The sequence below is a fragment of the Cibotium barometz genome, chromosome 7 (genome assembly GCF_041138505.1).
Source record: "Cibotium barometz isolate CiBa-2024 chromosome 7, ASM4113850v1, whole genome shotgun sequence".
In the NCBI taxonomy this organism is placed as follows: domain Eukaryota; kingdom Viridiplantae; phylum Streptophyta; class Polypodiopsida; order Cyatheales; family Cibotiaceae; genus Cibotium; species Cibotium barometz.
Window position 1 is genome coordinate 50460786 of NC_141052.1, and position 111272 is coordinate 50572057.

The following is a 111272-nucleotide window of genomic DNA, read 5'->3' on the forward strand; positions in this document are numbered from 1 at the left end:
TTTTGGCGTTGTAGCAGCACCACACCCTCCATCTTCTTTTCCTCTTTCAAGGCCCCAAAATTAGGGGTGATTCCCACACCTCCTCTTGCAATAACAAGTAAAATAACTCCATGGCTAAAGCAACAATCTCGATTGTAGATTTTTCTTTCATTTGTGAGAATAGTAAAGATTTTCTTTGAACACAAGGGCCTCCTTAAATTTCATGATTATCTTACCACTTTAAACCAAATACACAACAAGCCCCTTCTCCTAAAATTACTCTTGATTATATGCACTCCTTTCTTCTCCTTACACTTGTGATAGGTCAATGAAGATCTTTTATCGCAACACTTATTCTCCTTCATTCTCATTATTATAAGCCTTAAGATCTTTTATCGCAACACTTATTCTCCTTCATTCTCATTATTATAAGCCTTAAGACCAACCCTTCTCCCCTTTCTTTATAGATCCTATGGCTACTCTGATCCTGGCAACAGAACCACAATGATCAACTCTCACCCATCTCTCACACAATAAACATAAAACCAGGTACTAAGGGAACAAAATATATGCTTAGGGCTTAGCCCCTCCCCATGAAACCTGTAAATTGATCTCTCATAACCACACAAAAAAAGTGTACTCACAAAAATAGTCTACTCAATAACTTGGGCACACAAAAAATATCATCATCCTCACTATCTCCTTCTTCTTCCATTAATACAAGAATAAGAAACACCAAGAAAGAAGAGAGCAAGAGTTGTGCCAACCAAGAGAGAGAAATAAAGAAGACACAACTCCCTTTTCATGAGAAAGGAGTCATGCACAACTTCCCCAACCACCTCCTTTTTGGTTTCTTGATACTATAAAAATTAGTACATCCTTTGCCTAAGGTCTAAAAACCTTTCATTTTTGCAAATAAAGAACTTCAAAAAGTGTCCTCCAACCTTCCAAAAGTTGAAAACTCACACACTCATATTATCAACTATGGCTTTTAAAATTTATGCGGACCCACTAATAAATTGCCATGTCAATTTGTGTGTGAACATGCCTAGTTTTAATTGTTTTTTGATAATTTGAGTTTTATTTTTATCTTTTTTTATTTTTAATCATTTTCGGTGAAGATAAATGTACACTTAACTGGGAGTGCTACATTACATATGTACAACAAGGATGTAGAATCACTTGCCCATCCATGATAAAAGCTTAAAAGGAACAAGGGAAGAGAATCACTTGCCCATCCACCATGAAGCTTGGATGTCACTACTATTGCCAGCTGTGCTGGTTGTTATGGCTCACCTAAATCACCCTTGAAACACATTCAACAAGAAGATTACCTGGTGAACCACGTTAGGATCTTTCTAATGGCCGAGCTCATAACCCTTGAGGTCTCCAAGATCTACAACTCCTTGAGAAGCAATTCCACCATGCCTCCTATGAGCGTTGTCACACCGCCGCGTTGCACTACGTGTACTTGCCTCTCCTCTCATCTCACTTCACTCAGACACACTCATTAGCATGGATTAGAGAGAGATTAGCAAGAGGATTAAGAAAGAGCAATACTCTATTGCACAATGGTAGAGTCCCCTGTATTATGAGAGATATTCACTTATATACATGGCCAGAAGTGTTCACATCACTTAAACTATGGCTGGTTGGGCACTTTAGGCTTATAAGAGGCCTAATGCTATTATAATGACAACTCTCATAATATATCCATGAAGTACATCACTTGGGACTTCATCCTAACTTGCTACCAGATACTCTTGAAGAGGGAACTGCCATAAGTCCCCTGTATTATGAGAGATATTCACTTATATACATGGCCATAAGTGTTCACACTCACTTAAACTATGATCGGCCAGGCATTTAGGGATCATAAGAGGCCTAATATTATAAAAATGGCAACTCTCATAATATATCCATGAAGTACATCACTTGGGACTTCATCTTAACTTGCTACCACATGCTCTTGAATAGGGAATCACCATAAGTATTCTATTGGACCATTACGAGCGCCCGTCCAAGTTGTAGATTTGGACACCATTGCTTCATATCTTGCATGTATGACCTTTTGTTGTATCTACCTTGACTCCTTGATATAGATAATAGTAATATCTCTTGTTAACCCTAGGAATGGGTTAACATTCCTCCCTTCCAGATGCTACCACATGCTCTTGAATAGGGAATCACCATAAGTATTCTATCGGACCATTATGAGCGCCTGTCCAAGTTGTAGATTTAGACACCATTGCTTCATATCTTGCATGTATGACCTTTTTTTGTATCTACCTTAACTCCTTGATATAAGATAATCGTAATATCTCTTGTTAACCCTAGGAATGGGTTAACATTCCTCCCTTCCAGATGTCGATCAGGTCCTCGTGAGATCACATTGAAGACCTTTGTGTGGAAAGAATTGACAAGTTCTATTGATGAGTTTTGATGTTGAGTGACGTTCAATGGTCTTTATTCCTCCGGAAGGAATAAGAAAGGCTAGTTAGTAAATGAAAAGATTATTGACTAGCGAGAATTTCTAACGGGTGGGGGGTGGTGGGGGTTTTTTGCGAGTGATTGTATTTTTATATTTTTGTGATCATATATTTATGTGGGTTATATTTTTTCTCACTTTGTTTTTGGAAATCATAAGGAGAGTTACATTTGATTTGTGTTAGTTGGAAAACTAACAGATGTTAAGATGGAGGAGAAGAGAAGGAAGGATCCGGAGGAACGTAGAAAAAATCATTAGAAGAATGAGATTGTGATTCTCAGTTCCTCATGTGATTCATTGAAGCGACATTCATCATTTGAAGAAATTGGCTTTCGACGATGTCCCTTTTGTGGCAAGATTATTGTCGTGTTGTTGAGTAGGACCTGTTCTCCTGCATGCTTCTTCCCATTGTGCTTTTTATGCTTTTATGTATATTTGAGTTCTCTATGAAGCACATGTATATGAAGTACATTAAATGAGTCAAATGGACTCTTATTTAGCTGCTGCGTGTTGAAGTAACCAGTTTGTTGAAGTAACCAGTTTGTTGAAGAGGCATGAAAGAATTACATCGACTTGCGAGGTAGATTTAGACATCTTCACTAAGGATTAGATATCAATATGTTGTGAAGATTTAAGTGTTTGCGTGGAGAGGTTTTCAATTTGAAGGAAGATTCCAGGCGATGGGTTGTACCATTGACCAGGCTATCGCCCACCATGGCCCCCCATCCAGAGATGTACCTGGATAGTTGTCGATGATGAGGCTTTGGTACAAATGTCCTCCAATGCATGAGTATGGATATGTACTCATGGAACAGCTGGTACATTAACTTAGCCAAAAGAATAGTAAGCCATAAGCTTAACAAAAATGTATTAGCTATTAAGATCGTTGGGAGTTTCTTGTGATATTCTACCTTTTTAGGTAGGCCATATGTGTGACTCCCTTGTTTTTTTGTCTCCTTTCTTTTTTGTTATTACCACCTTGTGAGCAACAAATTCTTGTGTCTACTCCCCTTTCTGAGAGAATAGGTTCTTATGTCTACTGCATAGCTTCTACACTCATGCTTCTCATCCAGAGGGGTGAAAAGAGCATTGTAAGTTTGTCCTTAATGCGCTCATAAGTCTTCGTTGTAGAAGTGGGAATTGGTTCTTGAATTTGTGGCTCAATTGTTGTCGAGACGATAGGTACAGTTAATGGTTGGTTGCCATTTGTGGTGACCGAACATGCAAATTCTTGTGTATGTGTTTTCTGCACGAGAGAGTTTGAGTGGCTTGCTTGGTGTTGCTTGAGTCTCCATTCTTGCTTGGTGTTGCTCGAGTCTCCATTCTTGTGAAATAAGGAAAGTTTTTGGAATTGAAGTCAGTGGTGAGTTTTTCTTCACTTTGTTCGATCTTGGCAACCATATGATGGTATTACCATCATAATACCTTTGTTGATAAAGCACGTTCAAAGGCACCCATCTTTGATGAGCATTAGAAGTTAATGGTTGATGCCTTTGAGGCTTCTTTCTTTGAGTAAGCTTGGGGCACTTCTTGATGCACTTGGGAATCCAAGCTTTGGTATTACCATGATAGTACCTTGAGTTTATAGTAACCTTTTTGGTACCCACACTTGTTGGGTTGCTGGAGTTCTTTAAGGAACTCGCTTAGTCTTTTGTGGACAATGTTGTGGAGTACTTTTATTATTCCTTGGCCTTTGAGTGTTGCATTGAGGAACAAGCTTTAATTGCCGAGACACCCAAATTGGATTGGCGCCTTCGTAGTAGCCTTGAGCTACAAGTAGTTGCTTTTCCACCCACATTTGGATACCATTAAGATACCTTGATATTGGTTGTCTTGGTGGAGTTTTCTTTTTGGATGAAGTGGAAGGTTTTGGACCCTCCTTCACATTAGTTAGCGTTGAGGTTGCGAGTTTGAGACTCACGGGCATTGTTGATGAGGCTTTATTCTCTTGTGGAGTGGCTTTTGAGCATGCAGCCCGCTCATGTAGGGAGGTTGGTTGATAATGAGGCTTTTGAGTATGCAGCCCGCTCCTGTGCGAAGGTTGGTCAATGAGGAGGCATTGGCTTTGGGCTTTTCCTTTGAGTTCCTTTTTAAAGATAGATGGTTGCGCTTAGGAGACTTTTTCCTTTGAGTTTCTTTTTAAAGATAGATGGTTACGCTTAGGAGACTTTTTTAGGAATAGGTGTTGATTGCAAGGTTTTGGCATTGAACTTCATTTGGTGAGGATGGAGTTGAAGGAGTAGATTCTTTGTCAGATGTGGCATCGATGACATATTCCAAGATTGCCAAGGCGAGTTGCTTCACTTTAACCTGTCTCACAGAATATAACTCTTAACATCTTGAGTGTGCCAAATGGGCAATTGTCCACGGTACCCTTGAATGTGCTTATACGCTTACAAGCCAAGGTACAAGAAACAATTAAAAAGAATGCAAAAGAACACACTTTAAAATGGGTAGAGGAACATGTTTTAAAACAGAAACCAAAAGAGGAAGCAAAACCTTCTAAACCCAAGAAAAACAAGGGCCAACAAACTATAGAAACCAAGGTTGAAATATAAGACAAGGGAAAGGAGCCTGTGGCAGTCCTGATCCCAAAAGAGCCAAAAGCAACACATGATGCAGAAGCATCCACCTCAAAGGCTACCACTTAAACCACAAAAACCATGGGTAAGATAGAGAACAAAAAAGCAAAAAAGAAAGTTCGTTCTCGTCGCATGGGCAAACATAACGAAAACCTGACGATCAACAGAAAGTCAAAAGATGAAACTAGTTCTAGTATGTCACTTAGTGAGGATGAAACAAGTTATGACTCGTCACTTAGTGCACCTCACAGACCAATCAAGAAACTAGAACCCGCTTGACCACCCCAACTTGAAAATTATGATCACATGACATATGCAGAACACAAAAACCAAGCCCAGGAAAGCAGGCTTAGCATTGTTGAGTGTCATACATGATCATCGGTTGTGATTGAACCTCATAATGTCCAATCTAAAAACGTAACCAAAATATAAAAATCGGAGGAGTATGGCTTTCCCTTTCAAGGCGAAGACGTACTCGCTACAAAAGAGTCATTAGAGGCAGATTGCACGAATGATGCGGTTGAAAAAACACATAAGGAATTTGATGAATCCCTTACAAAATTAAAGTAGTCTCTCAAATCCTCATTTGGAGGAGTGCTCTTCTCTCGTGGTGGTGAAGCCAGCATAGCTTCAACCCTTGCACCTTTAAAGGCTGACCATGAGTTGTACCAAGATCTCCAGAGCTACAGACCTCAGTTAAAGTTACCAAGTGTGCCATTGTACACACTTGGAACTCTTGAAAAAGATGAGAGATAAAAAGAGGATGAAAGTGAATGGGATTATGAAACCGAAATGGGATCTAAAGCTGAAACAAAAATTGAACTATCCATGGTTCCACTTGAAGATTCTATCATGGTATGGTTAGATTTCCCTATGGGCAATGATGTTAAGTGCAAACGCGCATTGATTATCCCCCCTCAAGCTAGTCATAACATCATGAAAATAGACACTTGGGTGTCATTGGGACAACCTAAAATCATCCCTAAAGACAATAGTCTTACAAGAGGTGCCAATGGACAAAACTTTGAAGTTCTAGGATGCTTTAGCTATGCTACTCAAACAATTGGTGGAAATGTGGAGTTTAGATTTCATGTTACCCAAATTCCCTTGAGTATGATGTCATCCTTGGTAGAACTTGGGTACGTGACTCATTGTATTCAATTGATGAATCCATGCAAATACTCACCTTGAACACTCATGTAGCAGCAGGCATTGTGAAAATTGCTATTATTTTACAGGAGGAAGAGACATTGGAGGAGCTAGAACTTCTAACATATCTTACTCAAAATATCCCAAGAGTTATGGTTGGATTTGAAATTTACAATAAAATCACTACACTACAAGTATATATTTATCCATGACGAGAAAACAATCTCATCATCACGACCCTCGAGTTATGGGATTTGTTTGGTCAACCCCAACACTCAACACTCATCCTAAGAAAATTCCACTCACAGAAGACATCAATATGCCATGTTTGGGTTACTTTGAACATACAATGTATATTGAAACTAACCCCCTTACTTGTAAATTTTTTGTGGTTATGTGTTGGAAGCAAATGTGATCTTGGAGCATAAATGGACTATTATTGCCCACCCTAAGCACCACTGTGCTTTGCTAGAAGCGATAGGGTCATCATGATGGTCAACGACACAAAGTTGAAAATACCTATGGATTGCAAAGTAGTGACAGTGAGCATGAAAGTATTCCAAACTGTGCAATTTGCCACTTTGTGCGATCCACGACAATAGAAACACTGAAGTGTTTGCTTAACTCCTTCCGATGCAGTTTCAACCCTTTGGGCTATGTTTGTTTGGGACACAAGATATTAAAATTTTTAGTTAATTGAAGTTGAATTGGGACATTGTGGTGTGTCGTGACCAAAGGTTTTGCAATATATGCAGTACAGAAAGATAGGCCTATTGTACGCACATTGGGGATTGGAATGGATGTAGTGATGGCAATGAACACAAGGCAATTTGCCCATCACTTTGATAGGAATTAAGGATGTTTTGTTTTAAGGGAGCTCATCCTCTCTTGGAGATGCCAGTTCAAAGCTTTTAAGCAAGGCTACGTAGAATTTACGGAATGAAAATTTCGAGATCAATTTTTCTTAAGCCATTGCTTCACTTAGTTTAGATGAGGAACATCTCATATCATGGTTATCCTCCATCATGTTGTCATCTAAACGTATTGCTTCTTTGCAACATTGATCGAATGTTTTCAGATTGGATACAATGCTCGTTGTTGTGTAAGTTGTTTTGCTTATTGCCCATCATGAAACATCTTTTCAATTGAGCATCGTTTAGTTTCTCACATGGCTCACATCGTGAGTCCAAGATTTTTATCCGAAGGATAAAATCTCTAATAGTTTCATTTTGTTTTCGCTCAATCGAATAGAGTTCTCTTGCAGCACTCCACCAACCACCTTATCTTGAAAAGTTGTGGATAAAGGCTGTTTTCAAGGTCCTGAAATTCGTTTTAATTGCTGGTATCAATGTGATAAACCATCGACTAGCCTTTCCCACTAAGAAAAGGTTAAACGCATGTACCTTGGTGGGGCAATTTGGATTTCCAAAGGCTTTGCATCTTTGTTCAAACATTTGTATGAATTAAACAGGATCAGTCGTTCCATCATACTTGCCCATGATTTTGAAAATCTGTACGGTCGTGTTGTTGGATGAGTCACTGAGGCCGTGTGTGGATGCTAATGTGGTTATAGGACCTCATTTAGTCCTTGGGAAACCCCCCTTCTTAGATTAATCAGTATGTCCAAGGTGTGGGCATCTCTAGGGGTTGCAAAGGATTGGCACCTAGCCCTCCTAAAAGTTTAGGACTTGTGGTAGTGCTAGGCAAGGGACCAAATCTCGGAGGGATTAATGTGACAGGGGGTGTAAAACTCGATGACACGCTTGTTGTTGGCATGACAAATGGTATTGGGAGGTGCATCTAGGGCATAGATCTCAATGGCTCGAAGATTTCAGCCATTGGGTTTAGTGGGTGTGAGTCCATGTAATCCCTCTATCATGTGTCAATTGCTCCTTAGTGAGCAAGCATACATGTTTTTTTTTTACTTTTTAGGTTTTCTTACATCCCGTTTACAACCTCAAGAGGCCTGGCACACCTAGGTCAAACGAGTGCTCATTTACCTTGATTTGCTTAGGCGCTAAGTGCACGTGACCGACCTCTTAGAGATATTTTTCCAAAAAAAGTGCATGCCACTAGTTTTCCAAATTAAAGCCAAGGTCTCAACCCTTAGGATGAACTTTTCTGGAAAAAGTACATGCCAGTATCATCCGAAATGGAAGAGGAGGTCTCAAAACCTATTTCCGATCACTGTCTTAAGATGAAATCTTTTTTGAAAATATTTTTCCTGTTTCACAACCCGTTTTTGAATGTGTTCCAAAAGAAATTTACAAAAACTATGTATGAGAGAGTTGTAGTATTTTTGGAGTACTACAACTTTGTCTCTCTAAGTTTTTTTATGATTTTGTCGTTTAGACACTCAAAAAGTAGCCTGAATATGGTACGCAATCTTTTTTGGGCTACGATTTTTAGTGCTTTAAGGCCCGTTTTTGCCTCGATTTTCGGGTCAAATTTTGAGGCTACTGGTCAAAGGCCAACGCGATGGATTTTTGTCCTCAGACGCTCAAGACCAATTTCGAAGAGCTCATGCTGGCTTTCCGATGAGCACTAGAATGCGTTCATTGGACTTACAATTTAGGAGATATGAGCCTCCAAACAAGGCTATTTTTCACTCTTTTTTTTAATCCACAGACTTCTTTCACGAACGTGAAACAGCAAGGTTTCACGAACGTGAACTGGATCTCACGCTAAAAATTATTTTTTAAAAAAAAATTTGGCGTGCGAGACGTGAAACAGCATGTCATGTTTCACGACGTGAAATGGACTTCACGAACTTAATTAAATTAATTTTTTTTTAAAATTTGAGATTGGTTCACGACATGAGCTAAGACCTGTTTCACAACATGAACTAGGTGCACTTCACAACGTGAACTAGGTGCAGTTCACGACGTGAACTAGGATTTCACATGGTTTTTTTTCTGCGGGGGCTAGTTAACGATGTGAAGTAGGTGTGGTTCACGACGTGAACTACGTAGTTTTTTTTTCCACACAGTTGGTTCACGACGTGAACTAGGTGTGGGTAGTTCACGGATTTTTTTTCTCCTTTTTTTTCGAGGGAACTAGGTGTGGTTCACAACGTGAACTGGATAGTTACAGATTTTTTTCTCCTTTTTTCGAGGGAACTAGTTGTGGTTTATGACGTAAACTGGGTAGTTTTTTTTGGAGTCTAGTGGGAAATTCGAGTTTCCTTGTGTGGAGGGAATATTTTTTTAATTTAAAACTGGGGAGATATGGACATTTTCCCAAGAAGGTAGATAGGAATAAAAAAGTCAACACCTTTATGACACCCCCTTACACTCTTCATAAATGATCCCCAAAATGGACAAATTGACAACTCATTGGCATCTTTCATTCAATGCTCATTAGCCTTAGTGAGTTATGGAAAAAAATTTACTTAAGAATTAATTAAAGATTAATCCTTCCACTAATCTTTATCTCGTTTTAGTAATTAAGGATTCTAATGAACCACTAATAACTAATTAATTCACACCATTGAGCACATCATTGAATAGAGCATAAAATTGCTAAGATATGTACATCAACTAATGTGTAAATTAATTCATAATTATAGATTAATTAATTCATAATTATAGATTAATTAAACCCTTAATTCTAGTCTCTTCTCTTTATGCCAAACTAAGCTGCCAAATTAAGCAAAAGAGAGGAAAAATCCTCCAATTGATAAAGAAATTGATGTAAGTAGGTGTGTTGATGCATCTAGATGCTCTCAAAACACTCAAAAACACTAATTTTGACTTCTTACAGGATCAATTTTTTGACCTCGAAAAATACATTTTCTAATTTTTTTTGCCTTTTGAATTGGATTAATCATCCTTAATGACCAAAACCAATCAATTAAGAAAGATTAGTCGATTTTTCAAGAGTTTTTAAAAAAATTTCTAAGGGATTAAGCTACTCCTAATACTTGCTAACACTCTAATGTATACAAAATCAAACAAAAAACACACAAATCAAACATAAATTAATGATTCTAGCTCTATGTTTAACTCTAAAGAAGAGAGCTAAAAAATCACTAAAAATTGCATCTTATTGCATTTTTTTGATGTAATGGGGAAGCAAACAAAGCCTAAAAAACTCTATGTGCAAGCCCTAGGAACATTAAAAACCAAATTAACAACAATAAAAACAACAATTTAAGCTAAAAATTAAGCAAAAAAACATTCTTTATCAAACAAAAAAGAGAGCTATTTCTCACAAAATCACACACAAATCTCCATCAAAACCACATCTTTTTCATGGAAAACCACTAATCAAGACAATGGGCAATGGGTAATGAATAGATTAGAGAGAAATGAAGGGAAAAGCCAAGGGATGATTCTCCAGCAACGGTGCCAAAAATGGTATGACTCACCTAAACCCCCCTTGAAACATATCCAATAAGAAGATTACCTGGTGAACTGCAACTATGAGGATCGTTCCAATGGCCGAGCTCGTAACCCTTAAGGTCTCCAAGCTCTACAACTCCTTGAGAAGCAATTCCACCACGCCTCCCGTGAGCATTGTCACACCACCGCGTTGCACTACATGTACTCACCTCTCCTCTCACCTCACTTCACTCACACACACTCACTAGCATGGATTGGAGAGAGATTAACAAGATGATTATAAAGAGCAAGACTCTATTGCACAATGGGAGGGTCCCCTGCATTATGAGAGATATTCACTTATATACATGGCCATAAGTGTTCACACTCACTTAAACTATGACCGGTCAGCGGGCACTTTAGGCTCATAAGAGGGAACAGCCATGAAGTACATCACTTGGACTTCATCCTAACTTGCTACCACACACTCTTGAAGAGGGAACCGCCATAAAGTATTCACGCGCGCCCGTCAAAGTTGTAGATAGATTTGGACACCATTGCTTCATATCTTGAATGTATGACCTTTTGGTGTATCTACCTTGACTCCTTGATATAACATAATGGTAGTAGCTCTTGTTAACCTTAGGAATGGGTTAACATTGGTGCACTTGCTTGAAGACATGTGAGCTTGCAAATGTGAGCCATGAGCCTTGACATATGAGCGTAGACACATGAGCCTACAGTTCGTGAGCCTAGAGATGTAAGTCTAGAGGTAGGTGAACCTATAGTATAAAATAATTATTACTGCTATAAAGATTTGTACGGACAAATCTACTCATGTCCTTAGAAGAGTTTTTTGTCATACAATCTATACTATCCAACTAGAAATTTTTTAAAAAAAAATCTTGTCCTTCGTACCATAGTACACACAAGAGCAAGTGCACACAACATAAGAAGGAGCCTTCCTCTCCACAGGAGCTCATTTATAAGAGCCCTTACCATGAAACCAAGTTCCAGTTCTTCTTTATTTAGATGAGGGGTTCACTCCCACAAGAGATAGTCAAACCTTGTCAAAAGCAAGTGCATGACTAGGAGCCTCAAGTGCATGACTAGGAGCCTCAAGGTTTTCTCCCACGTCAGATGCTTTAATGTTTCAAATATTTGGTGTCCGTTCTGAGCTAGGTTTATCCCAAGCTGACCATGACCAACAAAGATCTCAGGAAGTAACAATCATAGTTATAATAATTGGGACATGTCTCTTTTGTTGTACCAAATGTTCCATAGTACAAACAAGAGCAAGTGCACATAGCACAAGAAGGAGCCTTGCTCTCCACAAGACCTCATTATAAGAGCCTTTACCCATGAAACCAAGTTCAATTCTTCTTTGTTTAGATGAGGGGTTCACTCATACAAGAGGTAGTTAAACCATGTCAAAAGCGAGTGCATGACTAGGAATCTCAAGGTTTGCTTCCATAAGAGGCAGTCAAACCATGTTAGATGCTATAATGTTTCACATATTTGGTGTCCATCCTGAGTTGGGTTTATCCCAAGCTAACCATGACTAGAAAAGATCTCAAGCAGTAACAATCGTAGTTATAATAATTGAGACATGTCTCTTTTGTTATACCAAATGTTCTGTAGTACAAACAAGAGCAAGTGCACACATCACAAGAAGGAGCCTTGCTCTCTACAAGAGCTCATTATAAGAGCCTCTACATCTACCATGAAACCAAGTTCCAATTCTTCCTCATTTAGATGAGGGGAGGAAAAAACCTAGGAAGAGTAAAGAGCCAATGTCAAGGACTACCTTATCATAGAGGAATCCACAAGGGCATTCACAGAATGTGTCCTTCGTCACAATTGTACATGAAGCTTGGGAAGGGTAAAGAACCAATGTCAAAAGGACTACCTCATCACAGAGGGATTCATAAGGGCATTCACAAAATGTGTCCTTCATTACAGCAATAGCAGAGCGAGCATGCAAACTTAAAGCCCAACCAGCCAATGACAAGTACCATTGGAAACTGTGTAGCCCAACCCCATAGAGCAAGAAATCTCATACCCTGAAACAAAGGGTTTTGCGCACCCACTCCCTTACATTCCATTGCCAAATTCCATTGCCAAAATACACCCACCTCTATCTACACACCGCACATGCACACACATACACACATACACATTTTTAAAACCCACTCTCCCTCCCCCCTTACTTCCCCTCCTTTTTTAATTTTCCTACTCCCCCCCCCCCAATTTTTCCTATTGACCCCTAAATTCTATGCCCCAACTTTTCCTTTTAAATTTTCTCTTTTACTCCCCCTCCCCCCACAAAAAAACCCCTTTCTTTTCTTTAATTAATTTTTTTTTAATACGAAGATGATCACAAAGAGTCCATGTGGGGGCCGCACAAGCCGATCAGTGTGACACCCTCAGGTCCCAAGCCGGCCACAAAGAGCCCCGTCCTCATCGCCGTATATCGCCATAAAGAGCCCTTGGATGGCCACAAAGAGCCCTCCCTCATCACCGTTATGGCCATAAGATCCCCACCCTTATCACCATCTATATAGCTAGGAAGAGTCCCGATGCATCATCATCTAGACACCTACCTTCTTGCATCATCCAATGGTCTTCATCAACCCTATCTACATCAACCCCCCCTCTCCATGATCTAATGATCTTCATTGACCCCCCATGATCCAATCAACCCCGCCGTCTACACCCTCAACAACAAATCGATGCCGACATCAAAATCCTTTTATATCTAGAGCCATTGAGGAGTACCATGGCACAAAGTAGAACCCTTGCCTTGAAGCAAGAAGTAGTATATGTTGTATTTGAGCACTTCAAGGCTACTTGAAGCGCATATAACATTATTTTGCTCAATCCCATCAAAATCCTTTTATGTAGATCTATTGAGGAGTATCATGAGGCCTTTGCTTATCTCATTTGATTCTCCCTAGTAATGGATGAAGCGTCCATTCTAAATGGATTGTTTGGAAGGTCGGCGAACTTTTTATAGCTTGGTCAAGGATTGAAGACCTACTTAGCCATGTTATGGCAAAAAGGTTTTGCAAAGGCTTTCCTAGTCAAACCACCACCCCTACCATCTTCTACATTTTTATCAAGAGTTCTTCTGCACCCTTGAAGAATATTACCAACCCTCCTGTGCCAAAAAAATAACCCTGCGCCATTACCGAACCTTAGTTGGTGGACCCAAGAATCTAGAAGGCCTAAGTTTGAGGGGAGAATATTTTCCCAAGCATTAACCCTGCGCCATTACCGAACCTTAGTTGGTGGACCCAAGAATCTAGAAGGCCTAAGTTTGAGGGGAGAATATTTTCCCAAGCATTAACACACCAGAGATGCCTTTTCAGTGCTAGCAACCCAAGACATCTAGCCTTAAACTGACCAAACCCTCCCAAAAATTTTGCAAACAACCAGTCAACGCACTCAAGGACCTCACCATCAAAGACCATCTGTTTTCGTTCAAACCTCCACCGCCAAATTGGGGTAACCAAAGAGGAAGGTTCCCAACACCATCATGTTTGTCTAAGAAGGCAGCTATGGTTGGGATCCAGCAAAAGAAGAAAGATATCAAATCCATGTAGCCATAGAACACTAGGATTCATGTAGCCATAGAACACTAGGGCCAAAAATGAGCAATTCTCAGGAATCCAAGTTCCTGTGCTAGTCACCAAGGTAAGCTATTTAAGATTCTGATTGATTTAGTTAGCACTCATTCTCATTCATTTCATCAAGATGCTTGCAAAATTAGTAGTAGATCAAAAACTAGTAAAGCCTATGCAAGTAGATTTGGCTTCTTTTCACTCATCGCCAACCTATTCAATTTCTTCTAGACTTAGTGCAAATTTAAATTCATTCTTACCCTTAGGAATCTACAATGGTATTCTTGGAATGGATTAGCTCAATAAAATTCGGACTAATATACATTAGCACAAGGAAACTATCTCTTTTCTTGATCTTCAAGGAAATAAGGTTCAAGGAATTAGAACCTCACGGTCTCCATTATTGCAGTTGGTAAACCCCTCTAAAATGATGAAAGGACTTGGGAAGAGAGAGGTAATCTACCTCATCAACTGAACTAAAAGGAACCTAAGTGGTTAAGCTTCGATGTCTATTGAACCTAATAAGCTAAGGAACTTGAGTGGTTAAGCTTTGTCGTACCATTTAGGAACAAGTGTTTCTCAAAACACACACAACAAGCGCACATAGTGCAAGCATAAGTACTACTTTCCATAGGAACTCAACATAGAAGTGTCTTTACCACAAAACCAAGTTCGAGTTCTTCTCCATTCGGATGAGGAATGTGGAAAACAAGGAAGGGTAAAAAGCGAATGTATGCCAATATATGGGACTACCTCCAAAACAAAGGGATCCACAAGGGCATTCACATAACGTGTCCTTGGTTGTTGAGCAAGCCTGCAGTCTCAAAGCCAGAAGACTGACATAAGACAAGTGCCATTGGAAACCACATAGCCCAACCCCATGGAGCAAGAATTCCCAAACCCTAAAAATTGAGGGTTTTGTATAACCACTCCCTTGCACTCTACCCCACATGAATATTATGTAGAAGACATGCTTAGGATGGCATTTGAAATGGGAAGAGGTGTTGCCACAAACATAACTAGAGGCTATCTCAAGGATGATAACCAAATTTGATGGAACTCGAGGTCCCATTCTCAATATTTAGACAAATTTGACCGAATTTGCAAGGCCATGGGAAGGATTGATGATCCCACCAAGATCTGTTCATTCACAATTTGCAAGGCCATGGGAAGGATTGATGATCCCACTAAGATCTGTTCATTCACACTTTGCCTTAAAGAAGAAGCATGCCAATGGTTGTTTAGGTCTCTAAACCCACATTAAAAGGCCAGTAATACAAGATATTAAGACACACATTCATTGTGTGATTCTCACAATGCCCCAATGGAGCCACACATTCATTGTGATTCTCACAATGCCCCAATGGAGCCAGATGGAGCCCCAAATTTGTGAGACCATAGGAAGGATTGATGATCCCACCAAGATCTACTCATTTAGAATTTGTCTTAAAGGCAAACCCACATGAAAAGGCCAGCTATACAAGATATTGAGACACGCATTGATTGTGTGATTCTCGCAATGCCCCAGTGGAGCCAAATGGAGCCCCAACGCACAAATATATAACCTCAACCAAAAGTAGGGAGAAACAATGTAGAACTATATTGCTAGAACCAAGTATCTCCATTCATGCGGGTTTAGGTCTGTTGATGTCTGGGTAGGCCCCATTTTCAGGCTCTCATGTGGCCCATAAGGGTGGATATACTTCATGTCTGGTTATGATAAGGTTGAAAGGATTCAAGAGTTTATGGTTGATTCAAGCTATAAGCTATGGGTCTGGGGCCTTAAACCTTCATGAATTATCTAACCTTCATGTTTCTATGCAAGCACACCCTATATACGGCCTCTAGACAACCATTTCATCCTTTATACTAAAAAGCTTGATTTTGTCCTTGATTCTACATAAACAAGATCGGGGCCCATTCCCCCATTTTGACAATATGAGATCTTGAGACACACATTCATTGTGCGACTTTCACTACGCCCAGTAGTGGAGCTAGATGGAGCCCCATCGCACAAATTTATACCCTCAAAAAAGAGGAGAGAGAAACAATGCAAGATTATATTGCTAGAACCAAGTATCTCCACATGAGGTTATACAGGGAGAGACACCTCTCTCGCTATTGCAAAAATGCGATTTAATCGGTGTTTGCTCTCTTTTGAGATGAAATGTGGAGCTAGATGGAGCCCCATCGCACAAATTTATAGCCTCAAAAAAGAGGAGAGAGAAACAATGCAAGATTATATTGCTAGAACCAAGTATCTCCACATGAGGTTATACAGGGAGAGACACCTCTCTCGCTATTGCAAAAATGCGATTTAATCGGTGTGCGCTCTCTTTTGAGATGAAATGTTCATATATATCATTGAAATATGATCAATTATATCACAACTTTCTTAGTGGTAGCCTCGTCAACAAAAAAATAAGAATTGGATGTGTTGTGCGATTTAATCGGTGTGTGCTCTCTTTTGAGATGAAATGTTCATATATATCATTGAAATATGATCAATTATATCACAACTTTCTTAGTGGTAGCCTCGTCAACAAAAAAATAAGAATTGGATGTGTTGTGCTTCCCTAATAATGGAAGATCGTCTAGTTTCTAAGTGACCTACTACTGGATCTATATTAATTAGACTAAGATAGGTATGTCATGGCCTCTTGATTAGGGTGAGTGCACACTTGATAACTTATCTCTCTTCAAGACCATCTCTATAGGTCTACACACTACATGTTTGATGAGTGTTGCCCCGTGAGGCAGTAGACCTAGTAGACAATCTGTAAGATTATGATATAGAAGTCCTCTACAGAAACCAATAGATAGGGGATGCATCATCCAAAGCCTCAACAACTAAGAGTGCCCAATCAACACCATCTAGTAGCCTACTATAGGACATGAGTATGGACGGGTTGCCAAAAACGTTTCTCAACCGTTGAGGCCAACAGTGGTCGAGCACCAATCCCAAGGCCAACCCTAGCATGTTCCTCAAGAGGGACACCTGCATTTATTTTTGTGGAGAGATCCAATTTGGTGGTGCAATCTACTGCTAAAACCATACAAGCACATAGTGTCCATTGCTAAGGCCTTGACAACAACACTATTGTGTTCATTGCCAGTATCATATGGGAACCACGATACAACCTATTGTTGGTACCAAGGTAACCAGGCACCACAATTTATGCTCCTAGTGCCAAGCAACCACTATCTCATACCAAATTCTTCTCAACCGGCACATAATCTAGTGCCCACATTTATCAGAACCCTATACCAAGAGGTGTGTACATACCACCATCAATCCTGTACTCACCTTCGGCACACCACCTCAACCGGTTCCTCTTGAAACCACACGGTAGTACAACAATACTCCGTGACTTTGCCAACAGACGTCTGAGAGTTCAGAATAGTAGAGCTACGAGTCATATGGACACTACGATTCATATGGATATCCAGAACCCCCCCCCCCCCTTTCCCCCCATCAATCAACTATGCCTCCTTGTGAAGCTATGGTGAAAAAAAGAGCGAGAGATATAACATGTCTCGCAAGCCACCCCTATGTCTCCATTGCAAGGGCTTGCACTGTGTTGTTGAGTGTCCTCATAGAGTCATCGCACTGTATTGCTAAGTGCCCTCATAGAGCCATTGCACCAAGTACCCCAACTCCATTCCCGAAACCAGTGCTAAACCCTTGTGTCATTCTGTAAACACGAACATGTTACAAGTGTGGATTCAAACATGCTTTCAAGGATTGTGCCAACATAGTGAAAATCACCCTAGTGACAGAAGCATTAGCCACTTCGACGAGCCTCAACTTATTAAACGTACAAGGGAGACTTATTCATATAGTCCCCCTTAATGCCATCACAAGGCTACAAACCAAGATGAGGGCTGTTTCCAAGGAAACATCCAAAGCTACTAAGAAGTAGGAAGCTCATGCTTCAACCTTGAAGCTTGCAACCAAATAGCTTGAGACACAAGCCTCAAAGGCTATAGTATCCCCTCAAAAGGCTAAAGGACCATATCCAAAGATCCAAAAGAAGAAAACCTTGAAGATCACGCGGAAATGCAACACGAACAATTGTCAAAGATGACGACGTTATGACCATTGAAAGTGAGTATAGCTCCAAAGTTACCTCTCTCGCGGAAGGGATATGATTTCATTTTCTTGGTCCTCATCTTCACCATCCAACATCTTGTTAGCTCTATAGATATCAATTGGCATGGTTCGAGCGGTTGTATTAGAGTCATTGGGGAGAATACCGATGAATCTTCCATGTCTTTAAGTTTATTTTGAAGGACTAGTTACCTTTGTGTATGTGAATGTAATTGCTTTCCCAATTGAAAACCAATCTTCCCTCTCATGTAAGGCCTTTTGAGAATCTTAGTGTATGATGACCCTCTTCTCTGAAAATCCGTGACCACAAATGTACGATGGAAGCTTAGCTCAAAAATATTAATCTTTGCATCTTGAAGGACACCACCTAAAGGTTTCGTTGTGCTCCCATCGACAATCTTGACCACAAGTGGGGCTCCGCAAGCCCCCCAGCAACCCTTGGTAATTATGTTGACACTAGAATAATCACCATCCAAAATTGCTAAGCCGGTTGTGGTACCGACAAGTAAAACGACGTTCAATTTCATCGCTTTTGAAGTGGTTGACCATGGACAAAGTTAAGAATTTCCTTGTAAAAGAGAACTTATCAAGAATCGAACTTTCAAGAATAAAGAGGATGTAGGTTGGTCATTAGTCAACATGCTATCAGTGGTGGTGTGTAACTATGTGTACTACACTACGCAACAACTGATAATTAATTTGACATTATAGCTTTGTTGAGATCGTGATAGAGGTAGACCTATACGTGACTAACAGTCAATCTCAATACTCTGATTCCCAAGATCAAGAATCCTGGCCGGTCTCCTCCCCCTGGTAAGATATTGGAATGCACCAGATCTACCATCTCATGGATTAAACTTAGATGCGGTGCAGGATCTAACTTTCTATATCCCAGGGTTGAGCTTGTGAAAAAATCCGTTTTGCATTCGAACTGTAACTTAAGATGTTGCCGACTGCTCATTCCACTAATAGGTTGTTTCTACCAGCTTGCTAGCAAGAGATATCCTAGCATTCTTGCTTTAGAGCGGCACTTGGGTTGAATTTTGGTCCTTGGAATTGGCTTTTCACAACAGGGGTACAAATAAAATCTATGGCTTTGAAAAGGTTGAGACCCCATATGCATCTTTTTCCTACGGAAAATTATTAACTCTCCTTGCTTGGATGCTTGGATTGAAGTGTGCTGCTCAAAAAAAAAAACATCAAAACCAGGCTCTACTACACTTCAACTATTCCTGGTTGGATGCTTGGATTGAAGTGTGCTGCTCAAAAAAAAAACATCAAAACCAAGCTACTACACTTCAACTATTCCTGGTGCTCAATAAAGCCAAGCCCAAGGGCACCATGCTTCCACTATTCCTGGTCAAGACTCCAAGCCCTTATGAAGATTTCACGTCCATTAACCTCCTGCTCTGAAGTGAATTGTTCAAACTGAAAGAGCAATAGCAAGAACTATAATTTGATGCAATTTCCTATACCTAGGTTGAAACAAACAAAAAGCATAACAAGATCTTTACCAAGTGAATAAAAAATATAACTTTTTGTCCACACACACTGTGCGCATGTAACATCGTCGGCACGGTAGACCAGTTCTTTAAAGTTGGCTTTATAAGAAGCATCGTTAGTAACATAATTATTCACAGAGGCATATGTACTCAAAACCCCACAATGCACATGCACTCAGGGCGAGGTAGGGCTCTTTCCACTGCTCCACATCACATACAACATTAGAATATCAATGAGTCTATATTTTTTCTCTGAAAAATCTTTACACAGCTAGACAAGCTGCTGCTTCGTAATAATCACGAAGCCCACATAACATTACTGTCATTATGGTCATTGATGTGAAATCTTAAACCTGTGACTTGTTCGAGACTGAGTAAGTGCCATGTTCTTACCACACGTCTGGGCTGAGTCATAGTACTTTGTGCTCTCTACTTTCCGTGCTGCTATGCGAATCATGACATGAGCATGGCACACACACAGCCCACTCTGTAGCGACAACCTGCACATGACATATAAACAAAGACTTCCAGTAGACGAAAGCTCCAGCTGCCTAAGTCAAAGACCCTTGCCTCCAACATCAGTATAGCCCAGGCTGCAGCTCAGGAAGAGACAGGAGCCGTCCATTATACTGGTTGCCACCTTGGTACAAGCTTTGCACACTTTGGATTTCATGCAGGGGAAACAAATACAAGTCAGCATCTTCATTGGCTAGAGCACCTACATGAGAGGCTTCTAAGCTCATTTCATCACCAACCCTTGAGAATGATGCCAATTGATCTTCATACTCTTGCGTATCAGCGACATTCGGTAAACAGACATTAGAGATACCATCTCTTCCACGACACTCAGCTTGATAGCTTGGTTGCAAAAGGAGCTCCTCCCAAAGCCTCTCTGCAAAGTCTGCTCTGCCATCGCTCACACTAGATTCGCCCAACAGCTTTAACATTTCATCTGCATCAAAATAATCTGACTCTTGCAATTCCCCGTTTAATGAAAACGGCTGGGCACCATCACAGTCCCACAGCGATACAGTTGGGTCAAAATCCAGACAGCCCATTTTCTGTTCACACTCATTTCTCTCTGGCACTGTTTGACTCCAAGTCATTCTATATTCATCTTTTGGAGCTATGGAAGTCCTGCTTGAGGCTACTGTTTCATTAGAAGCCGTCCCATGGTTAGCAGGCAGAGCTTCGGTAGGACCCCAGGATTTACCATCCACAGCTTTGACCAAAGGCATTCTTCCATTGCCTTCGATCAAGGGGACAACAGAGGGTTTGCTCTCTTCTGGCTCCTCCTTCACAATCAGTCCAGAAGACACTTCTTCCCTTCCCAAGAGAGGTCTCATCTCTGATACATCCGTGTCTTCATCTTTACCAATGGTTATGCATGAAGAAGAGATATCAGAACACACAGGCCTAGTAGAGACATTCTGGCATTCCACATTTGCCAATCTGCTCATTTTCTCAATCTTTTCATGGCAAAAGGACGGGAGAGGGAGGATCATACAGTCGGTAACTTCAGGCAGATTGAGGCGAGAACAGGACCCATATAGGATTCTTGCTGCCTGGTCATAAGCAAGCGCAGCTTCTCTGGCAGTAGAGAAGGTGCCAAGCCATAGCCTGTCTCCCCGATTGGGCTCTCTGATCTCCGCAACCCATTTGCCCCAGGTCCTCTGCCTGACACCTCTATATTTGCAATGGGAATTCTCAGGGCCACCTTTCCCCTTCATGCAACCCTTCTTGGAGCCTTTGGCAGGAGCTTTTCTGACCTTGATTGCAACATTGTTTTCCTGCTTTTGAGAGAGTTCGTTCTGGTCAGCCCACCAGGCCAGAATCTCTGTAACTGAGGAACAACCATGGGGCCTAGGTTTGGAGGCCCTTCTCCTACGTATGGTCATGTTGAGGAGGAAATGGGGGTGCCCAAATGAACTGAAGGTGGCGGTGATGCAGTGGAGGGTAAGGAAGCCAGCTGAAACCCTTGATAAGGAAAACAATAGATACTTTCGAAAGTGGCTTTGCAGATTGATAAAGACTTACTTTTCTCAGCGCCCAAGTGTGACAACCCAATGAGGGTTTTCCCTGATAAGGGTTTGATGGGTGATTCTGGAACCAATCAACCTAAGGAATTAGTATGCGTTGAAAAACGCCCAAAACTTTGGAAAAGGCCAATTAAAAAGCAGGCGATGGTTGACAAAAAGTGCGCACAGGAAGATAAGAACTATCTGGTGATATATATATGAACAGCGATGATGATGACGAGGAGGATAAATGGTGATGTGGGCAGCGCGTGCGTGTGCGCATGCGTGCGCATTCTCGAGGAGCGATGTGTTCCTGCTAAGAAATGTGGTCACCGTCGAAAGAGCTCACGAAACATCTAGAGAGAAAGCATAAGACAAGAGCGCAGCTTCTCGTGAAGCTTCGCCTACTAATAAAGATAATTAATGCTTTTTCCTACGTGGATTTCTTGAGAATCGACAAGTCAGAAGAGACGTGTCTTTTTTTTCGCTTTTATGGTTCACCCTGCCACGTCCTCCGTGCCACCTTTACCCCCACCTATTTTATAGAGCTTTGTGTAGCTTGCACTCCACGTGAAGCTCTATTCACACTTGGGCGGCCGGACTGGCGAGTTCCAGGATGTGCGGACAGTCTGGACTCTGAAGACTGACACTAACCTAGCCCATCAAACACCTGCTGCTTCAGTGCTTCCTCTGAAAGCCGCCTTCAACTCAACCAAAAAATCAGGTTGCTTAAGAACGCCCTGTTTATTGTCGGCACAAAGTGTTGTGATGAATTCTTACCCATGTTTGAGGTTCTTGCTCATCCTTCCCTGTCTAAATGCCCTCTCCCCCCATCCTAACCACTAAGTTACCGGAAGCTCTTTCCCCCATCCTGATTACTCTCTACACACCAGGGCTTACACAAACATAGACCAGAATCTGGTTGCTACTCTCCACACAAAATGAAAATGGGTTGAAGAAGATGAGTTGAAAACCCTCAAAAGCGGGAGGGGCTGTTATGTTCTCAAAGCCTAAAACAGCTAGATTCTCAAGTAGTTTGCATCTGTTATTTTTTGTTTAGTTTGCATTAATTACATGAGAGAGCAAAGGGCCAGAATGGGGCTTCTCATTGACGCCAACCTACAAACCAAATCATAAGGGCCTTGGGTGCCCCCTCGTATAGATCATTTCCAGGTTGCTAGTTCCTGCTCCTCGTTTCTTGAGAATGACAAAATTTGTGATATTCCAAGAAAGGCCTTGCCAATCTCTTCAAATTTTGTGATATTCTAAGCAAGGCCTTGTCAATTTCTTCATTGGCAATTTCTCCATTGGCACGACAAGCTCTTCCGAAAGTCATAGCAACAAAAGCCTCCATCTTTCTGTATGATACATTCAACTGCAAGTCACAAGTACCGGAGAAGCTCCACAGCATATCTTCCTTTCTTAGTTGTACTGATCTCCCCAATCTACACGCGCAGCCACCCAGTTAATATCAATAATTCAGCCACATTCTAGTCCAACCTTGTAAAACAATCACAAACACACAGTAACTCCAGGCATGCACAGGCGAACCACAAGCTGAAACCAAACATAGAAAATGCTCCTACCTCCAGCCTGCCTTTTTGATGTACTGAAATAATGTCTCCAGACTTGACGGTGAAGCCATTTTTGCTAACTTCTTTCCAATTTACGCGGACATCCCCAGCACTGCATCTCAAAGGAGCTTTTGTGAGTTGTGTGCAAAATTAAAGCAATCACATTTTGGGTGCACCACAATTGTGCGAATCCATTCAAAGAACATGGTCATGCACCATCAAGAGTAGAACCTGATTAAATCGACAAGCTTCGAACGGGACATCTTGAACCCCGCACTTGCCAATGCATCGACCCTGAGAGAGGCTTCCACAGACTTGATGACCTGAACCCTGGAAAGTGGGGATCATATGTGAATTAAAAGTCAGGAAGCCAGTAAATATTCTTTTCTTGAGAGAGACACACTATATCTAACCTGGGAGGGTGGTATTGAAGATCTGTCAATGGAGTCACTTTACATAGCACTGGAGTCTTACGAACCTGCCAGTTTCAAGCACCAGTTTTAAAGTTACATCACCTTTACTCAGTCACTTGTTCCTTGGAAAAATTTTGTACCCTCAATGATGTTAGCATATCACTTAACTAGTTTTTTGCATTAAAATTAACGTTAAGGCACTTAGCATATGCACTCATAATGTTATGACAAGACATGATCCATCATTTCTATTGGCTGCACATGAAATCTTCTATAGATGATTATGTGCAGAAGTGTGCCCAGTGACCTGGGAGTATGCTGCATCCACTGCAAGAACAAGTGGCAAATTATCTCAACAGATCTTGTAGACGAGTAGGGGCCATGATTCAATTTGGGTCATTGTGGACCGATTGACGAATATGGCCTACAAAGTCAACAGTAAAGAACCATGAGTTGGCTCAACTCTGGCGCTTTACAGAGCAGTTGTATAAGAATTGGAAACACGCTTGACCATGTCATCCGGAGTCAGATGGTCAGTTGGAGAGTCTTGATAGAATCCTTGAGCATATAACAAATACTCTCTAGTTGGTATTATGGAGGCCTTTTGGTGTTAACTTCAAAATATCCTTAATCTTGAAGCAATTTCCTTGATACCTCAAGTAGATTTCCCGGATACTTTTGCCACTTGGGTTGCTTCCTTGGATGGTTTAATGATCTTTCAATGATCCAAACTTGAGACTCCTCGTACACATGGAGTTATCAAGGATCCCCCAGAGCCCCTTCAGAAAGCCAAATGCCCCTGTACTTTCAGATCCGACCCATCCTCTCATTAGCTTCAGATCCAGGATATACTCCAGCAATAGCGGCACCACCCCAGACAATGGACATTGCCTCAGATCCGATCCATCCTCTCATTAGCTCCAGATCCAGGATATACTCCAGCACCATACAGCGGCACCACCCCAGACAACGGACACTGCCTCCTTGTATGGCGTCACAAAGGAGGAAGATCCATGATGAGCTCCACTGGTTTCACTAGCCTTACTACTCCATACTCATCATACATATAGGACCTAGGTAGTACGCAGCCTATTCCCTTTGGCTTTTTTATGTTTCCTTTTTCTATGGGTCACAGAGGATGGCTTCATTCAGAGGCATGGATACCTACATAGGCACATGTCCCATGCTATGGGATTGTGATTAGGTAGATCTGAGTTTCATCCCATAGACAAGGTGAGAATAGGGCATTGCCATTGGGACAGGATATATAGTCTTTGCACTCTGAAGGCTGAGACAGAGAGCACTACATCTGCCGGTGTCCAACACACTATGAGATTCAGGGGAGATTTCACTGCCTTTTGGTCGTGGCCCAGTATCCAAGGTTTATCAACTTCCCTTACCAGCAGTGTTTGGATCTCTTCCTAATGGAGCTACACGCATACACAGATTTTTTCCTCAGAGAGGCCAGAGCACACACCCACGATACCTCACAGCCCCCCATCACAAGTTTCTTCTCGATGGTCCAGGAAAGCAGCACCAGGTAACACCAGGTAACTGCCCCACAGCCTACCAGGTCCTGGGAAGCCCCCCAGGCAGACTAGACCGCAAACACAGACAGCGAGGGCACTACACCCCCCTGGGATCACCCTGGATAGAGAACATCAGCTGCAGTTCACCAATGCCACCACCCCATGGGCCCCAGAAGTCCTCTATGCGACAACTCCCAATCCGGGAGATCCTTTAGAGACACACACAGGCTCCCGAACAGGAGGTGGAGACAGTTTTTTGAGATCATAGATACTGAAGTACAATGTGTACAGGATGTGAGACAGGTGGCTGTTGCATGCAACATACAAACACTTGCAGCCTTGGACAACTTTGACAGCTCATTAGTCGTAATTCTACTCTCTTCCATGAGCATGCTTAGAGCTACCAGATGGTCTAATGTTATGTGCAGGCCTGTTACATCTCAGTGTACTCTCTTTGAGCATCATTGAGTTACCAAAATGTCAACAGTGCTATGTGCAAGTCAAAGACCTACTTGCTTCAATGCTCCTTTGTTCTTCTTGTCTGCTCACTTCCTAAGTTTGCAAGCCATGACGAGCTCCACCATGATGGAGCTGACCATGATGGCTCAATGGTTACCTTATTGATTCAATCCATTTGAGGATCTCCGTGCTAAAACCTTGCAAGTCAGCTGCCTCACAAAACAAGAGCTTTGGATGTCTTCCAGGGTGAAAAGGAGGAGATTTTCTATGAGTTGCTCATACTTAGGCATTTGTTCTACAGAGTGGTACATGCCCTTGAGTTTGCTTCCACGTTGAAGAGGAAGAAAGTTTCTATGAGTTGCTCATACTTTGGCATTTGTCCTACATCCACTTTGAAGTAAAGTAATGAGTTGCTGATACTTAAGCATTTGTCCTGCGTCCACTTTGGAGTGAAGTATTTGTAATGCTGGATACTACATGTCCTTGAGTATGAACTCTCCCAAGATTTCATCTTGGTGTTCTTGCCAAAATTTCCCATATTTTTTGGCCTCCTTTTGTGCACAGGAAATCCTTTGTTGGACTTCGTACTGATCAGCATTCCTTGTAGCGAGTGTGGAATTCACGTGTGGCCGCTTGACATGCTTCAAAGTCATGTCTAGAATTGATGCAATTGACATTTTGTGGAGAAATTTGGCATTTCATATCAAACCACTTCTTTGCAGGACACCCTTGACTGTGAGCAGCCAGTTGGGCTCTTCACAAAAAAACACATTGTCAAAAATTCCCTCAAAATTTCTTTGAAGACTTCCCATATGGCAGGAAATGATTTATCAACAGCTCAGTTGGATGAGGTTTTCTAATCAAATTGCATAAAACCTTTTCTAAAGTCCATCCTAAACATTTTGTTTACTTGAAGGTGTAGGTGGTGGTTGTAATCCTATGGCTCACCAAGCAATCTCAATATGCAATTATCTATGATTATATTCGTGTACAAAAGGTCCAAAAGAAAAGTTGCAACTGCATGTCGAAGGGTGTGAAGAGTAAGAAAGCAATGACACTACTACCATGGTGTTTGATGCAAGTTGTCTCGTCTGTGTGCCTCGGCATCGAGGCATTCCATCATTTATGTGAATACATACTGTCATATTAAAATGTGCATAAACAGGCAAATCAAATGAAAGCTTATTTTTAATGCGCATAAAGGGAAGATCCAAACAGTCTTAGACCAAAAGTATAGATGTTAAGCCCCACTCTGTTGCATGTTCTATTTCTTTTCTGCACTTATGCTTTGTGAAAGAAATGGTCAACCAAACAAATGAAAGCTTCCATGACACAATCCATTTTGGCAATGTGTAGTGGGCTTGCCTGTGTCAGAGTAGCTACTAGGTAGTCTGCCAAATCAGGGACAATGAGTATCTGTGCACCAACATCACCCTGCACCAGCACATTTAAAAGATATTAACAACAGTGTACCAGCTTGACTAAGGAGGCCAGCTACAAAACCAGTTATGTATACCTTCAAAAAACCATAATAAGTCACATTCTATATCATAATAAGAACTGGTCAAATTAAACGAAACACGAAGTAAAAAGTATGCATATTATCTTTTCAGACAGGGTTGTTTATGAGATTCCAAATACTTCTTTGACGCTCTTGCTTCACTGTACAAAGGAAGAAGCCCTCAAAAGTGAGGCAAACTTCTTGAAGAGCATGCTGATGGGTTTTTTTGTGCTCAATATATGTGCCTCCCAAAACCCTAGGAATAAGAATAAATCGTAGAGTATGGTTAGAACCTAAGGAATAAGGGCCTGTTGCATGGCCAGCCACCTTCTAAAAAAGAACTACTGTTGTCACTCCAGTTAACTGCTGTATGCGTGAGGAATGGAGAGTAGTCGACAAGGAGAGACGCATTAGAGCCAGATGAGAGAAGAGGGCAAGAAAGCCAGAAGAGAGGGGGGATTTGTGATGAAGCTCTGTGGAAGCTTATTGGATGGGTTTTTGCTGTTTTGTCTATTTGGGTTGAAGTTCGTTGCAACGACGGTGATTGTGTCACGATTGTGACTAACTCTCTTAATCTCTCCTTAATTACTCCTTAATCCCTTATTGACTGAAAGAACACCTGTGAAGGGTCACACCCTTACACATGGGTCACTACTATCAAAGGACATGTCTATTCATTAAAAGACACACCCCTAAGTCCAAAGGACATAACCGTTAATTCAAGAGCCACACCCCTTCCTAGGGATGTCTCTTCACTTGTACCCTTTCGGCCTCTATTTAAGAAAGGCCCCTGTCTCAATGCAACAACTCAGTCTTTCCTGCAGTATTTGTCTTATGTTCATTAATTAAGTCTTAATCATGTTAATAAAGCTATAAAAGCTTTACAGTGGTATCAGAGCAAACTTTTTTCCACCCTGTGTTATGCCCAAACCCTAACCCTAACCCTGAAATCAGTCCTAACCCTAACCCTAAAAATTAGCCCGCCCAAACCTTAAAATTGGGTGTAGCAAGTGTTGAATGGAAGAGCAAGAGAGAATGCCCCATCAAATTCAGCCCCCAACTCCCAATTTTTGCTGATTAAGTTCGGGCCAGCCATATGCAGGACACTCTTGCATAAAGGAGACAAAACAAACAAAAAAAAAAGCCTTCAATCAGGAGGCTTACCTCTTCAGGCGGCACCCCTTCATGAACTGGCACCCCTCCCATGAGTAGTCGCACCTCTTCGTGGAAATCCCTCCAGTCGGCTGCCGCCGTTGAGAAGCGCTAGATCGCTTTGCTGATTTTTTTTATTTTAAAAAAAAAACCCAACACACCTAATAAACCCAACCAAAGGTCAAGACTATAAGGCTTTAATGCCACGTGTACAAACACATTTAAAAAAACAAAAACCATAAACTTTTATTATATTATCAGGACCGTATTTGTGTACCTCATGATACTCATGTTCGAAGAGTATTGGTGAAAGAACATCACGAGGTCACTTATGCTGCACACCCAGGCATACATCGTCTTTTGACAGCTACATACTATTGGCCTCAAATGAAGCAAGATGTTATTAAGTTTGTTACAGCGTGTCTCTCGTGCCAACGTATGAAAGCTAGCAGACAAGTTCCAGCTGGTCTTCTTCAACCACTTCCAGTTCCTAATGAACGCTGGGAAAGTATTAGTTTGGATTTTATCACTTCATTGCCACGTTCTTCTAAAGGCAATACGCAGATTCTTGTGGTGGTTGACAGATTTTCTAAAATGGCACATTTCATTCCATGCAAGAAAGCAGCCCAGGCTTCAAATATTGCAGTACTGTTCATACAACATATCTTCAAACTTCATGGATTGCCAAAATCTATAGTTTCTAATCAAGCTCCAAAGTTTACAGGACATTTTTGGACTTCGATATTCAAGTCTCTTGGTACAAATTTACTCTTTAGCTCTGCTAAACGGAACGAGTTAATCAGATTCTGGAAGAAATGCTGCGTCATTATGTTCAGCCTCGATTAGCTTCATGGGAAGAATATTTACCTTTGGTGGAATTTGCTTATAATAATTCTTATCATTCAGCTATTGGAATGACACCTTTTCAAGCAGCTTATGGCCATACTCCCCTTATTCCTGCCAACTTTGTTCTTCAGCATAAAGTGGCTTTAGCAGACCACCTCATTCAGGAACTGCAAGATATTCTATTACAGATTAAGGATAAGATGGTCAGCGTCCAAGAGCAATATCAACGCACAGCTAATAAGCGTCGTCGTCACATTGAATTTCAAGAAGGAAACTTGGTATTATTATTATATATTGCCCCTCATCGATACAAGACAGTGAAATCAGTCTTCCCAAAGCTTCGCCCAAGATATAATGGACCCTTTCGTATTATTAAGAAGAACTCATCTCTCAGTTATAAGTTGGAGTTACCACCTTCTTGGGGTAGAATTCATCCAACTTTCCATATTTCTTGGCTCAAGAAGTTTGTGGATGGTGATTTTCCAGTTTTAGATATTTTGGATTATGTTCCAAAAATTGAAGATGAACACATACTCTTAATTCCAGAGACAATTCTTGATGTCAGACAGAAAGAAACACGACATAAACTCACTACAGAATTTTTGATTAAATGGAGAGATCTTGATGATTCCGACTCTACTTGGCAAAGTGATGAAGACTTTTAGGAATATCCAGAACTTCTTCGAGAATTCAACCATCTCTTCTTAGTCGGAGTCTTATTTTAAGTGGGAGGGAATGTCACGATTGTGACTAACTCTCCTAATCTCTCCTTAATTACTCCTTAATCCCTTATTAACTGAAAGGACACCTGTGAAGGGTCACACCCTTACACATGGGTCACTATCAAAGGACATGTCTATTCATTAAAAGACACATCCCTAAGTCCAAAGAACATAACCGTTAATTCAAGAGCCACACCCCTTCCCAGGGATGTGTCTCTTCACTTGTACCCTTTCGACCTCTATTTAAGAAAGGCTCCTGTCTCAATGCAAACAACTCAGTCTTTCCTGCAGTATTTGTCTTATGTTCATTAATTAAGTCTTAATCATGTTAATAAAGCTATAAAAGCTTTACACATTGTTTTGTGAAGAAGAGGCGGGAATTCGTGTGGGAAAACTTGGATTTGTCCAGAGCAGGGGTGCAGGGATGACAAAGGATTTTGTAGGAGGTTGGTTCCCTAGGATCTCTCAAGTGCAGCTCTGTTAGAACTTGGACCAGCCCAAGGCCTTGCTCAACAATTCTCTGATGTGTTTGATGGTGGAAGTCTGCAAAGTGTGGCTGCAGATCCCTTTGATGCTGGTTCTTGTGGAATTGAAGAAAAAGGCTTGTAGAGCTTGCTGGGATAATCTCGTGGGCGATCCCTTGGTTTCTTGGTGTTCTCTCTTTCAGTTTGAACCCCATGTCTCAGGGCTGTTGAGACATGCTAAAATATCATTTATATGCAAGAGACTCCTTACGTGTTTGGATGGATGAGTTGATTATGCTCTCCTTTTTGTTGTCTGGTTTTGAGATTGTTGAAAGAATCCATGTGTGAGTGAAGATATGAGGTTTGCTTGATCAGGTCTGAGTCAGTTAGCTCAAATTGTGAGTCAGCAGGATCTTCCAGAGTCAGCTATATGTTTGGTTTAGTCAGCTGATGCTATGAAAGAGTTGATCTTGTCTTGTTTGAAGCTTGTGAAGTCTGGGCTGACCATCTGAACATAGTCAGAAGTCAATCTAAAAGGTTGTGAGCTGGATGGTGGTCTAGGTCAGCTGAGGGTTGTTTTTCAGGTCAGAAAGGTGTTAGCCAAGGTCAACTGAATATCAGAAGAAGTCGGGTGAGAGTGTACAAGGATAGATATCTTTTTTTTTGGGTTGAAGGGACGTGATATGTCTGACTATCATATTTTCAATCAGTCAGTAGCAGTCAGATTGGCGGAATTGAAGGGGAAAAGAGCTCTAGGGTCAGCAAACAGTCAGCTCTGCTGTCAGCCTTGGATCTGTGGAGTTGAATCTTGGTGGGGTTTGAGGTTTTGGAGGTGTCAAAGGACACTGGGGTGTTGACATCTAACTCAAGGCTGAGTTAGCTGAGGTAGTTAAGTCAGATTTCAGTCACCAAGGAGTCAGTGAGGGAGGGCTGATAGATTCTGTGAGGTTCTGAAGCAAGTTTTTGAAGATAGTAGAGGCTGGAGAAACATTGAGGAAGCTTGGCGGACTAATTCTGACTAGGGTCATCAGTAGCTGTCCGATTTAGTTTTCAGTCAGCAACATGATCACCTGAGTGTTAGCTAGGAGCTATTCTAGTCAGCTGGTGGTCAAAGGAGGTCACCTGAGGATCTAAGAGTGAAGATCACTTGGGAGGACAGCTAGAGGAGTCAGCTCAATCAATTTGAGGGGTTTAGAGAGTATTCAAGTGTCCGACTGTGTCAGCTGAAGGACAAGGAACATCAGTTGAGTGGATTGGTACCTTGATTTGGTGTTTGTGCTGGTGTTGTGGTGTTATTTGAGAGAGCCCTCCCTATGGTGGTGTGTTCGAAAGGGCTATAGAGGCAGGTCTCCTCCGACACATCATTGTTTTGGTGCCCCCACTGAGGAGGGCTCTAAAGCACCCTTCAGTCTGTTTACAGATCTGATAAGTTTTCAGCTGTGGAGATGGCTGCCATGATGACCTATCATATGTTTCATGGTCATGATGGTGAAGATCCAGAGGAGTTTTTGGTAGGGATGGAATTGGCAGCCTTCACCTTTGGTAAGGATAGGGATGAAGATAAGTTGACATTGATGTCTATGTTGTTGAAGGGGGATGCTAAAAGGTGGTTGCAAGCATGGAGAGCCCAGCCAAATCAGGGTCAGGCATATGAAGACATTAAAGTGGCTTTGGTGTAGCATTACAAGCAGAGTGAATCCCTAGATGCTCTATGGTAGGAAATTCATAATTTAAAGCATAATCTATCTGATGTATTTGACAAGTTTGTGGATCGTTTTGAAGACCTGTGGGGAACATGGGACACTTCCCTAGGAACGGAGCACCTCAGCACCCACCTGTTCTGCTTCAGTTTATCCAATCCCTTCATGCAGATCTAGATCTCAGGAAGAAAGTGGAGCTGAAGAGGCCAGAAACTTTTAAAGAAGCCTTGAGAATTGCCAGAGAGAAGAAGTGGAAGCTCCAGAGTATGGCTCATAAGCAAAGGGAAGTACAGGCTGAAGAAAGGCCAGCCGTGCCCGGGGAGAGGAGTAAAAGGAGTTGCTCCAATAGTCCCAGTGGTTACTGATCAACTCATGCAAGGTATCAATCATCTGACTCAGCAAATGGAGAATCTGAACTTGAACCTATTGCAAGGAGATAGGAATGCCCCTAGGGTAGGAGACATGGATGGTTTGAGAATCTCCTCAGTGCCCATACCCCAGGAGGATGGGAGGTGATGTTTATCCTTTGGCACCTAGAAGAGAAGAAAGGCAGAATGCTAGGAGAGGGGAGGAGATGCCAAATCAATAGGTGCCACAGGTTCAGCAACAACCAAGAAATGAACCTAGACAAGGAGAAGTAAACTTGATTGGAGTGGATGAAGAAGCAGACATTTTAGCCAATAAAAGAACTAGAGGTGCAGAGATAGAGGATGAGCTAGGACCATCCAAGAGGAAGAAAGGAAAGCACGTGGAAGATCATCCTAAGGAGGGTAAGAAGAAGACCAGGTCTACGAGACGTATAGGCATGCAAGATTTTCCATTAGGTGTTCATAAGGAGGAATATGACCTGATGAGAGATCTTCAGCAGAAGGGACCTAATCTAACTTGGCCCCAGCCCTTGCAATTGTGTCCCAAACTTAGGAGGACGTGGAGTAAGTTGGTCAGCACAAGAGGCTCCAAGAAAGAGAAAAAGGGAGATCGGATTAATGTAGTGCAAGTGAAAGGAGATAAAGATTATTTGCCAGTTATAGATGCCTAGGTGAATAAGCACAGAGTCCCAAAAGTATATATATTGATGGTGGTGCTCAAGTGTGTGTGATGACCCAGCTGACAATGGAGGCTTTGAGACTGAAGGTTGGAGCACCATCTGAATGAATGGCAAACAATGCAAGGGTCAGATGCTTAGGAATTGTAAAGAAACTGTAGGCGACTGTTTTGGGACAAGAAGCTGAGCTACATGTACATGTGATGCCAGCAAAGTCAGAAGCATACTCACTAATTCCTGGGAGGCCATGGCTGATTGCAATGAGAGCAGGACAAGACTAGTGGAGGGGACATCTGATTTTGGGGTTGGACCAGCCTGTGAGGAGACTAGATATGATATGGCTAAGAGAAGGGAGCTGATTCAGGAGAGTAGTACATCAGAAGAAGAAGAAGATGAGGAAACCAGCTCTACAGAGGATTCGGAAACAGAGGAACTAAGTTCAAAGGATGATGGGGAAGAGGTCCACATGCTGGAGCCAAATCTAAACCTTTTGGGCTTGTCTATGCAACTATGTGCAGAAGTAGGACCAAAGGAGCCGAGTGTTGGTCTGCAAGAAGAGATGCTCATGAAGATGGAGAGCCAAATAATGTCGTCAAATTGTTCATCAGGAAGTGGTAACCATGAGTCATGTGAGAAAGTTGGAGAGGAGATGGAGAGGATTGTGTGTGATAATAATGTGGTAGACCCAGTGCAAAGTGTTGATAATGTGTTTGATGCTGAGCTTGATGATATCTTGGATTTTCATATGGATACCAAGCAGGTATGTGCTCCTTGTGTATGCCAGGAAGGTGATTTTGATGATGCCCATGAGGTGTTGGGCCTTGCTAAGACACAACAAGGTATGTGTGTGGGGTCTTATATCCATGGAAATGAGCCAGAGGTTGACGAAGAAGTGATGGAAATTCTAGATGATGCATTGGAGGGGCTTGTGAACCCTGGTATTTACACCATTGGCTTGGAGAGTGCTGAGAATGCAGTGGTGGAGGATGCACCTAAAGAGCTTGTGGAGAGTGATGTACAAGATAACCTTGTTTTTGGCTTCTTAGATGATGTGGTGGTAAGTATGCCTAAGGACTGGGACATGAATGATTTCTGTGAGAATAAGCCAGACATGGAGCTTGAGCTAGAAGTACAGGTGAATGGGCAGCATGCATGTCCCAGGATTGCTATGTTAAGGATCACATGTAACAGTCTGCCTTTGGTTGATGATGATGTTCGTGAAGATGTGGCTGACGTGTTGGATGCTCCTATGGACTCCTCTGATATGCTGAGTCAGAATGTTGAGGCAAGGTGATTCCATGGGATTTTATAAGAGCCCATTAGTGCTTGATGTGAGATCAATGATTATAGGTGGTATCTTGGACTTGCAGAGTAGTCAAGGAGGCGCTGTAAGCTGTGTTGATGAAGATATGATGCATGAAATGGCCATGAACATGTCGTTTGATCCAGGTGGAGAATCAACCAGTAGGAGTTGCAGTTACGTGCAATGTTTGAATAAGGTTTTGCCACAAAATAGTGGTTGAGCATGAATGCTCTAACCACAGGGGCTCTGCAAACTATGATGGGGGTTTTTTGTGCCCAATTTATATGCCTCCCAAAACCCCATGAATAAGAATAAATCATCGAGTATGGTTAGAACCTTAGGAATAAGGGGCTGTTGCATAAGGAATGGAGAGTTGTCGACAAGGAGAGGCGCATTGGAGGTTGGTGCCCTAGGATCTCTCAAGTGCAACTCTGTTAGAACTTGGACCAACCCAAGGCTTTGCTCAACAATTCTCTGTTGTGTTTGATGGTGGAAGTCTGCAGAGTGTGGCCACATATCCCTTTGATGTTGGTTTCTTGTGGAATTGAAGAAAAAGGCTTGTAGAGCTTGCTGGGTTAATCTCGTGGAGGATCCCTTGGTTTCTTGGTGTTCTCTATTTCAGTTTGAACCCCATGTCACAAGGTTGTTGAGACACGTTGAATTATCATCTATATGCAAGAGACTCCTTATGTGTTTGGATGGATGAGTTGATTATGCTCTACTTTTTGTTGTTTGGTTTTGAGATTGTTGAAAGAATCCATGTGTGAGTGAAGATCTGAGGTTTGCTTGATCATGTCTGAGTCAGTCGGCTCAAATTGTGAGTCAGCAGGATGTTCCAAAGTAACTGGAGTCAATTGTATGTTTGGTTTAGTCAGCTGATGCTATGAAAGAGTTGATCTTGTCTTGTTTGAAGCCTGTGAAGTCTGGGTCGACCAAACATATAGCTGGAGTCAGCTGTATGTTTGAACTTTGGTTTAGTCAGCTGATGCTATGAAAGAGTTGATCTTGTCTTGTTTGAAGCATGTGACGTCTGGGTTGACAATCTGAACATAGTCGGAAGTCAATCTGAAAGGTTGTGGGCTAGATGGTGGTCTAGGTCAGCTAAGAGATGTTTCAAGTCAGCCTCAGAAGGAGTCGGCTGAGAGTGTACAAGAGTAGATATCTTTTTTTTGGGTTGAAGGGAAGTGATATAGGGTTTTTATCTGACTGTCACATTTTAAGTCAGTCAGCAACAGTCAGATTGGCAGAATTGAAGGGGAAAAGGGTTCCAAACTTCCAAGGTCAGCAGACAATCAACTGTTGTCAGCCTTAGATCTGTGGAGTTGAATCCTCATGGGGTTGGAGATTTTGGAGGTGTCAGTGGACACTGGGGTGTTGAGATCTAACTCAGGGCTGAGTCAGCTGAGGTAATTAAGTCAGATTTCAGTCATCACAGCAGGGAGTCAGCAGGGGAGGACTGATAGGTTCTGTGAGGTTCTGAAGCAAGTTTTTGAAGATAGCTGAGGTTGGAGGAACATTGAGGAAGCTTGGCGGACATAATTCTGACTTGGGTCATCAGCAGCTATTTGATTCAGTTTTCAGTCAGCAACATGATTGGCTAAGTGGCAGCTGGAAGCTATTTTGGTTAACTGGTGGTCAGAGGAGGTCAGTTGAGGATCTAAGAGTGAAGATCAGAACTGCTAGTGGTCAGGACTGACTTGGGAGGATAGCTCGAGAAGTCAGCTGAATCAGTTTGAGGGGTTTAGAGAGTATTCAAGTGTCCAACTGTGTCAGCTGAAGGACAAGAGACATCAGCTAAGTGGATTGGTACCTTGATCTGGTGTTTGTGCTGGTGTTGTGGTGTTATTTGATAGAGCCCTCCCTACGGTGGTGTGTTCGGACGAGCTGTGGACACAGGTCTCTCGTGACACATCAACGCCACAAGTTAAAAACAATGAAAAAACAAAGCCAACTGGCCATCATCGATCTGAAGCAGATGGATGCTGTCAAACAAAGACTAACGCAAGGATTGACGAAAGTAGTGATAGCATGCAATCCTTACAGAATGAAAAACAATCTGATTTCTTGCATGCCATATTGTCCACAAAGCCCAATATCTAGTCTGGATTAGAAAGAGCCATGCATGATCCAATATAGAAGGCCACCTGCCAAAAAGCCAAAAAAAAATCTAGACAAGGAATACCCTAGGAATCTAAGTTTAAGAGGATGTGAAACTTGCTGAAGGAAAATTTTGGTCTCTGGAAAAGATCAAAGAAGATACATCACTGTTTCCTTTATGCAACGACAAGAAGGGTATTTCGCAGCAACTATGTGTCTTTTTTCAAGAAATTCTCCAACTGGGAGCACTCCCAACAAGCATCGCCATAAAAATAATCTAGATTTGAGTGGCAATTTACTATGCCAGATTTTCTTCATGTTTTGTTTCCACCCACGACCTGTCTTAGTGAGGAGCCAAATCTTAATAACTTGATCGACAAACCAAGGTGCATAAATAATAATCAACCTGTAGATCAAAGCAACCGAAACCTGAGAGAGAGAGAAACTAGGATAAGGTCCAAGATCAGCCCTATGGAAAATCCAATCGTCTATCCTTTCACCATCAGGAACAACCGTAAGAGGAGTAAAAGGCTTAAAGCCTTATATTGGACCTTCATTGCAGAATGTTCCAGAAGAGCAACAACCAGAAATGGTTAATGAAGCAGACGTGATAGAGCCTAAGCAGATCCTTCTACATCGCTGGAAGCATGGTTCTAGACGACGTTTCGCCAATTTTATGCAAAGTTCAAAGATCGAGGGACCCATGAAGCCGTTTGGCTAGATGAAGAATTCTTCCTAGAGGATCCACAGTTATTGGCAGACTATCTCGAAGCTATGAACCTACCGCCAAGCCAAGCAAGAGGGAATGTCACGTGCACCCATGCACTGTGGTACATAGTGACAAACTAGCTCATCAACAGTGCAAGAATCATGTACAGAAGTAGTACCTTTTAGGATTTATTTGTCGTATGCCGCGACCCCTTTGTGAGCCCAGTCTAGGACATGTAAGGCACAAGCTACGTAGGTCAGTCTACCCAGCCTGAGTGTCAGATCAGTCCTCTTAACCCACTGTGGAGAATTCAGCAAGTGTTCATCATTCAAGAGTATGTGGATGTCAGCCATAGCAGTAGATGCATTAGGAGCATGTAGTTGCACTTCATATAGAAGGGGCCAGCCCCAAGGCAGCCCCCAAGGTGGGCTTGCCTTGCAAGGGGGGTAGCCAAACCTTAGCCATACTTTAGGCTCAGCTGACCAGCCTTTGGGAGGCTATGGTGCAGTCGGCCAGACCCCTTGAGGTCTTGGGGCCAGTCAGCTAGGACTGGCACAGGCAGCCGACTGAATGGGAGATTTAATTAGGGTTAGAGTTCATGTGGGAGACATACACAGAGAGAACAAGGGAGAGAGAGAGAGAGAGTTGTGGGGATAAGTCAACTCACCAAGATGTGTGTGTGACTCCCCTATCACACATGTATATTGCACTAGTACACATAGTGCACTTAGTACATTAAAAGTACTAAGTGTACTATGTACTATAACTTATGGGCTTGTGCACACTATAAGGGTGGGCATTATGCCTTTACCCCAACAACCTCCCACTTAAAGGCAAAGTGCCCTTAAATGAAGGAAAAGAAAAAATCAGCATGTACATGATAATATACAAGGCCATATCAAGGCTGAAACTAGCCTCATCCAATGCCCATCAAGTGTCTGCAATGAGCAAACCGCTCCGGAGGCAAACTCTTTGTCAACAGATCAGCCGGGTTGTCATCCGTGTGAATCTTAACAAGCTGAATTTGCTTGTTCTCTATCACCTCTCTGATGAAGTGATACTTCACATCCACATGCTTCGTCTTTGCATGAAAGACAGGGTTCTTTGGCCAACGGAATGACACTCTGACTGTCACAATGCAACAATGGAATATCACCTGTATAGCCCAAATCAACCACTAACCGAGATAGCCATAATGCCTCCTTGCAAGCCTCTGTGGCTGCAATATACTCGGCCTCTGTAGTAGATAAGGCAGTGCACTTCTGCATCCTGGATATCCATGACACAGCACCTCCTGTGAATGTAAACACATAACCGGTAGTAGACTTCCGGTTATCTGGATGACCGGCATAATCCGAATCCGTGTAACCATGCACTAATGCATCCTGTTTGCCAAAACAAATGCACATATCCTGTGTGCCCTTCAGGTATCTCATGACACCTTTCACTGCTTCCCAATGCTTCTTGCCAGGGTTGGCCATGTATCTAGAAACCACTCCCACTGCAAATGCAATGTCCAGCCTAGTAGCAACCATGGCATACATGAGACTGCCACAAGCTGAAGCATACGGAATCTTGGCCATATCAGCCCTGCCACTATCTGACTGTGGGCTGTCCATAGCACTGAGTTTCACATATGGAGGCAAAGGAGTACTAGTCTTCTTCCCCCCGTCCATATTGAACCTCTGCAAAACTTTGCCAATGTATTCCTTCTGAGACAAATACAGCACATGCTGATTTCTGTCCCGAAGTATCCGCATACCTAAGATGTGATTTGCATCACCCAAATCCTTCATATCAAAGGTTTGATGCAGCCTCTTCTTCAAGGCATCCATCTCTTTACGAGATTTCCCGGCAATCAACATATCATCAACATACAAGATGAGGATCAATAGACTGCCATCCAAAGCTTTCTTGGTGTACAAGCAGTGATCTATGTCACTTCTCCTGAAATCCTGGGATTTCATGAATGTATCAAATTTATGATACCATTCCCTTGGTGCCTGTTTGAGCCCATAAAGACTCTTTTTCAGCTTGCATACAAGCTTCTCCTTTCCACTTACTGCATAACCCTCTGGCTGTTGCATATATATCTCCTCATGGAGATCACCGTGAAGAAAAGCAGTCTTCACATCCATCTAAATCAAGTCCAGATCATCATGTGCAACCAAAGCTAACACAGCTCTAAGTGTGGTCACTTTGACCACTGGAGAGAAGATCTCATCAAAGTCCACACCATATTCCTGCTTGAAGCCCTTAGCCACTAGCCTGGCTTTGTATCTTGGCTTTGCATCAGGTGCAACTTTGAGCCTGTATACCCACTTGCATGGCAAAACCTTCTTGCCTGTAGGCAAATGCACCAACTTCCATGTTCCATTTTTGAGCAGAGAATCCATCTCTGACTTCATGGCACGCTCCCAAAGAGCCTTGTCTGCCTTCTGTAAAGCCTCCTTATAACATGAGGGCTCCTCACAGTCAGTAAGCATCAAGTAGTCAACCCCTGGAACAAACCTGTCAGGGGCTCTGGAGGGTCTTGTGAATGACCATCATTTGCAGGTTGCTGTCCAGCCTGCATATCACCTATTGGTGGCTCCTGTTCCATGCCATAAGGCTGAAAAATCATGCCCGGTATCTCCTCTAACTGTGGCATATCCATAGGGATATCTTCTGCCATCTCTGGCTGTCCATTTGGACCATTTTCAGCACCATTTAAGGGCTGGTTTTCCTGCTGTAATGGCTGATTTACAGCCCTTGGTTGTTGTCCATGATGTCCATCATCATCAAAGATGACTCTGCTAGGCTCCTGTTGCCTTGCAGGCTCCTTATACATGCATGTTTCATCAAAAATGACATCATTGCTGCGTATAATCTTTCTATTCACGGGATCCCAAAGTCTATACCCCATTTCACCTCTGTCACCATATCCTAGGAATATGCATTTGTGAGACTTAGGATCAAGTTTGGTGCGCATTTCCCTGCGTATGTGCACGTACGCAACGCAACCAAACACTCTCAAGTGCTTGTATGACGGAGGCTTCCCTGTCCATACTGGCACTTTCCCACCAAGCCTCGTGTTCGGTGACCTGTTTATAAGGTGAACGGCTGTCATAACAGCTTCAGCCCAAAAACCATGAGGTAACGCAGCATGTGACAACATAGAACGGACCTTCTCCTGAATGGTCCTGTTCATCCTCTCTGCTGTCCCGTTTTGTGGAGGATCATAAGGAGTAGAGAGCTCCCTCTTGATGCCTTTAGCATCACAAAAGTCCTGAAACTGTTTGAACATATACTCTCCACCATTGTCGGAACGCAAAGCCTTCAGTGTTTTGCCAGTTTGATTCTCAACATGAGCAACAAACTTCTGAAACACTGAGAATGTATCACTCTTCAAACGAAGAGGATAAACCCACACCTTGCGTGTGGCATCATCAATAAAAGACACAAAGTATTTTGCCCCTCCCAAAGAAAGCTGAGGCATCTCACATACATCTGTATGCACAAGCTCTAACTCAGCATCTTTCTGTCCAAGAGCTTTCTTGTGGGGGCACTGGAGTTGTTTGCCATATATACAAGCTCACAAAACTGAAAACTTGAAAACTTTAGAGAAGGCAAGTAACCCAAACGAGACAATTGCTCCATTCCCTTGACACTCATGTGTCCCAACCGGCTATGCCACATAGAAATTTCCGGCAGCTCGGTTGCATTTACATTAGCATGGTGACAAACACCAGCATGCATGAAGTAAAGAGTGTCAACCTTAGAGCCTCTGGCAACAACCAGTGAGCCCTTACTAATCTTCCACTTTCCACGACCAAATGTGGTAACATAATCAGCATCATCAAGCTGCCCAGTAGAAAGCAGATTCTTCTTGATCTCAGGTACATGCCTGACATCATGGGGCATAGGCTGTGAGCCATCTGAAAACACAAGCCTCACATCACCTCTGCCAAGAATCTTGCATGCATGGTTATCACCCAAATAAACTACTCCTTCATTGCCAGCAGTATACCTGACAAACAAGTCTCTGCAACCTGTGACATGAAAGGAGGCACCTGAATCAATGATCCATGAGTGCATACCATGACCACCTGTAAGAAGTGAATGGGCATCAAGTGAAGACGTGAATAGGACCTCATCCTCACTGTCACGTGCATGTGACACATTGATTTCTTCAATCTTGACTCCACTTTTGCCCTTTGGCTTTACATCTTTGGCTTCATCTTTGTCTTTGTCTTTGCCTTTTCCCTTTTCCTTTTGATCATTTTTCCATTTGTAGCATTGCTTTTTAATGTGTCCCTTCTTGCCACAATAATGGCATTCCAAGTCCTTTTTGGTGCAGGACTTGCTCCTTCCCCGTTCTTGGCTTTTACCCCTTTGTTGGGATCTCCCACGTGCATTCATTGCATTGGACTTTCCAACAGAGTTGTTTTTCCTGTTCATCTCTTCTTGAAGAAGAGCACCCTCAACATCTGCATATGACAGCATAGCATTCGAATTGCTAGTGGCTGTCCTGAATGTGTCCCAACTCTCTGGCAAAGTGCATAACAAAAAAGTGGCTTTGAACTCATCGTCCATTGCCAACTTTTGATTTATAACTTGGCTGACAATACCATTAAACTCATTTAGATGGGCTGTCATAGACGCCCCTTCCTTCATCTGAAGACCTATGAGTTTCTTCAACCAATACTTTTTACTTGAGGCACTTTGCTGGGCATACAAGTCCTGCAATCTTTGCCACATTCCCCAAGCTGTCTTCTCTTCACGAATGCTGAAAAGTAAAGAGTCTGACACAGACAACATGATAGTAGATCTTGCTAGCTCATCCATATCTTCCCACTCTTCAGCAGTAAGAGAAGCGGGCTTTACACCCCTTTCTTTGATAGGCTTGTGCTGCTTTTTCTGGAGCAACACATTATAGCACTGGGTTTGCCAAATATCATAGTTATGTGAGCCTTCAAGCTTCTTGATGTGAAGCAATGAAGAGCTCTCACCCGTGGTTGCCATAGCAATATGCAACCTGTCAATGCCTGACTCCCTGCAAAAAGTGCAAACACTGCACCAAAAGCACACAAAGTGCTCACAGTTATTCTCCCAAGCTATGTCTCCCACTGCGGAAGCACAAATGCAACTCTACTCCCACTGTATGTGATGAAATCACCAAAATCTGGTTGCTGCAGATTTAGGACAGCACCTTAAATGTGCTCTGTTGCCCTTCCAAAGTACTGTACAACAGTACTAAGTGCTCACCAATGATGTACCAAACCTGTACCGGCAAGTACAGCAGCTGAAATTGAACTTTTTGCTCACTCAAATCAATGTGCAACCATGCCAAAACTTGCACAAAGCTGTGCCAAATCTGTACCAGCAAGTACAATAGCAATAAATGCTCTCCTGGCTGTCCAAATGAGTGAAAATCAGACTTTTACAGTCCCGAACACTGCATACAACAATCCCGAACATAAATTGGGCAAAAGCCCCTTGACTGCAAGCTGATTTCTGAGAATTCAAGGCATAAAAGTCTTGCCTGCTGCTTTGCCGAGCTCAACAAGCATAAAATCTTGAAAAGCCCCTTGATTTAAGATCAATTTCTGATCATACATGGTACATTGACGCACATGAAGGCATCCAGAGTCTTCACAGTGCTTCCCCCTGGCCACATATACATGCAATACATGAAAGCCCCTTGATTTACAGGCACATTGAGTGCTTGTCAGGCATCAACACATTGCCCAAAGCATCAACTGCGAGTGCCTGCATGCAAATCAACTTAATCGGCACAAAAGCCCCTTGATTTGCACTGCAATTTGCTGCAATTTTGCCCGAATGTGCGATTTCTCACATCATACAGCATGTATGAATGCTTAATTGCACAAATACATCAAAAGCCCCAAATTTCGACATCCAATTTCCTGCAAATTGATCCTGATTGTGACCAATGTCACCCAATTTTGCCAATTTCGCTCAAAATTTGAGCAATTTGGCACCTGTACCTGCTCAATTGATGATTGTACCTGCTCAATTGCAAGTCCCAAAAAAAAAATTGAAGCAAGATACCTTGTAATTTCTGATTTTTTGTTGCAGAAAAAGGGGTTGATGAATTTGGTGCTGCTATTGATGCTGTTGCTTGTAGGCGCACAGGCAACTAGAATTCGCACAAAGGCTCTTCACGACTGCCCCAGCCCTAGACCACGTGCTACGTTGGAGTTGGATACGTGGAACGGCGGGACTGCTTTGCTGAAGGTGACCAAAATGCAGGCGCAAGCGACGGGAGGTAGGCGGATACGTGGATACGTGGAACGGCGGGACTGCTTTGCTGAAGGTGACCAAAATGCATGCGCAAGCGATGGGAGGTAGGCACACGGAAAACACTCGACTTTTCCAGCTGCGCGCGAAAACTCCTCAAGGCGGGTCCTCAAGCTCCTCAACGCTGTCCCGGCTCGCTCACAGACTCTCCGCAGCCTGTCGGCTCTTGTCAAGTCGTAAAAGCCTTTGCTCCCGCCTATCCGCCTAGTAGCCAGTTGAACGCCCAACGGAGCTCTTACGCCTTGGCTTACGTGTCCGCCTGGTTGCTGTAGGCGCCTGACACGCCTGCCCTTCGTTACGCTACTGGCTGGAGTTTGAATGGGCAGCCCACGCTGGCTGGGCTGCCTACGCCCAGCTGTTGGGCAGCAGTTGAGCAGCCCACGCCTGTTGGCTGGGCAGAGAAAGGCGACCAAAAGAAAACGCAAGGCGACCCTCAGATCAGAATTCAGCACGACCAGTACGACTGCTCCACTGCTGAGTTAAGCTTAAGGCTCTGATACCAGTTGAATGGGAGATTTAATTAGGGTTAGAGTTCATGTGGGAGACATACACAGAGAGAACAAGGGAGAGAGAGAGAGAGAGAGTTGTGGGGATAAGTCAACTCACCAAGATGTGTGTGTGACTCCCCTATCACACATGTATATTGCACTAGTACACATAGTGCACTTAGTACATTAAAAGTACTAAGTGTACTATGTACTATAACTTATGGGCTTGTACACACTATAAGGGTGGGCATTATGCCTTTACCCCAACACCGACTAACATTTAATGTTAGTCTTGAGCAGTTGGCAGCTGACTAGCACTTAATGCTAGTTGTGAAACATTTGATGCAGCCGACTAACCTTTAATGTAAGTTGTAGACATTTTCTGCCAGAGCCGACAGGCTTTATGGGCAGCCGACTGGGCACCCTGAAGTGTATAAAAAGACAGGGTCAGATCAGTCCATAAATCATCAGATAAAAACCAAAGATTATCATCAGAGGTCAAGCATATGTGCCTACGCTCTTGCCTGTGCATACTTACAGTCCTACTTGTGCTGTCAACCCAAGGTAAAGAAGCTATATCTCTTCAGGCGTATTCAGCACACCTTCCCTCAGTCTCGGGCCGGTGTATTTCTCTCGAAGATACTTCAAAGTCCCCTAAAGCTTATGCACAGTTCTACCCAGCATTTGGCCACTTTGTCCTTGCGTTTGGAGGTCAATCAGTCAGTTTGTCCGCTCAGTCTTGTGGACACAGTTCAGCTTGTATACAGTTCTCCAAAAGAAGAAATAAAGCAAATACTTCTGCTTGCAGGGGGGGCCTTCAATCGGTAATTCAAGACCCCATCTGGTATCGTCTCTACTACATCTCTTTCAGATTCAAGTATGTTGTTTTAAAGGATTGCTAAAGAATCACTAAACTTGGGTTTAAAGAAAGGCTTCGTTGTTTCACATGGTCCTAGCTTGGCGCATGCTACATTGGTATCAGAGCTTGGGACGTGATTCAACTAGACAACCTAGGGTGAGGGCATCCAATGGATGGTAAAGCTGACATCGGGAAAAACCACTCGCCCATCCACAATGGCATCAAGCTCCGAAGACATCACTAAAGACGAAGAACCATTCAAAGAAACGCTTCCGCAAAAAGAAGACAAAGACAACCAAAAGCTAAAGGAGTAGATACGGCAACTCCAGATTCAACTCGAAAGAGTGCAGATGGAAAAAAACTAGCAGAATTACAGGCAACCTTGGCCGAGCAAGAGACAACAATAGAGAAAGCCAAATGCAAGGCCAAAGAGGAGCGATTGCGGACGTAGCTCGAAGCGAAGGTGAACCACGAGCGACAAGCTCGAGAAGACTCGAGGGACCAATTCCAACAGACACTCCGGACTCTGTTAACTTCTTTCCACCCTTCTCAATCCTCGACAATCCCAGCCATAGCCTCGACAACAGTTATCCGTGCCTCACCAAACTTCACAAAGTACGACGACGAGTACCACCAGTTTGTTGCCCACTTTCCTCTTTCAAAAATCACAGAAACCCAAGACAAAGTCCATCTGACGGCTCCACACCTCACGTGTGCTGCAGTTACTTGGTGGCAACATTGGTCCCATTTGCACATAGATTCGTACACGGGCTTACCGGACTATGATTGGGGCACTTTTGTGTCAGATTTGAAGACCAGGTTTCTACCTCCACAGTACATGACAAATCTTGAAGATGAGTTCTACAAACTCACCCAGAAAGGTTCCCCTGTGCTCACCCACTCCAACAAGGTGATCACATCAGCTCAACAGTTGGGGAAATCCGAGGAGGAGAAGCTCAAGCAGTTCTTTTGGGGATTGGATCCAAACATTCAGTTCCCCGTTCGAAATTTTGAACAACTAAGTGGATGTGACCTGGCACCGCAAAGATCGAGAAATCACATCATAGTCCGGAGGAAGCTTGGTGAGGATAAGTGTCACGTGCATCCCGCACTTGGATGCCACGTAGACATTTCTGTACAGAAGGTGCAAGACCTGGGATGGTAAACTGGTCCCACGTGAGCCCAGTCCGAGATGAGTCAGCCAGGGATCCATCTCAGTTGTCCGAGGTCAGGTGTGCATTGTCCTGCACAGAAGTCCAAGGTCAGGTGTGTACTGTCCTGCACATGAATCAGTGCCAGTCCGCGCTGTGAGTCTCCCTCTAGAATGATGTCAGTGATTCTGTGTATCTGGTATGGTACCGGATGCCAGATCATTGTGTAGATAGTTAGGGTTTGCTTTTAGGAATAGGGGCCAGCCCATAGGGCTACCCCAAGTCTTAGTGTGGGCATGGGAATAGTGTGAAACCACCCCCATGAGGGCCAGGAAGGCACTGGCTGAACCCACCAGCCATGGAGGGGCTGTAGGACAGCCCTAGGGGCAGGCTAAGGGCAAACATTCCGGAGATGCAGCCTTTGTATGGCTGTAGGGCAGGTATGGGGCAGCCCATACAAGCTGCCTAGCCCCCATACTGTTTGCAAAACAATGTCCAGCCCATGTAGAAGCATGCGCCTGATGCCCAGCCAGCCAGGAAGAGATGCGCAGATTTTATGGAAATTTTCCAACATTTAATGCTGATTTGGGCAGAGATTTCTCAGCCAAGAAAGGTCAAGATTTCTGTATTTTCTTTTCAGATTTACATCATTCTAATAAAGCAAATACACCATTCGTGGTGGGGGCCCTACAAAGGGTATTTGGGACCCAATACTATGTCCTCTCCTCTCTCCCTCTCTCTCTCTCTATTTTCTGCACATCTTCATTCAGTTTTGTGCGTTAATTCCGTCGTGAAAAGTGTGCTGATTTTTTAGCATTGAAGTTACCGATCTCCCCCAAAGCTTCCGCATGTTACAATAAGAGCAACCAGCTGAGAAGAGGACAAAGCAGCACCCATAGCCAGTAACTGGTCATGGATAACCTTGGCCTTCATGAGAAAAGACTGCATGGAATTTCCTTCAGGAAATAACAAACCGTAGAGCTGTCCCTACAAGGTAACTGCCCTCATCGATGAATCTTGTGCAAAGAGATCCTCCAACTTTGACCATACCTGATGAGCACTGGAGAGAGTTTGCACGGCCAGTGAGACCTCCTCGGTGATGGTCCACACAAGCACAGAATGCACCTTTGAGTCCCAATTCTCCTAGTCTTGTAATTCCACAGCAAATTCATCCTCCTGATCCCGAGTCCACCTCTTGGAGTTTTGAGGGCGCTCGGGCTTCCTTTCAGTGGGCTGAACAATGTCCCACAAACCCTTGTGGATGAACCAGACCCGCATCTAAAGCTTCAATGAGCGTAGTTGGGTCCTTTCAACTTGTCATCTTTGCTCGTACAGGGGGGAGCCATATCCACAGCAGCAAAGAACAAATCTCAGCTCTCAAACGCTTCTCTCGAGTGCTTTCCAACGAAGCAAGGCACGAGGAACAATCAGTCCCCCTCTCAAACCATGGAGAGAAAGAGGCGAGACAACAGCAAAACAGTCCAAAATCCACCGGGAACCTCCTACCAGAAGGGCAGAGACTCGTGGAGGAAGAAGACAATGCAGGGCCACTTGTCTGGTAGCACCAAATGCAAAGAACTCACCAAAAACGGATGCCGGTGCAGAAAACACAGCCACGACTCCACCTTTTACCTCTATAGAAGAAAACGCAGCCAAGTGAACTGGCCGGATTGCCTCTGTAGGAGAAAACGGAGCCACCAAAACTGGCCTACAGCAAACAGCCGGCTGGCTGGACCTGAAAACGCAGCCACTGTTGTCACAAATCTGCAGCCGGGAGAGATGTGGAGAAAAACACACAGCAAAAGGAGGGAAAGGTGGGCAAATTTGCAGAGTTTGGAGCAGCCTGGACCTAAGCGTATGATACCATGAAGGAGATAGCACACGCGGAAGCATAAACAGTAAACATATGAGAGAGTGCAAAGGAGATAAGAGAGAGTTGGACAAGATCACCTTTTTTATAACAGCAGTAAAGCTTTACAATGGCAATGGCCAGCAATTGAGTGTTGAACCATGTGCAAGGGAAATGGATGAAGAAGTGAATAATGGGGAACTCCTTATATAGTGCATCAGTGAGCTGGCCGACTACCTCTAGGGCTGGCCAACTACTCACAGGACAATTAAATAGGAGAAATACAATAAAATGCCCAGATAAATGGTAAAGCCCCAAAACACTGAGATGTACAATTCTAACAATTTTTCCCCCATAAGCACAACATCTACTTCCATACTAATCGATTCAAGGGTTGGTTTATTCGTGTCCCACAAAACACAATATTTATTACGATTACCCATGACATTGGGGGGCAGATAACTGTGCTGAGACTTTGCGCCAGGAAGAGCAACACAAAAAACGACAGGGAAACCAACGACTTCCACCGAAACCGGACAACAATGCCACACAAGCGCCTGATAGTCAATTGTAGGGGTCCATGGTAGCACATGGACCATCTGCTAACCATTCATAAAAACCATGGGTTGCATGGTAGACACCTTCTACATGTAATCCCGAAAGCATCGTGTTTAACCACTGCCTAACATCTTCTGCAAAGGGCACCAGGACCGGAAAGAAGAATATCACAGCCAGTTTAGAGAACTTTACTTTGGGAAGAACTACATTCTTTGGGATAGTGCACTTTAGTGTGGGTTTAGGCTTCTCCCCTAAAAATCCTAATGCAGGACATCGTAAAGAAACTGCATAGAAGATCCTCATGCCTTGGCTTCTTGGGATCGTGTTATCAATGGATTTCTCATGTCTTCTTTCGTAGTGAATTACCTATTCATGTGTATCCATGACGCGAGAAGCTCACACATGGAAATGATCTGACACGCACACACACACACTCTCAAACAGATCACCAACTGGAACACACACACACACACACACACAAAAAAAAAAAAAGCCTTGAAGCTGAGAAGAAGCAGAGGCCGCTGTGAACAAGATTAGGTGACCAGCAAGTGGAAAGGGATCAGCTGCCTCTTTGGTAGGATTAAGAGGGATGCTATCATTTCTTTTGGTTCTATCATTTGGTTGACACAGTCTGGGTCTCAACTGAGGTTCGAGCGGACTGACAGGAGCTTGGCCATTATGGTTAGGCAAGGAGTTGCTCAGCAGTGTTGTCTTCAGGATTTGCCACTTTCACACTTTGTCCCTCCGGCACAGAGGTTAGACAGTTCTTGGGAGATTATTGCTAGCATCTCAGCCTGGAATATCTGGAAGGCTAGATACACTGAGGCCATTGAGGGTACTCCCGTTCTTGTTTCTCAGTATCTTTGCAGGATTTGGAGTGATATTATTCACACCATAATGGCTACCTAGGCCAGAATCCAGAGATCTTCGAGGGCTGCAAAGAGGAAGCGCACCCAGTTTATGAGAGTGGGACATTGGTATCTTTTTCACATCCTCTCGTTCGGGACCCTATTGGCAACACAAGGCTCCTGATTGGTTGAGATCTCCACCTTGCTTGGTGTGAAATCTCCATTTTGTAAAAAAATTCATACTTAATTGAAGTCTCCTTTCTGGGGGGGGGGGGGGGGGGGGGGGGGGGGGGAGGAAAGGGAAGGGATCAGCTGCATAAGAACATCCAGCAAGAGCAAGAAGAGGTGACTTCCCACTACAAGAGCCGGCGACAACAATCAACAAGAAGCAACAAGAAATACGGTTTTCAGGAAAAGGTCGCTTCCCCAGTAGAAAGGCTCCTCCCGCCCGACATAGACAAGCGCTAGGATTAGGGTTTCAAAGGGGAAACAAGAACACGAAGCAGTTGGCTGTTCAATTCGACACACTAAGCTCACTCGACTGAAACACACACACACACGCATGCACATGCAACTGCACACACACACACACACACACAAAGCTCACTCGATTGGAACACACACACACACACACGAGCGTTGCAACCTGCAGGAAGTAGGGAAGCGAAGGAGAATCTAGAAACGCCACCCCCCCCCCCCCAACACACACACTTTTTTTTGTGGAGCCTTACATTATTAAGGATTGTATGGTACATTCATAGCTGTCCCAAGGTGGGACACCTACTACACAGATATCAAAAACAGTGGAAAAACACTTCCAGGTGTTGAGAGGAAAGATCTCCGAGGTCAAAGGAATCTCATAGTGAAAGGTAAAGAGACCTCCTAAAAAAAGGGAAGCATATGATCTCCTTATGGCAGAAAATCAGCTGAGTTCGTGCATGGTAGATCGTCCACAAAGCCCAGTATCTGGTCTAAGAAAGGAAAAGCGATTAATCTGGCAAGGGTGAAAAAGGCGGCCAAACATCCAGAAGAATTTCCCGAAGTTGTTGGGAAATCGCAATCTCAAGTGCCCTTATAGTTTGTCCAAGCGAGCACGAGAAGAGGGGCATCTCCATAACAAATGAATAACTATCTCTCGGCAATGAGAACACCTCTTACAAGAGGCAGAGGTGCAATGTTTCTCGTAGCTAAGAAGATGCCAACCGGGAAAGCACCCACAATCCATCTCCACAAGAAAAGTCATCGTTTGAGAGACAATTTACTCTTGCAAACTACAATTAAAGAGGTCTTCCACCAACGAAGAGGTTTGTTTACATGCCATAAATGTGTTTGTATCCAAGGTGAAGGAAGCAAAATTTTATAATCTCTAGCTGCCGTGAGGTGATGGAAAGAGAAAGGAGAGTACCCTAGAAGTTGCCTATCAAATTTCCAGTCTTTTAATCTTTCCTCATCCTCAAGTGGAGGCACCCGCTAGAAATCTTGCAATATAGAACTTAATTCATGACATGCATACCTTTGATGCATACCCAGATTGTATCTTTTGACAGCCTCTGGAAAGGAGATTACATTGCCTTGCACCAAAGTTGCAGAGGAAGTATGCTTTTATGGGATGTAGTGCAGCCAATGAATGCTAAAAAGCCCTACACCAATGAATACTTTTATAGAACTTAATTCATGACATACATACCTTTGATGCATACCCAGATTGTATCTTCTGACAGCCTCTGGAAAGGAGATTACATTGCCTTGCACCAAAGTTGGAGAGGAAGTATGCTTTTATTGGATGTAGTGCAGCCAATGAATGCTAAAAAGCCCTACACCAATGAATACTTTCTTTTCGCAAAGAATTGCCTCTATCTGGAGGTCTACCTCACCAAGAAAGTTGACAAAGAAGCATTTTCTAGTCACATATAAGCTTAGTGGAAAAAGGGCAGCTCACAATCCGGCCTTCAAATTGTCACGTGCATGCCCGTGCCATGGCTAATCATATGCATGAACAGTCTTAGTCCCTAATTATTCGGCAATTAAGTCAGCATCTATGTCATCATCAACATTAACAGCATCATCATCATTATCAGCATTAACATCATCAACATCATCATCATCCACAACCTCATCATGTAACATTGGTATCAAAGCATCTAGGGTAACCAACCTCAGTGCAATCTAGAGCACATAGTATCTCCAGAACATGAGAATATTGTGCCCTCCCACCCCAGACTAGCTAGAACACATGGTCTTTCTAGTAAGCCGACCTGATGCGCGATGAAGGTTGGGTGGGAGTGGCTTACTAGAATGACCATGCATTCTAGCTAGTCCAGGGTAGGAGGACATAATATTCTCATGTTCTGAAGATACTACATGCTCTAGACTACACTGAGGTTGGTTACTCTAGATGCTCTGATACCAATGTTACATGATGAGGTTGTGGATAATGATGATGTTACGGTGGCTGATAATGATGATGATGATGCTAATGTTGACATGTATGTATGATATATTGTGAAGTATGTATGCATTTTATGTGCGTGTTTGCATGTACATTGTAAGTGCATATGTATGCATGCATGTATGTACATTGTATGTTCATATAAGCATGTGCATATGTATGTATGTATGTACGTATATGTGTGTGTGTGTGAGTGTACATATATATATATATATGCATATACATATACATATATATATATACATGTATGCATGCATGTATGTATGTACATTGTATGTTCATATAAGCATGTGCATATGTATGTATGTATGTACGTATATGTGTGTGTGTGTGAGTGTACATATATATATATATGCATATACATACATATATATATATATATATACATATACATAAGTTTGTGTGTATTGTATGTATGGTGCATAAGTTTGTGTGTATTGTATGTATACTATCAATTATGTATTGTGTGTATGTTATCAATTATGCATTGTATGTATGTGGTTATTTATGTATTGTATCTATGTTATCATTTATGTATGTATGTATGTTATCATTTATGTATTGTATGTATATTGTCATTTATATACTGTTGTTTTGTATGTATGTTTGTTTATGTGTGTCATGCGTGTATACGTACATCCACATACACCACATACTGTAATTAACCTGGACAAGAATGTCGCCGATTTTTTCTCGAGCAATGCCTGTTCCCAAAATAGCACCAAGAAAATCGCTGTGCACAGCTGGATCAAACATAAAGTCTCCCAAGATGCTGAAAAAGGAAGATATGAGCTTATATCAAGCATTGCGCATAGAGCAAGTAATGACATGCCTCTTACATTGTGCCCCACCATGGTTAAAAATCAAATTATGACAACAATACAATTCACTTGTTGCTACAAAATAAGGAGGGCCTTCAAACCTGAGTGCTGCAACTGCATCTGGATATCCAACATCATCCTTCTCGACGCTTGCAAAAATTGCATCCTTGTGCCCTAAAGAAAGCCGACAACGTTCTGCCTATCCTGACAGAAGAAGCAAAGGTACAAACATAAAGGTCATCTCACATTAACTTGATGAAGGTTTTGCCATTGGCTACATGACTGGAAATGAAAAGAAGGCTTTACCTGAGGATAGCCTCCAGACACAACCACACCAACATCTGTGAGACGCTTCAACACTTTAAGAGCATCACTAATGGCCGGAGGTGTCAGAAAGTCAGAATGAGTCACCTCCCATCTATCAGCTGCCGTTTTTGCCTGTGTACACAGATAGGCAGCACTTTCATGGATGCAAGACTGCTCAAAAAAGGATACCACACGTAGCCTTCTCAAAAACAAAAGGTGGATTGTGGTAAAGCACAGAAGCATGAAGAAAATGTAAAGCCATGCAGCTAAAAAGGAATTTGTATAGAGGCATTTGTACTTGTACTCAACCTTGTGATTGGTACAGTACTTTGCATACAACACGTGTACCATATGACGTACAAAATGCAGAAGCTTCTACATAAGTTTTGAAGTTCATGTTTGTCCTAGACCTTATTAGGCACCTTGTATGTAACATGCAACTGGCTAGATCGTGTAACACACAGCAAGACCTTTATACCTTTATGTAGTGAGCATGAACAATCCACTTAAATCGTTTATACACAAGAGGTAGAACTGAAGAGAGAAAGAGAGCAAAAACGACACCAGATTGGGTCCCAATATACCACTAAAGGGCCCCCTCCCACAACCACCTTTATTACTTTGGAGAACTGTTAGAATGCAGAGAACTTACTGAGAATTGACTGACAGAGACTGCCAAATGCAAGGACGTTGTAGACCGGATGTCTGCTGAACCATCAAGCGGTTTGAAGCCACTTCTAATACCCTTATGCACACCCAGATCTGCTGAGGGAGATTCACTACTGAAGGCTGACTGCTGAAGCAATCTTCGGGGGGGCTGCCTATTGACTGAAGCACTAGGTGCATGTAAAAGACCAAGGTCTTTAAGTATACATATCTGCACTGTTGCAGATGCGCTTCCTATTGCTGTGACTGACTGCTTGTTACAGGTTGCCCATGCTGGCCGACTGGTATTGTAGGGCCTGAAAGGCTGCCGAATGGAGATAGGACTGCCCCAAGGCTTGGCCAATGGGCTGGCCTGCTTTTCCATGCTTTGTAAATGCACCTAAGGGACTGACTTCACATGCCCTAACCTCAGATGACCTAAATGCTTGTTCTCCAAGTAGGTTAAGGAACTAACCCTGACATCTAAGACTGGGAAACTGACCTACGTAGCTCATGCCTGACATGTCCTAGACTGGGCTCACAATGGGGTCACAACAAACGACAAATATTCCTAAAAAGGGTACTAAATTTTTGTATAAGAATAATATTGTTGATGAGCTAGTATGTCACTTGCACCTCAGTGCATGGTGCATGTGGCATTTGTCACCATTTGGTCCATCTCCATTTCTGGAGCCACTTCTATGGGACTGTCACTCCATAGAGCAGCCAGATTTGTACCATGTTCACATGTGGCCAGGCCAGTGTGCCCCATGTGAAAGGGTCAGTCATTTGGTGTCACATGGACGGGAACCAGTTGTGTGCCACCCGTGTGTGACCAGTAGTGTGCCATATGGACGGAGTCTGTTTGCTGCCACCCATGTATGACCAGGATTGCGTCTTATCCATGGGACAGTCACCCCATGGTAGGACTGATATTTGTGCCGACCTTGTCTATGGGATTGTCACTCCATAGGAAAGACCTGTGCTAGGACTTGTGTTTTGCCTATGGGACAAGACTTCACATTTCTGTCGCGCCAATTTTGTGCCCGACAAGAAATCTTTGTACAAGTTTCATGAAAGGGAGATTTCGTCCATTACATGTGCACGTGCAGTTATGTTTGCATGCATAAACTTGTTTTCGCATGACTTGTTCTCGTGTGTTTGCCTGCTATGTTGTGCCAGTACACTGGACAGGGACGCTCCCAGTGTACCGTGGGTGTGCTGTGGTGTGGCGTGTGAACAGGTGGTAAGTATTACCCTTTCTGGCCTTTTCAAACGTAAAATCCTTCAAGTAATGTCAACCTTAATAATTATAAGGTTGGGTGTTCACACACATTTAAACATTGGCTGGACATTTGCTCTCATGTGGGTGCCCAACATCATTAATAACATTTATAGTTATTATTGCATGAAGTAATTCTTCTTCCCCCACACGTGGATGGTCGGTGGGAGTGTGATTGAAGGAAAGTACCCACCTTGTTATTAGCAACCTATACCCGCCTTGTTATTAGTAGCCTATACCCGCCTGTTGTACCTCATTGCGCCTCATGTAGTTGCTGTACCCGCATGTTGTACCCGACTACATCTCTTGTACTTGTACCCGCCTATTGTACCTGGCTGCACCTCCTTTACTTGCTGTACCCGACTGTACCTGCTATACCAGCAATACTTGCTGTACCAACAGTACCTGCAATACCTACTGTACCTGCTATACCAGCCTGTTCCTACTGTACCAACCTGTACTTGACTGTACCCTCAAGTGTACCAATTGCTTTCCAACATCTACTGTTGCCAAGATCTGCCTACAATTTGGGAGTGCAAGAAAAAAAGGGGATGAGCTTCTCTCCTAGGAATTGAATTTGAATATTTGTCAGGTATTAATGTTTGTATTTTTCAGATTCAGTAATAATTAAAATTAAATGTTGTTTAAACAAGTTTTGTCAAGCAAAATAGCACACCCTATTGCCTTCATTAAGTAAGGCCATCAAGACGGTGACTTTTTCCCATGATTACCCTGACCACGTCCTCATATTTTGGAGGAGCCAGTGAAGGTCATTTGGGGTATGAGGAAAACATGGAGCAAAACTCATTCAGGAGCACCAGATATTGCTCCCTCCGCGGTGTTTCACCTTGCCAGGCGTTAGTACGGGCATGCCGTTGATGCACGGTTCCGGGAGACCAGTGAGGGCAGGTGTTCACCCAGTGAATGTGGGAGATTACCTGTGACTTGGTCTACTCCGACAACCAATTCTTCACCGACAACGTCTCATTGTTTACTAGTTGTATTCACTCCTTGTTATGGAGAAATCTAGCCTAGGGACGTGAACACTTGTACAAATAAATACTCCAAGAAATACAACAGTATTGAGGGGGGGGGGGGCTTTCCAGCCCCGGTGATGGTGTCAAGTGTTCTTTGTTATTTTCAGTTTTAATGTTACAAGTGTTGTCCATTGTTTGACTTAGCTAAGTGATCTAAAATATGTGTATCCTATCTTCCGATTTGTCAGGCCTCCTGTAGGAAGCGGTTACATTCGTATCAGAGCTAGGTCGTCTCTCTTTCTCAAGAGGAGACAGTGTTTTGAGATCGAAAGCAAATACAGACACTTGACTCAAAGGGTAGCTAAGGCAACCCTTTGGAAGTGCCAAATTCCAGATGCCAGTCCAGTGCTTCTCATGATTTCAATGCATTGCTTGAAAGGCACAACCTCTTGAGAGAGGTTATGACAGTGCATTCATGGGATAGCCATCCCGTGGAAAAGAGCCTGTGCATGAGGATGAGCCCAAGGCATTGAGGACTGAAGTCTATGGCTCGTGAAGTGGGCAAGAAGCCAAGGGAGTTGGCACTCTCCTATCTTATCCGCAAGGGTGTTCTCAAAGGAGGAGAGAAATTCAAGAATCCACCTCATTTGAAGCAGGGAGACCCAGCATCTCAACGGTTAAGGTCTTTTATACACAAGGAAGAGGTATCAATCACTTCTCGCCATGCATCTACTCCTCTTGGGACAGGAGGCAACAAGTATGTGCATGTTGGAGCTAGTGGGCGACATGATGGCCTTGTGGATTCAAAGGATGTATATCATGGAGAGAGTGAGTTGTCTCGTGGTGAGACATTGCATAATTTGGGGAGGTCACATGCATTTGGGCCACAGATTCATAATTCACATGCCACGTGCCTCGTGAAACATCTTTGGTTGCCCATGAAGCCCATGTAGAGAGGGCTGCCCTTAAATAGCCAAGCATCAGGATATTGTGACATGATTGCAACCTCCAAAATGAACTTCACAAAGTTTTGGGGAGGTCACATGCATTTGGGCCACAGATTCATAATTCACATGCCACGTGCCTCGTGAAACATCTTTGGTTGCCCATGAAGCCCATGTAGAGAGGGCTGCCCTGGTGGAAGGGGAAGAAAGAAAGAAAGAAAGAAAGATATATTAACATCTGCAAAAGGCCAAAGTGGCCTATGAGACCAAAACATAGTACACAACTGATGGTGTCTCATCAAAAGTAAGACAAAAAGGACTAAAAAAGTTCTAAAAACAGTCCTAAACAACTATGAAAGGAAAATACTCCTACTGAGGTACAACAAAAGTGTATAATATCTACAACTAACATAAGACTGGTGTAATTTGCTCATCTCAGTATCTCTCTCATGGGGTGCTGTAAGATAGAGAAACTAAAGTGGCAGGGCAGTCGTCTCTTGTGGCAGGTGATGATGGCTCTAATCCACCGGTGATGAAGCGGCCGTGGACGAGGTCCTGGTAAGTGTGGGCGTCTCACTCGACAAAGTGCTATGGCTCTGTCAAGGGTGACTCCTCCTAAAGGACGTCTATGGGACATCTGGCTCGCCGAGGGAGTAGTGGAGGTCCTAGTCGTATCTGCCGGGGTGGTCCTGGCCCTGAAAAAATCTGTCATGGCTCGTTGGCGGGGTGGGTCCTGGTGTGCTATCCTGGCTCGTAGGAGAGCCTCTCCATGGCGTCTGAGCTCCAATAAGAAAAGCCCCAAACACCTCTGACCTCAAACTCCATCACATGTCGTAATGGTCCAAAACCCTCTCGGAAGAGACACCAGTATCTCCCTCGTATCTCATAGTACACAGTCCATCGGCATATGTAGTGCTCCTTTGACTCCACTTCCTGGTGACATAGATGACAAATGCAGTCTTCTGGCTTCATCCCCTCGTATCTGCCAGTCTCTACCCTCAGCTGATGTGATGAAGTACGGATCTGTCCAATGGCACTGCGAATGCCATGTGAGAGATGGGTGTCCATGTATGTAGACCGTCTCACAAGGCCATCTCGGGAGAGATGTAGAAAATGGTCCCGATAGTGGGCCATTTTCGTGCCTAGTGGTAGGGGGGGGCTGGACCATGTCCTTTCTGCATCTAGCCTCACGATGTCCATCCTAATCACCCTATTCTACTCAGAGCGACTAAGGTCCAAGAAGGGGCAGTCCAAGCTGTAATCAAATGGAGGGAGTGCATCAATCTTTATGCCATGTAATCTCAGCCAAGTACACATCTGGGCGTACCAACATCATGTATCGTCGCCTGCTGCTAACTGCCTAGAAGAGATAAGTGCTAGGTGTGGGTATCTCTGTCTAGGGAGCTCCCATATCCTCTGCAAAAATGTCACTGACTAGAACAAAGCTTCGATAACCACTGGTGCGCCTCCTATCTCTGCTCTGACAATCTCATGAGGTACCGATGGTTTGCTCCGAATCATGCGTGCGATCATAGTCACCAATGGTTTCTCTAGTACCTGCCATCCATCATAGAAATCTCTCTCTGATCCGACCTGGTCGACAAGCATCTCCCTCCTCGTGTGGTAGAGGCTGGGTCCCCATATGGGTGAGCCATATAAGAGTGTAGGTGTGACCAATGTGTCAAACAACCAGAGTTTGGTGCACGGCTCTTGAAACTGAATGTAGGCACATTATCTCTCTAGTGCCCCTAGGGTTGCATACCCACGTGCCAATCTAGCCTTTGCTACTTGCCTCATAGAGAACTGTGGTCCGCTGAATGTGACTCCTAGGTACACATATGATCTGGTGTACTCCACTGATTCACCTCTAAAAGTGAACTGATGGTCGGATCTAGTCACCCAGGCCTGTGCGGTATTGAAGACCATAATCTTAGTCTTCCCAAGGTTCACTGTGAGGTCCCTATCTGCACAAAACGATTGCAAAGCATCCAAATGCTGTTGCAAACCCTCAGGGGAGTCTGCAATAAGTACAATGTCATCGGCATATAGCAGTATGGGTATCCAAACCCCTACCAGACTAGCTCCCTGCCCCCCCATCCTATCAATGTAGTCGGATATCTCATCAATGTAAAGTCCAAAAAGGGTGGGTGACAGTGGGCATCCCTGCTTCACCCCAATGGTGCTAGTCACTGTATCCGACATGCCTCCGGGAGTCCATACTCTGCCTATCACCGCCTCATATAATGCATAAATGCCCCACTACATCACCTCGGGAACACCAATGTCATGCAATCTCCTCATGAGTTTGGCACGTGGCACCGTGTCAAAGGCTTTGCAGAAATCCACAAAGCAGCAATATATCCTCTTCCCCCGTGCTCATCCCTCCTCAATGAGAGCCTTGAGGGTAAATATGTGATCCAAAGTCGTGAAACCTCGTCTGAAACCTGCTTGCCCACGTGCTCTGAGTCCATGTGTCTCAGCCCATCTACTCAGCTCTCGATCCAAAATAGATCCGAATATCTTGGCCAAGCAATGGCCAATCATGATGGTCCTGTAGTTCCCTAGTATCATGGGGTCACCACTCTTAAATAGAGGTACAATAGTATGTGCCGACCAACTGTATGGGAAACCTTCGCAAATGGCCCTGTTAAAACATGTGTACTAGCAATGGTGCCAATTCATCTCTGGCATGTGAAAAATGTTCTGCCACCAGACCATCCTGGTCTTAGGCTCTTCCATTACGTAGTCTGTCAATAGCATCCAAAACCATCCGAATGGTGACAAAAGTAATATGATCCGGGCGAGCTGCTGACGGATGAGGGATGGGGGGCTGCCCTCGTACTTCATATAAAGTTATTGCATATTCATGCCATGCCTCACGTGTTGTGATAGGTGTGGGTGGCTGTCGTTCATGGAACATCTTCCACGCCCTCTTGCTGTCATGCCCCAAAAATAGTTGGTATATCTCCATCTCAAGCTTGGCCAGGTAATCCCGCTTCTCTTGCGCACAAGGCGTTTAGAGAGCGTTCTAGCCTGTCTACGTGTGTGGATGCCAAGGGTGATCTCCCATTGCAAGCGGTCACAAGTCTCACGACATTCATCATCGTACCAACCATTCTGTGGGGCTGTATGGCGAGGAGGACTAGAAAGAGGGGGGGTATATGGGAAAGCATATGCTGCTGAACCATGTAATACCTCTGCCAACTCTTTCGTAAGCTCATCAAGTGGACTGCTTGGGTCAAGAGCGAACAGACCATCATATACTGCACTGCCATATACCCTAGAGGTCTCCCGAGTAAAGTGATATCTTGGGTATCTAGTATGACTAGAGGGTGGTGTGCCTCAACATATCCACAAGTCACAAAAAATGTCAAATATGCATGGTCTGCTGCTATCCCAATGGGTTTGCCCAAAATGGAGAGATCCTGTATATCATGTATCAAGGTAGGTGAGCCCATCAAATAATCCACAGTACTGGCTCCTCCCTTTTTGTTCCAGCATGTGAGAGCATCTGAACCTGGCCAACGGGATAGGCCATTATAGATAACTAGCCCATGTGCACTCCACAAAGCTAGGAAGTGTCTCCCATATTCTGTCACCTCTCCTGTGTCCTAGGCAGATCTCTGCATCCCTATCTCATCCGCTGCTAGCTCGCAGTACATGCGCTCATCCGTAGCATAGAGAGCTTATTGTTCCCGGCATGTACGTGCGTTAAAGTCCCCCATTAGTAGTACATCTCCCAAGCTCGCAAATCTCATGATGTCCTCCTACAACAGCATATATGGTGATTCTCCCAACGTAGCGTATCTGGAATGTGCCGGTGGGAAGTAGCATACTGCAATGTAAATGTCCCGAGGTCTATTTGTGCTCACTTTGATCCACATGTAGCGTGCGTCTGCACCTCTATGCATCACATGTACTGCCTCCCGTAAGTCCTCCCTTAACAGTACTGCTACCCCCCAACTTCCTCTAGTCCCCCCTGCTATGCGTGGTTGGGGTCGACATACTGATTCCCATCTATACTGTCACTAGCCTGGACATTTCCCAATATGAAAGGGGTCTGGTGGACTCCACGATGTCTAAATATTTGGAAAGTACAAGCTTTGGGAATGGGGGATTATCCAATGTCAATAGCCTGGACAGTTCCCAGTATGAAAGGGGTCTGGTGGACTCCAGGATGTCTAAATATTTGGAAAGTACAAGCTTTGGGAATGGGGGATTATCCTAGAATACAAAGGACCACACTCCTAAAATTTAGAAGAGTTGCTATTTTTGGCCCGACTCCGATGGAAATTATGTTCGCGTCATTACATCTGGAATTGAGCAGATACCAAGAGTTGGCAAAGTGCCTATGACAAAATGTCTACTCGTTGGGATATTTTTAGAGGTAAAGATTATGGGAGAACCCATCTCTTAGATTGGGACACGTGGCAAGAAAGTGGATCAAAGTGACTTGTCAGAAAGTGAATCAAAGTGAGACAAGTGGCCTCACACTTGTCACTCCAGCTATTGTGTGGCTCTCCACTTGTCATTGTAGCCATTTTAGCTCATGGGAGGCCCAAATCTATAAATTGGAGCCCTCTCTCTTCATTAATGGAGGCTCTCTTCCTGCACACTAGCCTCTACCACCGTTACAGGCTGCCCTAATGATGGCTACTCTCTTTCTCTCTCTCTTGAACGCTGCCCATGAAGAATACCGGCTGTTGGGGACTGTTTTGGAGGCTTCCATCGCGAAGAAATACTGAAGGCAAGGGTATTTAATCATATATTATGATTTCTAACCATTGTACTTGTTGTACTAGCCCTTGTACCTACTGTACCAGCCACTGTATTGGTTGTACCAATCCTTGTACTTGTTGTACCTGTTGTACCAGCCATTGTACCGGCTATACTAGCCATTGTACCTGCTGAACCAACCACTGTACCGGCTGTACCAGCCATTGCACCAATTGTACCAGCCATTGTACTTGTATCGACTGAATGGAGAGTTGTACTTGTTGTACCAGCTCTATTGCATGAAGACCCGTGGTTTTTGGGAAAGAATCAGTACCCACACGGAGGTATATGGATTATATTGTTGGCTTGATATTTCTACAACCTATGTTCCGGCTTGGTTGCCTGGTGTTGGGCTGTGTTATGGCATTTGTATATGGATAATCCGGCATCTCCCGTGGGGACACTAAGGCCCTCAAAGCTTGTACATGATATTATTCTCCTTGGGTAATAAAATACTCCAAGTGGTGTCACATGTGCAAGCTCCATTTTCAGCATTTGTGGATGTTTTGTCCAGCTTTTATGTTTTATGCAAAGTGATGATGGATATGTGTTAAGGATATGGCCATGTTTAAATGTTTTAATATGCATCGATGGTATCAACAAGTGTCAAAGGCCCTAGTCCCCCGGGCACCGCGAGTTACATATACCTAGGAACCTCCGGTAATTTACTCCCTGCACATTGGTGTGTCTCTATATACATGGCAATATCCCGGCCTTTGAAAGTGTCCTCGAAGTACCCTGCATCTACCCATAGGGCTCCATTGCAGTTCCACACCGATAACTTCAAGGTCCCATAGGCCGTGCCCCGTCAGGATGAATACTTGCTCATCTCTATATACAGTCCACTTCCCCTCCTTACGTGCTTCGAACACTCAAGGCATGTTTTCCTTCCAGTGTGCTACCTGGGCCGGCGTAAGATCCTCATCTAGATAAAATTTCCTCCCTTAAGTGTGGCCCTCTTGGCGAGAAAGGCCTTCTTCTTATCCATATCTACAAATTTCAATATCAATGCTCGTGTTCTGGTGGCATCCTTTCCCACTCTCCAGGCCTCTACTATAGGAATCTCTGTGGCTCCTATCTTTGTACTCAGTGTCTTAGCATCTTCTTGAGGAGTACCTTTCTCCCCCCACCCTGTAACCCGTACATATAGGGCTCTGGCTCGCCGTTTAGCCTCTTCTTCGAGGGTTGCATTCATCACCTCCACTTCATTGTCAGGCATTCCCTTGTGCTTTTTTACCACATCAATCCACTTAGCATTTTCTTCCACCTCCACCTTGGTGCACTATGCAACCTCGGCGAAGATTTTTAACTCCTTCTCCACCTGTATTTTTAGTTCGTTTCTTTCCTCCTGCATTTGAGGGGCTGCAGCCATGCCTTGTCCCTCATTTTGATGGTCTAACTTTTCCTTGCGTGCATTCAGCTCTGCCCTTAATTCCAAGATCATACTGTCTTTCTCTGCAACCATTGAATGCATTTCCTCTTGCAATTCTTTTCTGATTTCAGCCTGCATGAAAGTTTGTGCAACCCGCAGTTCCGCCTGTACTTGGGCTTACATCTCGCCCTTCACCTTTGCATACATGTCTGCATACATTTCAGCCAAACAGGCATGTGTTTCTTGCTGCATTTCTTGCTTAGCTTCCTCACGCAAGAGGCGTATCTCTGTGTCCTGACCAATCTGTGTATCTCATCATACATTGCTTCATCGATTCTCTTGGATGTCTTCCCCAGTCGTTTTGACCCCAGGGAGAGTGTCCATTCCCTACCTTTAAAAATAAAACTTCTTAGAAGAAGGGGACTTTACCGGTGTATGAAATGCAGCATCGGCGGCTCCTCCCAAAAACATGAATCAACCCCGGGACTTTGTGTGAGCATGGGGATAGTGCGGAACCACCCCCATGAAGGCCAGGAAGGCCCTGGCTGAACCCACCAGCCATGGAGGGGCTGTAGGACAGCCCTAGGGGCAGGCTAAGGGCAAACACTCAGGAGATACAGTCTTTGAATGGCTGTAGGGCAGGTATGGGGCAGCCCATGCAGGCTGCCCAGCCCCCAGACTGTTTGCAAAACAGTATCCAGCCCATCCTGAATCAGGCACATGATGCCCAGCCCCCTAGGGAATGATGCACAGCATTTTATGGGATTTTTTCCAGCATTTAATGCTGCATTTACAGTCGTGGGACAATTTGTGGCTGGCCGCCTTGTTTAGAACTGGCCGATTGCTATTGCTGGAGTAGTATAAAAGGGTGAGCCCACAATCCCATTAGTTCATCTCATTTCTCACCAAGGGCTCAAGCATAAAAGGGCTAGACAAGCCAAGAAGGTGCTAAGCAAAGGGGTGAAGGGCAGGGATTTTCTCAGCCAAGAAAGGTCAAGGATTTATGTATTTTCTTTTCAGATTCACATTATTCTAATGAAGCAAATACACCATTCGTGGTGGGGGCACTACAGAGGGTATTTGGGACCCAATACTGTGTCCTCTCCATCTCTCCCTCTCTCTCTCTATTTTTTGCACATCTTCATTCAGTTTGTGCGTTAATTCCATCACGAAAAGAGTGCTGATTTCTGAGCTTGTGGAGTCATTCGAATCTTTTGCCTTCTTGTTTTCACCCCCTTTAGCAGATCAGTGAGATCTGCCGAGAGGTCAAAAAACTTGTCGATGTGGGTGGAATATTCCTGGCATATACCCACAAATGATCTAATGTCATAGGACGTCTGAGGTACTTCCCAGTTGACAATCTCGGCCACTTTAGCCGGATCAAGTCGAATGCCTTCAGCACTAATTATATATCCCAAGTAATGCACCTAGAACAGATAAAATTCTGACTTCTTTTCATTGACGTAGAGCTCGTTGCTTTCCAGCAACTTAAGGACTTTCTCCACATCAATGTCGTGCTGCACAACTATAGCTGAAAATATGAGTATGTCGTCCAGAAATATGAACACACACTTTCCAATCAACTCCCGGAAAACACGCATCATCATGCGGTTAAATGTAGCTGGGGCGTTCGCCAAACCAAATGGCATGACCACAAATTCATAGTGGGCCCGTTCTGTACGGAAGGCTGTCTTGGGAATGTCCCCCTCTACAATCCGTACCTGGTGGTACCCACTCTTTAAATCCAGTTTTGAGAACACCTTTGCTCCATTCAGCCTCTCGAGAATATAGTCAATTCGAGGCATCGACAATCTGCTCTTGATAGTTAGCTTGTTGAGTGTACGATAATCGACACACAATCGGGAAGACCCATCTTTCTTCTTGACAAACAAGATCGGTGCTGCAAATGGCGACACGCTGAGGCGGATGAAGCCAGCTTGCAACAATTCTTGGAGTTGGCGGTCCAACTCCGATTCCATTGCCTTAGAAAGGCGATACGGAAACTTGCTCGGGTATTCCGAGCCTGGGAGGAGGTCAATCCTGTGATCCTCCGATCTGGATGGGGGAAGCTGGGGAGGGAGACTATCCCGAAGAAAAATCTTCTGGAACTTTTCATGGAGAACCGAGTACTTCTCGGAAGCACTAGCCACCGTCTGGGCTGTCTGGATGTAAATCATCGCACACTGTGCGCCTTTCTCCTGACTGCTCGCTTAGCCTGCAAGTGGCTTATGAGCGGAAAGTTCGAAATACCTGGCTCACACTTAATGGTCACCAGGGTGTTTGACACATTCCGATTGATCCGGAACGTGTGCTTGTCCCACTTGACATCAGGAAGAAACTTGTGAAACCACTGGATACCCAAAATTATGTCTGCTCCTACAAGAGGGGCAACCATAAAGTCACGCATAAACTATATGCCCTGAATCACTAACTTAGCACCTAGAGCTTCATACTTGACGCTCATTGTCATACATGTGCTAAAACCCTCAACCTGTTTGTCCACCGGAATCAACTCAAAACGAGCACGCCTAGCGGCCTGTTCCGTGACCACATCCTCCGTGCTGCCGCTGTCAAACAAGACAACGATTCTCTGGCCACCTATGTAGCCAAAGGACTTGAGCAATTCGTTGCGCTCATACTCCTGGTCATGGGCGCCCTTCTGCTTATCTTCGAGCTCCCGGCTAATAATTGCTCCAACTGAAGCACCGGGGTTTGAAGAACTAGGGTTAGCCGCTGGGGTCTCTGTGGGAGCTGAGCTCACCACGGAAGCTGTGGAGGCGGCGGCGACCTTTGGAGGCTTCTTCGGACAATCCCAAGAAGTACGTCCTTTTGTATGACAAAAGAAACATCTACCCTCCTCCTTGTACTGAAAAAGCTCCTCAGCACTCAACTTGCCACCTGTCTTGCTTGCCTCCGCTTTCTGGTCTGGAGTAAGCTTAGACGCATTGTTCGAGTTCTTGGAGCCAAAGGCTCTTGGGCTCTGTCCTGGGGAAGACCCCGTCTGGTTCTGGCTTTTGCCCCCCGAGGTGTTAGCCCTGGGAGAAGCCGGCTGGGAAGTCTTGGGCTTGCCACCATTGTGTTTCATTTCTGCACTTTGCGCAAGCGAGAGTGCGTCCTCAAAGGTGGCTGGCCTAAACATACGCACCTCCCATTGGATTTGCATGTCCAGGCCATACAAAAACTGCCCTTTCTTGTCCGTATCAGATAAGCCTAATTGCAGACATAAGGTCCAAATTTTATTGGCAAATTGAAGGACTGGTTGCGCGTTCTGACGCGCTCCCCTAAACTCGTCTTCGAGTCGCTCAAGGTAGTGGGGCGGTAGAAACCGCTGCTTAAGGTCGCGGACGAACTCGTCCCACACATAAGCTGCCATACCTGCTTTGGTGTGGGCATGAGCCCACTGAGTCCACCAAGGAATGGCCTCACCTTCCAAGTACCAACTGGTGGCTAAGATCACTCTGTCAGTATCTGTTTTCCTCACTGCGGCAAAGTAAGCTTCAAATTGATGTAACCATGAATAAAGAGTTGTGGGATCGAGTTTACCATTATACTTACTGAAATTCATTTTCTCGGGAAAATGATTCGAGGGCGCCGCCGGTGTCAATCTGGCGTCCAAAGCTCTGAGGTAACGCTCGTGTTCCACACGTCGCATGGCGTCGTCTTCTCGTTGTCGGATCTCCAATGCAGGCATCTGCAACTCAAGCAAGGAGCTTGGCTGCGGCTATGACACCGCGAGAGGGTCCCTGTGACGAGGATCTGGTATCTGGGATACGGAAGGAGAGGGAGGAGGAGATGGAAAACGCGACGCTGGAGAGTGGATACGCTCCTCCAGAGCCAAGATCCGTGCCTTCTGCTCATCCAACTTGGCTGTCTGGACTCTGTTCTGCGAGTGCTCGCATCATCTGCTGGAACATGTCTGTGACACTCAAGCCAGGTGCCCTAGCTGGGCTGCCTGGTGCACTCTGGTCCCATGGTTCTGGGTCTCTCTCGTCGCCGAAGCTCGCCATAGCAGAAAATGCAATTCCTTTCCGGAACGCAATCTGACCATCCACTATCTGTGTGGGAGACTTCCGGAGGCTTCTGGAGGCTAAAAACCAACCGTCCTTCGAGGGACAGGAGTCACTCCGAAAGGGGTAGTCCACCGGTGTCTAAAAACCAACCACACGAGCGAGAAAAAATTTTCTGGTTTTCTTTGTTGAATCTTTGTACTTGAAGTAGGCTCTGATACCACTGTAGTATGCGGAAGCTTCGGAGAAAGATCGGTAACTTCAAAACTCAGAATTCAGCACTCTTTTCGCGACGGCAATTAACGCACAAACTGAAAGGAGAAGTGCAGAAAATAGAGAGAGAGAGAGAGGGAGAGGTGGAGAGGACACAGTATTGGGTCCCAATTACCCTCTGTAAGGCCCCCACCACGGATGGTGTATTTGCTTTATTAGAATGATGAGAAATCTAAAAGAAAATACAGCAATCTTGGACCTTTTCTTACCCTGCCCTTGACCTGAATCCTTCACCCCTTTGCGTTAGCAAAATTCCCATAAATTCTGCGCATCTCTTCCTGGCTGGCTGAACATCAGGCGCCTGCTTCTGAAGGGCTGGGCACGTCTTTTGTCCACAATCCCACGGCTGGGCAGCCTGTATGGGCTGCCCCATACATGCCCTACAGCCATATAAAGGCTGTAAGCTCCTGGAAATAGCCTTATCTCTGCCCTAGGGCTGTCCTACAGCCCCACCATGGCTGGTGGGTTCAGCCTGGGCCTTCCTGGCTCTCATGGGGGTGGTTCTACACCATTCCCATAGCCCTATGGGCTGGCCCCTTGTCCTAACCACTATCTACTCAGTGATCTGGCATCCGGTACCATACCAGATACACAGAACCACTGACATCATTCTAGAGGGAGACTCACAGCACGGACTGGCACTGTTTCATGTGCAGGAGGACAGTGCACACCTGACCTTGGACTCATGTGCAAGACAATGCACACCTGACCTCGGACGACTGAGATGGATCCCTGGCTGACTCTGGGCTCACATGGGACCAGTTCACCATCCCAGGTCCTGCACCTTCTGTACAGAAATGTCTACGTGGCATCCAAGTGCGGGATGCACGTGACAAAAAATCTGCTTTGTGTAATGATTCAACCTCAGAGCCACCAAATGAGTAGGCCAAGTTGACATCAAGGGGGGATGATGAAAATGGTGGTGCCACATTACACAAATGTGTGTGTCAAATTTCTGTGTGTTGTCTTTGTGAGTATGTATGGGCTTTCGAAAGTCCAAGTTTGTGTTGTTTTTAGTTGTGTTGTGTGTTGTTGTGTGTTGTGAATCTATGACCTGATACTCTTTATACTCTACCTTGGGAAGTTGGAACCCATATCTGCCATGAGAAACTAGAGCCAATGTGCCTAGATTTATCCTTGACACAGTATGAGGTAATCCCTTGAGGGGGGGATTGTTGGAAATCAAGGTCTTACCTATGTGTGAAAGGCTTCTAAGCCTGGCAAGATATGTGGTAGTATATGTGTGTGTGAACATCCCTAAAGAGGGAGTGAACACTAATTTATATGTTTGTGTTGAACTACCTCTTAGAGGGGTCACCAAATAATATCTAGATATTTGTGTCATGACATAGCAGTGATGTCACAGAGGCATCCTTTGTACTTATAAAAGGTACATGTACTTCATTGGAAAAATTAACTAATACAAGTCACATCAATATCATTTTCAGTCATGTACTTCTTCTCTCTCTAGCTTGTCTTCTCTCTCTTCTCTATCCAAACACCATAGCCATGGCATACATCTTCGATCCCTCGTAGATTGTTGACTCCCTGCAAAGCCTAACCCTAAAAAACCTAAGTGCTCATTTAGTAAAAATGTCCACCCTTTTGATAAGAATGTCCACTCATATTGAAACGAGTCTGAATCAACCATCATTAACACAAATCAAAGTCCTCCTCTTTAAAACTTATTCACATGGGTGATTCTCAAGAGAATATTACCTCATAGGTGCTTTCCTGTATGTTCCTGGCCCCCAATGGCCACATCAACAGATGCTGACATTCTACCAGCCACTAAGACAAGATAAATGGTGCTAGCTTCTGTTGTATTGGAAAATCCCCCATTCTCAATAGTTTGTACTACATAGACTCATGCCAGGATCCAATGGCAACCATCCACCATGGAGCTTATATCACAAATGGTGACATAGGAGGGTGTGTCGCAATGGTACTTGAGGGAGTGGGAGGGAGGCAAACACTATTGTTGTCATCGAGACAGTTGCTATGGATGATATATATATATATATATATATATATATACATATACCTAGTTGAATCCACGAACATGCCCAAATTCACCTTTTAGGAACGTGCATGTTATATACTCATGGTAGTCAACCCACAATACTATATAACTATCAACTCCATTATGTATAGTATGGACTAGATACTACAACATCCCCACTAACGTCATCAGTGCCCAATAGTGGGTGTAGAACTCTGTATCAAGATATGCTCACACATGCACTCCACACACACAATCACACACAAGAGAGCATATATTCACACAAAGCCTTTGGTACTGAGTTTCTGTCAGACCTTCGGAGATGCAAGGCAAACTCGGCCATAATGAAGCCTAGCACTAAGGGAAGTAGCAAACAATAGAAAGAATTAGTCCAGCTAATAAGTAGTTGATAGGGCAAATGCACTGCTAAAGATAGAAAGAATAAGCACAATATCAACTGGCCGCCACTCGGACGAAAACTTCAAAATGTGAAATCTACATGTCCACTAATACGGCTAAATTATATACCTAGTTGAATCCAAGAACATGCCCAAATTCACCTTTTAGGAACGTGCATGTTATATACTCATGGTATTCAACCCACAATACTATATAACTATCAACTCCATTATGCATAGTATGGACTAGATACTACGACATCCCCACTAACGTCATCAGTGCCCAATAGTGGGTGTAAAACTCTGTATCAAGATATGCTCTCTCTCTCTCTCTCTCTCTCTCTCTCTCTCTCTCTCTCTCACACACACACACACACACATAAGAGCATATATTCACACAAAGCCCTTCGTACTGAGTTTCTGTCAAACCTCCGGAGATGAAGGGCAAACTCAGCCATAATGAAGCCTAGCACTAAGGGAAGTAGCAAATAGAAAGAATTAGTAGTTGACAGGGCCAATGCACCGCTAAAGATAGAAAGAATAAGCACAATATCAACTGGCCGCATTTGGCGAGGAACAAAGTCTTCATCAGTGGCCTTGCTCCCCAAAGAGACCAATTGCTTCTAGGTGGTACAAACTCCGTGATGGATTCCATGATGTTGGCAATATCAGAGATCTTCAAGTTGGCAAGCTGATTCTTCACCTAACTCTCACCTACTCACCTAGACACAAACAAAATTGCCCGGGACACCCGACATGCACCTAATAAGTGTCCGGGTAACTCGTACATCATTCACACTGCCACTCGGTTATGTAGGTTAATAGTGGTTGACTGAATGTATCAAAACAATTCAGCTTGCAGAGCAAATGATGAGAAAGAATCATATCCCTCACTTTCGGGGCATTTGATTGCATAACTTAATGATGAACCTAGGGACGTTTATTCGAAAACTTTGAAGCCTAACTTTCACACTAAGTCATCAACGTTACCATCATAACATCACCAGAAGTGGAATGGATTGTAAGAAGCTTGCAACACACCTGTTCAAGGATCCGAACCACTGATTCCACGTGGTCTTTGTCTACGCCAGCAAGGAGGTCTTCATGGTCGTCTCGTGGAACTGTTGCTGCAAAGCACAGGCCTGCAGGTAACCAAATTATGTTAGAACAGAAGAGGGGGATAAATGATTTTTGGAAAAAAGAATCCAAAAGCTGATGTTTCTAGAAGAACCTGCCTGCACTTCTCAAACCGTGTTTGCGGTGACCAGTTCGACGAGAATAGAGGGTTTGCAAAGGCCCTGCCGATGACAACAATCGCAGTGAGTAGTGCGTGGTGAAGGAATGCAGGAGAAAAGTTGATCTTGGAAGGTAATGGATCACGCAAGCAGAAGCAGCCATCGCTAAATTTTGAAAAACAATTAGGTAGAGTGTGTTTTTGAAAAACAATTAGGTAGTGTGTTTTTTTTTTTTGGGTAGTGAAATGTGTTTTTTTTTTTGGGGGGGGGGGGGGGGGGGGTAATGAGGCTCTTTACACACCGCCTAAAGGCCACCTAAACACGTGGCGCTGGACCAATGGGGTGCGGCGCCATGCATTGGTGCCTTACACACTGCCATGTCTCTTGGGTGCTCGTCTGCCCACTGTGGCCTCCACCTCTCCTGCCCTTGTTTCGCTAGAGCCTCGGGCAACCGAGCTTGACTGCCCAAACATGGGCGCACCTACCTCCATCCAATCGCATTGCAGTTGGTGGACCATGCCATTGATCCTTCCCGCCATTCTGCAATGATAAATCAAGGTTCTTGGTTCTGTATTTTTTCCAGCGTACTGCATTGTTTTGATTTGCATCTTCTTTTATTATTGTTAATCATCATTGAGTGCTTTGATTAGTATATCTGATTGACCCCTTTATTGTTCCAGTAATCCCCTAATGGATTCCCAGACCTCGCAAGACAACGAGTACACGCCCTTATACTCCCAATATTCTCAGGCATCCTACTTTCCAGACATGCATGTGCCAGTCACTCCAACCAATAGTTTGACACTGCCCGCATCCTCATCCTCAGCATTTGCATGTCCCCCACTTGTTCCAGTGACTTTTCCTTTGTCCACTTTTTCAGTGGTTCACCGTTTGCGTTTACGCCATACAAACGGCCCAACCCAATCGGCTACCAATCTGTGCATCAAAGTCCGCAACCCTCACAAGTAGAGACGGAGATCTCATTTTTGCCTCGAGAAGGGAGAAGTGATGTGGATGGGGTTTCTACCCCATAAAAAGGTTTTTAAAAAAAGCTACCAGTAAAACGTAGAGTCCAACACTCAAATGATGCAGAGGTACAGGAGGTTGAAGTTTCCAACAAAGCCCCCGTGACCAAGAGAGGTAGGAAGGCCTCAACACCAAAGACCAATGTGGATGAACAAACACGGAAGAGGGAGGTTTTGAAGGATGCATGGGTTGTTCATCTCATTCACATTCGGGGCTCAATGCACGATGAGTTTGGATCATTATGGAGTTCTGTGATGCAATCTCCGCATCAAGTCTTCATGACCTATACATTAAATGGCCTTCTTCTTATAGGATGCGTATCATGGCTGAAGGATTTGAAGCAATACATGGCATTCCGTTTGTCACATTGGTGTAGTGGATGGTAGCCATGTTCCAATTATTGCCCCTCATGTGTGCACCATGAGGACTGCTTTAATCGAAAGGGGTTTCATTCTATAATTTTGCAGATGACCATTGCTTTTAACTGCTTGGTTTGGGATTATGACATTGGTTGGGCAGGTTCTATGCATGATTGGAATGTATTCCAAAGAAATGATCTAGGACAGAGGTGTGAATCAATCAGCTTAGGCAATTATTGTTTACTTGGTGATTGTGCTTACCCTGCAAGGTTTTGCATGCTTCCTCCATTCAAAGGAAGTAAAGATGGATTATCCCCTGAGTAGTACTGTTGGAACTACATTCAGTCTCGGCGGATGCCTGTGGAGAGGGCTTTTGGAATGCTGAAAGCCCGCTTTCGTATTTTATTAAAGAGATGTGACATGTTATTGCAGAATGTGCCGAAGATGGTTAGCACTTGTTTGGTCATTCATAACATGTGCATTGTGCATGGAGATTCATTTGATGAGAGTTCGAGAGACACAAGTGGAGGTGGATAGAGCAAACAATGATGCATTGGCTTTGGATCCAATCACTCAGAATGGGCTGCAAGTGGGTCTTGCTGAGGTTACAGCCTTAGTGCAGACCGAGACCTCAGCAGTTGTGCAGAGGGCACAATCATCCGAAACAGCACCGCCTGATTCATCCCAGGTTGAGGGCGCAGAAAGGAGAGACAATCTTGCTAGAGTAATGTTTAAAGAGAGAGAGTGAGGACAAATGTGAGAATTGTATTTGGTGATCATGACTCGGCTAATGAGAGTGACAATAGTGAGTAGGAGATGAAATAGTGCTTGGAGGTTATGACTTTGGACACAAAGTTGGTATTTTGTATATCTCAAAGACATCATATTTTGTTTATCTCAATAGTGCTTTTATGTTATGACTTTGGCAGATTTTCTTTTTTGGATGTTTATTTGGTTTTTAAATCTCATATGCCTACCGATTCTCTTTTTTTTTTGTAGATGGGAGGAGGGGAGGGGGTAAGATAAATCTAGTTCATCCCCTCCCCTCCTCTTGTGAAGAGAGCATGGTGTAGCCACAATAACCATGGTGATGGGGTTCAAGTCCCCAACTCTCTATTTATATGGATGGAAATTGCTTTTGTAGGGTATTGATGAAGTTTGGGAGCAACTTGTGGGTAAGTGATAATTGATTACCAATTCATTCTTGCACTTGTATTTATAATCATTTATCATGTAAGGACTCTTATCATATGTGTTGAGCACCAAATTGGGTTGAAGAAATAGATTTCTCAAAGCTACCATACCTTTAAAGGATAGTAACCAATCAATTTGCTTGATGTGAGTATACATTGAATAGGTTGGGGTTGTGTGTCCAGGTGCTGAAGCAAAGGCCATCACGGTGAAGAGATATTTGTCTGCCGTGGCTTTCAACAACATCACATGTATTGCATTTGGCAAGAGATTTGTAGATGGTGAAGGCAATGTTGATCCACAAGGGATTGAGTTCAAGGAAATTATAGCACAGGGGATGAAGCTTGGTGCGTCTATCAAGACACTTGAGTTTATACCGTGGATCAGGTGGATGTTCCCCCTACAAAAGGAGGAATTCTTGAAGCATGGCGATGTGACAACCCTGACAAAGCTGATCATGCAGGAACACACCATTGCCAGAAGTGGTGAAGCTAAGCAGCACTTTGTTGATGCCCTCCTTACACTGCAGAAGTAGCATGATCTCATAGACACTCACATCATTGGCCTGCTTTGGGTAAGTGGATTTAATATGTTAGGAATGTGCAACCATATTGCTTTTTGTAATGCAGCCATGGTTACGTATAGCGTCTGAACTAAAAGTACAGATATTTCGGCATGCTCAACTAATTAACGTGTTATTCTTGTACTGAGAGGGCATTGCTACGTTGTTTTCTAGGACATGATTACTGCAGGGATGGATACAACAGTTATTTCTATCAAATGGGCTATGGCCGAGCTGGTTCGCAACCCTCGTGTGTAGCAGAAAGCCCAGGAGGAGCTCGACCAAGTTATCAGCATGGAAAACATCGCCAAAGAAATAGATTTCTCAAAGCTACCATACCTTCAATGTGTGCATGTATACGCAGGTTTTTATGGATGGTGGAGATGCACGAGGTCATGTTGGGCGGTGTGTAAAGGGGGCACCCATGCATGGCCAGTCAGTTTTTTAATAAACATAGGCATGGGCAATTGGTGTGTAATGGGGTACGCCCATTCAAGAGTGCACAAGGCACTTTCTGGTTGCCCACATGTTGGGGAGTATTGTTCCACCTCGAGAGGCGGTATCCTGTCATCTGAAATGTGTGTGTTTTGGGGGGGTTTTGGGTAGTGAAATGTGTGTGTTTTTTCCCCTTTGCATGAGAGTGGGTACTTAAATTACATGCCATATTGCAAGAGAGTGGATATCACTTTGCACATTCGAATGTAACACCTCCACTTGGAGGTGAGGGAGTAATCACTCAGCTACAACCTAGGAGGCATGTAGGTGTTTGTTGGTCTACAACTAAGTGATGGTTGTGGTGGGGAATGTTTTGTTTAGAGGAAACTTGGGAAAAAAATGGAAAGTATTTTCATCTTTCTTTCTTTTCTTCCTCTCTCTCTATGTCTCTCCTGCCCTTTTCTCTTTTTTCTTTTACCCTCCTCTCTCTCTCTCTCTCTCTCTCTCTCTCTCTCTCTCTCTCTCTCTCTCTCTAGATTGCTAGGAAGGACCTTTGTCCCCTAGGTGTGGAGGGCTTAAAAAGGACCAAATAGGGTGCCCAAGTGTAGGCTTTGGTAGATTAAGGTTAGGGTTAGGTGGGAGATAGCCCTAACCCTCTACCTTTTTGTATAAAAAGACATTATGGAATGGAATAAACATCATTTGGCCTCCACTTTGGGCTCTTGTCTTTACCTTGTTGATGCATTAGTATTTAGCTCTTGGTTAACTTAATTAGCTTCATATTCATTAGTATTTAGCTCTTGGTTAACTTAATTAGCTTCATATTCATCATTACATGGATTAGGACTTTATTTAAGTAAGATTTTAGCTTTGGTACTTTTGATTAGTGGAGGATTAAAGGAGGCATCATGTAAGGCATCTATAATTGGCGATCACAAGGGTTGGGAGTTTTCCCCGCCTAAACCGCATATCTCCCTCCTCTACCTCGCCTCCCAACCACCACCAAATCATCTTCATCAAAATCAAAACCATCTTCGCCTTTGAGGTACACAGGCTTTTGCTTCTTGGCCCCATTTTTCCTCGTGGCATGCTCTACCTCTCTTTCATCTTCTTCTTCATTATTGTCATTGTCTTCATATTTGTTGAAGAACTTGGCCTTATGGGAATAGATGGAAAGGTCCCTCTTTTTTATTTTGCCCAAAGGGTCAAAAATCTCCTTGGGTTGGATAATGAAGGCGAGATAGTGGTCATAAAGATTTTGGGATGCTCGACTTTGGGTGTCAATAGATTATTATTTCATTTTGTTGGATCTCATCATTTATTCCATTTTGGGTAGAGCATCCATATGTATTCGTAGCATATATTTGTTTAGACATATGAAAGTTCTCTTATGGGCATTTGATTTTATTACAAAGGTTGTTAAAGGGATACTCCAATTTTGAGTAGATAGACATGCATGTGAAGTAAAACAAGCTATTTTTTTCTTGAGAGAGAGACATGCATGTAAAGTAAAGCTATTTTAAACCCCACAAGCTATGTTCAAGTAATGTGAATTAAAATACACTATGAGGAAGCGTCAGATCACTCTTGTGTGGAGGAAAATTGGACCTAATCTTGTGTTTTGATTTTTCTTACTCTATATTTACAAATATCTATATTTACAAAAGTGTCAGTTTGTGATTTAATATTATTGGGTAATTGCCTTCCAACATCCCCAAACCAACTTTTTTAGTTGAACGAGCTAAGACCACAAGTTCACGTGACTTGGCATCTAGCTCCTACAACTAATTCCATCCATTATCATAATTACAAATAGAGAAATTATCAATTACAATGGGCATATACGAATCAATGCATGGATGCTCATGAAACGTTGAAGGAAACAAATGGTCTAAGAGCATGAGAAGAGTTAATGATGCTTTGCCAAAGAAGCCATGGCCCCATAGTGAGGCTTGAAGGAGAATGTGAGGTTGGGGTACAATGTAAAAAGGTGTTTTTGAGAGAGAGAGAGAGAGAGAGAGAGAGAGAGATGAGAAGAATGCAAGGGAGTGGGTGAGCTTGAGCTTGAGCTTGAGCTTGTTGCAAGCTTTCTTCTTCACACACACAAAAAATAATGGACAAGCGTACAAGCGATAGACAAGAGAGAGATGGATGGCCAAATTTCCCACTACTTTCTTCACTTCTCTACAACCATAACAACACAAGGATAGGAGTGTATACTAAATGGAAAAGTACTCTACTAATACAAAATTCGTAGTGTGAACCCGACTATACAAGCTAATGTTATAACTATACCATATCTCTAGTAACCAAAGTGGTTGTCTTATAGCCCGTAAACAATTGGTAGCATATAACCATAACCTCACCAACCATGCTAGTGGCATCAGTTCAGAGGTGTCTGTTATAGGCTACCACACCTCCAAGAGAGAACTCAATGCATTCACCTAAAGGATGAGCAATATATCACAACCGTCGTGGGGCACTTACCAATGCTTCGAACTTGAAACCCTTGAGGCCTCCAAGCTCACTTGTTAAGTTCCAAACCTCCAAGTTCCACCTCCACGCTGTCACCGTAGAGTCACTCACACCATCGCATAAGGCAATCACTCTCTCTCTCACTCTCCCACACAAGCATGAATCATACAAGCATAGAAGAGGCACAATGCTATAATACTCGCTCTGTCAATCTCTCTCAAAACACAAAGAAGAGCTCTCTATAGTACAAAAGGGGATTGTATCTTTCCATTATGAGAAAATGCCTTATATACATTTGGCTCTTATTCACACTTTGGCGCCCAAAACTTACTAAGCCTTGGGTGGCCAATATCTCATAATGTACAACTTTTATAGTGCCATTTCATGACACTTATTAATGTCCTCAATTGGAGGCGCATGCTTGTTAATCCAAAATGGGATTAACATCCCCCCTTCTTGATGTAGGTTATGTCCTCAGAACCTGTTATACCGAGGTCTAAATACCTGGTCACCAAACTCATGTTGATAGAAATTCCTTCGTGATGAAGCTTCCTAAGTGTGCGTCTGAACGCTGAGTGGGAGCGCCAGAACCCTGTGTCCACCATGTCCTTGAACGTGACATACATGTGAGCCGGAAGACACCTTAGGCGATGGTAATACATCATCATGCCCCGATCAAATGGGCCTTGATTCATGTCGAACTGTAGGTGCTCAGCATCATGGCCATCATAGGGCTCTCTAGGTTGGTCGATCAAGACCACCTATAATTTCAAAAATCTAACACTTGCCACGATTGTTGGATCCGGGATACGACGCCATGCTTGTATCCAAGTAAGCATTTGCTTCCTTTGCTCCCATATGTCTGGAAAGGTTGCTGGCATGAAGATTGGAAAGTTGTATCAGACATGGGAGTCGCGCCGCTTAGCCTCCTAAAACTCCAGTGGAGTCCATCTTCTCTTAATTGGCATGTACAATGGGTCAACCCATTGTGTTGGTGGCGTGCACATATAGACTCGGCTATACTCTGGAATTGTTAATTGCTCTTTCCGCCAGTCTGGCTGTATTCTAAAATCTTCTAGTTTGGGTTGCGCCTCATCTGTGACAATTGTGGCATAGCCGCCTCGTGTGTACGGGGTGAGTCTTTCTCCACCTGCAGAAGCAGTAGTTGATCTCATGAAGGTGACAAACTTGATTTCCAGTAGGGCAGCCAATCGGGGATTATCCAATTTTGTGTGCTTTACCACATTTGCCCATAATGTGCCTTCTCCAGCCAAGGGAAGTAATTCTTCTAAATCAACGCCAGGTGCTCGTAGAGGGTATGGCACATAATGTTGCTTTGTTTGGTGTGACCTCGGAGTAGGCTTCTAGTATAATCCGTCGAGTTGGCTCAAATGGAGTTACTTGCAATGAGCACCTTGAACAACTTGGGCTTTAAGAGAGGATTGCCAGTGCGAATGAAGCCCTTGTATTCTGCACCAGACAATGATTCCAAAATTGTGTTGTCAGTGAAGGCTTCAATATTGTCATGGGAATAGGATAGCGTACCTCTTGAGGTTGCTGTTGGGGAGACAGGTGAGGTGCCAGTATCTCCTTGGGGGCGAGGGTTAGTGGGAAAATCTATTTGAGCGGAGGAGTGAAAGTAGAGAATATGCAGTCGACCTGAGATGTGTTAGTAGTAGGTGGGGTATTAGGATAGGGGTTAAGGAGTTTACTAGCAACATTAGAATAGATGGGGTAAGTGGACATTGAAGATGAAGATGAGGTTTCTTCTTCCTGACCATGACTTGTGCTAGGGGGTGGGTGGCTAGGCTTGTGAGATTTCATAAACTCTTGTAAGTCATGGATTTCCTTGGGATTTATGGTAGGATATTCAATATGGATGGCTTCAAAATTGTAATGTACATTGGTTAACATGAATTCTAAGTGTTTGTAGATATTAGAGTATAGCTTTACAATTCCAAAAGGATGATACAAGGTAGACTTACATAAGTTACGATATTGGTGAGTATTATAAACTTCGAGCCACCCATGGCTTATAATCCATTGATAGCTATGTGCTACCACCTCATAGTTGGCCGGTGTCTCGGGAATGCCATCTGGAATAAACAGGTCTAATTTTTCAACACTATTTTCCAGAATTTCAGAATTTTGGAGTACCCGACACCAACTACAAAGGTTTAACACAATAGGATGTAATGGGTAAAAGAAGATATCTTGTGGATTAGTTAAGACTATGTCCCCCCGTAAAATTCCCATTATTATTGTAGGGTCAGCATCGCGTTCAGTATTCTGCTTAATAAGGGTTAGTTCACCTAGGCCTAGGTCTTCAGATAGATTTATATCATATTGAAGTAAAGAGAGGGTTAGTGTAGACCAAAAGAGAGAGTGAGTTTGAGGAGGGGCCCGAGGAGTTACTGGCAACTGACCTAACTTCGAGGCACGCTCAAGGAGTAGGCGTAGGTCATCTGTAGGCTCCGACCGCTGACTTCTGTCTTGTATTGCCAACTGGCATTCTAACTCTTATAGACGAGAGTCATTGTTGTTTGATATGGTAGTTTCACGAACCATCCTTGTAGCATCCAATTCCTTGAATCTTCGGGTTGCTTCCTCTTGGGCACGCCTGGCTGTTGCTTCGCTTTCTTGAGCTTCAATGATTCTTTGGAGCCTTTCGGCAGCCAGCCTCTGACTGTCTTGTAGTTACTATGTAAGTTGTGCCATTGCTTCTTGGTGGGCCAATTCCATCCTTTGCATTTCGACTTGACTGGCACTTATGGCGTCGTTAGGTGTTCTTATTTTCTTTGCATGTGCCTTGTTCAATTGTTCTCTCTCTTGCTATAAGTGAGTGGCTTTGTCCTCCACTATTTTTAGATTGGAGGATAGTTGTTGGATTGTCATTGCAGCTTCTCTTCTTTGGCCCTAGAATTGTGCTGGAGTTCTTGTACTTGATGGACATGAAGTGTTGTAGGCTCATGGGTGTGGGTGAACTCCTTCTGGAGTTGCTCTTTAGCTTGTTCTAACTTTGCCTTGAGGTCTATATTTTCTTTGATCCTTTGTACAATGGTTTGGCTAAGGATCACATAATTGCTCTCCAATGCTTTGTATCTGGTCTCTTGCTCCTCCGTGGCCTTCAAGCTTTTCATTATGACATCCCGATGTGTGGCCTCTACTATCGCCAAGTGGTCCCTTTTTAAGGTCCACACTTGTGTGTTTGACTCGTTAACCTGCTTCCAAAGGGCATCGTTACGATCATGGAGCATGTGTGTTGTGTGAGGAGGTGGCAATGCCAGACTTTCTGTTCCTGCTCCCATGGTACACTTGTGCTTGCGCTTTCTTCTAGTCCCGCATGTGGCAAGTTTAACACCAAACCCTCCATTGTTTCTTGTATGAATTGTTAATAGTCAATGTTTTATAGGGAGACCAGCTGGGGTATTCTTTCCTCATCTTCCAAATGCCTTATTTTGCTTAGGCTTGATGGTTTTGCACTTCATGGTCTTTTGCTAGTATCAGTAGTATGAGTTGGTGGTTTGGGCTCTTGAGCCATTGTTGCCTGCATGCCTGTTCTCCTCAGCCTGTACTGGAATTGATGCTACTTGTTCGAGCCCCATCTCAGCCGGTGTGTCTGTCAAAGCTAAATCCTTAAGTGGAGAAAGGTTGGTGAAAATTAGCTATGCTGGGCTCATCGGGGGAGTAACTTACTACTGTTGCTCTTGAGGGGTCTGGTTGATTATGGCTTCTTGCTCTGTCAATGCTTCCTCGTACTTTCTGATTTCCAGTGCCACCTCACCCTTTGGTCGTTGTGATTCTGTAGCTATGTCTGGGATGATGCCCCACATTTTCTTCTCTGTCTTCTTCTTTATCCCTTCACTTATTTCCTTCATAATGGCCTAGGTCTCCCACTAGGACATCTTTGTTGAGATATCGAGCTCAACTAGTGCTACGACAGAAATTGATAACCTGCCTGGGTGGTAACTTCCGCATCTACACCACTAGCATGGGGTCAAACAAGATCGGGAGTATCTTGTTACCAATGGATTCCAGATATCCAATGCAGATTTTTCACTATATGTGAAAAAGACATATAGAGGGATCATGCTATTAGTCATCTATGTGGATGACTTGATTATCACCGATGATAGTGGTGCAGACATACATGATGTTAGGATGATTTCGAAGTAGAAGTTTGAGATGAAGGATTTGGGTGAGCTGCAGTATTTCTTGGGCATAGAGGTGGTGAGATCACCTCATGGCATTTTGCTACTGCAGAGGCAGTATGGCTTGGACATGTTTTCCAAGTATGGTATGATAGGCTATAAGCCTATTTCAGTGCCATTAGAGCAGAACACAAAGCTCTCTGTAGATACATGTGAGCTTTTGGAGGACCCTACTACATACAGGCGCATAGTGGGTAGTTTGATCTACATGACCATTATAAGGCCAGACTTGAGCTATGCTATTGGACTTGTGAATCAGTTTATGCAGGCCCCTAGGAAGCCACACTTGGATGCGGCTAGATGGATCCTCCGGTACATAAAGTCCATAGTTGATTATGGACTTTTCTATGAGGCTTGTACAGAGATAGAGTTGCATGGGTACACATATGCTAATTGGGCTGGTAGTATTGCAGCAGACAGGAGATCTACCAGTGGTTTTATGTTCTCATTTGGGAGTGCTCATGTGAGTTGGAGCAGTAAGAAGCAGCCAAGAATTGCCTTATCGAGTATAGAGATAGAGTACAGGGATGCTACTATGGAAGCTTGTGAGGTAGCTTGGCTTCAGAAGCTACTTGATGACATGGGAGAGCCCGTGGATAGGGAAGTTATTATATATTGTGACAACATGAGCAGGATACAGTTGGCCAGTAACCCAGTATATCATGCTAGAATGAAACACATTGAGGTGCATTATCACTTTAAGGGAGAAGGTTCTAGCAAGAATTGGCTCACAGCGTGAACCGTTTTGAACCAGTTTCACGCCATGAACATTTTTGGATCAGTTCACATCATGAACTTTTTTAGATTATGAATGTGCAAGATTGATACCTTCTATTTTTTCCTTCATGCTCAGTCATTCAAACATGCACGAAATGAGTGAATGATACCCAATTTACTTTGTACCCATTGTGTAACAAATGGATGCCTTCATTTTTTATTGCCATGAAAACCAAGGTGACACCTTGGCACTTTTGGGTAAGTGTTGCTACAGGCGTTTTAGCTCCGTTTGGGAGTTTTTGATTTTTCCTTCCACACAACTGAACAATGTTATTACTAGGTCTTGTGGTTGGGAGCTTTTATCCATGTCCCTTTGCTGAATTTTTTTGTTTCTACCTTTAGGGTCCCTGTTCAGTTTCGTGACCGAAGTGACATTGCTTTGGCAATTCCCAACCCATTTTGTTGAGTTGTCTTCTTCCTCTACAACAATGTTGGCGCAGTTCCAGCATTGGTTGGGAGTTGATGCTGTATGCTTTTACAACTCTTTCTTTTGTTACCAAAATTGCTTGTGATGGTGGCCACTAAGTGGGGTTTGGGTACCCATATTGCTGTATTGCCTTGCTAGTATCCTTGTGCTTGTAGTAAGTCATTTCGGACCCATTGCTTACAAAAGCCTGGTGGGCTATTGGTATGCCTCGAGTCCTTCCAATTTGTTTATGTAAGCCAGGTTTGACTTTTGATTCCTTTGTGGATTTTTCTTACTGTCCCCATATTATTCTTCTTCTCCTTCTTGTGGGGTCGGTTTTTGAGTTTAACTTTTGGCACCCACTTCTGTGTACCCTGCGACTTTGGGTATTGTTTGTGTAGGCTTGGTGGGACTGATGCTTGTTCTATTTTATGAGTTGATGTTACTGTATTCGGTGTCATTTTTTCATCAATCATGATCTATTTCCCTCTATTTGTCAAGCTCCATAAGGGTATGGATATTACCTTGTCGCCCTCGTTTTAACAACGCTGTCCTCTTCTCTCATTGGATATTGCATTTACTGTCGCAAATCCAGGATCGTCCTAAAATCATTTCCTCTTCCATGGAACCTACAGGCATGACAAACACTTTTCCAACCGAGGAATTATTTATGATGGAAATGTTAACACTTAAAAACCCCTCAGCTTTCGTAGTTATCAAGTGTACACTTAAAAACCCCTCAGCTTTCGTAGTTATCAAAGTGTACACTGCGTACTTGTGCATCAGTGGGTTCAAGGTGTGGTCTATCTAAGGCTTCCCATGTCTTATATGAGATCAAATTATGACGATCTCGTATCTATTAGTGCAATGCTTGTTGCATGGTATTTAGCTATAGAGAGTTCCACCTTGAGTCGTGCTAGCTCAATGTTCAGTTCCTCTTTGTCTGAGAGAGTCAAGGAAGCCATGTTGACATGTAACATCCTCTTCTGGAGTAATTGTTTAGCTTTGCCCTCCCTTGCCTTAGCCTCTTCTTGAGCTTGTTGGATGTTTTCCTTTGCAAGTTATTTTTGTTGTTTGAAGAGGCCAATCCTTCTCTCTCTGTGTCGTGGTGTAGGTCACCTCTGCATCATTTAATTGGTGACTGGCAAAGTAGACTAGATAGTCCGATTTGAACTCACCATGCTGGACTAGTACACATCTAATAGCAAAGTTTGATGCATCAATATATGCCCATGAAATATGAGGTCCCAATTGGGGGGTCGTAGAATTTGCACGCTAGCCAGTGCCTGCTTCAGTCGATCATATACTTCCTAGCATTCCTCAGTCCATTCAAAGATAATGAGTAGCTTGTACAATGGTCTTGCAATTAGAAAATTATGAAGCAGCGGTAATACCCCACGTGGCCCATAAATCTTTGCACACCTTTGTAATTAGTTGGAGGTGGCAGCTCCAATATCAACTTGACCTTGCTATCATCTGTGGATATACCATTCTTTGAGACAATGTATCCTAATATCACACCATGTTTGACCCAAAATTGACACTGTAAAGGGTTTACGAATATACGATATAATCGGCATCGCTCAAACACCTTCCTTTAGCAAGCCAAATGGTCTGCCCATCGAGAGTGTGCACACAAATCATCAATGAATACCTTCAACCACTTATGCAAGTAGTCTTTGAAGGCTGTGCACATCAATCATTGGAATGTTGCTGGGGCATTGGTGAGACCGAAGAGCATAACCTTGTATGCGAATGTCACCCACATTATATTGAGAGCTGTCTTATGCCGGTCTTCTAGTGCTATGGACACCTGATTGTAGCTGGAGAATCCATCCAAGAAGTTGTAAGCTTCTTCACCAGCCACTCTCTCCAAAACATGTTCTGTATAGGGTAATGGTGGATAATGGTCCTTCCTAGTAGCTACGTTGACCTTTTTAAGATCGACACATACCCTAAGTTTTCCATTATTTTTTTTCACTATTATGATTGGTGACAACCAATCCGTGTGTTTTATCTCATAGATAAAATCCGTAGCAACAATGAGCTTGTTTATTTCCTCCTTTAAAATTGCCGCATACTTAGGATTCATTTGGTACGGTTTCTGCCTGGTTGGTCTTGATCCTTCCATGATTGGAATCGTATGTTGCACTACCTCAGGTGGTGGTACCCCCTTCATCTCCTTGTAATTCTAGGAAAAACAGTTCTTAAATTCCTTAAGGAGGGCAGGAAACTCATCTTCTTCAGCGTCGAAGTCAAGTCCTTAGCAATGTATACGGGTCTGGCTTCCTCCCCTGGTCCCGCAATGTCAACTTCCTTGACTTTTGCCGGGCCATCGTATGATGTGGATAACCCATCCTCTTTAATCCTTGTTGTTAGTCGGACCACTTTCCGTTTGTCAATAGTGTAGGTTTTGAAGTGGTCTGGCATTGAGAGCAAGTCTGGTTTATCCTCATTCTCACTTTTTGTTTTAGCCATGACTTTTCTAGCCTCACATTCAGCTTCTGCCAAAGCTTTATTATGTTTTCGACGCCCAGCTTTTGTAAGCTTAGGTGTCTCTGGCTCTTGATGAAGGGTGACTCTCTTCTTGTGTCTTCCTTCCAATGATATCTTACTCAACTCCTCACCCCAATCCTTAGAAAACGCATCGTGTACCTTAGTGGGGTTGAGGTATCTCAACCACTAGGTATCCGTGGGTTTTCTTCGTAAGTAACAGAGCATTTCGTCGAGCGATATATCGTTTCTGTTTTTTCCATTTTCTGAGGCGTTAAGGGTTGGTACGGCCTTGTGTTCTGGTCCCTTCTATGCTAGAGGCTTCCTCTTCTCATTCTTCATCAATGGTTTACCACTTAACCATACAAACAGAGGTTGTAGGGACATTTCCAAATTCCACTTACTGGGTTCCCCTGGGTTGCACAACATCTATGGTAGCTAGCACTCCATCCAATTTTCACTCAAGTCTAGAGGAGGAAGTGATGCATACATTTTTGTTTCTTCTTCTTCTTCCTTGGAAGTTTCCATTGTGGTTTGGCATATTTATATAGATACGGTCCGCTCCGTTGTGATCGAATCATTACCAAAACAATTTCCCTTTCATGGGATGTGCTTTCCATGTTTTTAGATCTATTCTTAAAGTTTGTGAATCCCTATGCACATACACATGATCTAATGCCCAATCACGCACCAATTTGGATTTCCTCATGAAGGGTCTCCCCAATATTATGTCATATGAGTCAGGTTAGTGCAGGTAGTCCATTATCACAAATGTATGATGGTAGCAAAATGTTTCACATTCTCTAGAAGTCTAATGGGCGCCTTGAAGATGTTCCGTCATCCATTTTAACAATTAGATCTGCCCTTTTTAGATCGGGTTTTCCCTAGTTCTCCCAGCAATGCTTTGTAATGATGCTAACCCCTCCCCCGCCATCCAAGATAGCCAATGCCTGGTATCTACCATGATGAATTGGGATAATAGCATTTGTGTCATCGCTGTTGTAATAACGTCCCAATTGATTAATTAGTATCTTGATGACTTGGGTTTTCCTTGTGTGTCTTAAGGTTCTTTCTACCACCAGAGGTGGCATAACATTCTCTATAGTCTCAGCTGGATTTAGTCCACCTTCTACCCATTCCTTTATGTTTGCCCATAGGGTTTGTGAACTGCGTAACAGTTGCCCCAATGGCATTTGTACAGGCGTGGACAGTACAGCCGCGAGACTTCTGATATCTGGGTTCTCTAGTGATTGAGGATTCCTCCCAAGTGTGTGTCTTGTTTTCATCCATAGGGAAGAAATGGATGGACTCACCCAGCGCATTTTCCTCAAACATTCTGGACATCGTGTTTGCTTGAGATCCCTTTTCTGTTACTTCTGGAATAGGAGTAGGTACGTCCAATTCCCTTTCCCTTGTTGGCTCGTTTTGTGGATACATTGTATCCCTGACCCGGTTAGCCCTTAGCTTAGCTTCATGAAGTCGTTAACATTCTTCTACTAAGGCTTTGGCATCTTCAAGCTTTCTTATCTCCTCATCAGCATTGGGGTACTCATCGACTCCTTTTGAAGTTGAGGGTTGCTCCCTTTGCTCCTCTAGGTCCAGTTCTTTGTTGTTGATCCTTTGATCCCCTTCTTCTCTCGAATGGGTGGATTCAGTGTCGATCGTATCTTCTTTGGACCCATCTTGGATTGTGACCCTTGTGCTAGCCTTACCCACTTTTTTCACTCTTCTCCTGGCCAGTTTTGGAAATGGTCAAATCTACTCGGTTCTTCCCCTTGTCCCCTAATTGGGTTTGGGCTCGTGTGTCAAGACATTGAGTGGTGTGATATTTCCAGGCTGCACACACTAATGGTTCGGATGGTGATGATTACTTGTGCGGTATGAAAAATCCTTGATCAAACGATCAATTCCACATTTGGTACAAGTGAGTATTGGCATGTCATTGGGTGTAGCAATCACTTGTTGGGGTTGGTGCATATAGTATGAACCATATTCTTGACTGGGCACTCAGCGATTCGATACGGCCCTCCATAGCCAAAACATTATAGCGGTCCTCCATAGCCAAAACATTATAGCGGTCCTCTCCTCATGTTCGAGTTCATGTCCTTGCTCTTCCACTGTACCGTGGTTTGAAACACAGGTACTGGTGTGTTATTCTGTAGGACATAGAATTTAGGCGTGACCTCCGCAGTTTCCTCATAGTACTCTCCGCTAAGTTCTACTTCACGTACCATATCAACATCTTCTAATGGCTCTTCAATCAATACTTGGTTGATTTTAGCCTACGGTGGTTGTGGTGGTAGAACTGGTGGTGGTAAAGGTGAAGCATCTTGTACTCGGAACATCCTCCTAGGTAAATAGAAAGAGTTGGGTTGTCCTACAGCAGTAGTGATCTATCCAGGTAACACTGGTAAAGCCAATGGAGCTCTAGAGGTGCTGGTAGCTATGCAACATTTCGGAATCTTGGATATCTACACATTGAAGTTTCATGATTCCCTAATTTTACACAGTGTGCACAATTGAGTAATGGCCTTACTCTTAACTGTGGACATTCGGTGGTAGTGTGATTCAATCTACACATAGAGCACCACACCAATTCCCTGCAGGGGTAAAGATGGTTATGCCCATACCCAGATGTTTCTCTTCCCTCCTTTATCTTCAATTTCTCTAGTATTACGTTACTAAGCTCGTCCATAGTCATGTTTCTGACTTGCTTGCTTCGAGTTCCAATTTCTTAGTGACTCGAGACACGAGAAGTCATAGTTGCTGAAGATATTCATAAATGTGTGTGTGTGTGTGTGTGTAGCCGAATAGATATATAGTCTAATATATCTATATATCCTAAAATAGATAAAAGAGTAGTCTCTTTGTAAATACACACACACACACACTAAAATACATATATCCTAATAGATTCTTAGCCTAAAATATATACAATATAATATATAAATATAGACATGTATGTGTGTGTATTTACAAAGAGACTAGCCTTTTATAAAAATAATACTTAGAACTAATAAATGTATATATTTGTATATTTTTTTATATATTTGTAGATACATATATATTTGTATATTTTTTATAAAAAAGAATTTATCGTGACCATTCTCAATCGTGATTGCTCCACCTTGTTTTATCATTTCAACCGCCTTCATTCTCAATCGTGATTGCTCCACCTTGTTTTATCATTTCAACCGCCTTCATTCTCAATTGTGATTGCTCCACCTGTTCCTTCGTTTTTATATTTTCATTTCATATTTTTGTCTCTCCTGTTCTTTCTGCATCTTCGTATTGCCTTCCCTATGGAGCACACTGTCACCTTTGAGTGGGAGCTTGATGGCTGCAGCAAAAAATCTCAAACTTTAATACTTCTCCACCAGACCATGCTTGTCAGTCATGGATATCTACAAGGGTTTCTGCCTTCATCACACGCCCTTTCTGGAGTGAAAGCTACTAGGACCAATGGAAGCCTACAGGAAATCATCGCTCATTATGATATGGAGGGCAATAAAAGATACCTCGTAGATATTACTCGAAGTAAAACATATATGCTACAATGTAGTCCTCTCTGTGCTGCTGATAGTCTTGATTCTAGTGCTAATGACATTGCCCAAGATGTTCGACATTTGGAGACTTCAGTGGATAAAGAATTAGGGACACAAAACACCCATGTTCACATCTCGAGCTCCTCCTCTGAGAGTGACTTGAATGGGTGAGCAATTTTTGCAACCAGGTGAAGGCACAAGCAATCCAAAAGGTTCAAAGCATAATATCTCTGAAGATGAATGTATTGCTTCAGAGAGTATACTTTCAGTTCTTCGTAAGAAGGAGGAACCTTCTCTTCTACGTTCATTGTTGGAAAAAGTTACTCGAGTCATCCAAGTCCAGGAGGTGCCAAGACATTATGATGGTGATTCCATCCTAGAGGTTCCACCAACATATGGCAAAATAGGAAATATGGATGGAATGGAGCAAAAATATGATGGTCACCTATGGACACGTCCAGTAACATCAAAGTTGTACCGTGCGTATTAGCTATTGTGTTGGTACTTTGGAGTGCCATAGGCTCAGCTGTCCTTTTTACTTGAACAATAAAAGGTATAACAACACCTTCTTTCATGGACATCTGACAAAAAAGATTGCAATTGGACTTCTGACAGAGGATGAGAAAACTAAAATAGTTTGTCACTTTTGTCGCAAAACTGCACACTGTGTGCAAGTGTGTAGATGTGTTGTGTATTATGTAATGCCTCGTGACACAACTATTACAAGAATGATGCTCCACACTGGGCTGCATGAACATCCAGTTCAGCCAGGAACTTCAAGGTCAATGTTGGAGCGCATGAAAATGTTTGTTTCTCAAGTGTCGAAAGCCCAGAGAAGTGCAGGTCCTCAAAAAATACAGATGGATATTGTGAAGGATATGCTGTTTTCCTCCATGATGAATCAAAATGATGAGCTACCTCTACAAGTATTGGGGATCATGAGCTCTGCAATTTTTTGGAGGAGTTGAGTCCTCTTGTGGAAAACCAGAGGTGAGTATTCATTCTGTAACTTAATTATATTTGGATGTATTTTTCTACATTCAGTCCTCTCTTTATTGTGAAATTATGTTTTTTTAGGTTTAGACGCATTGTATCCCAGGAGAAAAGAAAATTGATGTCGGCAGGAGAGGGCTTTGATAGCATCCTTCTTATACACAGAAGATCTCTCTATTCATTTATACAAGGTAGCCGTTTCCCATGACAAGGTGGCCCTAATGACAAATGTTATGTCTTTAAGATGTCTTTGCGAGACAAGGACTAGCATCAGGCGTGGACTTGGCGAATCGCATGTGGTGTGATGGTTACTTGTCAAAGTCCTGGGTTTTTTTTTATCACACTCATCGAGTTTTTGGTTGGTCAACAATGGCTTGTCATGTTTACGACCCAAGGTGAGACTACGTACTTCAATTTTTTCCTTCTTTCATTTACCTTGAATGATAGCTGATTGAAAAAAATTCTCTCCAAAATCCTCTAGTGTTCAAGAGCTGTTGACAATTGCCACATGCGAAATGAAGGAGGAGGATACAAAAAGCCAAGTACTATTTTGGGAAATGCTGAATAGCACAATGGAGCAATGCGGTTATGCACCCGCACACTTCTATGGGTTTATGGCTGATGAAGCAGGGTCAAATTGGTGTGCATTAGGACCGTTTTCAATGGGGGTCCGCACAACATTATGGAGGATAGGGAGCGAACGTGCTTATTCCATTGGAAACAAAGTTTGATGAAGCATGCTAAACAATGCGTGAAGGCGAAAGTCGACAACACCATATTGACTTGTGTGAAGAATGGAGATTGGCAACCAATAAGGAGTCAGCTTTCTTAAAAAGTAAAGAGATTCGTAAGTGGTGGAGAAATGGACATGTTCATGAGGGAAAACTATCAGTAATGGATATGTGGATGAATTGGTGGGAAGTACGAATAGCACATTGGGGCAACCTCATGTCAAGGGTGAGAAATTTTATGGAGAAATGATATGTTGTATGGATGTATTTGCATTGGAGTCAATTTTTTGTGAATTCATGTATGAAACCTCTTGTGTGCAGGTGGTCTTAAGCTCGGTGGATTTAGCACAAACTCCTCGAACAAACTTATCTGAAAGTGTACATGGAGTTGGCTTGCTGGTCAAGGATACAAGGAAAAGGTTAGCTTGTATGATGCGTGCATTTCAGATATGGCAAATGCTTTACTACAAAGTGCAATATGCATATTAGAGATGGGGAAGCACAAAGGTAAGGGACCAAGCTTGAGCAAGTTGCTGGACAGGGTGGCAGCAAGGTCAAGACCAACACCACCACAAGTGGCTCGCATGGTCCATGAAACAGGAGCTAATACTCCTTTGTATGAGGAATCAAGGCCTCTACATGGAGATAAGGAGACTATTCAACGGAAAAAAATGAGGACAATGGAAGTAGACCAATGCTCACATCGTCCAGGTTATGTCATGTAGAGCAGACATTGTCAAAACTGGGGAACACAGCAAGAAGAGTAAGTTTTGGAGATAGATCTAGAACAAACAGTGCAGCAAGTCACGCTTCAAGGGGAGGACCAAAAAGTCTAATGACGGGAGGAAACAAAGATGTCGGACATGAAGAGCCTAAACAACATTATGGCACAATGAGCGGAGGACAAATGCATGTAAAGGAAGAGGCCGTTGGTGGACGCACAATGTGGGCCATTAGACAAACCCCATTGAACTCAAAAGTCAAATGTTTGGGAGGTATTGATGGAAGACTTAAGTGCAACTCATACATACAGGGAAGCTCTATTGGAGTTGTTGCCCCTAGCTTCTACTCAGAGTGACGACATCTTGGTCCGGGAGGGCCAAAGGCTCAAATGATGTGGTTTTGTCCTTCAGATGTTTCACACACATGGCATGTAGATCCAAACATTATATACAAGCCATCATACCCAGATATGTGGAAAGTGGATGTTGGGACCAACATAACCAGCCAAGAGGTAAAGAAATTAGTAAAGGTAGGGTTCAAGTTAGATGTTACTCATGAAGAACCTTTAAGGTCTTACTACCTTTATTTGGCTTTTAATTACACTAAATAAGGTGCTGGATCTCATTTCTTCATCTAATATTTCTTGGACCACTAGAACATTCCCATTGTTCTTACCCATGTGATGAGAGTAATTTTTCTTTTGAACACTTCTAGCAAGTGTCACATGTTACCATATTATAGTAGTGATGTGTGTGAACACACTTAGGACCGCCGGGGCACTTTTTCCCTCACTAGGAGGTTTTTTCCCCCGTGCATTGTATATACGCCCATTATCTTCTAGGGCTTGTTATCTTTCATTTTTGGCACTCATAATACACTACTGTGTTGTGCTCAAGCTTCCTCATCTTCTTGAAGTTGTGTGTGCATTCCTGCAACCCTAATTCCAACAATTGGTATCAGAGCAGGCTTCCTCCTCCCGGGCAGCATCACCGGCACCTGCCGCTTCATCTCCTCCGATTGCAACGAGGTTTCACGAGCGTCTGCAGGTTAGTATATGCCGTGGGACAGCCCGTAGGGCTTGGTCGTTTCAGAATTTTGATCTAAAGTCATTTCGCCCTCCGTTTTTGCATTCCAAGTACTGCGCAGGCAAAATCGTTCTACTGTGCAGATTTTCTGTCAAGATTAAAATCTGCAGGACAGGTGCCCATTCGTCTGTTTTGGGCTGTGCTGCATAGCACAGGTCGATTTTATACAGGTTTACCTCTTACAGACAGCATTTACATCTAGTAGTACAGTCATTGGCCATGGCTGACAACAATGATGTATTCCGCATGTTGGCTGCTGAGGATAAGTTGGATGGCACCAACTATCCATTGTGGGCATATATGATGCGACATGTATTGGTAGCAAAGGGGTTATGGAATATTGTGCAGGGTATTGATGCACGTCCTATTGTGGCTGGGAATGCTGCAAACACATCAGAAACAGGTACTGTTGATGATGGTGCAGGCACAAGTGCTGTAGCAGCTGTTCGAGAACCACCACTTTCAGCAGAGCAGATTCGTTGGGATGGTAGAGATGCGCAGGCTCATGCCTTGATTGCGCTGTCTGTCAAACGTACCATTATCCCACATATTCGCTCCTGCAGGACTTCTAAGGATGCTTGGGATGTACTTGCCACATTGTATCAGGCAAGAAATGAGGCTCGTGTTGCTTATCTCCGAAAACAGTTGGAGAATGAGCATATGAACGAAGGTGATTCTATGGATAGCTTTTTGACAAAGATCAAGGATTTCAAAGAGCAGCTCATTTCTGCAGATGAAATCCTGTCAGACAGTTCACTTGTGCAGACTGTTTTGAATGGTCTACCAGATTCTTATCAGGGTTTTGCTTCCACTCTTCGCTTGATGATGAAAGGCAATCCCAATGCCTTATCATTTGAGGAGTTAGTTTCTGTTTTGCTACAAGAAGACCAGTCAAGGCAAAACAGGAATAATATGCGTGTCGCAGATCAAGCTTTCGTTGCTAGTCAGAGAAGCGGGAAAGGTAAAGCTGGCTTTTCTTCTAGTAAGCAGAAATCTGCAAATGCTGCGCAACCAAAGAAGGAAGACAAAGATGAGAAGAAGGGTGACAAACAGAAGACATTTTGCAAGTACTGTAAGGGAAATGATCATGTCATCAAAGCGTGTCCTAAGCTGGCTGCGAAAGAGGCTAAGAAGAAAGAGGCTGGTATGGCTGTTGCAGATGCCTCTCCTTCTAACAATGAATCTGCTAATGTTGTGCTAGATACAGAATGGGCATTCAATGCGCAGTGCAGTTATGACCCATCTTTGCATGACACATGTATGTCTGCAGTAGATTCAGATGTATGGTACTTTGACAGTGGTGCCACTAAGCATATCACCTCGCAGCGCAGTTTATTCACTTTCCTTGAGTCTGCTCCCACAGGGAATACTGTCACTTGTGCCAATAACTCCTCTTATCCCGTTAAAGGAGTTGGACAGATTGTGCTGAATGTTGCAAATGGCAACACCTTTACACTTTTTGATGCATTGTATGTGCCAGGGATCAAAAAGAATCTGCTGTCAGTCTCCGCATTTGCCAAAACAGGTTTGGTTGTAAAATTTGTGGATGACAGATGTACTGTTCATGATCTCTCTTGTGGTGACATCATTGTAGCATCTGGTTCACTATGTCGAGGGCTGTATAAGCTCAATATGGATGGCAAATGTGTAGAGGATTCAGCATGTGCTATTATGGATACGCAGGCTATTTCAAATGCAAAACTGTGGCATGCACGTTTTGGTCATCTGAATTTTGCAAGTTTGCTGCGCCTGCAGAAATCTGAAATGGTGTCTTCTTTGCCTAAGCTTGAGGCACCTGTCAAGCATGTTTGTGAGGGCTGCATATTGGGTAAAATGCAGCGTGCTTCCTTTCCCAAAGATGGATCAGTGAGAGCTGAACGCAGATTGCAGCTTGTTCACAGTGATGTTTGTGGACCCATGCAAACTCCATCATTTGGAAACTACCTTTACTTCGTGACTTTCATTGATGATTTTACCAGGCATGCATGGGTATATCCTTTGAAGGCAAAGTCCGAAGTGTTTTTGTGCTTCAAACAGTTTTTGGTTATGGCTGAAAATGTGTCAGAAAGTAAGATGGGCACCCTCCGTTCAGATCGAGGGGGGGAGTATATGTCTTCAGAATTTAATGCATTTCTGGCTGAGCGTGGGATAAAACACCAATGTACAGTGCCGTATACACCACAGCAAAATGGTGTGGCTGAGAGAAAAAACAGGTCTCTCATGGAAATGGCAAGATGTATGGTTAAGAGTCAAAGTCTACCACATGGTTTTTGGCTTGAGGCTGTCATGTGTGCCACTTATGTACTAAACAGGTGTCCCACCAAAGCATTACAGGTTGTCACTCCATATGAGGCTTGGCATGGCCGCAAGCCATCTGTTGGCCATTTACGTGTTTTTGGTTGCCTGGCATATGCATTAGTGCCTGTGCAACATCGCAGAAAATTGGATGACAAAGCTGTCAAATGTATTTTTGTTGGATATAGTGCTGAGAGCAAAGGCTATCGTTTGTATCATCCACAGACAAAGCGCATTTTGGTTAGCCGTGATGTTGTATTTGTGGAAGATGCAGTTCAGCCCTTCGTTTCATGTACTAAGGAGACAGATATCAGCTCACGTGATGTCTATGATACATTGTTGCCTCTTTTCAGTGGTGCACAGTCAAGTGCAATACCTCATGAGGCAGTTTTTCAGCCTATGCAGGTTTTAAATGATGGCACAGATCAGCCTATATCTGATGCAGATGTGCATGATGCACTTGAGGATGAGAGACAAGAGATTGAGGGCTCTAGGAATATGCCTAGATGGCTGGTGCAGACTTTGCGTGACAGCAAGTTGGATGCCCCTTTGTCTAGTCGCACTCGTTCTGGCTCTCATGTTGCCTCTTATGCGTCAGATTGTTATGCATTGGCTGTTTCTAGTATGTGCGATGAAAGTGAGCCTGTTTCATTTGATGAGGCACAAAGTTCAGAAAATTGGATGGCTGCTATGCAAGCAGAATACGATGCTATTATGAAGAATAGTACATGGTCTTTATGTGACTTGCCCCCTGGCAAGAAGGCCATTGGCACTAAGTGGGTATACAAATTGAAGCGTAAGCCTGATGGCACAGTGGATCGCCATAAGGCTAGGCTTGTTGCAAAAGGTTATGCTCAAGAGAAGGGCATTGATTTTGATGAGACTTTTGCTCCCACATGTCGTATGACCACTGTTCGTAGCATCTGTGCATTAGCAGCTCATAATGGTTGGAATGTACATCAGCTGGACATAAAGACTGCGTTCTTAAATGGAGATTTGCATGAGGAGGTGTATGTATCGCAGCCTCGTGGTTTTGTTCAAAGAGGGCAAGAAAACAAAGTGTGCAGGTTAAAAAAGTCTTTATATGGTTTAAAGCAAGCTCCACGAGCTTGGTATGAAAAAATACATGCATATTTGACTGCACATGGGTTTCAGAATAGTCCAACAGAAAGCACTTTGTATGTTAAACGTGTGGATGGTGTACATCTAATCATTGCTCTCTATGTCGATGACATGCTGCTCACAGGACCAAATGAGAGTCATATTGCTGATTTTAAGGCTGATTTGAATGCCTCTTTTGAGATGTCAGATTTGGGGCATTTGCATCATTATTTGGGGATACAATTTAAGCAGTGTGATGGAGGTATTGCTTTGTGTCAGACAAAGTATATTGAAACATTGTTGCGGAGATTTGGCCTTGAAGACTGCAAGCCTATTGCTACTCCAATGGAGACAGGTTTGAAGTTGAGTCTTCATGATGCTGGAGATCACTTTGATGTCACACTCTATCAGACAGCTGTTGGTTGCCTCATTTATGTATGCATTACGAGGCCAGACATTCAGTTTGCAGTCTCACAGGTGAGCAGATTTATGCATAGCCCAGGCATTAAGCATTGGCAGGCAGTGAAGCGTATCTTTCGCTATTTGAGTGGTACTCGGCATCTTGGGTTGTTTTATCCCAAGGGGGGATCATTGCCGCCAGATTTACATGTTTTTTCAGATTCTGACTGGGCTGGTTGTTATGACACACGCGTGTCCACGAGTGGTTTTTGCTTCATGCTTGGAAGCTCATGCATATCATGGTTGAGCAAGAAGCAGCCTACTGTGGCCACTTCTAGTTGTGAAGCTGAGTACAGGGCAGCTTTCACAGCTACGGTTGAGTGTGTGTGGCTCAGACGCCTTATGGCTGATTTGGGTGTTGGGCAGCCATCTGCCACCACCATCTTCACTGACAGTCAGAGCGCATTGGCAGTTGCGCGGAACCCAGTGTTCCATGCTCGTACGAAGCACATTGAGGTGCACTACCATTATGTCAGGGAGAGACTCTCTGCAGGAGAGATCAGTTTGGCTTATGTGTCAACACAGGATAACCTTGCAGACCTTTTCACAAAGGCTCTGCCTCGTGAGAAGTTCGAAGCTTTTCGCAAAGCTTTGGGCTTACTCCCTTTTGTGGATTCGTCCACATAGCTAGACACTTCCCTATACATGAGTGCTAGCTCTTGTTCACCGCATCACTCCAGGGGGGATTTGTTACCATATTATAGTAGTGATGTGTGTGAACACACTTAGGACCGCCGGGGCACTTTTTCCCTCACTAGGAGGTTTTTTCCCCCGTGCATTGTATATACGCCCATTATCTTCTAGGGCTTGTTATCTTTCATTTTTGGCACTCATAATACACTACTGTGTTGTGCTCAAGCTTCCTCATCTTCTTGAAGTTGTGTGTGCATTCCTGCAACCCTAATTCCAACATCACATACATTAGATCCTTAGATTCGATGCTTATACAATGTGTTTACCTCCCATGGGTTTTTAGACTTTCTTCAAACATCTTTCCCTTATCTTGAGAGTCAGTCTTAACCTCTTCAATTTATGCAGCTTTGGGTTCTGTTCAGCATGAAGCTATTGCTTAAGTTGTTGGATATCAAATTGTTGCTTTGCCAGTTTTGCTACTAAGTGTCTAAGCTACTGCCTAGCTCTGACGCAATGGTTTTCAATTTCTCAAGTCTAGCCTCTAAGGTTTTCTTGACCTTCAGTTGTAATTCCATGTCCGCCAGTTGCCTTTCTAGGGCTTGTTTGTCACATTGAGTTGCTGCCTCAAGTTTTCCACTTGGGTTTGCAATTCCTGCAGCTTTCAACTTCAAGCTGTTTTATCATTTGCTGCAGTTGGAGCTACTGCTCAGCAGCAATCTTTTCATTTTCCCTCAGCTTAGCCGTTAAGGCTTGAAGTTTATTGTTAGCTTCAGTTGCTTTGGCTACTGCCTCTTTATTTCCAGATTGTCGAGCACGCAAACTGTTATGACCGCCAGTGAGAGGACAATACCTTTTACGTGTTCAGGCCTTCTTTGTGCAACAACATGTTGAGGCAATCCCCTAAGGCAGCAAAACTTGCCTAACTGGTTGGTCCCTCTGCCTCTGTTTACTGTTTTTGACATGTGGGCCTCGACAGGGGTCGACGGAGTGGACTTTCCCTTCAACTCGGTAGCTGGTTTGATAAAGGAGGTCCCTTGGGCTCCCAAGAGCTTGCCGATGTCGGAGAGTTGCTGCTTTTCTTGTTGGTTAGCTGTAGCAGCTGCTCCCTTTGCCTTCTTAGTTTGTAGAGTTGTGGCATAGGCCGACCAAACAAGCGATTTGTCTCCTAGTGGACTTTGGGCCAGCTTCTTTTTCTGTCTACTACTGCTCTGGTCTGGCTTCCTCTTGAGCTGTTTCCTCTGCTAGCTTCTTCCTTTCTTCCTCTAGCCTTCTTGTTTCTTCAGCTTCTGTTGCCTTCTTGGTAGTTTCCTCCTCCTCCCTGGCTTTTCGAGCTGTTGCTTCTTTGGCGTCTTTCTTTTCTGTCTCTTCTGCAACCCTTCTTCTTTCCTCTTGTGATTTCTGAGTGGTTTCCTTTTCGGACCGTTGCTGCTCTTCCAAGCTATGCTCTGGCAGCATCCCCAATTGTGCTAAAGCTTTGAGGTGGTCAGCCATCTTGGAATGTCCTCCTGACATCACCAATTTTTGTGCTTGTTGTTGCTAAAGATTACGGGCAACCACACCTGCACAGTTTACCTTCAAGCCTGCCTCCTCAACAACCCTCAATAGCTTGTAGTTGGTTTGGTTGATGTTTGTGTTCTTGGCTAATAGGCATAACATGTCCAGATAAAATCGTAGCTCCCTTTGACTGGATGGATTTGCACAGGTGGAGACTGAATATTCCCTACCGACCTTGTCGAGCTCTTTATCAATGTCAGCCTGGTAGGAATCCGCATTCATTATGCCGGTTGTTGGGAGATGCAGAGCTCTCGCCCATAGTGTCGATGGTTATGTGGATGGGTCTGGCATCTCCAATCTGCACCTTGTTGTGCGTGGCTAGGTCAGCAACCTGGACCTCTACTTCCAGATTGTGCTGTAGGTCCTCCCAGTTGAGCGAAGCAAACTAGTAGAGGCCTATCTTCTCCAACCATTTTGCATGATGGAGAGGGTCAATCAATTAAACGTGAAAGCATCGAATTTGATGGACTTGCTGCTTCATGCCTGGTAGATGTCGTTTGCTTAACTAATTGCTGTAGAGGCAAAGGGGGCAAAGAGGTTTGAGCGAGCGCAAAAGAAAAAGTGAGGCAAGATTGAGTAGGGGAGTATATAATCTCTGCCAATCGGGGCGACAGTTGTGGCCATTTTATGATGTGACACCCGTGCCATAATTTGGGTCGGGTGCATCGTGCCTCTTCATACCTGCAACAAGTTCGAGGTGACTGTTGCGCTTCTTGTTCTAAATGCAAGGCATTATCCCAAGAAAATTAGATGGTGTTGCATGCTCTTGTGCATGGCTGCCTCCGCCAGATCAGCAGATGCAATTTGCCGCATGTCTTCCTCCTTATGGACGTTGAAAATTGAAACTGTAAGCATGGCACATGCTTCTGCATCCTCATCCTCATCCTCATCCTTGTCCACTGTTGCCCGATGTCTAGTGTCATCACCCTCGTAGTACGGGCGGAGTCTGAATCCGTTTTACTGCTTTCGGGAGGCTAATCCTATCTAATGTTCTTAGCCTGAATGTTCCTTATCCCAATTGCTCTTCAATCTGGTAGGGTCCGATCCATTTAATCTTGAGCTTCCCTGGGTGCAGACCAAGCTTTGAGTTGAAGAGCAGCACTTTGTCGCCTTTCTCAAAAATCTTGTACTTTGTGTTTCTGTCAACCCAAAGCTTCCTCCTTCTTTGGGCTGCCTCAGCAATCCATGCGCTGCAAAGCCTATCTTCCTCCAATTGAAGGAGCTACTGTATCCGCTAGTTGACCGATTCTTCAGGGTTAAGCTTTTCCACCATGGCAATCCTGAGGCTAGGCACTACAAACTCCATAGGGACCACAGCTTCCAGCCCATACACCAGTGAGAAAGGTGTGAAGCTAGCGCTTACCTTAAAGACTGACTGGAATGCCCACAATGCTGAATGAAGTTTTGCATCCCAGTCTATTCTGTTTTGATTCACAATCTTCTTCAGTATCCGCTGGAGTACATGATTGGTTGATTCTGCTTGACCATTTGCTTGTTTGCGGGTAGTACACAGTGGACTTGTGCATGATCATGTGACGCTGAGTCAGTTGTCGTATCACATCATTGATGAAGTGTCTGCCCTGATCATTGACTAGCTCCACTGGGCATCCAAACCTCATCATGATGTTTTCATACAAGAATTTGGCTACTGATTGTGTTGAATTATGCCTTAAAGCTTTGGCCTCCACCCATTTTGTGTAATAGTCTGTGCCACCAGGATGTACTTGTTCCCAGTCTACCTGGCAGGGGCTTTTTGAATGGTCGACGAAGTCTAACCCCCACTTTTGGAAAGGCTCTAGTGGGAGTATGGGCTAGTGAGGCATTCTGTCTACAGTAGTGCACTGGCCCAGCCTCTGACACACGTCACATTGTTTGGCATAATTCCATGCATCTTTCATCACTGTCGGCCACCATAGGCCCGCTTGCATGACCTTCCTTCTCGTTGTGTCTCCAAAATAGTGTCCGCCTGACACTCCCTGATGTGCTTTTGTCAGCACAACCAGTTGTTCATCTCATCAGGCACACATCTTTTGATTACCTGGTCTATTCCCACTTTGTACAGGGCTCTTGCTATTTCCATGAGGCTCTTGCTTTGGAGGGCAAGTTTCTTCCACGATCTCTGGTCATGCCAGTTGGGAAGGTGCCTTCTAAAACAAAATGCAACATGTCAAAGTATCAATTCCTTCCGATGTCGATGGTCTTTACTCCAAACAGGTCAACATCCGAAAATTGGTCGGGTACTCATGTTGCTTGTTCTCCTGTATCTATCCGATTGAGAAAGTCAGCAACAACATTCTGATTGCCTGTTATGCATGATTGTGAAATCAAACTCTTGCAGCAGCAGTAGCATCCACCTAGTGAGCTTTCCAGTGAGGTCTGGCTTCTTTACAAAAGGTACAGTAGGGCCTGATGTGATCAACATGAAATGCAAATTGGTTTCCCAACAAGTAATGTCTAAACTTGTTGACATAGTAAATTAGTCCCAGGGCTTCTGTTTTTGTTGTGCTGTAATTCTTCTCTGCTCGAGATAGCCTCCTGCTAACATAGTAGATGGGTCTGTACCACCCCTCCTTTGTCTGCTGAGCACACTTCCTATTTCAGTGTCAGATGCATCCACAAACACGTGGAAGGCTTTATCCCACTCTGGTGGTGGCTGGACTACTGGAGCGCTTGCAAGCATTCTCCTTAGGTCCTGGAATGCCTTTTGGTGCTATTTAGTCCATTTGTATCATGTCCCCTTCTTGGTGAGAGCATAGGGTGGGTGTGCAATGTCTGTAAGGTAGCTGAGGAACCTGTTGTGCCATTTGATCTGGCCCAAAAATCTACTGAGCTCTTTCAGATTCTGAGGTGGCTGCAGCTTCTGGATCGTGCTGACCTTGGAGGGATCCACAGCAATGCCATCTTTGGACACGATGTGTCCTAGGAGGACTCCACTTGTGACTGCAAAAGCACACTTGGCAAGATTCAGTTTCACCTGTGTCTACCAGCACCTTTCCAAACATAATAGCAAGTGATGTAAATGCTCCATCTTTTACCAAAAACACTGAAGTCATCCACAAATACACGCATGAAGTCAATGAGGTAATCATAAAAGATTTCTTGGACCGTGCGCTGAAAGGTTGCAGGTGCATTATTGCAGAGTCCGAATGTCATCATCACAATTGAAGCAAAGGCTTCCCATTCTGTGATGAATGCTATTTTTTCCTTGTCTTCTGGTGCCATTCTGACCTGGTTATACCCACTGACGCCATCTAAGAAGGAATACATTTCATGTCCGGCCACCACTGCATCTAACATTGAGTCTGTGAAGGGCAGAGGAAATGGGTCCAATATAGTTACAGCATTTAGTTTCCCGTAATCTACACAAACTCTTAGCTTCCCATTTTTCTTGGGCACGATTACAATCGGACTTAGCTAGTGAGCCTTCTTCTCAATTGGATATATGAATCCCACTGCCAATAGCTTATCTATCTCTTCCTTTACCTATTTGGCATAGTTGGGGTTCATTCTGTACCTCTGCTTCCTAATCGTCGGAATGACACCCTCCCTCAAGTTTATCTTGTGCTGATAGAAGCAACTTCATTTGTCCTTCCAGCTTAGCACTAACCTTGACAGTTTTGGGTTGCTCCACATTGCCCAAGTTGAGCTTTGTTAGTTCATCTTCCTACACTTTGATGCATTTTTGTTGTTCCCTATCCTTACATCTTAAGGCTTCCATCCATTCCTTCACCCCTTGTTCTGATTGTTTATCCTCCTCATGTGTTTGTTCACTAACCTTTTGTTGAGTTTCTGTTATTCGGGCTGTTTCCTCCTTGGTGTCCAGAGCCTCATCTGGCTTTTGTGCTGCTGTTGTCTGCACATTGAACGTATCTAGCGTATATTTTGCCATTATTCCCTCCACATCTAGCCAAAATAATGAAATCAGCTTTGGATTTTCTTTGATTGTTCTTTCCTCCTCATCCTCTTCTATGCCATCTAGTAGGTTCAACCCTTCCGCATGCAATGGTCTGACTGCCGGATCTATGTCCACCTTAGCTATTGTGCTGACTCTGATCTTCTTCTTTCCCCTCCTGATGGTAATGCTTTCTTTCAGCCAATCATGTTTGATTTTTCCATGTCTTATCCATGGTCTACCCAGCAACATGGGATACGATTCTGATTTGCCCTCCATTCGGAGTACCAAGAACACAATGGGGAAGCTGCATCCGGTTACAATGATCTGTTCTCCTCAGACAAGTCCGAGCAGCCTCACTCTACTTTGATTGGCCATGCGCACCAAGAATAGAGCTGGGTGGAACTCCATGATCCCTAATTCCCTGGTTGTTGATTCCGAAAGTATATTCACTTGTGATCCACCATCTACAATGGCTCGATTTCTTTTCCCCTCAGATGTATTGTTATTTGGGGCACCACATTATCTACTTCTGGAACATCCTCTATCTCCACCGCCTAACATTATGCTTCTTCTGTTGATTCAGCCTCACTCTATGAGTGGTCAAAGCCTTCCGTTCGTCCCTTGGTGGGATTCAATAGCTTCTTGATGAACTGCTTCCTGTAGTTAGGCACTAGTGACAGCACAACTGATCGAGGGTTATGTCCAGTTTCATGGTTTTGAGGTCTTCCCATAGGTCATACTGCTCCTCATTGTTTAGTTTGCTGCCTCGTTGGGCACTTTTCTTTTCTTTTCTCTCTCTTCCTTCAGCTTTTTCTGAGGACTCCGCTTCTTCTGAGTGTTGGTGTGCTGGTTAAGTCCCTCTTGGAGATACTCCCTTCCCTTGTTCCCTGATTTGTTCGGACATTTGTGTCCCGCGAGAGGATCATCTTCTCGCATCACATTCTTTTGTATGAATGCTTCATCAGAGGTGCCCCTGGTCTTCATGTGATCCTGACCGGGTTGTGTGGTCTCTTTCCTGCCCTTGGCTTGTGCATCTTGCACTTCTCTGACTACTTGATCCCTGACCTCCCTTTGTTCCCTTCTTGCCCTTATATATTGGATACTTGTGGTTGCCTCCCTGATTGGCCATTGGACGCAGAGGTTGCACGTTGCCTAGCCCGAGAGGAGTGGGCTGCCTGGGTAGTTGTTGTTGTGGGTTGTTAATCAGGAGTTGCCTTGCAAGGGTTCGTGCAAGTGCTTCTTCCTGTCCCCGCCAAAGCTTGCACTAGAATGCCACAGTGAGGGGGTGAATAGAGAGCCTCCTGTGTTTCTCCGAGCACTTCCACTTCCCCAGTAGGACCGCCAGTGTCGATGTGGTCAATCCGACTGGCGAGACGGAATCAGTCTAGCTGAGGATCCGTCAATGCCTAGCGCCCACACAGGTTCGTTCTAAGCCTCACACTACTGTTCTACACCGAAGATGCTGAGCACAACACTCTCTTGCCCCCCCCCCCCTCTCTCTCTCTCTCTCTCTCTCTCTCTCTCTCTCTCTCTCTCTCTCTCTCTCTCTCTCTCTCTCTCTCTCTCTCACTCACTCACTTTCTCACTCAGACAACATAAGTGATGCACAGAAGGAGACCATATACCTCTTTACTAATTCAGATACAAAAGATACCAAAAGATCCCCGTTGCCTCTTCCTTCCTCCTACTTCTATTCTCCTCAGTCTATAGTTACAAGATGCCCCTCGACTGTCATGCCTGGCTGTTACAAGATTGCATTACCAGACGATACAATTACAACAACTCATATGATTACATGGTAGGGCGAGCCTTCCGCCGAACGTGTTATGTGCCTTTATGGCCGTTGAGGATCATCCGGCGCGGCCATTGACGTATGTCCCACCAATCGAACGGACGGCCAACATTAAGTGCTTTAGCCGAGACACATAGTCTTGCATCGACTCTATTTCCTTTTGTTTGATGTTGTGTAGCTGTGCCACAGGATTCCATCTGTCCCGCCACTTCTGGCAAAGCTGGGCACAAACACATTCTTGAGCCGTGTGAAATTAACCTTATCTTCGGGTTTGAGAGAGTTCGGAACCATTGATGCGCTTTTCCTTCTTGGGCCAGTGAGAAAGCATGAATCATTGTTACATCACTGACTGGCCCGCGGGTTTCGCATATGAACTCAAAGATCACTACATGTTGAATAGGATCCCCATCCCCAAAGAAGTTTTGAACGAGCTTTGAAATGATGTGTAGCTTCATTTAGGAGGGTCGGGATTCTAGAGAAATGCCTAGTTCCCTGACCATTCCCCGGCCCATTTTCGTAGCCATATTCAACAAATCCGTCCTTGTACCTACATTAAGATCTATGGTTGGATTTGCCCTTGGTCCTTGTGCCTGCATTAAGATCTATGGTTGGATTTGCCCTTGGTCTTTGAGGAACTGCTCCCCCCTACCTAAACCTCATCCTCTTCCTATGTTGGCTCTTCTATGCATTTCCGGTCTATGGGACGGTCCGGCCACTTCATTTTGGAATGACTCATCATTAGCCGCCTTTATCGAATTAAGAGTTCCATGTCCTATAGGAATGTGGGATGATTGATCATCTACTCGATGTCCTTTTTAGTTTACAGGCGGTCTTTCACCTCTCACCCGCTTCTCTTGGTAGATTATCTCCTTCATATAGGGTTACAAACCCTTCCTCCGCTCTAGGCTCTCATTAATGGGTTCTAAGTTTGGAATTTCTCCCTCACTTCTGCCCATGACTATTTCCGGCTCTTTATCCCGTGATTGAAGTAAGTTTACACTTCCCATCTCCTTTTGTTCGACTCTAGCCCTTCGAGTATCGAGCTCTTGTTTCCTTAAGCTCAATTCTCGTAGCTACCATTCTACCTCAATCCTTTTCAGATCTAATTCTACTTTCTATGAGGTTGGGAAGAATACTTGACTAGTCCTAGCTGCACTTTCCATGTCTCTTCTCATTGGGGGGGGGGGTGCCAGTTTTTAACAACCTCGAATTTGAAGATTGGATAGGTACTTCTTGCCTTAGATCAAGTCCAGCGTTGGTTGATGGACCCATGCCCACATATTGCATCTCTTCATCGTTGCTGGTTTGGAGACCAAAAAATCCTAATGCTATATCAATGATACGGCTGAATCTAGTATGGAAGGGTGGTTTCTCCTCTTTCCCAAACCCAGAGTATCGCAGCCCTTCCTCCATGCACTCTTCACACTACTAGTTTCGACAGTGGTCAGATTCCTTAGGACACTCAATTGAGTGCTTACTGAGTGGCATGAACCCACACTCTTTTGATATAGGAAGATCCTGGGTGATTTGATGCACTATCGTTAGGAGTGAGGTCATCTCCGATGAGATTTCTAGACCTCAAGTGCATGTGAATATGATTTGATAAGCTATTTTGCTGTGCCAATTAAATTTTATTCAGATACTGTCGACTCATTTCTGAGGCCGTGAGATTGCAGAGAATAGTTCACGGTGTGAAGTGTCAGAATGAATGATTTCCTACACTTTCACGTGTTTAAAATTTTTGCTTTAGACTCAGAATTCCACGTTACCTTGTTATGATTTTCAATGCTCTCAATACTTCCTTAGCCTTAATTCGTCAATACTAGGTTCGTGAGTTGGATTTGATTAAGGCGTAAAATTGCAAAAATAGTTCACGCCGTGAAGTGAAAAGGTTTCATGTCGTGAAAAGCAATTGGTTCACGTCGTGAAAAGGTTTCATGTCGTGAAAAGCAATTGGTTCGCGTCGTGAAAAGGTTTCATGTCGTGAAAAGCAATTGGTTCATGTCGTGAATTGAAAACTGTTCACGTTGTGAAGGGTTCTAAAATGGTTCACATCGTGAAATGAAAATGTTCCACGCCGTGAAATGCTCTGGAATATTTCATGTTGTGAATGATTTTCTGCACTTTCACAATTCTTAATTTGTCAAACCCCGTGGTGTCAGGATAAGGTGACCTGTTTTTGGCAAGGTAATCCCGTGAATTGCGACGTTAATCATGGCGTTGATGTCCGGAGCGTTTCATGGCATGAAGTTGCTGAAAACGGTTCACATCATGAACTATTTTACTGCAGTTTCACGTGGGAACTTCCCACATCAACTAAGGTGGTTTTGGGTGCAAAATCCTTAACCAACTGCTTCCAAGATGATTGTGCCATGCCTAAGGAATGTAATACAAGTTCAAGGCACAATCAATTGCTCTTTATTTTTGTAAATTTTTTATTGTAAATTTTTGAAAAGAAAGAAAAACAAAACACCGCCCTGATCGTTCACGTTGACAATTTCGGTGATGCAAACATCAAAATTAACTAGAAAAAACAGTGGAGCTCTCTTCCAAGACCACTCCACCACACAAATACACAACAAACACAACTAATTTCTCATAATTTTTCACTTCCACTCAATTCTTATCCATTCATTTCCTACACAATGCACTACCAGAATGCAAAGGCAATGATGAATCTTATGTAATAGGAGCTGAAACTCAAAGAGGATGGAAGAAACAAAGGTGTTTCCTCCACAACGGCACCAAAAAATTTATGGGCTACCCCATAACTCCAAGAGGGAACTCAATGCATTCACCAAAGGGAACAGTAATAGAACACAACTGTCGTTAGGAAACTTACCAATGCTTGGAACTTGTGTCCCTGAGGTCTCCAAGCTCACTTGAGAAGCTCCAATCCTCCAAGCTCCACCTCCACGCTGTCACCGTAGAGTCGCTCGCACCGTCACATAAGGCAATCACTCTCTCTCACTCTTCAACACAAGCACGCAACATACAAGTATAGAAGAGGCAAAAGTGCTAGAATGCTCTCTCTCAAGACACAAACAAGAGCTCTCAATAGCACAAAGGGGGATTGTGTCCATTCATTATATGAGAAAATTCCTTATATACAATTGGCCCTTATTCACACTTGGGCACCCAAAACTTACTTAACTAAGGCCTTGGGTGGCCAATATCTCATAATGTACAACTTTTATAGTGCCTTTGCATGACACTTATTAATGTCCTCAAATAGAGGAGCATATTTATGAATCCAAAATGGGATTAATAGGGTTGTAGTTCATTGATGTGGATGAGATGATGTTGGCTCATATCCTAATGAGTGGAGCTTAATCTATTGGTCACCTTCAAATATAAGAATTGAAGATACATTGAACTCACCTCCCTTAACTTTAGGGTCATGGATATGGTCAAAGCTCATTAAGGATCTGGGTGTGGCTATGGACTAGGCTTCTTCTTCTTTGAATGACAACTTTGTACATACCATCTCATCTAGAGAAGACTAGTGTGGTGTTGAGAGTCTAGTTATCTGTGAGAGAGAACCACCACAAAGGCCAATCTTTGTTTGTCTCCATAGAGCTCTTCCTGTACCCATTAGTAAAGGAGCACTCTAGTGTGACAATAGAGTCAGGAAATGAGACATACAAGCTAGCACACCCATATCGAGAGTTGCATTACAGCTGAAAGGCAAGACCCAATGACGCATGATTTGGCAAATGGTGAGGTAAGCTCTTGATGTGAACAAGAAGTAACACACAGATACAACTTTTAGTATGCGTAGCAGCTTGACCTGTTTACAAGATCGTGCCAGTGGCACTAAGTTGACTCTCTGATAATGCATGTTCAATTACAACAATGGCGCAAATCTCCTACCACTACTAGTTAGACACTACTAAATAATTATTATAATGGTAAAAGTAAGAATAAGTGCTACCCATCTATTATTAGTCCTAGGCACTACCAAATGATGACTATAGAACTAAAAGTAAGAATAAGTGATGCCCATCTATCATAGCAGTCCCAACCGAGAGCACTACCAAGACGATTAAAAAGTAAGAATAACTGTTACTAGTATATTAGCATTATAATCATCATTTGGCCCACTACCAAAATGATGATTGTAATGTAAAAGAAAAAAAAGTGTTCTACCCATCCCCGTCAACTTCAGTTGAGAGGATTGGTGCCAACAAAATCATCTTGTAATGTCGAGTGCCATGTCATCAATGTAACGTTGAGTGCCACATCGCATTCAACATAGAGTGGCAAATCATCATTCACACACTTCACTACTTTTCATCTTGTACCTGCATGCATCATCACCAAAGTTGTAAGAAAATAAAAGAAAGCCAATGGAACTCGATACTAAGATTCCTTCAAGACTGTGAGCACGTGTGCAAGGGGACTCAATGGGTTGACTTGCCATTTGTTAGAGTAGGCTGAACTAGGAACATGAGATTGTAGGAGTAGGTTAAGTGGAATGTTAGTGTTAGTACCCCATTTTGAATTTAGAGCAAACTCTTCTAAACGAGCAAGGAATAAGGAGATCCAAAAGGGTCATCTTAGGCCTTGTCTAGCCCACCTTAGGAGAATAATCACTCACATGAATAGTGGTCACCAAGTCCCAATAAAGACATTTGTGCACCCATGAGACAACTAGGTTAATGATGATATTAATACAATACTTTTTTATAATGAATTCTAATGTTAGTCCTTACATTCAAAAGATGTGTCTCATTTATTAGCTACTAATGTATGTGACTTATAGTAGCTGTATTGAAAATTTCTCTCAAAATAATGCATACATATAAGAAAGAATTAATAACTCTTTGCATATAGATGATATGAGAGTTTTCTTAGAACTAAGGCCCTTGGGGGATTCATTACACTTTGCACATCTAGTGAAATGTAATAAGTTACATCTTCAAGCTCTTCTATGGCTTAAGCTAATCCATCCTTATATAGAAACTTTATGTAATCTCATAGTTATACTAAGCCATGCTATTGATGCCAAGTTGGGATTAAGATAAGGTACATTTGAGTAGTTATTTTATATAATATCTAAATGCATTGTGGGATTGAGTTGGCTTTGTATCTATAATGCCCAAGCAAATGTGTGGCCCTTGTATGGTTGGGTGGTGAAATGCAAGAAGTCACATCTTCAAGCTCCACTATGGCTTAAGCTATATCCATTGAGATTAGCTTGTTTCAAAAGTAAAAAGCTCATGTTGGTATTAATTGTTGATTTTTTAGGTTAATAATGTTCCCCTTTTAATACTTTAATATGTGTTAGGTTGATATATTGACATCACGAGAATAATGTATATTAATTAAATTGATATTACACAAGATCTCACTTGTTATCCCACAACTTTAGTGTGTAGCCATGGTATAATTATTTTCTACAATGATGTTGACATGCATCAACGTATTTGTGACCACAACAAGATGGGTTTTTTTTAATACAAGGCCATGATAAATGATGTGCTAGTGATGATTTAAAGAATAAATAAGACATGATGTCCATGTCCTTTTTGTACAATTGAAGTGATAGATACATCAATATATATTTGATGAAGAAACTCAACATCCCCCAATGGATTAAGTAGCCATTTAAAAACACCCTTTAAAAAAGCTAACATAAGTTTATATTCTTGAACCATGTTTCTAAGCTCAAGTAGGAATGCTTGTATTCTTTTGTGAGTGCATAAAATGAAAACATTCTCAATATTTTCAACTTGTGGGTTAAATGTTCATTTCTTTTTACATTAGCTTTATATATGTCACTGTCCATGCATGTGGAATGCCTATATTATTTTATAAGTGCATAAAATGAAAACATTTTCAATATTTTTGGTGCTTGGGTTAAAATATTTCTTTCTTTTTACATTAGCTTTAATATATATGTCATTATTCATGCATGTAGAATATCAAATAAAAATTTATGTTGTTTTAAGTAGTTGACACATAGAGGTCTTCTTTTGCTTACAATAACATGAATCTCTAGGTGGAATCACCATATAAAATGTTTAAAGATCAATTAACTTACCTGCATATTTGAAAACAAATGCCATTCTTATTATGATTATCTTAGTTTATCATTATTGAGATAGATGAAGTAGAAGATTTAAAGGCAATGTGGTAAATCTAAATGTGTTATTCTTAGGCAAATCTAAATGTGATATTCAAGAGTAGTAGCAAAATGATTTTAAGCCTTCAAAGATCTAAACCATTATAATCACAGTTTTGTGAGTGTTCTTGTCCATAAATAAGAGCCTTATACGTTAGAAAATTTGTGCTAACATACCCAAATAAATATATTTGATAATTAGTTATACTTTAAATTACTAAGACACCATATTGTAGAAGTTGCTAAGAGATTGTTTAAAAACAAAACAATTGTTTCTTTTGTTAAAACATGAAAGAATTGTAAATGTAAAGTGTACTTTACCAATGTGTCTCCTCTTCCTTCTCCCACTTGAAAGAAATGCTCCACATGGAATTTCTTCATATTTTACCATTCAAGCTTCGCTTTTAAGGAGACTCCCATATAACAGGTTTGGAGAGTTTGAAACGTCAAGCATGTAAACAAGGTTGTTAGGAATATATATACAATTGCTACATGTATACATACTTTTATTATTGATATTGAACCCACCAAGTAACATAAGTTAAATACATTTATAGCTAATAAATGATGAACCTCCTATAAATGCAACGACTGCAAGTCGACATAGAAATGTAAAGACTACTAGTAGACCTAATTACAAAATGGTATTTGGTTCACTATGTGATGTTATGCACTTTTTTCAATGAGGTGTAACATACTTGATCATCTTGATGAGGCCGCGCCCTTGACCTTCCACAAAATAAAAAAGCATATGCACAAACAAGTTTCTCTTAAAATGATCACTATTGTTGGAGGAGCCTTTGATGTTAGATTGATTTGTTTTTAAATGGTGCCATTTTTATCAAGAGTGATGTGATTTTTTCCCTTTTTATAAACATGTTAGGTACTCTCTAAAGTGTCATAATAAATAATGTTCTTGTATTGACAAACAAAGATGGTGCTAATTTTTAAAAACTTCCCTTAAGAGTAGAAACATCTTGGGATAAAAAGACCAACTAGTATGAATGAAAAGTCAAAAGTTCACAAAATAAGGGGCTTTTGCATGCAAAAAACCTTAGCCAAGAAGAGAATGGCAAAAATTAAAAACCAGCTTACATTGGACATGGTAAGAAAATGGAAGAACATTGTAAAAAACAAAATAGAACATGAGCTTTGAGAATGTGGTTAGTAAGAAAGACATTAAACAAAATAGAACATGAGTTTTGAGAATGTGGTTATAGTAAGAAAGACACTAAAGGAAAAAAGTGCATTGTGCAAACTCACAAATTTTAAAGGGTCGACAAGAGCATCATGTCATATCTACTCATGTTGTCCTCATCTATATGCTCATCCATATGCTTCCTCTAGTTATATTGATATTTAAATTAGAATTTTCTTTAGACTATCTTTTATTTTTACACATTGTCAACACCTTTTGAAAACTTAGATTATAGTTTCTCTTTAGTTGTATTGCATATTTTATGTATACTTTCAATCTTTTATTTGCTCCTAATTTTACAACTTCTTTATTCCTTTCTATCCCATTCTATTGTTGGTGGGGGAGAGTTGAAAATAGGCCCTTGTATTGTTCTTT

The 111272-nt window shown here is 43.2% G+C and overlaps 2 protein-coding genes and 2 pseudogenes across 2 annotated transcripts; 1 reads left to right on the forward strand and 3 right to left on the reverse strand.

The window, feature by feature from the left end:
• Nucleotides 1–19974: 19974 nt before the first annotated feature.
• LOC147637139 (uncharacterized) lies at nucleotides 19975–23130 on the reverse strand. The gene has a single exon (XM_086800743.1). It carries the CDS (start codon nucleotides 21652–21654, stop codon nucleotides 20335–20337), a length of 1320 nt encoding a protein of 439 aa, XP_086656869.1. The 5' UTR covers nucleotides 21655–23130; the 3' UTR covers nucleotides 19975–20334.
• On the reverse strand, nucleotides 19975–71028 carry LOC147637140 (RNA-binding S4 domain-containing protein). Its single transcript, XM_086800744.1, has 10 exons — nucleotides 70832–71028; nucleotides 70638–70738; nucleotides 52921–53052; nucleotides 52716–52813; nucleotides 52460–52565; nucleotides 27115–27183; nucleotides 23762–23826; nucleotides 23580–23678; nucleotides 23361–23460; nucleotides 19975–23219 (listed from the first exon to the last, which is right to left on the reverse strand). The coding sequence occupies exons 1-10, from the start codon at nucleotides 70992–70994 to the stop codon at nucleotides 23157–23159; spliced, it is 996 nt and encodes a 331-aa protein (XP_086656870.1). The 5' UTR covers nucleotides 70995–71028; the 3' UTR covers nucleotides 19975–23156.
• On the reverse strand, nucleotides 57199–59337 carry LOC147637141 (uncharacterized; annotated as a pseudogene).
• Nucleotides 71029–72703: 1675 nt separating the features above from the next.
• LOC147637142 (cytochrome P450 98A2-like) lies at nucleotides 72704–97078 on the forward strand (annotated as a pseudogene).
• Nucleotides 97079–111272: the final 14194 nt, after the last annotated feature.

Excerpts from the sequence above, each read along its gene's own strand:
- LOC147637139 (XM_086800743.1), bottom strand. The coding sequence starts at position 21,654 with ATGACCATACGTAGGAGAAGGGCCTCCAAACCTAGGCCCCATGGTTGT.
- LOC147637140 (XM_086800744.1), bottom strand. The coding sequence starts at position 70,994 with ATGGCTGCTTCTGCTTGCGTGATCCATTACCTTCCAAGATCAACTTTT. Across the intron at positions 70,739-70,831 it reads ACACGGTTTGAGAAGTGCAG|GCCTGTGCTTTGCAGCAACA; the intron begins GCAGGTTCTTCT and ends GGTTACCTGCAG. Across the intron at positions 23,827-27,114 it reads TAGTAGCTACTCTGACACAG|GTTCGTAAGACTCCAGTGCT; the intron begins GCAAGCCCACTA and ends TGAAACTGGCAG.